Source organism: Ambystoma mexicanum, chromosome 13 (genome assembly GCF_040938575.1).
Source record: "Ambystoma mexicanum isolate Mex_15411 chromosome 13, UKY_AmexF1_1, whole genome shotgun sequence".
NCBI classification, from domain to species: domain Eukaryota; kingdom Metazoa; phylum Chordata; class Amphibia; order Caudata; family Ambystomatidae; genus Ambystoma; species Ambystoma mexicanum.
Genome location: NC_090938.1, coordinates 14,178,580 through 14,322,758, shown reverse-complemented (window position 1 = coordinate 14,322,758; position 144,179 = coordinate 14,178,580).

Below are 144,179 nucleotides of genomic sequence, written 5' to 3'. Positions count from 1 at the left end.
AGGTTAGGGTGAGAGCAAAAAGACACTGCTGGGTAAAGCGCCAGACACTCAGGTTAGGGTGAGAACAAAAACACACTGCAGGGTGAAGCGCCAGAAACTCAGGTTAGGGTGAGAGCAAGAATACACTGTGGGGTAAAGTGCTAACACTTAGGTTAGGGTTAGAGCAAGAACACACTGCAGGGTGAAGTGCCAGAGACTCAGGTTAGGGTGAGAGCAAGAACACACTGCAGGGTAAAGTGCCAGATTCTCAGGTTAGGGTGAGAGCAAGAACACACTGTGGGGTAAAGCGCAGACACTCAGGTTAGGATGAGAGCAAGAATACACTGTGGGGTAAAGCGCTGACACTCAGGTTAGGGTGAGTGCAAGAACACACTGCAGGGTAAAGCATGGACACTTAGGTTAGGGTGAGAGCAAGAATACATTGCGGGGTAAAGCGCCGGAACTCAGCTTAGGGTGAGAGCAAGAATACACTTCGGGGTAAAGCGCAGACACGCAGATTAGGGTGAGAGCAAAAACACACTGAGGGGTAAAGCGCAGCCACTCAGGTTAGGTTGAGAGCTGAGAACGCACTGCGGGGTAAAGCGCCATACACTCAGGTTAGGGTGAGACCAAGAACCCACTGTGGGGTAAAGCGCAAACACTCAGGTTAGGGTGAGAGCAAGAACACACTGCAGGGTAAAGCGCTAGACACTCAGGTTAGTGTGAGAGCAAGAATACCCTGTGTGGTAACGCATGGACACTCAGGTTAGGGTGAGAGCAAGAACACACTGCAGGGTAAAGTGCCAGAGACTCAGTTTAGGGTGAGAGCAAGAATACACTGTGGGGTAAAGCGCTAACACTTAGGTTAGGGTGAGAGCAAGAACACATTGCGGGGTAAAGTGCAGACACTCAGGTTAGGGTGAGAGCAAGAACACACTGCAGGGTAAAGTGCCAGACACTCAAGTTAGGGTGAGAGCAAGAACACACTGCAAGATAAAGTGCCAGAGACTCAGGCTAGGGTGAGAGCAAGAACACACTGTGGGGTAAAGCGCAAGACACTCAGGTTAGGGTGAGAGCAAGAACACACTGTGGGGTAAAGCGCGGACACTCAGGTTAGGGTGAGAGCAAGAACACACAGCAGGGTAAAGTGCCAGAGACTCAGGTTAGGGTGAGAGCAAGAACACACTGCAGGGTAAAGTGCCAGATTCTCAGGTTAGGGTGAGAGCAAGAACACACTGAGGGGTAAAGCGCAGACACTCAGGTTAGGGTGAGAGCAAGAATACACTGTGGGGTAAAGCGCTAACACTCAGGTTAGGGTGAGTACAAGAACACACTGCAGGGTAAAGCATGGAGACTCAGGTTAGGGTGAGAGCAAGAACATTCTGCGGGGTAAAGCGCCGGAACTCAGCTTAGGGTGAGAGCAAGAACACACTGCGGGGTAAAGTGCCAGACACTCAGGTTAGGGTGAGAGCAAAAACACACGGCGGGGTAAAGCGCCAGAAACTCAGGATAGGGTGAGAGCAAAAACACACTGCAGGGTGAAGCACCAGACACTCAGGCTAGGGTGAGTATAAGAACACACTGCAGGGTAAAGCATGGACACTCAGGTTAGGGTGAGAGCAAGAACATACTGTGGGGTAAAGCGCCGGAACTCAGCTTAGGGTGAGAGCAAGAACACACTGCGGGGTAAAGCGCCAGACACTCAGGTTAGGATGAGAGCAAGAACACACTGCTGGGTAAAGCGCCAGACACTCAGGTTAGGGTGAGAACAAAAACACACTGCAGGGTGAAGCGCCAGAAACTCAGGTTAGGGTGAGAGCAAGAATACACTGTGGGGTAAAGTGCTAACACTTAGGTTAGGGTTAGAGCAGGAACACACTGCGGGGTAAAGTGCAGATACTCAGGTTAGGGTGAGAGCAAGACCACACTGCGAGGTAAAGCGCCAGACACTCAGGTTAGGGTGAGAGCAAGAACACACTGCAGGGTAAAGCATGGACACTCAGGTTAGAGTGAGAGCAAGAACACACTGCAGGGTAAAGTGCCAGACACTCAGGTTAGGGTGAGAGCAAAAACACTCGGCGGGGTAAAGCGCCAGACACTCAGGTTAGGGTGAGAGCAAAAACACACTGCTGGGTAAAGCGCCAGACACTCAGGTTAGGGTGAGAACAAAAACACACTGCAGGGTGAAGCGCCAGAAACTCAGGTTAGGGTGAGAGCAAGAATACACTGTGGGGTAAAGTGCTAACACTTAGGTTAGGGTTAGAGCAGGAACACACTGCGGGGTAAAGTGCAGATACTCAGGTTAGGGTGAGAGCAAGACCACACTGCGAGGTAAAGCGCCAGACACTCAGGTTAGGGTGAGAGCAAGAACACACTGCAGGGTAAAGCATGGACACTCAGGTTAGAGTGAGAGCAAGAACACACTGCAGGGTAAAGTGCCAGACACTCAGGTTAGGGTGAGAGCAAGAACACACTGCAAGGTAAAGTGCCAGAGACTCAGGCTAGGGTGAGAGCAAGAACACACTGTGGGGTAAAGCGCCAGAAACTCAGGTTAGGGTGAGAGCAAGAACACACTGTGGGGTAAAGCGCAGACACTCAGGTTAGGGTGAGAGCAAGAACACACTGCAGGGTAAAGTGCCAGAGACTCAGGTTAGGGTGAGAGCAAGAAAACACTGCAGGGTAAAGTGCCAGATTCTCAGGTTAGGGTGAGAGCAAGAACACACTGTGGGGTAAAGTGCTGACACTCAGGTTAGGGTGAGTGCAAGAACACACTGCAGGGTAAAGCATGGACACTTAGGTTAGGGTGAGAGCAAGAACACACTGCGGAGTAAAGCACCGGAACTCAGCTTAGGGTGAGAGCAAGAATACTCTTCGGGGTAAAGCGCAGACACGCAGATTAGGGTGAGAGCAAAAACACACTGCGGGGTAAAGCGCAGACACTCAAGTTAGGTTGAAAGCTGAGAACACACTGTGGGGTAAAGCGCCATACACTCAGGTTAGGGTGAGACCAAGTACCCACTGTGGGGTAAAGCGCAAACACTCAGGTTAGGGTGAGAGCAAGAACACACTGCAGGGTAAAGCGCTAGATACTCAGGTTAGTGTGAGAGCAAGAATACACTGTGTGGTAACGCATGGACACTCAGGTTAGGGTGAGAGCAAGAATACACTGTAGGGTAAAGTGCTGCCACTCAGGTTAGGGTGAGAGCAAGAATACACTGTGGGGTGAAGTGCTGACACTCAGGTTGGGGTGAGAGCAAGAACACACTGCAGGGTAAAACGCCGAAACTCAGCTTAGGGTGAGAGCAAGAACACACTCTGGAGCAAAGCGCGGACACTCAGGTTAGGGTGAGAGCAAGAACACACTGAAGGGTAAAGCGCCAGACCCTCAGGTTAGGGTGAGAGCAAGAATACACTTTGGGGTAAAGTGTGCACACTCAGGTTAGGGTGAGAGCAAAAACACACTGCGGGGTAAAGCGCCAGACACTCAGGTTAGGGTGAGAGTAAGAACACACTGCAGGGTAAATCGCCAGACACTCAGGTTAGGGTGAGAGTAAGAACACACTGCGGGATAAAGCACGGAAACTCAGGTTAGGGTGAGGGCAAGAACATACTGCAGGGTAAAATGCAGACACTCAGGTTAGGGTTAGAGCAAGAACACACTGCAGGGTAAAGCGCCAGAGACTCAGGTTAGGGTGAGAGCAAGAACACACTGTGGGGTGAAGCGCAGACACTCAGGTTAGGGTGAGAGCAAGAACACACTGCAGGGTAAATCATTGACACTCAGGTTAGGGTGAGAGCAAAAACACACTGCAGGGTAAAGCGCCAGACACTCAGGTTAGGGTGAGAGCAAGAACACACTGCAGGGTAAAGTGCTAGACACTCAGGTTAGGGTGAGAGCAAGAACACACTGTGGGGTAAAGCGCCAGACATTCAGGTTAGGGTGAGAGCAAGAACACACTGTGGGGTAAAGCGCAGACACTCAGGTTAGGGTGAGAGCAAGAATACACTGTGGGGTAAAGTGCTGACACTCAGGTTAGGGTGAGTGCAAGAACACACTGCAGGGTAAAGCATGGACACTTAGGTTAGGGTGAGAGCAAGAACACACTGTGGGGTAAAGCGCCGGAACTCAGCTTAGGGTGAGAGCAAGAACACACTTCGGGGTAAAGCGCGGACACTCAGATTAGGTATGAGAGCAAAAACACACTGCGGGGTAAAGCACAGACACTCAGGTTAGGTTGAGAGCAGGAAAACACTGCAGGGTAAAGTGCCAGATTCTCAGGTTAGGGTGAGAGCAAGAACACACTGTGGGGTAAAGCGCAGACACTCAGGTTAGGGTGAGAGCAAGAATACACTGTGGGGTAAAGTGCTGACACTCAGGTTAGGGTGAGAGCAAGAACACACTGCAGGGTAAAACGCCGAAACTCAGCTTAGGGTGAGAGCAAGAACACACTCTGGGGTAAAGCGCGGACACTCAGGTTAGGGTGAGAGCAAGAACACACTGCAGGATAAAGCGCCAGACACTCAGGTTACGGTGAGAGCAAGAATACACTTTGGGGTAAAGTGTGCACACTCAGGTTAGGGTGAGAGCAAGAACACACTGCAGGGTAAAGCATGGACACTCAGGTTAGGGTGAGAGCAATATTACACTGCAGGGTAAAGCGCCAGACACTCAGGTTAGGGTGAGAGCAAGAACACACTGCAGGGTAAAGTGCCAGACACTCAGGTTAGGGTGAGAGCAAGAATACACTGTGGGGTAAAGTGCTGACACTCAGGTTAGGGTGAGTGCAAGAACACACTGCAGGGTAAAGCATGGACACTTAGATTAGGGTGAGAGCAAGAACACACTGCGGGTTAAAGCACCGGAACTCAGCTTAGGGTGAGAGCAAGAACACACTTCGGGGTAAAGGGCGGACACTCAGATTAGGGTGAGAGCAAAAACACACTGCGGGGTAAAGCACAGACACTCAGGTTAGGTTGAGAGCAAGAAAACACTGCAGGGTAAAGTGCCAGATTCTCAGGTTAGGGTGAGAGCAAGAACACACTGTGGGGTAAAGCGCAGACACTCAGGTTAGGGTGAGAGCAAGAATACACTGTGGGGTAAAGTGCTGACACTCAGGTTAGGGTGAGAGCAAGAACACACTGCAGGGTAAAACGCCGAAACTCAGCTTAGGGTGAGAGCAAGAACACACTCTGGAGTAAAGCGCGGACACTCAGGTTAGGGTGAGAGAAAGAACACACTGCAGGGTAAAGCGCCAGACACTCAGGTTACGGTGAGAGCAAGAATACACTTTGGGGTAAAGTGTGCACACTCAGGTTAGGGTGAGAGCAAGAACACACTGCAGGGTAAAGCATGGACACTCAGCTTAGGGTGAGAGCAATATTACACTGCAGAGTAAAGCGCCAGACACTCAGGTTAGGGTGAGAGCAAGAACACACTGCAGGGTAAAGTGCCAGACACTCAGGTTAGGGTGAGAGCAAGAACACACTGTGGGGTAAAGCGCCAGACATTCAGGTTAGGGTGAGAGCAAGAACACACTGTGGGGTAAAACGCAGACACTCAGGTTAGGGTGAGAGCAAGAATACACCGTGGGGTAAAGTGCTGACACTCAGGTTAGGGTGAGTGCAAGAACACACTGCAGGGTAAAGCATGGACACTTAGGTTAGGGTGATAGCAAGAACACACTGCGGGGTAAAGTGCCGGAACTCATCTTAGGGTGAGAGCAAGAACACACTTCGGGTTAAAGCGCGGACACTCAGATTAGGGTGAGAGCAAAAACACACTGCGGGGTAAAGCACAGACACTCAGGTTAGGTTGAGAGCTGAGAACACACTGCAGGGTAAAGCGCCATACACTCAGGTTAGGGTGAGACCAAGATCCCACTGTGGGGTAAAGCGCAAACACTCAGGTTAGGGTGAGAGCAAGAACACACTGCAGGGTAAAGCATGGACACTCAGGTTAGGGTGAGAGCAAGAACACACAGCGGGGTAAAGCGCCAGACACTCAGGTTAGGGTGAGAGCAAGAACACACTGTGGGGTAAAGCGCTAACACTCAGGTTAGGGTGAGTACAAGAACACACTGCAGGGTAAAGCATGGACACTCAGGTTAGGGTGAGAGCAAGAACATTCTGCGGGGTAAAGCGCCGGAACTCAGCTTAGGGTGAGAGCAAAAACACACGGCGGGGTAAAGCGCCAGACACTCAGGATAGGGTGAGAGCAAAAACACACTGCGGGGTAAAGCGCCAGACAGTCAGGTTAGGGTGAGAGCAAAAACACACTGCAGGGTGAAGCGCCATACACTCAGGTTAGGGTGAGAGCCAGAACAAACTGCGGGGTAAAGCATGGACACTCAGGTTAGGGTGAGAGCAAGAACACACTATGGGTTAAAGTGCGGACACTCAGGTTAGGGTGAGAGCAAGAACACACTGTGGGGTAAAGTGCAGACACTCAGGTTAGGGTGAGAGCAAAAACACACGGCGGGGTAAAGCGCCAGACACTCAGGATAGGGTGAGAGCAAAAACACACTGCGGGGTAAAGCGCCAGACAGTCAGGTTAGGGTGAGAGCAAAAACACACTGCAGGGTGAAGCGCCATACACTCAGGTTAGGGTGAGAGCAAGAACACACTGCAGGGTAAAGCATGGACACTCTGGTTAGGGTGAGAGCAAGAACACACTGCAGGGTAAAGCGCCAGACACTCAGGTGAGGGTGAGAGCAAGAACACACTGCAGGGTAAATTGCCAGAGACTCAGCTTAGGGTGAGGGCAAGAACACACTGTGGGGTAAAGCGCCAGACAATCAGGTTAGGGTGAGAGCAAGAACACACTGTGGGGTAAAGCGCGGACACTCAGGTTAGGGTGAGAGCAAGAACACACTGCAGGGTGAAGTGCCAGAGACTCAGGTTAGGGTGAGAGCAAGAACACACTGCAGGGTAAAGTGCCAGATTCTCAGGTTAGGGTGAGAGCAAGAACACACTGTGGGGTAAAGCGCAGACACTCAGGTTAGGGTGAGTGCAAGAACACACTGCAGGGTAAAGCATGGACACTTAGGTTAGGGTGAGAGCAAGAATACATTGCAGGGTAAAGCGCCGGAACTCAGCTTAGGGTGAGAGCAAGAATACACTTCGGGGTAAAGCGCAGACACGCAGATTAGGGTGAGAGCAAAAACACACTGAGGGGTAAAGCGCAGCCACTCAGGTTAGGTTGAGAGCTGAGAACGCACTGCGGGGTAAAGCGCCATACACTCAGGTTAGGGTGAGACCAAGAACCCACTGTGGGGTAAAGCGCAAACACTCAGGTTAGGGTGAGAGCAAGAACACACTGCAGGGTAAAGCGCTAGACACTCAGGTTAGGGTGAGAGCAAGAATACACTGTGGGGCAAAGCGCTAACACTTAGGTTAGGGTGAGAGCAAGAACACATTGCGGGGTAAAGTGCAGACACTCAGGTTAGGGTGAGAGCAAGAACACACTGCAGGGTAAAGTGCCAGACACTCAGGTTAGGGTGAGAGCAAGAACACACTGCAAGATAAAGTGCCAGAGACTCAGGCTAGGGTGAGAGCAAGAACACACTGTGGGGTAAAGCGCAAGACACTCAGGTTAGGGTGAGAGCAAGAACACACTGTGGGGTAAAGCGCGGACACTCAGGTTAGGGTGAGAGCAAGAACACATGGCAGGGTAAAGTGCCAGAGACTCAGGTTAGGGTTAGAGCAAGAACACACTGCAGGGTAAAGTGCCAGATTCTCAGGTTAGGGTGAGAGCAAGAACACACTGAGGGGTAAAGCGCAGAAACTCAGGTTAGGGTGAGAGCAAGAATACACTGTGGGGTAAAGCGCTAACACTCAGGTTAGGGTGAGTACAAGAACACACTGCAGGGTAAAGCATGGAGACTCAGGTTAGGGTGAGAGCAAGAACATTCTGCGGGGTAAAGAGCCGGAACTCAGCTTAGGGTGAGAGCAAGAACACACTGCGGGGTAAAGTGCCAGACACTCAGGTTAGGGTGAGAGCAAAAACACATGGCGGGGTAAAGCGCCAGAAACTCAGGATAGGGTGAGAGCAAAAACACACTGCAGGGTGAAGCGCCAGACACTCAGGTTAGGGTGAGAGTAAGAACACACTGCAGGGTAAAGCGTGGACAGTAATGTTAGAGTGAGATCAAGAACACACTATGGGTTAAAGTGCGGACACTTAGGTTAGGGTGAGAGCAAGAACACACTGCGGGGTAAAGTGCCAGAGACTCAGGTTAGGGTGAGAGCAAGAACACACTGTGGGGTGAAGCCCAGACACTCAGGTTAGAGTGAGAGCAAGAACACACTGCAGGGTAAAGCATGGACACTCAGGTTAGGGTGAGAGCAAGAACACACTGCAGGGTAAAGCGCCAGACACTCAGGTTAGGGTGAGTGCAAGAACACACTGCAGGGTAAAGTGCCAGAGACTCAGGTTAGGGTGAAGGCAAGAACACACTGTGGGGTAAAGCGCCAGACACTCAGGTTAGGGTGAGAGCAAGAACACACTGTGGGGTAAAGCACGGACACTCAGGTTAGGGTGAGAGCAAGAACACACTGCAGGGTAAAGTGCCAGATTCTCAGGTTAGGGTGAGAGCAAGAACACACTGTGGGGTAAAGCGCAGACACTCAGGTTAGGGTGAGAGCAAGAATACATTGTGGGGTAAAGCGCTGACACTCAGGTTAGGGTGAGAGCAAGAACACACTGCGGGGTAAAGAGCAGGCACGCAGATTAGGGTGAGAGCAAAAACACACTGCGGGGTTAAGAGCCATACACTCAGGTTAGGGTGAGACCAAGAACCCACTGTGGGGTAAAGCGCAAACACTCAGGTTAGGGTGAGAGCAAGAACACACTGCAGGGTAAAGCGCTAGACACTCAGGTTAGTGTGAGAGCAAGAATACACTGTGTGGTAACGCATGGACACTCAGGTTAGGGTGAGAGCAAGAACACACTGCAGGGTAAAGTGCCAGAGACCCAGGTTAGGGTGAGAGCAAGAATACACTGTGGGGTAAAGCGCTAACACTTAGGTTAGGGTGAGAGCAAGAACACACTGCAGGGTAAAGTGCCAGAGACTCAGGCTAGGGTGAGAGCAAGAACACACTGTGGGGTAAAGTGCCAGACACTCACGTTAGGGTGAGAGCAAGAACACACTGTGGGGTAATGCGCGGACACTCAGGTTAGGGTGAGAGCAAGAACACACGGCAGGGTAAAGTGCCAGAGACTCAGGTTAGGGTGAGAGCAAGAACACACTGCAGGGTAAAGTGCCAGATTCTCAGGTTAGGGTGAGAGCAAGAACACACTGAGGGGTAAAGCGCAGACACTCAGGTTAGGGTGAGAGCAAGAATACACTGTGGGGTAAAGCGCTAACACTCAGGTTAGGGTGAGTACAAGAACACACTGCAGGGTAAAGCGTGGAGACTCAGGTTAGGATGAGAGCAAGAACATTCTGCGGGGTAAAGCGCCGGAACTCAGCTTAGGGTGAGAGCCAGAACACACTGCGGGGTAAAGCATGGACAGTCAGGTTAGGGTGAGAGCAAGAACACACTGCAGGGTAAAGCACCATACACTCAGGTTAGGGTGAGAGCAAGAACACACTGCGGGGTAAAGCGTGGATAGTAAGGTTAGAGTGAGAGCAAGAACACACTATGGGTTAAAGTGCGGACACTTAGGTTAGGGTGAGAGCAAGAACACACTGTAGGGTAAAGTGCGGACACTCAGGTTAGGGTGAGAGCAAGAACACACTGTGGGGTACAGCGCCAGACACTCAGGTTAGGGTGAGAGCAAGAACACACTGCAGGGTTAAAGCATGGACACTCAGGTTAGGGTGAGAGCAAGAACACACTGCAGGGTAAAGCGCCAGACACTAAGGTTAGGGTGAGAACAAGAACACACTGCAGGGTAAAGTGCCAGAGACTCAGGTTAGGGTGAGGGCAAGAACACACTGTGGGGTAAAGCGCCAGACACTCAGGTTAGGGTGAGAGCAAGAACACACTGTGGGGTAAAGCACGGACACTCAGGTTAGGGTGAGAGTAAGAACACACTGCAGGGTAAAGAGCCAGAGACTCAGGTTAGGGTGAGAGCAAGAACACACTGCAGGGTAAAGTGCCAGATTCTCAGGTTAGGGTGAGAGCAAGAACACACTGTGGGGTAATGCGCGGACACTCAGGTTAGGGTGAGAGCAAGAACACACGGCAGGGTAAAGTGCCAGAGACTCAGGTTAGGGTGAGAGCAAGAACACACTGCAGGGTAAAGTGCCAGATTCTCAGGTTAGGGTGAGAGCAAGAACACACTGAGGGGTAAAGCGCAGACACTCAGGTTAGGGTGAGAGCAAGAATACACTGTGGGGTAAAGCGCTAACACTCAGGTTAGGGTGAGTACAAGAACACACTGCAGGGTAAAGCATGGAGACTCAGGTTAGGATGAGAGCAAAAACATTCTGCGAGGTAAAGCGCCGGAACTCAGCTTAGGGTGAGAGCAAGAACACACTGCGGGGTAAAGTGCCAGACACTCAGGTTAGGGTGAGAGCAAAAACACACGGCAGGGTAAAGCACCAGACACTCAGGATAGGGTGAGAGCAAAAACACACTGCGGGGTAAAGCGCCAGACACTGAGGTTAGGGTGAGAGCAAAAACACACTGCAGGGTGAAGCGCCAGACACTCAGGTTAGGGTGAGAGCCAGAACACACTGCGGGGTAAAGCATGGACATTCAGGTTAGGGTGAGAGCAAGAACACACTGCGGGGTAAAGCACCATACACTCAGGTTAGGGTGAGAGCAAGAACACACTGCGGGGTAAAGCGTGGACAGTAAGGTTCAAGTGAGAGCAAGAACACACTGTAGGGTAAAGTGCGGACACTCAGGTTAGGGTGAGAGCAAAAACACATTGCGGGGTACAGCGCCAGACACTCAGGTTAGGGTGACAGCAAGAACACACTGCAGGGTAAAACATGGACACTCAGGTTAGGGTGAGAGCAAGAACACACTGCAGGGTAAAGCGCCAGACACTCAGGTTAGGTTGAGAGCAAGAACACACTGCAGGGTAAAGTGCCAGAGACTCAGGTTAGGGTGAGAGCAAGAACACACTGCAAGATAAAGTGCCAGAGACTCAGGCTAGGGTGAGAGCAAGAACACACTGTGAGGTAAAGTGCCAGACACTCATGTTAGGGTGAGAGCAAGAACACACTGTGGGGTAATGCGCGGACAATCAGGTTAGGGTGAGAGCAAGAACACACTGCGGGGTACAGCGTGGACAGTAAGGTTCGAGTGAGAGCAAGAACACACTGTAGGGTAAAGTGCGGACACTCAGGTTAGGGTGAGAGCAAAAACACACTGCGGGGTACAGCGCCAGACACTCAGGTTAGGGTGACAGCAAGAACACACTGCAGGGTGAAACATGGACACTCAGGTTAGGGTGAGAGCAAGAACACACTGCAGGGTAAAGCGCCAGACACTCAGGTTAGGGTGAGAGCAAGAACACACTGCAGGGTAAAGTGCCAGAGACTCAGGTTAGGGTGAGAGCAAGAACACACTGCAGGGTAAAGTGCCAGAGACTCAGGTTAGGGTGAGAGCAAGAACATATTGCAGGGTAAAGTGCCAGATTCTCAGGGTAGGGTGAGAGCAAGAACACACTGTGGGGTAAAGCGCAGACACTCAGGTTAGGGTGAGAGCAAGAATACACTGTGGGGTAAAGCGCTGACACTCAGGTTAGGGTGAGTGCAAGAACACACTGCAGGGTAAAGCATGGACACTTAGGTTAGGGTGAGAGCAAGAACACACCGTGGATAAAGCGCCAACACTTAGGTTAGGGTGAGAGCAAGAACACACTGCGGGGTAAAGTGCAGACACTCAGGTTAGGGTGAGAGCAAGAACACACTGCAGGGTAAAGTGCCAGACACTCAGGTTAGGGTGAGAGCAAGAACACACTGCAAGATAATGTGCCAGAGACTCAGGTTAGGGTGAGAGCAAGAACATTCTGCGGGGTAAAGCGCCGGAACTCAGCTTAGGGTGAGAGCAAGAACACACTGTGGGGTAAAGCGCCAGACACTCAGGTTAGGGTGAGAGCAAAAACACACGGCGGGGTAAAGCGCCAGACACTCAGGATAGGGCGAGTGCAAAAACACACTGCGGGGTAAAGCGCCAGACACTTAGGTTAGGGTGAGAGCCAGAACACACTGCGGGGTAAAGCATGGACAGTCAGGTTAGGGTGAGAGCAAGAACACACTGTGGGGTAAAGCACCATACACTCAGGTTAGGGTGAGAGCAAGAACACACTGCGGGGTAAAGTGTGGACAGTAAGGTTAGAGTGAGAGCAAGAACACACTATGGGTTAAAGTGCGGACACTTAGGTTAGGGTGAGAGCAAGAACACACTGTGGGGTAAAGTGCGGACACTCAGGTTAGGGTGAGAGCAAGAACACACTGCGGGGTGCAGCGCCAGACACTCAGGTTAGGGTGAGAGCAAGAACACACTGCAGGGTAAAGCATGGACACTCAGGTTAGGGCAGTGGTATTCAAACTGTGGGTCACGACCCCCTAGGGGTCCGCGGGTGCATCCCAGGGGGGCCCTGAGAGCTCAGCATGAAAGAAGATTTTTTTTTTTTTTTTTTTTTTAGATTGGAAGAAATGGGCAGGGGTGGCCCACATGGGCGGGCTGAAGCATGAAACTGTCTCAGGCAACAATGAAAAAGTGGCCCACAGTTGTAAATGGATATTCATTCCTTTAGTCACAGACTGGGCCTCATTACTACTATGGCGGACCAGTAACAACGGTGCTGGTAAGCTACCGGCACCGTTGCTACCGTTCCGCCATAGTAAGAGTTGTGCTCGTGGGTGCTTGACAGCCCCCGCCAGGTCTGACCTCAGCTCGTCGGATGCACCAGCACCGTTATTAACGGTGCCGGTGCATCCGAGCTCCCCCTTCCCATTTGAGCCATATGGGGCTCAAATGGGAATGGGGATCTACCGGCACCTTCGAAAGGGCAATTATCATGTCCGCCTAACTCGGCATGACCTAGTAATTGCCCATTCGCGGGTGCCAGACCCGGATGCAACTCCAGTGGCAGCCGTGCCGGTTTTACCGGCACAGCTACCGCCAGAGTAGTTATGAAGCCCACTGTTTCAATAGTACCCAAAGGGGTGCTTTGTGTTAAAATGTAAGTAAATTGTGATATATTCAGCAACAATGGTCAACATTACTAACTGCATAGTGGCCCCTCACCCATTATGGAGGAGCTAAGGAGCCAGCCCAGTGAAACAGTGAGCACTCCCTCAGCTGCTTTATCCAACTAATGGAGTGCTCCTGGGCTGGCTGAACTGTCAAAGGGAAACACTGTTTCCCTTTGAAAGTTCAGTTTAGTTCCCCAGCCGCACATGCTCACTGAGCCATGCAAGTGCTGGGGCGTTTTGCTTCGCCAGCATTGCATAGCTCATTGGAAATGCTGGCTGGGGCACTGCATGTCTGTATGTCCGAGGGGGAGCTCCTGCGCCTCCTCGCACATACGGACAGAGCAGCTGGAGCAGCACCCACACACAGGCCAATGCAGAAGGTACGTTTATGTTCATTGTTTTTATTTAAACATGTGTATGGATGCGTTATGAGTGAGTGTATGGTGATGGATGCTCATGTGAATGATAGAGTGATTGCTGTATGAATGTGCAGCGCCTTGCATATACACATAATCATGTTCATTGTGTTAGGACCAGTGGGGCCCAGGGGACAGGGATGGTATCTTTTTACCGGACATCTATCATTCAAAACCCTCTGCCTTGTCCACAAGGCTTTCTGGGGCCTCGGTCCAAAATACCTTCAGCTATTCCTCCGCAAATACCTCCCCTCTCGAGCTCTTCACTCCTCTACCTCCAACTCCCTCAGGGTCAGTCGTTTATCAAAGAAACGAGCTGGGGGTAGATCTCCGTCTTCGGCTGGGGCCTCCCTCTGGAACAGCGCCCTGCCACTCTAAAACTTGAGGAGAACCATCTTTCTTCCTGCACTTATCAGACCTACCCTGTCTGCTGCCTTAAACGTAGCACTTGCAAATTGCTGGCTGCACTACCACTGTTTGTTGCCTTTATTATTTATTTATTGTTATTTATCTGTTTCTCCTCTGCTTCGCACTTTCCACTTCTCCCCCCTTCCATGCACTTTTCCCCTCACACTTGCGCGTTCTCAATGTCACTGGGCCTAGTAAGATCGCTGTTTTATTCTCCTCTGTTCCCCTCCCTTGCCTTGTCACGCTCTGAAACACTTGTGTACGAGCGCGATAGAAATAAAATATCAATGCCTGCCCCCTGGACTCCCAGCAACAATTGCAAACTGTTTGGCTATTTACCCATTTTTTGTTAAAAGTATGCTCTACAATGCAACATTTTAACCTATTATTTAAAAAAAAATTCACAGGGGGAAACCCCCCCGAACCTCCCCTTAATGCCCCTCCGCTTAAAAAAGATTCACCAGCCGCCACTGGCCCTCAGACTGTGTTGGGAACGGGATGGGGGAACCGAGGGACTATGGTGGGAGCACAATGGGCGGGAACCATGGGATAGTGATGGGAGCAGAGTGGGGAGAGCCCTGGGTGTGTGATGGGGTGGGGAGAGACCAGCGACTGGGTAGGAGTGGGATGAGGGAGCCCAGCGACTTTGATGGGAGCAGGTGACGGCACGCAATATATACTGTCCATTTGGCATTTCTGGGGGGTCCCGACCTGCCCAAATTTTGCACAGGGGGGCCCTGGCCAAAAAAGTTTGAAGACCACTGGGTTAGGGTGAGAGCAAGAGCACACTGCAGGGTAAAGCGCCAGAAACTCAGGTTAGGGTGAGAGCAAGAACACACTGCAGGGTAAAGTGCCAGATTCTCAGGTTAGGGTGAGAGCAAGAACACACTGTGGGGTAAAGCGCAGACACTCAGGTTAGTGTGAGAGCAAGAATACACTGCGGGGTAAAGCGCTGACACTCAGGTTAGGGTGAGTGCAAGAACACACTGCAGGGTAAAGCATGGACACTTAGGTTAGGGTGAGAGCAAGAACACATTGCGGGGTAAAGCGCCGGAACTCAGCTTATGGTGAGAGCAAGAATACACTTCGGGGTAAAGCGCATACACGCAGATTAGGGTGAGAGCAAAAACACACTGCGGGGTTAAGCACCATACACTCAGGTTAGGGTGAGACCAAGAACCCACTGTGGGGTAAAGCACAAACACTCAGGTTAGGGTGAGAGCAAGAACACACTCCAGGGTAAAGCGCTAGACACTCAGGTTAGTGTGAGAGCAAGAATACACTGTGTGGTAAAGCATGGACACTCAGGTTAGGGTGAGAGCAAGAACACACTGCAGGGTAAAGTGCCAGAGACTCAGGTTAGGGTGAGAGCAAGAATACACTGTGGGGTAAAGCGCTAAAACTTAGGTTAGGGTGAGAGCAAGAACACACTGCGGGGTAAAGTGCAGACACTCAGGCTAGGGTGAGAGCAATGACACACTGTGGGGTAAAGCGCCAGACACTCAGGTTAGGGTGAGAGCAAGAACACACTGTGGGGTAAAGCGCGGACACTCAGGTTAGGGTGAGAGCAAGAACACACTGCAGGGTAAAGTGCCAGATTCTCAGGTTAGGGTGAGAGCAAGAATACACTGTGGGGTAATGCGCAGACACTCAGGTTAGGGTGAGAGCAAGAATACACTGTGGAGTAAAGCGCTGACACTCAGGTTAGGGTGAGTGCAAGAACACACTGCAGGGTAAAGCATGGACACTTAGTTTAGGGTGAGAGCAAGAACACACTGCGGGGTAAAGCGCCGGAACTCAGCTTAGGGTGAGAGCAAGAATACACTTCGGGGTAAAGCGCAGACACGCAGATTAGGGTGAGAGCAAAAACACACTGCGGGGTTAAGCGCCATACACTCAGGTTAGGGTGAGACCAAGAACCCACTGTGGGGTAAAGCGCAAACACTCAGGTTAGGGTGAGAGCAAGAACACACTGCAGGGTAAAGCGCTAGACACTCAGGTTACTGTGAGAGCAAGAATACACTGTGTGGTAATGCATGGACACTCAGGTTAGGGTGAGAGCAAGAACACACTGCAGGGTGAAGTGCCAGAGACTCAGGTTAGGGTGAGAGCAAGAATACACTGTGGGGTAAAGCGCTAACACTTAGGTTAGGGTGAGAGCAAGAACACACTGCGGGGTAAAGTGCAGACACTCAGTTTAGGGTGAGAGCAAGAACACACTGCAGGGTAAAGTGCCAGACACTCAGGTTAGGGTGAGAGCAAGAACACACTGCAAGATAAAGTGCCAGAGACTCAGGCTAGGGTGAGAGCAAGAACACACTGTGGGGTAAAGCGCCAGACACTCACGTTAGGGTGAGAGCAAGAACACACAGTGGGGTAATGCGCGGACACTCAGGTTAGGGTGAGAGCAAGAACACACGGCAGGGTAAAGTGCCAGAGACTCAGGTTAGGGTGAGAGCAAGAACACACTGCAGGGTAAAGTGCCAGATTCTCAGGTTAGGGTGAGAGCAAGAACACACTGAGGGGTAAAACGCAGACACTCAGGTTAGGGTGAGAGCAAAAATACACTGTGGGGTAAAGCGCTAACACTCAGGTTAGGGTGAGTACAAGAACACACTGCAGGGTAAAGCATGGAGACTCAGGTTAGGGTGAGAGCAAGAACATTCTGCGGGGTAAAGCGCCGGAACTCAGCTTAGGGTGAGAGCAAGAACACACTGCGGGGTAAAGTGGCAGACACTTAGGTTAGGGTGAGAGCAAAAACACAGGGCGGGGTAAAGCGCCAGACACTCAGGATAGGGTGAGAGCAAAAACACACTGCGGGGTAAAGCGCCAGACACTCAGGTTAGGGTGAGAGCAAAAACACACTGCAGGGTGAAGCGCCAGACACTCAGGTTAGGGTGAGAGCCAGAACACACTGCGGGGTGTAGCATGGACAGTCAGGTTAGGGTGAGAGCAAGAACACACTGTGGGGTAAAGCGTGGACAGTAAGGTTAGAGTGAGAGCAAGAACACACTATGGGTTAAAGTGTGGACACTTAGGTTAGGGTGAGAGCAAGAACACACTGTAGGGTAAAGTGCGGACACTCAGGTTAGGGTGAGAGCAAGAACACACTGCGGGGTACAGCGCCAGACACTCAGGTTAGGGTGAGAGCAAGAACACACTGCAGGGTAAAGCATGGACACTCAGGTTAGGGTGAGAGCAAGAACACACTGCAGGTTAAAGCGCCAGACACTCAGGTTAGGGTGAGAACAAGAACACACTGCAGGGTAAAGTGCCAGAGACTCAGGTTAGGTTGAGGGCAAGAACACACTCTGGGGTAAAGCGCCAGACACTCAGGTTAGGGTGAGAGCAAGAACACACTGTGGGGTAAAGCACGGACACTCAGGTTAGGGTGAGAGCAAGAACACACTGCAGGGTAAAGTGCCAGAGACTCAGGTTAGGGTGAGAGCAAGAACACACTGCAGGCTAAAGTGCCAGATTCTCAGGTTAGGGTGAGAGCAAGAACACACTGTGGGGTAAAGCGCAGACACTCAGGTTAGGGTGAGAGCAAGAATACACTGTGGGGTAAAGCGCTGACACTCAGGTTAGGGTGAGTGCAAGAACACACTGCAGGGTAAAGCATGGACACTTAGGTTAGGGTGAGAGCAAGAACACACTGCGGGGTAAAGCGCCAACACTTAGGTTAGGGTGAGAGCAAGAACACACTGCGGGGTAAAGTGCAGACACTCAGGTTAGGGTGAGAGCAAGAACACACTGCAGGGTAAAGTGCCAGACACTCAGGTTAGGGTGAGAGCAAGAACACACTGCAAGATAAAGTGCCAGAGACTCAGGTTAGGGTGAGAGCAAGAACATTCTGCGGGGTAAAGCGCCGGAACTCAGCTTAGGGTGAGAGCAAGAACACAGTGCGGGGTAAAGCGACAGACACTCAGGTTAGGGTGAGAGCAAAAACACACGGCGGGGTAAAGCACCAGACACTCAGGATAGGGTGAGAGCAAAAACACACTGCGGGGTAAAGCGCCAGACACTCAGGTTAGGGTGAGAGCAAAAACACACTGCAGGGTTAAGCGCCAGACACTCAGGTTAGGGTGAGAGCCAAAACACACTGCGGGGTAAAGCATGGACAGTCAGGTTAGGGTGAGAGCAAGAACACACTGCGGGGTAAAGCACCATACACTCAGGTTAGGGTGAGAGCAAGAACACACTGCGGGGTAAAGCGTGGACAGTAAGGTTAGAGTGAGAGCAAGAACACACTATGGGTTAAAGTGCGGACACTAAGGTTAGGGTGAGAGCAAGAACACACTGTGGGGTAAAGTGCGGACACTCAGGTTAGGGTGAGAGCAAGAACACACTGCGGGGTACAGCGCCAGACACTCAGGTTAGGGTGAGAGCAAGAACACACTGCAGGGTAAAGCATGGACACTCAGGTTAGGGTGAGAGCAAGAACACACTGCAGGGTAAAGCGCCAGACACTCAGGTTAGGGTGAGAGCAAGAACACACTGCAGGGTAAAGTGCCAGATTCTCAGGTTAGGGTGAGAGCAAGAACACACTGTGGGGTAAAGCGCAGACACTCAGGTTAGGGTGAGAGCAAGAATACACTGTGGGGTAAAGCGCTGACACTCAGGTTAGGGTGAGTGCAAGAACACACTGCAGGGTAAAGCATGGACACTTAGGTTAGGGTGAGAGCAAGAACACACTGCGGGGTAAAGCGCCCGAACTCAGTTTAGGGTGAGAGCAAGAATACACTTCGGGGTAAAGCGCATACACGCAGATAAGGGTGAGAGCAAAAACACACTGCGGGGTTAAGCGCCATACACTCAGGTTAGGGTGAGACCAAGAACCCACTCTGGGGTAAAGCGCAAACACTCAGGTTAGAGTGAGAGCAAGAACACACTGCAGGGTAAAGCGCTAGACACTCAGGTTAGTGTGAGAGCAAGAATACACTGTGTGGTAACGCATGGACACTCAGGTTAGGGTGAGAGCAAGAACACACTGCAGGGTAAAGTGCCAGAGACTCAGGTTAGGGTGAGAGCAAGAATACACTGTGGGGTAAAGCGCTAACACTTAGGTTAGGGTGAGAGCAAGAACACACTGTGGGGTAAAGTGCAGACACTCAGGTTAGGGTGAGAGCAAGAACACACTGCAGGGTAAAGTGCCAGACACTCAGGTTAGGGTGAGAGCAAGAACACACTGCAAGATAAAGTGCCAGAGACTCAGGCTAGGGTGAGAGCAAGAACACACTGTGGGGTAAAGCGCCAGACACTCGCGTTAGGGTGAGAGCAAGAACACACAGTGGGGTAATGCGCGGACACTCAGGTTAGGGTGAGAGCAAGAACACACGGCAGGGTAAAGTGCCAGAGACTCAGGTTAGGGTGAGAGCAAGAACACACTGCAGGGTAAAGTGCCAGATTCTCAGGTTAGGGTGAGAGCAAGAACACACTGAGGGGTAAAACGCAGACACTCAGGTTAGGGTGAGAGCAAAAATACACTGTGGGGTAAAGCGCTAACACTCAGGTTAGGGTGAGTACAAGAACACACTGCAGGGTAAAGCATGGAGACTCAGGTTAGGGTGAGAGCAAGAACATTCTGCGGGGTAAAGCGCCGGAACTCAGCTTAGGGTGAGAGCAAGAACACACTGCGGGGTAAAGTGGCAGACACTTAGGTTAGGGTGAGAGCAAAAACACAGGGCGGGGTAAAGCGCCAGACACTCAGGATAGGGTGAGAGCAAAAACACACTGCGGGGTAAAGCGCCAGACACTCAGGTTAGGGTGAGAGATAAAAACACACTGCAGGGTGAAGCGCCAGACACTCAGGTTAGGGTGAGAGCCAGAACACACTGCGGGGTGTAGCATGGACAGTCAGGTTAGGGTGAGAGCAAGAACACACTGTGGGGTAAAGCGTGGACAGTAAGGTTAGAGTGAGAGCAAGAACACACTATGGGTTAAAGTGTGGACACTTAGGTTAGGGTGAGAGCAAGAACACACTGTAGGGTAAAGTGCGGACACTCAGGTTAGGGTGAGAGCAAGAACACACTGCGGGGTACAGCGCCAGACACTCAGGTTAGGGTGAGAGCAAGAACACACTGCAGGGTAAAGCATGGACACTCAGGTTAGGGTGAGAGCAAGAACACACTGCAGGTTAAAGCGCCAGACACTCAGGTTAGGGTGAGAACAAGAACACACTGCAGGGTAAAGTGCCAGAGACTCAGGTTAGGTTGAGGGCAAGAACACACTGTGGGGTAAAGCGCCAGACACTCAGGTTAGGGTGAGAGCAAGAACACACTGCGGGGTAAAGTGCAGACACTCAGGTTAGGGTGAGAGCAAGAACACACTGCAGGGTAAAGTGCCAGACACTCAGGTTAGGGTGAGAGCAAGAACACACTGCAAGATAAAGTGCCAGAGACTCAGGCTAGGTTGAGAGCAAGAACACACTGTGGGGTAAAGCGCCAGACACTCACGTTAGGGTGAGAGCAAGAACACACAGTGGGGTAATGCGCGGACACTCAGGTTAGGGTGAGAGCAAGAACACACGGCAGGGTAAAGTGCCAGAGACTCAGTTTAGGGTGAGAGCAAGAACACACTGCAGGGTAAAGTGCCAGATTCTCAGGTTAGGGTGAGAGCAAGAACACACTGAGGGGTAAAACGCAGACACTCAGGTTAGGGTGAGAGCAAAAATACACTGTGGGGTAAAGCGCTAACACTCAGGTTAGGGTGAGTACAAGAACACACTGCAGGGTAAAGCATGGAGACTCAGGTTAGGGTGAGAGCAAGAACATTCTGCGGGGTAAAGCGCCGGAACTCAGCTTAGGGTGAGAGCAAGAACACACTGCGGGGTAAAGTGGCAGACACTTAGGTTAGGGTGAGAGCAAAAACACAGGGCGGGGTAAAGCGCCAGACACTCAGGATAGGGTGAGAGCAAAAACACACTGCGGGGTAAAGCGCCAGACACTCAGGTTAGGGTGAGAGCAAAAACACACTGCAGGGTGAAGCGCCAGACACTCAGGTTAGGGTGAGAGCCAGAACACACTGCGGGGTGTAGCATGGACAGTCAGGTTAGGGTGAGAGCAAGAACACACTGTGGGGTAAAGCGTGGACAGTAAGGTTAGAGTGAGAGCAAGAACACACTATGGGTTAAAGTGTGGACACTTAGGTTAGGGTGAGAGCAAGAACACACTGTAGGGTAAAGTGCGGACACTCAGGTTAGGGTGAGAGCAAGAACACACTGCGGGGTACAGCGCCAGACACTCAGGTTAGGGTGAGAGCAAGAACACACTGCAGGGTAAAGCATGGACACTCAGGTTAGGGTGAGAGCAAGAACACACTGCAGGTTAAAGCGCCAGACACTCAGGTTAGGGTGAGAACAAGAACACACTGCAGGGTAAAGTGCCAGAGACTCAGGTTAGGTTGAGGGCAAGAACACACTGTGGGGTAAAGCGCCAGACACTCAGGTTAGGGTGAGAGCAAGAACACACTGTGGGGTAAAGCACGGACACTCAGGTTAGGGTGAGAGCAAGAACACACTGCAGGGTAAAGTGCCAGAGACTCAGGTTAGGGTGAGAGCAAGAACACACTGCAGGCTAAAGTGCCAGATTCTCAGGTTAGGGTGAGAGCAAGAACACACTGTGGGGTAAAGCGCAGACACTCAGGTTAGGGTGAGAGCAAGAATACACTGTGGGGTAAAGCGCTGACACTCAGGTTAGGGTGAGTGCAAGAACACACTGCAGGGTAAAGCATGGACACTTAGGTTAGGGTGAGAGCAAGAACACACTGCGGGGTAAAGCGCCAACACTTAGGTTAGGGTGAGAGCAAGAACACACTGCGGGGTAAAGTGCAGACACTCAGGTTAGGGTGAGAGCAAGAACACACTGCAGGGTAAAGTGCCAGACACTCAGGTTAGGGTGAGAGCAAGAACACACTGCAAGATAAAGTGCCAGAGACTCAGGTTAGGGTGAGAACAAGAACATTCTGCGGGGTAAAGCGCCGGAACTCAGCTTAGGGTGAGAGCAAGAACACAGTGCGGGGTAAAGCGCCAGACACTCAGGTTAGGGTGAGAGCAAAAACACACGGCGGGGTAAAGCGCCAGACACTCAGGATAGGGTGAGAGCAAAAAGACACTGCGGGGTAAAGCGTCAGACACTCAGGTTAGGGTGAGAGCAAAAACACACTGCAGGGTTAAGCGCCAGACACTCAGGTTAGGGTGAGAGCCAAAACACACTGCGGGGTAAAGCATGGACAGTCAGGTTAGGGTGAGCGCAAGAACACACTGCGGGGTAAAGCACCATACACTCAGGTTAGGGTGAGAGCAAGAACACACTGCGGGGTAAAGCGTGGACAGTAAGGTTAGAGTGAGAGCAAGAACACACTATGGGTTAAAGTGCGGACACTAAGGTTAGGGTGAGAGCAAGAACACACTGTGGGGTAAAGTGCGGACACTCAGGTTAGGGTGAGAGCAAGAACACACTGCGGGGTACAGTGCCAGACACTCAGGTTAGGGTGAGAGCAAGAACACACTGCAGGGTAAAGCATGGACACTCAGGTTAGGGTGAGAGCAAGATCACACTGCAGGGTAAAGCGCCAGACACTCAGGTTAGGGTGAGAGCAAGAACACACTGCAGGGTAAAGTGCCAGATTCTCAGGTTAGGGTGAGAGCAAGAACACACTGTGGGGTAAAGCGCAGACACTCAGGTTAGGGTGAGAGCAAGAATACACTGTGGGGTAAAGCGCTGACACTCAGGTTAGGGTGAGTGCAAGAACACACTGCAGGGTAAAGCATGGACACTTAGGTTAGGGTGAGAGCAAGAACACACTGCGGGGTAAAGCGCCCGAACTCAGTTTAGGGTGAGAGCAAGAATACACTTCGGGGTAAAGCGCATACACGCAGATAAGGGTGAGAGCAAAAACACACTGCGGGGTTAAGCGCCATACACTCAGGTTAGGGTGAGACCAAGAACCCACTCTGGGGTAAAGCGCAAACACTCAGGTTAGAGTGAGAGCAAGAACACACTGCAGGGTAAAGCGCTAGACACTCAGGTTAGTGTGAGAGCAAGAATACACTGTGTGGTAACGCATGGACACTCAGGTTAGGGTGAGAGCAAGAACACACTGCAGGGTAAAGTGCCAGAGACTCAGGTTAGGGTGAGAGCAAGAATACACTGTGGGGTAAAGCGCTAACACTTAGGTTAGGGTGAGAGCAAGAACACACTGTAGGGTAAAGTGCAGACACTCAGGTTAGAGTGAGAGCAAGAACACACTGCAGGGTAAAGTGCCAGACACTCAGGTTAGGGTGAGAGCAAGAACACACTGCAAGATAAAGTGCCAGAGACTCAGGCTAGGGTGAGAGCAAGAACGTACTGTGGGGTAAAGCGCCAGACACTCAGGTTAGGGTGAGAGCAAGAACACACTGTGGGGTAAAGCGCGGACACTCAGGTTAGGGTGAGAGCAAGAACACACGGCAGGGTAAAGTGCCAGAGACTCAGGTTAGGGTGAGAGCAAGAACACACTGCAGGGTAAAGTGCCAGATTCTCAGGTTAGGGTGAGAGCAAGAACACACTGAGGGGTAAAGCGCAGACACTCAGGTTAGGGTGAGAGCAAGAATACACTGTGGGGTAAAGCGCTAACACTTAGGTTAGGGAGAGAGCAAGAACACACTGCAGGGTAAAGTGCCAGACACTCAGGTTAGGGTGAGAGCAAGAACACACTGCAAGATAAAGTGCCAGAGACTCAGGCTAGGGTGAGAGCAAGAACACACTGTGGGGTAAAGCGCCAGACACTCAGGTTAGGGTGAGAGCAAGAACACACTGTGGGGTAAAGCGCGGACACTCAGGTTAGGGTGAGAGCAAGAACACACGGCAGGGTAAAGTGCCAGAGACTCAGGTTAGGGTGAGAGCAAGAACACACTGCAGGGTAAAGTGCCAGATTCTCAGGTTAGGGTGAGAGCAAGAACACACTGAGGGGTAAAGCGCAGACACTCAGGTTAGGGTGAGAGCAAGAATACACTGTGGGGTAAAGCGCTAACACTTAGGTTAGGGAGAGAGCAAGAACACACTGCGGGGTAAAGTGCAGACACTCAGGTTACGGTGAGCGCAAGAACACACTGTGGGGTAAAGCGGGGACACTCAGGTTAGGGTGAGAGCAAGAACACACTGCAGGGTAAAGTGCCAGATTCTCAGGTTAGGGTGAGAGCAAGAACACACTGAGGGGTAAAGCGCAGGCACTCAGGTTAGGGTGAGAGCAAGAATACACTGTGGGGTAAAGCGCTAACACTTAGGTTAGGGAGAGAGCAAGAACACACTGCGGGGTATAGCGCAGACACTCAGGTTAGGGTGAGTACAAGAACACACTGCAGGGTAAAGCATGGAGACTCAGGTTAGGGTGAGAGCAAGAACATTCTGCAGGGTAAAGCGCTGGAACTCAGCTTAGGGTGAGAGCAAAAACACACTGCAGTGTGAAGCGCCAAACACTCAGGTTAGGGTGAGAGCCAGAACACACTGCGGGGTAAAGCATGGACAGTCAGGTTAGGGTGAGAGCAAGAACACACTGCGGGGTAAAGCACCATACACTCAGGTTAGGGTGAGAGCAAGAACACACTGCGGGGTAAAGCGTGGACAGTAAGGTTAGAGTGAGAGCAAGAACACACTATGGGTTAAAGTGCGGACACTTAGGTTAGGGTGAGAGCAAGAACACACTGTGGGGTAAAGTGCGGACACTCAGGTTAGGGTGAGATCAAGAACACACTGCGGGGTACAGCGCCAGACACTCAGGTTAGGGTGAGAGCAAGAACAGACTGCAGGGTAAAGCATGGACACTCAGGTTAGGGTGAGAGCAAGAACACACTGCAGGGTAAAGCGCATGACACTCAGGTTAGGGTGAGAGCAAGAACACACTGCACAGTAAAGTGCCAGAGACTCAGGTTAGGGTGAGGGCAAGAACACACTGTGGGGTAAAGCGCCAGACACTCAGGTTAGGGTGAGAGCAAGAACACACTGTGGGGTAAAGCACGGACACTCAGGTTAGGGTGAGAGCAAGAACACACTGCAGGGTAAAGTGCCAGAGACTCAGGTTAGGGTGAGAGCAAGAACACACTGCAGGGTAAAGTGCCAGATTCTCAGGTTAGGGTGAGAGTAAGAACACACTGTGGGGTAAAGCGCAGACACTCAGGTTAGGGTGAGAGCAAGAATACACTGTGGGGTAAAGCGCTGACACTCAGGTTAGGGTGAGTGCAAGAACACACTGCAGGGTAAAGCATGGACACTTAGGTTAGGGTGAGAGCAAGAACACACTGCGGGGTAAAGCGCCAGAACTCAGCTTAGGGTGAGAGCAAGAATACACTTCGGGGGTAAAGCGCTAGACACTCAGGTTAGTGTGAGAGCAAGAATACACTGTGTGGTAACGCATGGACACTCAGGTTAGGGTGAGAGCAAGAATACACTGTGGGGTAAAGTGCTGACACTCAGGTTAGGGTGAGAGCAAGAATACACTGTGGGATGAAGTGCTGACACTCAGGTTAGGGTGAGAGCAAGAACACACTGCGGGTTAAAACGCCGAAACTCAGCTTACGGTGAGAGCAAGAACACACTGTGGGGTAAAGCGAGGACACTCAGGGTAGGGTGAGAGCAAGAACACACTGCAGGGTAATGCGCCAGACACTCAGGTTAGGGTGAGAGTAAGAACACACTGCGGGGTAAAGCGCCAGACACTCAGGTTAGGGTGAGAGCAAGTATACACTGTGGGGTAAAGTGTGCACACTCAGGTTAGGGTGAGAGCAAAAACACACTGCGGGGTAAAGCGCCAGACACTCAGGATAGGGTGAGAGCAAGAACACACTGCAGGGTAAATCGCCAGACACTCAGGTTAGGGTGAGAGTAAGAACACACTGCGGGGTAAAGCACGGAAACTCAGGTTAGGGTGAGAGCAAGAACTTACTGCAGGGTAAAATGCAGACACTCAGGTTAGGGTGAGAGCAAGAACACACTGTAGGGTAAAGCGCCAGAGACTCAGGTTACGGTGAGAGCAAGAACACGCTGTGGGGTAAAGTGCAGAAACTGAGGTTAGGGTGAGAGCAAGAACACACTGCAGGGTAAAGCATGGACACTCAGGTTAGGGTGAGAGCAAGAACACACTGCAGGGTAAAGCGCCAGACACTCAGGTTAGGGTGAGAGCAAGAACACACTGCAGGGTAAATCGCCAGACACTCAGGTTAGGGTGAGAGTAAGAACACACTGCGGGGTAAAGCACGGAAACTCAGGTTAGGGTGAGAGCAAGAACATACTGCAGGGTAAAATGCAGACACTCAGGTTAGGGTGAGAGCAAGAACACACTGTGGGGTAAAGCGCCAGACACTCAGGTTAGGGTGAGAGCAAGAACACACTGTGGGGTAAAGCTCGGCCACTCAGGTTAGGGTGAGAGCAAGAACACCTCAGGGTAAAGTGCCAGAGACTCAGGTTAGGGTGAGAGCAAGAACACACTGCAGGTTAAAGGGCCAGATTCTGAGGTTAGGGTGAGAGCAAGAACACACTGCAGGGTAAAGGGCCAGATTCTGAGGTTAGGGTGAGAGCAAGAACACACTGCAGGGTAAAGCACCAGAGACTCAAGTTAGGGTGAGAGCAAGAACATACTGCACGGTAAAATGCAGACACCCAGGTTAGGGTGAGAGCAAGAACACACTGTGGGGTAAAGCGCGGACAGTCAGCTTAGAGTGAGAGCAAGAACACACTATGGTGTAAAGTGCGGACACTTAGGTTGGGTGAAAGCAAGAACACCCTGCGGGGTAAAGCGCCAGACACTCAGGTTAAGGTGAGAGCAAGAACACACTGCAAGGCAAAGCGTGGACACTCAGGTTAGAGTGAGAGCAAGAACACACTGCAGGGTAAAGCGCCAGACACTCAGGTTAGGGTGAGCGCAAGAACACACTGTGGGGTAAAGCGGGGACACTCAGGTTAGGGTGAGAGCAAGAACACACTGCAGGGTAAAGTGCCAGAGACTCAGGTTAGGGTGAGAGCAAGAACACACTGCAACGTAAAGTGCCAGAGACTCAGGTTAGGGTGAGAGCAAGAACAAACTGTGGGGTAAAGCGCGGACACTCAGGTTAGGGTGAGAGCAAGAATACACTGTAGGGTAATGTGCCAGAGACTCAGGTTAGGGTGAGAGCAAGAACACACTGTGGGGTAAAGCGCTGACACTCAGGTTAGGGTGAGTGCAAGAACACACTGCAGGGTAAAGCATGGACACTCAGGTTAGGGTGAGAGCAAGAACACATTGCAGGGTAAAGCGCCAGAACTCAGCTTAGGTTGAGAGCAAGAACACATTGCGGGGTAAAGTGCGGACACTCATTTTAGGGTGAGAGCAAGAACACACTGTGGGGTAAAGCGCGGACACTCAGGTTAGGTTGAGAGCTGAGACCACACTGCGGGGTAAAGCGCCAGACACTCAGTATAGGGTGAGAGCAAGAACACACTGCAAGGTAAAGTGCGGACACTCAGGTTAGGGTGAGAGCAAGAACACACTGCGGGGTAAAGCGCCAGACACTCAGGTTAGGGTGAGAACAAAAACACACTGCAGGGTAAAGTGCAGACACTCAGGTTAGGGTGAAAGCAAGAACACACTGCAGGGTAAAGTGCAAACACTCAGGTTAGGGTGAGAGCAAGAACATACTGAAGGGTAAAGTGCAGACACTCAGGTTACAGTGAGAGCAAGAACACACTGCAGGGTAAAGCACCAGACACTCAGGTTAGGGTGAGAGCAAGAACACATTGTGGGGTAAAGCGCAGACAATCAGGTTAGGGTGAGAGCAAGAACACACTGCAGGGTAAAGGGCCAGATTCTCAGGTTAGGGTGAGAGCAAGAACACACTGCAGGGTAAAGCGCCAGAGACTCAAGTTAGGGTGAGAGCAAGAACATACTGCATGGTAAAATGCAGACACCCAGGTTAGGGTGAGAGCAAGAACACACTGTGGGGTAAAGCGCGGACAGTCAGCTTAGAGTGGGAGCAAGAACACACTATGGTGTAAAGTGCGGACACTTAGGTTTGGTGAAAGCAAGAACACACTGCAGGGTAAAGTGCAGACACTCAGGTTAGGGTGAGAGCAAGAACACACTGCGGGGTAAAGTGCCAGACACTCAGGTTAGGGTGAGAGCAAGAACACACTGCAAGGCAAAGCGTGGACACTCAGGTTAGAGTGAGAGCAAGAACACACTGCAGGGTAAAGCGCCAGACACTCAGGTTAGGGTGAGCGCAAGAACACACTGTGGGGTAAAGCGGGGAAACTCAGGTTAGGGTGAGAGCAAGAACACACTGCAGGGTAAAGTGCCAGAGACTCAGGTTAGGGTGAGAGCAAGAACAAACAGTGGGGTAAAGCGCGGACACTCAGGTTAGGGTGAGAGCAAGAATACACTGTAGGGTAAAGTGCCAGAGACTCAGGTTAGGGTGAGAGCAAGAACACACTGTGGGGTAAAGCGCTGAAACTCAGGTTAGGGTGAGTGCAAGAACACACTGCAGGGTAAAGCATGGACACTCAGGTTAGGGTGAGAGCAAGAACACACTGCAGGGTAAAGCGCCAGAACTCAGCTTAGGTTGAGAGCAAGAACACACTGCGGGGTAAAGTGCAGACACTCAATTTAGGGTGAGAGCAAGAACACACTGTGGGGTAAAGCACGGACACTCAGGTTAGGTTGAGAGCTGAGACCACACTGCGGGGTAAAGTGCCAGACACTCAGTATAGGGTGAGAGCAAGAACACACTGCAAGGTAAAGTGCGGACACTCAGGTTAGGGTGAGAGCAAGAACACACTGCGGGGTAAAGTGCCAGACACTCAGGTTAGGGTGAGAACAAAAACACACTGCAGGGTAAAGTGCAGACACTCAGGTTAGGGTGAGAGCAAGAACACACTGCAGGGTAAAGTGCAGACACTCAGGTTAGGGTGAGAGCAAGAACATACTGCAGGGTAAAGTGCAGACACTCAGGTTACAGTGAGAGCAAGAACACACTGCAGGGTAAAGCACCAGACACTCAGGTTAGGGTGAGAGCAAGAACACATTGTGGGGTAAAGCGTGGACACTCAGGTTAGAGTGAGAGCAAGAACACACTGCAGGGTAAAGCGCCAGACACTCAGGTTAGGGTGAGCGCAAGAACACACTGTGGGGTAAAGCGGGGACACTAAGGTTAGGGTGAGAGCAAGAACACACTGCAGGGTAAAGTGCCAGAGACTCAGGTTAGGGTGAGAGCAAGAACACACTGCAGGGTAAAGTGCCAGAGACTCAGGTTAGGGTGAGAGCAAGAACAAACTGTGGGGTAAAGCACGGACACTCAGGTTAGGGTGAGAGCAAGAATACACTGTAGGGTAATGTGCCAGAGACTCAGGTTAGGGTGAGAGCAAGAACACACTGTGGGGTAAAGCGCTGACACTCAGGTTAGGGTGAGAGCAAGAACACACTGCAGGGTAAAGCGCCAGAACTCAGCTTAGGTTGAGAGCAAGAACACACTGTGGGGTAAAGTGCGGACACTCATTTTAGGGTGAGAGCAAGAACACACTGTGGGGTAAAGCGTGGACACTCAGGTTAGGTTGAGAGCTGAGACCACACTGCGGGGTAAAGCGCCAGACACTCAGTATAGGGTGAGAGCAAGAACACACTGCAAGGTAAAGTGCGGACACTCAGGTTAGGGTGAGAGCATGAACACACTGCGGGGTAAAGCGCCAGACACTCAGGTTAGGTTGAGAACAAAAACACACTGCAGGGTAAAGTGCAGACACTCAGGTTAGGGTGAGAGCAAGAACACACTGCAGGGTAAAGTGCAAACACTCAGGTTAGGGTGAGAGCAAGAACATACTGAAGGGTAAAGTGAAGACACTCAGGTTACAGTGAGAGCAAGAACACACTGCAGGGTAAAGCACCAGACACTCAGGTTAGGGTGAGAGCAAGAACACATTGTGGGGTAAAGCGCAGACAATCAGGTTAGGGTGAGAGCAAGAACACACTGCAGGGTAAAGGGCCAGATTCTCAGGTTAGGGTGAGAGCAAGAACACACTGCAGGGTAAAGCGCCAGAGACTCAAGTTAGGGTGAGAGCAAGAACATACTGCATGGTAAAATGCAGACACCCAGGTTACGGTGAGAGCAAGAACACACTGTGGGGTAAAGCGCGGACAGTCAGCTTAGAGTGATAGCAAGAACACACTATGGTGTAAAGGGCGGACACTTAGGTTTGGTGAAAGCAAGAACACACTGCAGGGTAAAGTGCAGACACTCAGGTTAGGGTGAGAGCAAGAACACACTGTGGGGTGGGTAAAGTGCCAGACACTCAGGTTAGGGTGAGAGCAAGAACACACTGCAAGGCAAAGCGTGGACACTCATGTTAGAGTGAGAGCAAGAACACACTGCAGGGTAAAGCGCCAGTCACTCAGGTTAGGGTGAGCGCAAGAACACACTGCAGGGTAAAGAGCCAGAGACTCAGGTTAGGGTGAGAGCAAGAACAAACTGTGGGGTAAAGCGCAGACACTCAGGTTAGGGTGAGAGCAAGAATACACTGTAGGGTAAAGAGCCAGAGACTCAGGTTAGGGTGAGAGCAAGAACAAACTGTGGGGTAAAGCGCAGACACTCAGGTTAGGGTGAGAGCAAGAATACACTGTAGGGTAAAGTGCCAGAGACTCAGGTTAGGGTGAGAGCAAGAACACACTGTGGGGTAAAGCGCTGACACTCAGGTTAGGGTGAGTGCAAGAACACACTGCAGGGTAAAGCATGGACACTCAGGTTAGGGTGAGAGCAAGAACACACTGCAGGGTAAAGCGTCAGAACTCAGCTTAGGTTGAGAGCAAGAACACACTGCGGGGTAAAGTGCAGACACTCATTTTAGGGTGAGAGCAAGAACACACTGTGGGGTAAAGCGCGGACACTCATGTTAGGTTGAGAGCTGAGACCACACTGCGGGGTAAAGTGCCAGACACTCAGTATAGGGTGAGAGCAAGAACACACTGCAAGGTAAAGTGCGGACACTCAGGTTAGGGTGAGAGCAAGAACACACTGCGGGGTAAAGTGCCAGACACTCAGGTTAGGGTGAGAACAAAAACACACTGCAGGGTAAAGTGCAGACACTCAGGTTAGGGTGAGAGCAAGAACACACTGCAGGGTAAAGTGCAGACACTCAGGTTAGGGTGAGAGCAAGAACATACTGCAGGGTAAAGTGCAGACACTCAGGTTACAGTGGGAGCAAGAACACACTGCAGGGTAAAGCACCAGACACTCAGGTTAGGGTGAGAGCAAGAACACATTGTGGGGTAAAGCGCAGACAATCAGGTTAGGGTGAGAGCAAGAACACACTGCAGGGTAAAGTGCTAGACACTCAGGTTATTGTGAGAGCAAGAACACACTGCGGTTTAAAGCATGGACACTCATTTTAGGGTGAGAGCAAGAATAAACCGCAGGGTAAAGCACCGAAACTCAGCTTAGCGTGAGAGCAAAAACACACTGCGGGTTAAAGAGCTAGACACTCAGGTTATGGTGAGAGCAAGAATACAATGTGGGGTAAAGTGCTGATACTCAGGTTCAGGTGAGTGCAGGAACACACTGCAGGGTAAAGCATGGACACTCAGGTTAGGGTGAGAGCAAGAACACACTGTGGGGTAAAGTGCCGAAACTCAGCATAGGGAGAGAGCAAGAACTCACTGCGGGGTAAAGCGCGGACACTCAGGTTAGGTTGAGAGCAACATCACACTGCAGGGTTAAGCGCGGACACTTAGGATAGGGTGAGAGCAAAAACACACTGCAGGGTAAAACGCGGACACTCAGGTTATGGTGAGAGCAAGAACAAACTGCAGGGTAAAGCGCAGATACTCAGGTTAGGGTGGGAGCAAGAACACACTGTGGGGTAAAGAGCCAGACACTCAGGTTAGGGTGAGAGCAAGAACAAACTGTGGGGTAAAGCGCGGACACTCAGGTTAGGGTGAGAGCAAGAATACACTGTAGGGTAATGTGCCAGAGACTCAGGTTAGGGTGAGAGCAAGAACACACTGTGGGGTAAAGCGCTGACACTCAGGTTAGGGTGAGTGCAAGAACACACTGCAGGGTAAAGCATGGACACTCAGGTTAGGGTGAGAGCAAGAACACATTGCAGGGTAAAGCGCCAGAACTCAGCTTAGGTTGAGAGCAAGAACACATTGCGGGGTAAAGTGCGGACACTCATTTTAGGGTGAGAGCAAGAACACACTGTGGGGTAAAGCGCGGACACTCAGGTTAGGTTGAGAGCTGAGACCACACTGCGGGGTAAAGCGCCAGACACTCAGTATAGGGTGAGAGCAAGAACACACTGCAAGGTAAAGTGCGGACACTCAGTTTAGGGTGAGAGCAAGAACACACTGCGGGGTAAAGCGCCAGACACTCAGGTTAGGGTGAGAACAAAAACACACTGCAGGGTAAAGTGCAGACACTCAGGTTAGGGTGAGAGCAAGAACACACTGCAGGGTAAAGTGCAAACACTCAGGTTAGGGTGAGAGCAAGAACATACTGAAGGGTAAAGTGCAGACACTCAGGTTACAGTGAGAGCAAGAACACACTGCAGGGTAAAGCACCAGACACTCAGGTTAGGGTGAGAGCAAGAACACATTGTGGGGTAAAGCGCAGACAATCAGGTTAGGGTGAGAGCAAGAACACACTGCAGGGTAAAGGGCCAGATTCTCAGGTTAGGGTGAGAGCAAGAACACACTGCAGGGTAAAGCGCCAGAGACTCAAGTTAGGGTGAGAGCAAGAACATACTGCATGGTAAAATGCAGAGACCCAGGTTAGGTTGAGAGCAAGAACACACTGTGGGGTAAAGCGCGGACAGTCAGCTTAGAGTGGGAGCAAGAACACACTATGGTGTAAAGTGCGGACACTTAGGTTTGGTGAAAGCAAGAACACACTGCAGGGTAAAGTGCAGACACTCAGGTTAGGGTGAGAGCAAGAACACACTGCGGGGTAAAGTGCCAGAAACTCAGGTTAGGGTGAGAGCAAGAACACACTGCAAGGCAACGCGTGGACACTCAGGTTAGAGTGAGAGCAAGAACACACTGCAGGGTAAAGCGCCAGACACTCAGGTTAGGGTGAGCGCAAGAACACACTGTGGGGTAAAGCGGGGAAACTCAGGTTAGGGTGAGAGCAAGAACACACTGCAGGGTAAAGTGCCAGAGACTCAAGTTAGGGTGAGAGCAAGAACAAACAGTGGGGTAAAGCGCGGACACTCAGGTTAGGGTGAGAGCAAGAATACACTGTAGGGTAAAGTGCCAGAGACTCAGGTTAGGGTGAGAGCAAGAACACACTGTGGGGTAAAGCACTGAAACTCAGGTTAGGGTGAGTGCAAGAACACACTGCAGGGTAAAGCATGGACACTCAGGTTAGGGTGAGAGCAAGAACACACTGCAGGGTAAAGCGCCAGAACTCAGCTTAGGTTGAGAGCAAGAACACACTGCGGGGTAAAGTGCAGACACTCAATTTAGGGTGAGAGCAAGAACACACTGTGGGGTAAAGCACGGACACTCAGGTTAGGTTGAGAGCTGAGACCACACTGCGGGGTAAAGTGCCAGACACTCAGTATAGGGTGAGAGCAAGAACACACTGCAAGGTAAAGTGCGGACACTCAGGTTAGGGTGAGAGCAAGAACACACTGCGGGGTAAAGTGCCAGACACTCAGGTTAGGGTGAGAACAAAAACACACTGCAGGGTAAAGTGCAGACACTCAGGTTAGGGTGAGAGCAAGAACACACTGCAGGGTAAAGTGCAGACACTCAGGTTAGGGTGAGAGCAAGAACATACTGCAGGGTAAAGTGCAGACACTCAGGTTACAGTGAGAGCAAGAACACACTGCAGGGTAAAGCACCAGACACTCAGGTTAGGGTGAGAGCAAGAACACATTGTGGGGTAAAGCGTGGACACTCAGGTTAGAGTGAGAGCAAGAACACACTGCAGGGTAAAGCGCCAGACACTCAGGTTAGGGTGAGCGCAAGAACACACTGTGGGGTAAAGCGGGGACACTAAGGTTAGGGTGAGAGCAAGAACACACTGCAGGGTAAAGTGCCAGAGACTCAGGTTAGGGTGAGAGCAAGAACACACTGCAGGGTAAAGTGCCAGAGACTCAGGTTAGGGTGAGAGCAAGAACAAACTGTGGGGTAAAGCACGGACACTCAGGTTAGGGTGAGAGCAAGAATACACTGTAGGGTAATGTGCCAGAGACTCAGGTTAGGGTGAGAGCAAGAACACACTGTGGGGTAAAGCGCTGACACTCAGGTTAGGGTGAGTGCAAGAACACACTGCAGGGTAAAGCATGGACACTCAGGTTAGGGTGAGAGCAAGAACACACTGCAGGGTAAAGCGCCAGAACTCAGCTAAGGTTGAGAGCAAGAACACACTGCGGGGTAAAGTGCGGACACTCATTTTAGGGTGAGAGCAAGAACACACTGTGGGGTAAAGCGCGGACACTCAGGTTAGGTTGAGAGCTGAGACCACACTGCGGGGTAAAGCGCCAGACACTCAGTATAGGGTGAGAGCAAGAACACACTGCAAGGTAAAGTGCGGACACTCAGGTTAGGGTGAGAGCAAGAACACACTGCGGGGTAAAGCGCCAGACACTCAGGTTAGGGTGAGAACAAAAACACACTGCAGGGTAAAGTGCAGACACTCAGGTTAGGGTGAGAGCAAGAACACACTGCAGGGTAAAGTGCAAACACTCAGGTTAGGGTGAGAGCAAGAACATACTGAAGGGTAAAGTGCAGACACTCAGGTTACAGTGAGAGCAAGAACACACTGCAGGGTAAAGCACCAGACACTCAGGTTAGGGTGAGAGCAAGAACACATTGTGGGGTAAAGCGCAGACAATCAGGTTAGGGTGAGAGCAAGAACACACTGCAGGGTAAAGGGCCAGATTCTCAGGTTAGGGTGAGAGCAAGAACACACTGCAGGGTAAAGCGCCAGAGACTCAAGTTAGGGTGAGAGCAAGAACATACTGCATGGTAAAATGCAGACACCCACGTTACGGTGAGAGCAAGAACACACTGTGGGGTAAAGCGCGGACAGTCAGCTTAGAGTGATAGCAAGAACACACTATGGTGTAAAGGGCGGACACTTAGGTTTGGTGAAAGCAAGAACACACTGCAGGGTAAAGTGCAGACACTCAGGTTAGGGTGAGAGCAAGAACACACTGCGGGGTAAAGTGCCAGAGACTCAGGTTAGGGTGAGAGCAAGAACAGACTGCAAGGCAAAGCGTGGACACTCAGGTTAGAGTGAGAGCAAGAACACACTGCAGGGTAAAGCGCCAGTCACTCAGGTTAGGGTGAGCGCAAGAACACACTGTGGGGTAAAGCGGGGACACTCAGGTTAGGGTGAGAGCAAGAACACACTGCAGGGTAAAGAGCCAGAGACTCAGGTTAGGGTGAGAGCAAGAACAAACTGTGGGGTAAAGCGCGGACACTCAGGTTAGGGTGAGAGCAAGAATACACTGTAGGGTAAAGTGCCAGAGACTCAGGTTAGGGTGAGAGCAAGAACACACTGTGGGGTAAAGCGCTGACACTCAGGTTAGGGTGAGTGCAAGAACACACTGCAGGGTAAAGCATGGACACTCAGGTTAGGGTGAGAGCAAGAACACACTGCAGGGTAAAGCGTCAGAACTCAGCTTAGGTTGAGAGCAAGAACACACTGCGGGGTAAAGTGCAGACACTCATTTTAGGGTGAGAGCAAGAACACACTGTGGGGTAAAGCGCGGACACTCATGTTAGGTTGAGAGCTGAGACCACACTGCGGGGTAAAGTGCCAGACACTCAGTATAGGGTGATAGCAAGAACACACTGCAAGGTAAAGTGCGGATACTCAGGTTAGGGTGAGAGCAAGAACACACTGCGGGGTAAAGTGCCAGACACTCAGGTTAGGGTGAGAACAAAAACACACTGCAGGGTAAAGTGCAGACACTCAGGTTAGGGTGAGAGCAAGAACACACTGCAGGGTAAAGTGCAGACACTCAGGTTAGGGTGAGAGCAAGAACATACTGCAGGGTAAAGTGCAGACACTCAGGTTACAGTGAGAGCAAGAACACACTGCAGGGTAAAGCACCAGACACTCAGGTTAGGGTGAGAGCAAGAACACATTGTGGGGTAAAGCGCAGACAATCAGGTTAGGGTGAGAGCAAGAACACACTGCAGGGTAAAGTGCTAGACACTCAGGTTATTGTGAGAGCAAGAACACACTGCGGTTTAAAGCATGGACACTCATTTTAGGGTGAGAGCAAGAATAAACCGCAGGGTAAAGCACCGAAACTCAGCTTAGGGTGAGAGCGAAAACACACTGCGGGTTAAAGAGCTAGACACTCAGGTTATGGTGAGAGCAAGAATACAATGTGGGGTAAAGTGCTGATACTCAGGTTCAGGTGAGTGCAGGAACACACTGCAGGGTAAAGCATGGACACTCAGGTTAGGGTGAGAGCAAGAACACACTGTGGGGTAAAGTGCCGAAACTCAGCATAGGGAGAGAGCAAGAACTCACTGCGGGGTAAAGCGCGGACACTCAGGTTAGGGTGAGAGCAAGATCACACTGCAGGGTTAAGCGCGGACACTTAGGATAGGGTGAGAGCAAAAACACACTGCAGGGTAAAACGCGGACACTCAGGTTATGGTGAGAGCAAGAACAAACTGCAGGGTAAAGCGCAGATACTCAGGTTAGGGTGGGAGCAAGAACACACTGTGGGGTAAAGAGCCAGACACTCAGGTTAGGGTGAGAGCAAGAAGACACTGCACAGCAAAGCACGACACTCAGGTTAGGGTGAGAGCAAGAACACACTGTGGGGTAAAGCGCAGACACTCAGGTTAGTGTTAGAGCAAGAACACACTGTGGGGTAAAGTGAGGACACTCAGGTTAGGGTGAGAGCAAGAACACACTGTGGGGTAAAGCGCCAGACACTCAGGTTAGGGTGAGAGCAAGAACACACTGTGGGGTAAAGCGCAGACACTCAGGTTAGTGTTAGAGCAAGAACACACTGTGGGGTAAAGTGCGGACACTCAGGTTAGGGTGAAAGCAAGAACACACTGCGAGGTAAAGCGCCAGACACTCAGGTTAGGGTGAAAGCTGAGAACACACTGCGGGGTAAAGCATGGAAACTCAGGTTAGGGTGAGAGCTGAGAACCAGGGCAAAGCGCCAGACACTCAGATTAGGGTGAGTGCAAGAATACACTGCGAGGCAAACCACGGAAAATCAAGTTAGGGTGAGAGCAAGAACACACTGCAGGGTAAAGCACAGACACTCAGGTTAGGGTGAGAGGAAGAGCACACTGCGGGGTAAAGCGCAGCCACTCAGGTTAGGGTGAGAACAAGAACACACTGCAGGGTAAAGAGTGGAAACTCAGGTTAGTGTGAAAGCAAGAACAGACGGCAGGGTAAAGCGTGGACACTCAGGTTAGGGTGAGAGCAAGAGCACACTGCAGGGTAAAGCGCCAGACACTCAGGTTAGGGTGACAGCAAGAACACACTGCGGGGTAAAGCGCAGACCCTCAGGTGAGGGTGAGAGCAAGAACACACTGCGGGGTAAAGCACGGACATCCGGTTAGGGTGAGAGCTGAGAACACACTATGGGGTAAAGCGCGTACACTCAGGTTAGGGTGAGAGCAAGAACACACTGCGGGCTAAAGCGGGGACACTCAGGTTAGGGTGAGAGCAAGAACACACTATGGGGTAAAGCGCCAAACACTCAGGTTAGGGTGAGAGCAAGAACACACTGCGGGGTAAAGCGCAGACCCTAAGGTTAGGGTGAGAGCAAGAACACACTGTGGGGTAAAGCACGGACACTCAGGTTAGGGTGAGAGCTGAGAACACACTGCGGGGTACAGCGCCAGACATTCAGGTTAGGGTGAGAGCAAGAACACACTGCATGGTAAAGCATGGACACTCAGGTTAGGGTGAGAGCAAGAACACACTGCAGGGTAAAGCGCCAGACACTCAGGTTAGGGTGAGAGCAAGAACACACTGCAGGGTAAAGTGCCAGATTCTCAGGTTAGGGTGAGAGCAAGAACACACTGTGGGGTAAAGCGCAGACATTCAGGTTAGGGTGAGAGCAAGAATACACTGTGGGGTAAAGCGCTGACACTCAGGTTAGGGTGAGTGCAAGAACACACTGCAGGGTAAAGCATGGACACTTAGGTTAGGGTGAGAGCAAGAACACACTGCGGGGTAAAGCGCCGGAACTCAGCTTAGGGTGAGAGCAAGAATACACTTCGGGGTAAAGCGCAGACACGCAGATTAGGGTGAGAGCAAAAACACACTGCGGGGTTAAGCACAGACACTCAGGTTAGGTTGAGAGCTGAGAACACACTGCGGGGTAAAGCGCCATACACTCAGGTTAGGGTGAGACCAAGAACCCACTGTGGGGTAAAGCGCAAGCACTCAGGTTAGGGTGAGAGCAAGAACACAGTGCAGGGTAAAGCGCTAGACACTCAGGTTAGTGTGAGAGCAAGAATACACTGTGGGGTAAAGTGCTGACACTCAGGTTAGGGTGAGAGCAAGAATACACTGTGGGATGAAGTGCTGACACTCAGGTTAGGGTGAGAGCAAGAACACACTGCGGGGTAAAACGCCGAAACTCAGCTTACGGTGAGAGCAAGAACACACGGTGGGGTAAAGCGAGGACACTCAGGTTAGGGTGAGAGCAAGAACACACTGCAAGGCAAAGCGTGGACACTCATGTTAGAGTGAGAGCAAGAACACACTGCAGGGTAAAGCGCCAGTCACTCAGGTTAGGGTGAGCGCAAGAACACACTGCAGGGTAAAGAGCCAGAGACTCAGGTTAGGGTGAGAGCAAGAACAAACTGTGGGGTAAAGCGCAGACACTCAGGTTAGGGTGAGAGCAAGAATACACTGTAGGGTAAAGAGCCAGAGACTCAGGTTAGGGTGAGAGCAAGAACAAACTGTGGGGTAAAGCGCAGACACTCAGGTTAGGGTGAGAGCAAGAATACACTGTAGGGTAAAGTGCCAGAGACTCAGGTTAGGGTGAGAGCAAGAACACACTGTGGGGTAAAGCGCTGACACTCAGGTTAGGGTGAGTGCAAGAACACACTGCAGGGTAAAGCATGGACACTCAGGTTAGGGTGAGAGCAAGAACACACTGCAGGGTAAAGCGTCAGAACTCAGCTTAGGTTGAGAGCAAGAACACACTGCGGGGTAAAGTGCAGACACTCATTTTAGGGTGAGAGCAAGAACACACTGTGGGGTAAAGCGCGGACACTCATGTTAGGTTGAGAGCTGAGACCACACTGCGGGGTAAAGTGCCAGACACTCAGTATAGGGTGAGAGCAAGAACACACTGCAAGGTAAAGTGCGGACACTCAGGTTAGGGTGAGAGCAAGAACACACTGCGGGGTAAAGTGCCAGACACTCAGGTTAGGGTGAGAACAAAAACACACTGCAGGGTAAAGTGCAGACACTCAGGTTAGGGTGAGAGCAAGAACACACTGCAGGGTAAAGTGCAGACACTCAGGTTAGGGTGAGAGCAAGAACATACTGCAGGGTAAAGTGCAGACACTCAGGTTACAGTGAGAGCAAGAACACACTGCAGGGTAAAGCACCAGACACTCAGGTTAGGGTGAGAGCAAGAACACATTGTGGGGTAAAGCGCAGACAATCAGGTTAGGGTGAGAGCAAGAACACACTGCAGGGTAAAGTGCTAGACACTCAGGTTATTGTGAGAGCAAGAACACACTGCGGTTTAAAGCATGGACACTCATTTTAGGGTGAGAGCAAGAATAAACCGCAGGGTAAAGCACCGAAACTCAGCTTAGCGTGAGAGCAAAAACACACTGCGGGTTAAAGAGCTAGACACTCAGGTTATGGTGAGAGCAAGAATACAATGTGGGGTAAAGTGCTGATACTCAGGTTCAGGTGAGTGCAGGAACACACTGCAGGGTAAAGCATGGACACTCAGGTTAGGGTGAGAGCAAGAACACACTGTGGGGTAAAGTGCCGAAACTCAGCATAGGGAGAGAGCAAGAACTCACTGCGGGGTAAAGCGCGGACACTCAGGTTAGGTTGAGAGCAACATCACACTGCAGGGTTAAGCGCGGACACTTAGGATAGGGTGAGAGCAAAAACACACTGCAGGGTAAAACGCGGACACTCAGGTTATGGTGAGAGCAAGAACAAACTGCAGGGTAAAGCGCAGATACTCAGGTTAGGGTGGGAGCAAGAACACACTGTGGGGTAAAGAGCCAGACACTCAGGTTAGGGTGAGAGCAAGAACAAACTGTGGGGTAAAGCGCGGACACTCAGGTTAGGGTGAGAGCAAGAATACACTGTAGGGTAATGTGCCAGAGACTCAGGTTAGGGTGAGAGCAAGAACACACTGTGGGGTAAAGCGCTGACACTCAGGTTAGGGTGAGTGCAAGAACACACTGCAGGGTAAAGCATGGACACTCAGGTTAGGGTGAGAGCAAGAACACATTGCAGGGTAAAGCGCCAGAACTCAGCTTAGGTTGAGAGCAAGAACACATTGCGGGGTAAAGTGCGGACACTCATTTTAGGGTGAGAGCAAGAACACACTGTGGGGTAAAGCGCGGACACTCAGGTTAGGTTGAGAGCTGAGACCACACTGCGGGGTAAAGCGCCAGACACTCAGTATAGGGTGAGAGCAAGAACACACTGCAAGGTAAAGTGCGGACACTCAGTTTAGGGTGAGAGCAAGAACACACTGCGGGGTAAAGCGCCAGACACTCAGGTTAGGGTGAGAACAAAAACACACTGCAGGGTAAAGTGCAGACACTCAGGTTAGGGTGAGAGCAAGAACACACTGCAGGGTAAAGTGCAAACACTCAGGTTAGGGTGAGAGCAAGAACATACTGAAGGGTAAAGTGCAGACACTCAGGTTACAGTGAGAGCAAGAACACACTGCAGGGTAAAGCACCAGACACTCAGGTTAGGGTGAGAGCAAGAACACATTGTGGGGTAAAGCGCAGACAATCAGGTTAGGGTGAGAGCAAGAACACACTGCAGGGTAAAGGGCCAGATTCTCAGGTTAGGGTGAGAGCAAGAACACACTGCAGGGTAAAGCGCCAGAGACTCAAGTTAGGGTGAGAGCAAGAACATACTGCATGGTAAAATGCAGAGACCCAGGTTAGGTTGAGAGCAAGAACACACTGTGGGGTAAAGCGCGGACAGTCAGCTTAGAGTGGGAGCAAGAACACACTATGGTGTAAAGTGCGGACACTTAGGTTTGGTGAAAGCAAGAACACACTGCAGGGTAAAGTGCAGACACTCAGGTTAGGGTGAGAGCAAGAACACACTGCGGGGTAAAGTGCCAGAAACTCAGGTTAGGGTGAGAGCAAGAACACACTGCAAGGCAAAGCGTGGACACTCAGGTTAGAGTGAGAGCAAGAACACACTGCAGGGTAAAGCGCCAGACACTCAGGTTAGGGTGAGCGCAAGAACACACTGTGGGGTAAAGCGGGGAAACTCAGGTTAGGGTGAGAGCAAGAACACACTGCAGGGTAAAGTGCCAGAGACTCAAGTTAGGGTGAGAGCAAGAACAAACAGTGGGGTAAAGCGCGGACACTCAGGTTAGGGTGAGAGCAAGAATACACTGTAGGGTAAAGTGCCAGAGACTCAGGTTAGGGTGAGAGCAAGAACACACTGTGGGGTAAAGCACTGAAACTCAGGTTAGGGTGAGTGCAAGAACACACTGCAGGGTAAAGCATGGACACTCAGGTTAGGGTGAGAGCAAGAACACACTGCAGGGTAAAGCGCCAGAACTCAGCTTAGGTTGAGAGCAAGAACACACTGCGGGGTAAAGTGCAGACACTCAATTTAGGGTGAGAGCAAGAACACACTGTGGGGTAAAGCACGGACACTCAGGTTAGGTTGAGAGCTGAGACCACACTGCGGGGTAAAGTGCCAGACACTCAGTATAGGGTGAGAGCAAGAACACACTGCAAGGTAAAGTGCGGACACTCAGGTTAGGGTGAGAGCAAGAACACACTGCGGGGTAAAGTGCCAGACACTCAGGTTAGGGTGAGAACAAAAACACACTGCAGGGTAAAGTGCAGACACTCAGGTTAGGGTGAGAGCAAGAACACACTGCAGGGTAAAGTGCAGACACTCAGGTTAGGGTGAGAGCAAGAACATACTGCAGGGTAAAGTGCAGACACTCAGGTTACAGTGAGAGCAAGAACACACTGCAGGGTAAAGCACCAGACACTCAGGTTAGGGTGAGAGCAAGAACACATTGTGGGGTAAAGCGTGGACACTCAGGTTAGAGTGAGAGCAAGAACACACTGCAGGGTAAAGCGCCAGACACTCAGGTTAGGGTGAGCGCAAGAACACACTGTGGGGTAAAGCGGGGACACTAAGGTTAGGGTGAGAGCAAGAACACACTGCAGGGTAAAGTGCCAGAGACTCAGGTTAGGGTGAGAGCAAGAACACACTGCAGGGTAAAGTGCCAGAGACTCAGGTTAGGGTGAGAGCAAGAACAAACTGTGGGGTAAAGCACGGACACTCAGGTTAGGGTGAGAGCAAGAATACACTGTAGGGTAATGTGCCAGAGACTCAGGTTAGGGTGAGAGCAAGAACACACTGTGGGGTAAAGCGCTGACACTCAGGTTAGGGTGAGTGCAAGAACACACTGCAGGGTAAAGCATGGACACTCAGGTTAGGGTGAGAGCAAGAACACACTGCAGGGTAAAGCGCCAGAACTCAGCTAAGGTTGAGAGCAAGAACACACTGCGGGGTAAAGTGCGGACACTCATTTTAGGGTGAGAGCAAGAACACACTGTGGGGTAAAGCGCGGACACTCAGGTTAGGTTGAGAGCTGAGACCACACTGCGGGGTAAAGTGCCAGACACTCAGTATAGGGTGAGAGCAAGAACACACTGCAAGGTAAAGTGCGGACACTCAGGTTAGGGTGAGAGCAAGAACACACTGCGGGGTAAAGCGCCAGACACTCAGGTTAGGGTGAGAACAAAAACACACTGCAGGGTAAAGTGCAGACACTCAGGTTAGGGTGAGAGCAAGAACACACTGCAGGGTAAAGTGCAAACACTCAGGTTAGGGTGAGAGCAAGAACATACTGAAGGGTAAAGTGCAGACACTCAGGTTACAGTGAGAGCAAGAACACACTGCAGGGTAAAGCACCAGACACTCAGGTTAGGGTGAGAGCAAGAACACATTGTGGGGTAAAGCGCAGACAATCAGGTTAGGGTGAGAGCAAGAACACACTGCAGGGTAAAGGGCCAGATTCTCAGGTTAGGGTGATGTTAGGCAGAAACCTGTGCAGTTCCCTTGGGGAACACTGCAAAAGATTTAAGACTACAGGTAGAGCAGTAAACCCCTTTGGTAGCAGTCTGTACCACCCAGATTTACCTGGTAGCTGTGGCTGAGCAGTCAGACTTCTCTCAAGAAGAGTTAGGCAGTATGCAAAGTATACACAATATGTACCAAAACACAATAGCACAAGCAAACACTGACCAGAGCTTGGTTTCAAAAGAATATTGTTATTTATTTAAAAACACACATAAGTAAAAACACTCTAGCAACGAATATGGTAAAAACACTTCAACACAGTTATAATGAAAGTAAATTCAATCCTTTCTCCTATCTAGACAACTCTAGGTTAACACCACTTAATTAAAACAGAGGTGAGTGTTTAACGTTAGATGACACTCTAGTAGTTTCCAAGAAAGGGAGAGAAAAAGCAGAAATAGGTTAAACACACCACTCTAAGGTCCAGAACACTTGCAATAGGCTTAAAGAAGCACAAAGTCACAGGTGAGCAAAAGTCACTAGGCAGGGCCCACTCTTAGAGTAGCCGGAGCGAAAAGGTGCCCAAGATCACACTGTTAGTTAGAGATTCAAGTCTTGCAAAGAGTCAAAAAGAGTTTTAGAGTGGCTCAGAAAGTTTAGCCAAAGTGTCCCAGGCACTCCCAGGTTCGAAAGCCGGGGACTAAATCTACCCCGTACAGTCGGTGGCAAGGGAAGCCAGGCGGAACACAGTACCTTAAGCGGAAAGGATCCTCCAGCGGTGGCAGTTGTTCCAGGCAGTGGCAGCAGGGCTCGACGTCGGTCAGGGGAGAAGAAGTTCTCGCTGAAGAGCAGAAGAGGAGGGTCGTTGCACTGCCCGGGAAGAAACCAGCCGCGGAGTCCTCCGGTTAAAGGGTTGGTACCGACTTTCGCGGTAGGGGGGTAAAGTGTGGTATTCCGGTTGCCGGGGTGCTTGGCACAGGCAAGGCGGCCACGAGATACCTCAAAGAACGGAAAGAAGGCGAAAACTGGTTGTCCCCACCAGTTAAGGGAAGGAGCCACTCCGTTAAGAGTTCTCCTCGGTCGTCGGGAAAAAGTGGTGAGACGGTTCAGCAGGGCTCCACCGGGTGGTGTCGTCGAAGCAGGTCGGCTCAGCTCTTCCCTCGTCGGATTCTTGGTCCTGTGGCGACTTCTGAAGTCCCAGTCCCCAAAGCCCTGCTTTTATGCAGCAAACCCCCATTCACCCAGCCTAGCTGTCACTCAAACATGCTAAGTGGTGAGCCGGGCGGCTCACCACTTGGGCCAATCAGGACGGAGTGCGACTTGAGTTACCAAGGTAACTCAGTCCAGGGTGCCTAAATCCCCCTCCACCCCTCCTAAGTACCCCAGACAGAGTGGCACCACTTTGGAGGGCTTCTGTGGAGAAGCCCGCCAAAAGTGGAACAAAGGGCTCCACTTTGGGTCAGAGTTACAGAGGCGAACACCAACGCCATTTTAGAATCAAGTTTTGGCAAAAAGTCCCAACCGGAGTTATAAAAATAAATATATAAACCGGCGGTATGTTTAAGGCTACCGTAAATAAATAATTAAATGTGTTAGCCTAAAACAATGGGAAATCCCATAGGAAAATATTCGCGGTCGAATATAAAACGTAGTTTCCACTGCCACCAGCCAAAACTCGATCAGGGGGGACGGAGACGTGCCCCCTCGACTAACAGACCCTGGGGCAATCGAATTGCCCCAGCCAGTACGTCCACAATATGATGGTTTGTACTGGTTCTGTTCAGGATTCAAGACTAGCAAAGTCTTTGGTGACTTTACATGCCCTGGGAGACAGTAGTCAGTCCCAGGGTATGGAGTCTATGTTGGGGAGTCCCTAGGACACCCCTGGGTCACGGCACAGAGGGTGCTGTGTGACCCACATCACAAAAATACATGAGGCCCTATGGAGTAAAAGACCCCATAGCCCATTCAACACAAGGTTTAACCAAGATAACACAGTTCAACATGTCCAAGAGTGAGGGTAAAAGAGTCTCACTCTTGGCAGGAGAAAAAAAAGAAACCCCAGAAATCCAGCAAAGCTGCTGGGGGACTCACTAGGTAGGGAAATTCAGCCTAAACAGAGAATTCTCCCTAACACTCGCCCCCCCCAGACTAAGGGACAGGAGGATTTAATCCACTCCTGGATGAACCTCATACCTCTAGTCGATGATATACATCCTAGAGAGTCCATCAGCATTTTGATGGTGACACCTTGACCTTTGCTTAAGGGAGAACTCAAAGGTTTTCTTTTGCAAGCTAAAGGACCTACAAACCCTTTGAGGAACATCAGTCTTTTTGTTATAGGGGATCTGGTTGACCAGTCCCTCAGAAGTTGGTACAACTTCTGAACCTATGTTAGGCTTTTTGAAGGGGTCCTTATAAAGGATTCCCTTAGATCTAGAGGGGCCTCCAAGGTTCCTCACCACCTCTCTTGTGGGAGCAGGTTGGGTCTTAGGCCTCTTGGTTGGAGGGGTTGGGGTTAGGCAATGTACCTGCTTCCCCTTCCTCTTAGATCTACCCTTACCTATTTTAGGAGTTTCCCCCCTAATATTAGGATTTGAGTTGGGGTCTTCAGTAGAAGGTCCAACAGTCTGAAGGTTTTTGGCCTTAGACTTTTCTTTTCTGGTTTTCCACCAGCACTGAGAATTACCAGTTCTCTCAGGTCCAGATAGGGGCCTAGTTGGTCTATCCACCTCTTCCTCAGAAGCAGGGGGAGTCAGAGACTCTGAGACTAGGGGAACAATGATGGAGCTTGGTTGGGGCGCCCATGTTCCTAGCATACTATCCTGAAATGTGCCTGGGTTAGAGGTCAACTTACTAACACCAGGGCTTGTAGTGGGGTTCTCAGTAGAGGGTCCCACAGGCTTAGAAGGGTCCTTCAAGGTAGCCTTTCTAGCCAATTTGGTTAAGTTCTGCTTCTCCATACTGGGAGGCCTGGGGGTATGTGACACTACTCCTAGAGTTCTTAGGTCATTCCCCAACAGGACCTTCCCAGGTACCTCAGTCTGAACACTGACAGGGATCCTCACTGTCATGTTGTTACACTGAATGAGGGCTGGTAGAATAGGAACCATTTGGACAGGGCCTCCAGACATCTTAGTGGGACCTTTGGGTGCTTTGGCCACATCCTCAGGTTGAAAGAAGCTTTCATCCACTACTGTTCTGCTGGCCCCAGTGTCTCTCCTGGCAGGAGTATCCTGGCCATTGACAAGAACACTGTCCACATAATACACCTTAGAGTTAACAGGTAGGGAGTTATACACAACCCTATTCTGGGGACTAACCAGACCCATAGGCTCTAAGTTTACAGTTGCTTGAAGACCCAAGGGTTCTTCAGCAAAGAGTTCAAAGTGGGCACTAGCCATCTGTACTTCATCCTCAGGAGTGAAGGCTAAGGAGACTGTGCTGATCCCTGCAGGTTTACCCTTGCACTTGGGATCTCCTTTGATATGGTCAGTACCCTGACAGACATAGCATTGTCCAAATGCTCTCTGGAAGGGTGGCTTGTTCTGACCTCCTTCTGGCTTGTGGCCAGAAGGTATACTAGCCTGACTTGGTTTCCCATGTGGCTTACCCTGGTTATTCTGTGGTTTGGGGCCCTCTTTGGAATAGGAATTATCAGAATTCTCTTTGGAGTCTTTCTTAGGCTGTCTTCCCTCATCCTTCTTCTGAGTTACCCCAGAATCCTTGTGAGTAGCCCTGTTGGCAACCCACAAGTCAGCAGCCCTAGCTAGCTTCCTAGGATCTAATTCCTGTGAATCAGCCAAGTGCTGTCTGAGCTCAGGAGAGCAGGCATCATAAATTGACTCCAACATAAACAAATTCTTCATACCTTCATAAGTGTTCACCTTGTAACCCTTAATCCATCCCTCTAAGTTTTTCAAACATTCACTCACCCAGGTAGCCCAAGGGGTACCATCATGCTTTTTGAGGTTCCTAAACCTCTTAAGATACTGGGAAGGGGTCTTCCCAAACCTAGCTATCAAAGCTAGTTTCACACATTCATAGTCCTTCCTATCCTCCTCCCCCATCTCCATTACCACATCAGTTGCAACAGGGGGAAGCCTAGAGAACAACCAGGTGAGTAAGTCATTTCCTGTGATGTTCTGGAGCCCATGATTATATTCAAACAGAGACAACCAATCCAACACATCCAACTTAGGCTCATACATACCAATCAATTCTTTAGGCATCCGGGGTCTTTTAGGACTGGAACTTCTAGAGGAGCCAGAGAGAGAAACATTCTCAACAGATAATTTCTTCATTTCTAAGTCATACTTGAGCTCCATTTCCCTTAGCCTTAGTTCTTTGTCAGTTTGAGCATTAAGTTTCTTATACTCCAATTCTAGCTTCATTTTCTCCAGTTCAAAGTACTGAGGACTAAATGTGGGACCTGGTAAAGGTCCAGTAGGCACAGCAGGTAGAGCAGGCAGAGGCCTAGGGGGGACAGTTACAACAGCCTCACCCTCCTCTTCTGACTCTTCCTCAGAATCATCAACATTTTGCTCCATGTTAACTTCAACACTGTCATCTACAGTTGCTGGAGTGGTAGGTTCCTCTGAACCATCACCCAGACTTTGGTTAGCTAACAATCTTTCAATCAGCTCCATTTTCTTGCCCTTAGTCAGGAGATCCTTATGTTTACAGAGCACTCTTAAACAATCAGCAGTTTTGGCTGCAAGGGACTCTTGACTATAGCTTTCTATAACTGACATGTTAGAGGTTTTACTTTTTCAGTGCTAAGCTTTGTGGTTAGTTGCACTAAGGTATCTAAAGCACAATAAAGTGTATACTCAATACAAATCCCACCGCTGTACACCAGTGTTAGGCAGAAACCTGTGCAGTTCCCTTGGGGAACACTGCAAAAGATTTAAGACTACAGGTAGAGCAGTAAACCCCTTTGGTAGCAGTCTGTACCACCCAGATTTACCTGGTAGCTGTGGCTGAGCAGTCAGACTTCTCTCAAGAAGAGTTAGGCAGTATGCAAAGTATACACAATATGTACCAAAACACAATAGCACAAGCAAACACTGACCAGAGCTTGGTTTCAAAAGAATATTGTTATTTATTTAAAAACACACATAAGTAAAAACACTCTAGCAACGAATATGGTAAAAACACTTCAACACAGTTATAATGAAAGTAAATTCAATCCTTTCTCCTATCTAGACAACTCTAGGTTAACACCACTTAATTAAAACAGAGGTGAGTGTTTAACGTTAGATGACACTCTAGTAGTTTCCAAGAAAGGGAGAGAAAAAGCAGAAATAGGTTAAACACACCACTCTAAGGTCCAGAACACTTGCAATAGGCTTAAAGAAGCACAAAGTCACAGGTGAGCAAAAGTCACTAGGCAGGGCCCACTCTTAGAGTAGCCGGAGCGAAAAGGTGCCCAAGATCACACTGTTAGTTAGAGATTCAAGTCTTGCAAAGAGTCAAAAAGAGTTTTAGAGTGGCTCAGAAAGTTTAGCCAAAGTGTCCCAGGCACTCCCAGGTTCGAAAGCCGGGGACTAAATCTACCCCGTACAGTCGGTGGCAAGGGAAGCCAGGCGGAACACAGTACCTTAAGCGGAAAGGATCCTCCAGCGGTGGCAGTTGTTCCAGGCAGTGGCAGCAGGGCTCGACGTCGGTCAGGGGAGAAGAAGTTCTCGCTGAAGAGCAGAAGAGGAGGGTCGTTGCACTGCCCGGGAAGAAACCAGCCGCGGAGTCCTCCGGTTAAAGGGTTGGTACCGACTTTCGCGGTAGGGGGGTAAAGTGTGGTATTCCGGTTGCCGGGGTGCTTGGCACAGGCAAGGCGGCCACGAGATACCTCAAAGAACGGAAAGAAGGCGAAAACTGGTTGTCCCCACCAGTTAAGGGAAGGAGCCACTCCGTTAAGAGTTCTCCTCGGTCGTCGGGAAAAAGTGGTGAGACGGTTCAGCAGGGCTCCACCGGGTGGTGTCGTCGAAGCAGGTCGGCTCAGCTCTTCCCTCGTCGGATTCTTGGTCCTGTGGCGACTTCTGAAGTCCCAGTCCCCAAAGCCCTGCTTTTATGCAGCAAACCCCCATTCACCCAGCCTAGCTGTCACTCAAACATGCTAAGTGGTGAGCCGGGCGGCTCACCACTTGGGCCAATCAGGACGGAGTGCGACTTGAGTTACCAAGGTAACTCAGTCCAGGGTGCCTAAATCCCCCTCCACCCCTCCTAAGTACCCCAGACAGAGTGGCACCACTTTGGAGGGCTTCTGTGGAGAAGCCCGCCAAAAGTGGAACAAAGGGCTCCACTTTGGGTCAGAGTTACAGAGGCGAACACCAACGCCATTTTAGAATCAAGTTTTGGCAAAAAGTCCCAACCGGAGTTATAAAAATAAATATATAAACCGGCGGTATGTTTAAGGCTACCGTAAATAAATAATTAAATGTGTTAGCCTAAAACAATGGGAAATCCCATAGGAAAATAATCGCGGTCGAATATAAAACGTAGTTTCCACTGCCACCAGCCAAAACTCGATCAGGGGGGACGGAGACGTGCCCCCTCGACTAACAGACCCTGGGGCAATCGAATTGCCCCAGCCAGTACGTCCACAATATGATGGTTTGTACTGGTTCTGTTCAGGATTCAAGACTAGCAAAGTCTTTGGTGACTTTACATGCCCTGGGAGACAGTAGTCAGTCCCAGGGTATGGAGTCTATGTTGGGGAGTCCCTAGGACACCCCTGGGTCACGGCACAGAGGGTGCTGTGTGACCCACATCACAAAAATACATGAGGCCCTATGGAGTAAAAGACCCCATAGCCCATTCAACACAAGGTTTAACCAAGATAACACAGTTCAACATGTCCAAGAGTGAGGGTAAAAGAGTCTCACTCTTGGCAGGAGAAAAAAAAGAAACCCCAGAAATCCAGCAAAGCTGCTGGGGGACTCACTAGGTAGGGAAATTCAGCCTAAACAGAGAATTCTCCCTAACAGGTGAGAGCAAGAACACACTGCAGGGTAAAGCGCCAGAGACTCAAGTTAGGGTGAGAGCAAGAACATACTGCATGGTAAAATGCAGACACCCAGGTTAGGGTGAGAGCAAGAACACACTGTGGGGTAAAGCGCGGACAGTCAGCTTAGAGTGAGAGCAAGAACACACTATGGTGTAAAGTGCGGACACTTAGGTTTGGTGAAAGCAAGAACACACTGCAGGGTAAAGTGCAGACCCTCAGGTTAGGGTGAGAGCAAGAACACACTGTGGGGTAAAGTGCCAGACACTCAGGTTAGGGTGAGAGCAAGAACACACTGCAAGGCAAAGCGTGGACACTCAGGTTAGAGTGAGAGCAAGAACACACTGCAGGGTAAAGCGCCAGACACTCAGGTTAGGGTGAGCGCAACAACACACTGTGGGGTAAAGCGGGGACACTCAGGTTAGGGTGAGAGCAAGAACACACTGCAGGGTAAAGTGCCAGAGACTCAGGTTAGGGTGAGAGCAAGAACACACTGCAGGGTAAAGTGCCAGAGACTCAGGTTAGGGTGAGAGCAAGAACAAACTGTGGGGTAAAGCGCGGACACTCAGGTTAGGGCGAGAGCAAGAATACACTGTAGGGTAAAGTGCCAGAGACTCAGGTTAGGGTGAGAGCAAGAACACACTGTGGGGTAAAGCGCTGACACTCAGGTTAGGGTGAGTGCAAGAACACACTGCAGGGTAAAGCATGGACACTCAGGTTAGGGTGAGAGCAAGAACACACTGCAGGGTAAAGCGCCAGAACTCAGCTTAGGTTGAGAGCAAGAACACACTGCGGGGTAAAGTGCGGACACTCATTTTAGGGTGAGAGCAAGAACACACTGTGGGGTAAAGCGCGGACACTCAGGTTAGGTTGAGAGCTGAGACCACACTGCGGGGTAAAGTGCCAGACACTCAGTATAGGGTGAGAGCAAGAACACACTGCAAGGTAAAGTGCGGACACTCAGGTTAGGGTGAGAGCAAGAACACACTGCGGGGTAAAGTGCCAGACACTCAGGTTAGGGTGAGAACAAAAACACACTGCAGGGTAAAGTGCAGACACTCAGGTTAGGGTGAGAGCAAGAACACACTGCAGGGTAAAGTGCAGACACTCAGGTTAGGGTGAGAGCAAGAACATACTGCAGGGTAAAGTGCAGACACTCAGGTTACAGTGAGAGCAAGAACAAACTGCAGGGTAAAGCACCAGACACTCAGGTTAGGGTGAGAGCAAGAACACATTGTGGGGTAAAGCGCAGACAATCAGGTTAGGGTGAGAGCAAGAACACACTGCAGGGTAAAGTGCTAGACACTCAGGTTATTGTGAGAGCAGGAACACACTGCGGGGTAAAGCATGGACACTCATTTTAGGGTGAGAGCAAGAATAAACCGCAGGGTAAAGCACCGAAACTCAGCTTAGGGTGAGAGCAAAAACACACTGCGGGGTAAAGAGCTAGACACTCAGGTTATGGTGAGAGCAAGAATACAATGTGGAGTAAATTGCTGACACTCAGGTTCAGGTGAGTGCAGGAACACACTGCAGGGTAAAGCATGGACACTCAGGTTAGGGTGAGAGCAAGAACACACTGTGGGGTAAAGTGCCGAAACTCAGCATAGGGAGAGAGCAAGAACTCACTGCGGGGTAAAGCGCGGACACTCAGGTTAGGGTGAGAGCAAGATCACACTGCAGGGTTAAGCGCGGACACTTAGGATAGGGTGAGAGCAAAAACACACTGCAGGGTAAAACGCGGACACTCAGGTTATGGTGAGAGCAAGAACAAACTGCAGGGTAAAGCGCAGATACTCAGGTTAGGGTGGGAGCAAGAACACACTGTGGGGTAAAGAGCCAGACACTCAGGTTAGGGTGAGAGCAAGAAGACACTGCACAGCAAAGCACGACACTCAGGTTAGGGTGAGAGCAAGAACACACTGTGGGGTAAAGCGCAGGCACTCAGGTTAGTGTTAGAGCAAGAACAGACTGTGGGGTAAAGTGCAGACACCCAGGTTAGGGTGAGAGCAAGAACACACTGTGGGGTAAAGCGCCAGACACTCAGGTTAGGGTGAGAGCAAGAACACACTGTGGGGTAAAGCGCAGACACTCAGGTTAGTGTTAGAGCAAGAACACACTGTGGGGTAAAGTGCGGACACTCAGGTTAGGGTGAAAGCAAGAACACACTGCGAGGTAAAGCGCCAGGCACTCAGGTTAGGGTGAAAGCTGAGAACACACTGCGGGGTAAAGCATGGAAACTCAGGTTAGGGTGAGAGCTGAGAACCAGGGCAAAGCGCCAGACACTCAGATTAGGGTGAGTGCAAGAATACACTGCGGGGCAAACCACGGAAACTCAAGTTAGGGTGAGAGCAAGAACACACTGCAGGGTAAAGCACAGACACTCAGGTTAGGGTGAGAGGAAGAGCACACTGCGGGGTAAAGCGCAGCCACTCAGGTTAGGGTGAGAACAAGAACACACTGCAGGGTAAAGAGTGGAAACTCAGGTTAGTGTGAAAGCAAGAACAGACGGCAGGGTAAAGCGTGGACACTCAGGTTAGGGTGAGAGCAAGAGCACACTGCAGGGTAAAGCGCCAGATACTCAGGTTAGGGTGACAGCAAGAACACACTGCGGGGTAAAGCGCAGACCCTCAGGTGAGGGTGAGAGCAAGAACACACTGCGGGGTAAAGCACGGACATCCGGTTAGGGTGAGAGCTGAGAACACACTATGGGGTAAAGCGCGTACACTCAGGTTAGGGTGAGAGCAAGAACACACTGCGGGCTAAAGCGGGGACACTCAGGTTAGGGTGAGAGCAAGAACACACTATGGGGTAAAGCGCCAGACACTCAGGTTAGGGTGAGAGCAAGAACACACTGCGGGGTAAAGCGCAGACCCTAAGGTTAGGGTGAGAGCAAGAACACACTGTGGGGTAAAGTGCCAGACACTCAGGTTAGGGTGAGAGCAAGAACACACTGCAAGGCAAAGCGTGGACACTCAGGTTAGAGTGAGAGCAAGAACACACTGCAGGGTAAAGCGCCAGACACTCAGGTTAGGGTGAGCGCAACAACACACTGTGGGGTAAAGCGGGGACACTCAGGTTAGGGTGAGAGCAAGAACACACTGCAGGGTAAAGTGCCAGAGACTCAGGTTAGGGTGAGAGCAAGAACACACTGCAGGGTAAAGTGCCAGAGACTCAGGTTAGGGTGAGAGCAAGAACAAACTGTGGGGTAAAGCGCGGACACTCAGGTTAGGGCGAGAGCAAGAATACACTGTAGGGTAAAGTGCCAGAGACTCAGGTTAGGGTGAGAGCAAGAACACACTGTGGGGTAAAGCGCTGACACTCAGGTTAGGGTGAGTGCAAGAACACACTGCAGGGTAAAGCATGGACACTCAGGTTAGGGTGAGAGCAAGAACACACTGCAGGGTAAAGCGCCAGAACTCAGCTTAGGTTGAGAGCAAGAACACACTGCGGGGTAAAGTGCGGACACTCATTTTAGGGTGAGAGCAAGAACACACTGTGGGGTAAAGCGCGGACACTCAGGTTAGGTTGAGAGCTGAGACCACACTGCGGGGTAAAGTGCCAGACACTCAGTATAGGGTGAGAGCAAGAACACACTGCAAGGTAAAGTGCGGACACTCAGGTTAGGGTGAGAGCAAGAACACACTGCGGGGTAAAGTGCCAGACACTCAGGTTAGGGTGAGAACAAAAACACACTGCAGGGTAAAGTGCAGACACTCAGGTTAGGGTGAGAGCAAGAACACACTGCAGGGTAAAGTGCAGACACTCAGGTTAGGGTGAGAGCAAGAACATACTGCAGGGTAAAGTGCAGACACTCAGGTTACAGTGAGAGCAAGAACACACTGCAGGGTAAAGCACCAGACACTCAGGTTAGGGTGAGAGCAAGAACACATTGTGGGGTAAAGCGCAGACAATCAGGTTAGGGTGAGAGCAAGAACACACTGCAGGGTAAAGTGCTAGACACTCAGGTTATTGTGAGAGCAGGAACACACTGCGGGGTAAAGCATGGACACTCATTTTAGGGTGAGAGCAAGAATAAACCGCAGGGTAAAGCACCGAAACTCAGCTTAGGGTGAGAGCAAAAACACACTGCGGGGTAAAGAGCTAGACACTCAGGTTATGGTGAGAGCAAGAATACAATGTGGAGTAAATTGCTGACACTCAGGTTCAGGTGAGTGCAGGAACACACTGCAGGGTAAAGCATGGACACTCAGGTTAGGGTGAGAGCAAGAACACACTGTGGGGTAAAGTGCCGAAACTCAGCATAGGGAGAGAGCAAGAACTCACTGCGGGGTAAAGCGCGGACACTCAGGTTAGGGTGAGAGCAAGATCACACTGCAGGGTTAAGCGCGGACACTTAGGATAGGGTGAGAGCAAAAACACACTGCAGGGTAAAACGCGGACACTCAGGTTATGGTGGGAGCAAGAACACACTGTGGGGTAAAGAGCCAGACACTCAGGTTAGGGTGAGAGCAAGAAGACACTGCACAGCAAAGCACGACACTCAGGTTAGGGTGAGAGCAAGAACACACTGTGGGGTAAAGCGCAGGCACTCAGGTTAGTGTTAGAGCAAGAACAGACTGTGGGGTAAAGTGCAGACACCCAGGTTAGGGTGAGAGCAAGAACACACTGTGGGGTAAAGCGCCAGACACTCAGGTTAGGGTGAGAGCAAGAACACACTGTGGGGTAAAGCGCAGACACTCAGGTTAGTGTTAGAGCAAGAACACACTGTGGGGTAAAGTGCGGACACTCAGGTTAGGGTGAAAGCAAGAACACACTGCGAGGTAAAGCGCCAGGCACTCAGGTTAGGGTGAAAGCTGAGAACACACATCGGGGTAAAGCATGGAAACTCAGGTTAGGGTGAGAGCTGAGAACCAGGGCAAAGCGCCAGACACTCAGATTAGGGTGAGTGCAAGAATACACTGCGGGGCAAACCACGGAAACTCAAGTTAGGGTGAGAGCAAGAACACACTGCAGGGTAAAGCACAGACACTCAGGTTAGGGTGAGAGGAAGAGCACACTGCGGGGTAAAGCGCAGCCACTCAGGTTAGGGTGAGAACAAGAACACACTGCAGGGTAAAGAGTGGAAACTCAGGTTAGTGTGAAAGCAAGAACAGACGGCAGGGTAAAGCGTGGACACTCAGGTTAGGGTGAGAGCAAGAGCACACTGCAGGGTAAAGCGCCAGACACTCAGGTTAGGGTGACAGCAAGAACACACTGCGGGGTAAAGCGCAGACCCTCAGGTGAGGGTGAGAGCAAGAACACACTGCGGGGTAAAGCACGGACATCCGGTTAGGGTGAGAGCTGAGAACAAACTATGGGGTAAAGTGCGTACACTCAGGTTAGGGTGAGAGCAAGAACACACTGCGGGCTAAAGCGGGGACACTCAGGTTAGGGTGAGAGCAAGAACACACTATGGGGTAAAGCGCCAGACACTCAGGTTAGGGTGAGAGCAAGAACACACTGCGGGGTAAAGCGCAGACCCTAAGGTTAGGGTGAGAGCAAGAACACACTGTGGGGTAAAGCACGGACACTCAGGTTAGGGTGAGAGCTGAGAACACACTGCGGGGTACAGCGCCAGACATTCAGGTTAGGGTGAGAGCAAGAACACACTGCATGGTAAAGCATGGACACTCAGGTTAGGGTGAGAGCAAGAACACACTGCAGGGTAAAGCGCCAGACACTCAGGTTAGGGTGAGAGCAAGAACACACTGCAGGGTAAAGTGCCAGATTCTCAGGTTAGGGTGAGCGCAAGAACACACTGTGGGGTAAAGCGGGGACACTCAGGTTAGGGTGAGAGCAAGAACACACTGCAGGGTAAAGTGCCAGAGACTCAGGTTAGGGTGAGAGCAAGAACACACTGCAGGGTAAAGTGCCAGAGACTCAGGTTAGGGTGAGATCAAGAACAAACTGTGGGGTAAAGCGCGGACACTCAGGTTAGGGTGAGAGCAAGAATACACTGTAGGGTAATGTGCCAGAGACTCAGGTTAGGGTGAGAGCAAGAACACACTGTGGGGTAAAGCGCTGACACTCAGGTTAGGGTGAGTGCAAGAACACACTGCAGGGTAAAGCATGGACACTCAGGTTAGGGTGAGAGCAAGAACACACTGCAGGGTAAAGCGCCAGAACTCAGCTTAGGTTGAGAGCAAGAACACACTGCGGGGTAAAGTGCGGACACTCAGGTTATGGTGAGAGCAAGAATACAATGTGGAGTAAATTGCTGACACTCAGGTTCAGGTGAGTGCAGGAACACACTGCAGGGTAAAGCATGGACACTCAGGTTAGGGTGAGAGCAAGAACACACTGTGGGGTAAAGTGCCGAAACTCAGCATAGGGAGAGAGCAAGAACTCACTGCGGGGTAAAGCGCGGACACTCAGGTTAGGGTGAGAGCAAGATCACACTGCAGGGTTAAGCGCGGACACTTAGGATAGGGTGAGAGCAAAAACACACTGCAGGGTAAAACGCGGACACTCAGGTTATGGTAAGAGCAAGAACAAACTGCAGGGTAAAGCGCAGATACTCAGGTTAGGGTGGGAGCAAGAACACACTGTGGGGTAAAGAGCCAGACACTCAGGTTAGGGTGAGAGCAAGAAGACACTGCACAGCAAAGCACGACACTCAGGTTAGGGTGAGAGCAAGAACACACTGTGGGGTAAAGCGCAGGCACTCAGGTTAGTGTTAGAGCAAGAACAGACTGTGGGGTAAAGTGCAGACACCCAGGTTAGGGTGAGAGCAAGAACACACTGTGGGGTAAAGCGCCAGACACTCAGGTTAGGGTGAGAGCAAGAACACACTGTGGGGTAAAGCGCAGACACTCAGGTTAGTGTTAGAGCAAGAACACACTGTGGGGTAAAGTGCGGACACTCAGGTTAGGGTGAAAGCAAGAACACACTGCGAGGTAAAGCGCCAGACACTCAGGTTAGGGTGAGTGCAAGAACACACTGCAGGGTAAAGCATGGACACTCAGGTTAGGGTGAGAGCAAGAACACACTGCAGGGTAAAGCGCCAGAACTCAGCTTAGGTTGAGAGCAAGAACACACTGCGGGGTAAAGTGCGGACACTCAGGTTATGGTGAGAGCAAGAATACAATGTGGAGTAAATTGCTGACACTCAGGTTCAGGTGAGTGCAGGAACACACTGCAGGGTAAAGCATGGACACTCAGGTTAGGGTGAGAGCAAGAACACACTGTGGGGTAAAGTGCCGAAACTCAGCATAGGGAGAGAGCAAGAACTCACTGCGGGGTAAAGCGCGGACACTCAGGTTAGGGTGAGAGCAAGATCACACTGCAGGGTTAAGCGCGGACACTTAGGATAGGGTGAGAGCAAAAACACACTGCAGGGTAAAACGCGGACACTCAGGTTATGGTGAGAGCAAGAACAAACTGCAGGGTAAAGCGCAGATACTCAGGTTAGGGTGGGAGCAAGAACACACTGTGGGGTAAAGAGCCAGACACTCAGGTTAGGGTGAGAGCAAGAAGACACTGCACAGCAAAGCACGACACTCAGGTTAGGGTGAGAGCAAGAACACACTGTGGGGTAAAGCGCAGGCACTCAGGTTAGTGTTAGAGCAAGAACAGACTGTGGGGTAAAGTGCAGACACCCAGGTTAGGGTGAGAGCAAGAACACACTGTGGGGTAAAGCGCCAGACACTCAGGTTAGGGTGAGAGCAAGAACACACTGTGGGGTAAAGCGCAGACACTCAGGTTAGTGTTAGAGCAAGAACACACTGTGGGGTAAAGTGCGGACACTCAGGTTAGGGTGAAAGCAAGAACACACTGCGAGGTAAAGCGCCAGACACTCAGGTTAGGGTGAAAGCTGAGAACACACTGCGGGGTAAAGCATGGAAACTCAGGTTAGGGTGAGAGCTGAGAACCAGGGCAAAGCGCCAGACACTCAGATTAGGGTGAGTGCAAGAATACACTGCGGGGCAAACCACGGAAACTCAAGTTAGGGTGAGAGCAAGAACACACTGCAGGGTAAAGCACAGACACTCAGGTTAGGGTGAGAGGAAGAGCACACTGCGGGGTAAAGCGCAGCCACTCAGGTTAGGGTGAGAACAAGAACACACTGCAGGGTAAAGAGTGGAAACTCAGGTTAGTGTGAAAGCAAGAACAGACGGCAGGGTAAAGCGTGGACACTCAGGTTAGGGTGAGAGCAAGAGCACACTGCAGGGTAAAGCGCCAGACACTCAGGTTAGGGTGACAGCAAGAACACACTGTGGGGTAAAGCGCAGACCCTCAGGTGAGGGTGAGAGCAAGAACACACTGCGGGGTAAAGCACGGACATCCGGTTAGGGTGAGAGCTGAGAACACACTATGGGGTAAAGCGCGTACACTCAGGTTAGGGTGAGAGCAAGAACACACTGCGGGCTAAAGCGGGGACACTCAGGTTAGGGTGAGAGCAAGAACACACTATGGGGTAAAGCGCCAGACACTCAGGTTAGGGTGAGAGCAAGAACACACTGCGGGGTAAAGCGCAGACCCTAAGGTTAGGGTGAGAGCAAGAACACACTGTGGGGTAAAGCACGGACACTCAGGTTAGGGTGAGAGCTGAGAACACACTGCGGGGTACAGCGCCAGACATTCAGGTTAGGGTGAGAGCAAGAACACACTGCATGGTAAAGCATGGACACTCAGGTTAGGGTGAGAGCAAGAACACACTGCAGGGTAAAGCGCCAGACACTCAGGTTAGGGTGAGAGCAAGAACACACTGCAGGGTAAAGTGCCAGATTCTCAGGTTAGGGTGAGCGCAAGAACACACTGTGGGGTAAAGCGGGGACACTCAGGTTAGGGTGAGAGCAAGAACACACTGCAGGGTAAAGTGCCAGAGACTCAGGTTAGGGTGAGAGCAAGAACACACTGCAGGGTAAAGTGCCAGAGACTCAGGTTAGGGTGAGATCAAGAACAAACTGTGGGGTAAAGCGCGGACACTCAGGTTAGGGTGAGAGCAAGAATACACTGTAGGGTAATGTGCCAGAGACTCAGGTTAGGGTGAGAGCAAGAACACACTGTGGGGTAAAGCGCTGACACTCAGGTTAGGGTGAGTGCAAGAACACACTGCAGGGTAAAGCATGGACACTCAGGTTAGGGTGAGAGCAAGAACACACTGCAGGGTAAAGCGCCAGAACTCAGCTTAGGTTGAGAGCAAGAACACACTGCGGGGTAAAGTGCGGACACTCATTTTAGGGTGAGAGCAAGAACACACTGTGGGGTAAAGCACAGACACTCAGGTTAGGTTGAGAGCTGAGACCACACTGCGGGGTAAAGCGCCAGACACTCAGTATAGGGTGAGAGCAAGAACACACTGCAAGGTAAAGTGCGGACACTCAGGTTAGGGTGAGAGCAAGAACACACTGCGGGGTAAAGCGCCAGACACTCAGGTTAGGGTGAGAACAAAAACACACTGCAGGGTAAAGTGCAGACACTTAGGTTAGGGTGAGAGCAAGAACACACTGCAGGGTAAAGTGCAAACACTCAGGTTAGGGTGAGAGCAAGAACATACTGAACGGTAAAGTGCAGACACTCAGGTTACAGTGAGAGCAAGAGCACACTGCAGGGTAAAGCGCCAGACACTCAGGTTAGGGTGACAGCAAGAACACACTGCGGGGTAAAGCGCAGACCCTCAGGTGAGGGTGAGAGCAAGAACACACTGCGGGGTAAAGCACGGACATCCGGTTAGGGTGAGAGCTGAGAACACACTATGGGGTAAAGCGCGTACACTCAGGTTAGGGTGAGAGCAAGAACACACTGCGGGCTAAAGCGGGGACACTCAGGTTAGGGTGAGAGCAAGAACACACTATGGGGTAAAGCGCCAGACACTCAGGTTAGGGTGAGAGCAAGAACACACTGCGGGGTAAAGCGCAGACCCTAAGGTTAGGGTGAGAGCAAGAACACACTGTGGGGTAAAGCACGGACACTCAGGTTAGGGTGAGAGCTGAGAACACACTGCGGGGTACAGCGCCAGACATTCAGGTTAGGGTGAGAGCAAGAACACACTGCATGGTAAAGCATGGACACTCAGGTTAGGGTGAGAGCAAGAACACACTGCAGGGTAAAGCGCCAGACACTCAGGTTAGGGTGAGAGCAAGAACACACTGCAGGGTAAAGTGCCAGATTCTCAGGTTAGGGTGAGCGCAAGAACACACTGTGGGGTAAAGCGGGGACACTCAGGTTAGGGTGAGAGCAAGAACACACTGCAGGGTAAAGTGCCAGAGACTCAGGTTAGGGTGAGAGCAAGAACACACTGCAGGGTAAAGTGCCAGAGACTCAGGTTAGGGTGAGATCAAGAACAAACTGTGGGGTAAAGCGCGGACACTCAGGTTAGGGTGAGAGCAAGAATACACTGTAGGGTAATGTGCCAGAGACTCAGGTTAGGGTGAGAGCAAGAACACACTGTGGGGTAAAGCGCTGACACTCAGGTTAGGGTGAGTGCAAGAACACACTGCAGGGTAAAGCATGGACACTCAGGTTAGGGTGAGAGCAAGAACACACTGCAGGGTAAAGCGCCAGAACTCAGCTTAGGTTGAGAGCAAGAACACACTGCGGGGTAAAGTGCGGACACTCATTTTAGGGTGAGAGCAAGAACACACTGTGGGGTAAAGCACAGACACTCAGGTTAGGTTGAGAGCTGAGACCACACTGCGGGGTAAAGCGCCAGACACTCAGTATAGGGTGAGAGCAAGAACACACTGCAAGGTAAAGTGCGGACACTCAGGTTAGGGTGAGAGCAAGAACACACTGCGGGGTAAAGCGCCAGACACTCAGGTTAGGGTGAGAACAAAAACACACTGCAGGGTAAAGTGCAGACACTTAGGTTAGGGTGAGAGCAAGAACACACTGCAGGGTAAAGTGCAAACACTCAGGTTAGGGTGAGAGCAAGAACATACTGAACGGTAAAGTGCAGACACTCAGGTTACAGTGAGAGCAAGAACACACTGCAGGGTAAAGCACCAGACACTCAGGTTAGGGTGAGAGCAAGAACACATTGTGGGGTAAAGCGCAGACAATCAGGTTAGGGTGAGAGCAAGAACACACTGCAGGGTAAAGGGCCAGATTCTCAGGTTAGGGTGAGAGCAAGAACACACTGCAGGGTAAAGCGCCAGAGACTCAAGTTAGGGTGAGAGCAAGAACATACTGCATGGTAAAATGCAGACACCCAGGTTAGGGTGAGAGCAAGAACACACTGTGGGGTAAAGCGCGGACAGTCAGCTTAGAGTGAGAGCAAGAACACACTATGGTGTAAAGTGCGGACACAGTCGGACACTTAGGTTTGGTGAAAGCAAGAACACACTGCAGGGTAAAGTGCAGACACTCAGGTTAGGGTGAGAGCAAGAACACACTGTGGGGTAAAGTGCCAGACACTCAGGTTAGGGTGAGAGCAAGAACACACTGCAAGGCAAAGCGTGGACACTCAGGTTAGAGTGAGAGCAAGAACACACTGCAGGGTAAAGCGCCAGACACTCAGGTTAGGGTGAGCGCAACAACACACTGTGGGGTAAAGCGGGGACACTCAGGTTAGGGTGAGAGCAAGAACACACTGCAGGGTAAAGTGCCAGAGACTCAGGTTAGGGTGAGAGCAAGAACACACTGCAGGGTAAAGTGCCAGAGACTCAGGTTAGGGTGAGAGCAAGAACAAACTGTGGGGTAAAGCGCGGACACTCAGGTTAGGGCGAGAGCAAGAATACACTGTAGGGTAAAGTGCCAGAGACTCAGGTTAGGGTGAGAGCAAGAACACACTGTGGGGTAAAGCGCTGACACTCAGGTTAGGGTGAGTGCAAGAACACACTGCAGGGTAAAGCATGGACACTCAGGTTAGGGTGAGAGCAAGAACACACTGCAGGGTAAAGCGCCAGAACTCAGCTTAGGTTGAGAGCAAGAACACACTGCGGGGTAAAGTGCGGACACTCATTTTAGGGTGAGAGCAAGAACACACTGTGGGGTAAAGCGCGGACACTCAGGTTAGGTTGAGAGCTGAGACCACACTGCGGGGTAAAGTGCCAGACACTCAGTATAGGGTGAGAGCAAGAACACACTGCAAGGTAAAGTGCGGACACTCAGGTTAGGGTGAGAGCAAGAACACACTGCGGGGTAAAGTGCCAGACACTCAGGTTAGGGTGAGAACAAAAACACACTGCAGGGTAAAGTGCAGACACTCAGGTTAGGGTGAGAGCAAGAACACACTGCAGGGTAAAGTGCAGACACTCAGGTTAGGGTGAGAGCAAGAACATACTGCAGGGTAAAGTGCAGACACTCAGGTTAGGGTGAGAGCAAGAACACATTGTGGGGTAAAGCGCAGACAATCAGGTTAGGGTGAGAGCAAGAACACACTGCAGGGTAAAGTGCTAGACACTCAGGTTATTGTGAGAGCAGGAACACACTGTGGGGTAAAGCATGGACACTCATTTTAGGGTGAGAGCAAGAATAAACCGCAGGGTAAAGCACCGAAACTCAGCTTAGGGTGAGAGCAAAAACACACTGCGGGGTAAAGAGCTAGACACTCAGGTTATGGTGAGAGCAAGAATACAATGTGGAGTAAATTGCTGACACTCAGGTTCAGGTGAGTGCAGGAACACACTGCAGGGTAAAGCATGGACACTCAGGTTAGGGTGAGAGCAAGAACACACTGTGGGGTAAAGTGCCGAAACTCAGCATAGGGAGAGAGCAAGAACTCACTGCGGGGTAAAGCGCGGACACTCAGGTTAGGGTGAGAGCAAGATCACACTGCAGGGTTAAGCGCGGACACTTAGGATAGGGTGAGAGCAAAAACACACTGCAGGGTAAAACGCGGACACTCAGGTTATGGTGAGAGCAAGAACAAACTGCAGGGTAAAGCGCAGATACTCAGGTTAGGGTGGGAGCAAGAACACACTGTGGGGTAAAGAGCCAGACACTCAGGTTAGGGTGAGAGCAAGAAGACACTGCACAGCAAAGCACGACACTCAGGTTAGGGTGAGAGCAAGAACACACTGTGGGGTAAAGCGCAGGCACTCAGGTTAGTGTTAGAGCAAGAACAGACTTTGGGGTAAAGTGCAGACACCCAGGTTAGGGTGAGAGCAAGAACACACTGTGGGGTAAAGCGCCAGACACTCAGGTTAGGGTGAGAGCAAGAACACACTGTGGGGTAAAGCGCAGACACTCAGGTTAGTGTTAGAGCAAGAACACACTGTGGGGTAAAGTGCGGACAATCAGGTTAGGGTGAAAGCAAGAACACACTGCGAGGTAAAGCGCCAGGCACTCAGGTTAGGGTGAAAGCTGAGAACACACTGCGGGGTAAAGCATGGAAACTCAGGTTAGGGTGAGAGCTGAGAACCAGGGCAAAGCGCCAGACACTCAGATTAGGGTGAGTGCAAGAATACACTGCGGGGCAAACCACGGAAACTCAAGTTAGGGTGAGAGCAAGAACACACTGCAGGGTAAAGCACAGACACTCAGGTTAGGGTGAGAGGAAGAGCACACTGCGGGGTAAAGCGCAGCCACTCAGGTTAGGGTGAGAACAAGAACACACTGCAGGGTAAAGAGTGGAAACTCAGGTTAGTGTGAAAGCAAGAACAGACGGCAGGGTAAAGCGTGGACACTCAGGTTAGGGTGAGAGCAAGAGCACACTGCAGGGTAAAGCGCCAGACACTCAGGTTAGGGTGACAGCAAGAACACACTGCGGGGTAAAGCGCAGACCCTCAGGTGAGGGTGAGAGCAAGAACACACTGCGGGGTAAAGCACGGACATCCGGTTAGGGTGAGAGCTGAGAACACACTATGGGGTAAAGCGCGTACACTCAGGTTAGGGTGAGAGCAAGAACACACTGCGGGCTAAAGCGGGGACACTCAGGTTAGGGTGAGAGCAAGAACACACTATGGGGTAAAGCGCCAGACACTCAGGTTAGGGTGAGAGCAAGAACACACTGCGGGGTAAAGCGCAGACCCTAAGGTTAGGGTGAGAGCAAGAACACACTGTGGGGTAAAGTGCCAGACACTCAGGTTAGGGTGAGAGCAAGAACACACTGCAAGGCAAAGCGTGGACACTCAGGTTAGAGTGAGAGCAAGAACACACTGCAGGGTAAAGCGCCAGACACTCAGGTTAGGGTGAGCGCAACAACACACTGTGGGGTAAAGCGGGGACACTCAGGTTAGGGTGAGAGCAAGAACACACTGCAGGGTAAAGTGCCAGAGACTCAGGTTAGGGTGAGAGCAAGAACACACTGCAGGGTAAAGTGCCAGAGACTCAGGTTAGGGTGAGAGCAAGAACAAACTGTGGGGTAAAGCGCGGACACTCAGGTTAGGGCGAGAGCAAGAATACACTGTAGGGTAAAGTGCCAGAGACTCAGGTTAGGGTGAGAGCAAGAACACACTGTGGGGTAAAGCGCTGACACTCAGGTTAGGGTGAGTGCAAGAACACACTGCAGGGTAAAGCATGGACACTCAGGTTAGGGTGAGAGCAAGAACACACTGCAGGGTAAAGCGCCAGAACTCAGCTTAGGTTGAGAGCAAGAACACACTGCGGGGTAAAGTGCGGACACTCATTTTAGGGTGAGAGCAAGAACACACTGTGGGGTAAAGCGCGGACACTCAGGTTAGGTTGAGAGCTGAGACCACACTGCGGGGTAAAGTGCCAGACACTCAGTATAGGGTGAGAGCAAGAACACACTGCAAGGTAAAGTGCGGACACTCAGGTTAGGGTGAGAGCAAGAACACACTGCGGGGTAAAGTGCCAGACACTCAGGTTAGGGTGAGAACAAAAACACACTGCAGGGTAAAGTGCAGACACTCAGGTTAGGGTGAGAGCAAGAACACACTGCAGGGTAAAGTGCAGACACTCAGGTTAGGGTGAGAGCAAGAACATACTGCAGGGTAAAGTGCAGACACTCAGGTTACAGTGAGAGCAAGAACACACTGCAGGGTAAAGCACCAGACACTCAGGTTAGGGTGAGAGCAAGAACACATTGTGGGGTAAAGCGCAGACAATCAGGTTAGGGTGAGAGCAAGAACACACTGCAGGGTAAAGTGCTAGACACTCAGGTTATTGTGAGAGCAGGAACACACTGCGGGGTAAAGCATGGACACTCATTTTAGGGTGAGAGCAAGAATAAACCGCAGGGTAAAGCACCGAAACTCAGCTTAGGGTGAGAGCAAAAACACACTGCGGGGTAAAGAGCTAGACACTCAGGTTATGGTGAGAGCAAGAATACAATGTGGAGTAAATTGCTGACACTCAGGTTCAGGTGAGTGCAGGAACACACTGCAGGGTAAAGCATGGACACTCAGGTTAGGGTGAGAGCAAGAACACACTGTGGGGTAAAGTGCCGAAACTCAGCATAGGGAGAGAGCAAGAACTCACTGCGGGGTAAAGCGCGGACACTCAGGTTAGGGTGAGAGCAAGATCACACTGCAGGGTTAAGCGCGGACACTTAGGATAGGGTGAGAGCAAAAACACACTGCAGGGTAAAACGCGGACACTCAGGTTATGGTGAGAGCAAGAACAAACTGCAGGGTAAAGCGCAGATACTCAGGTTAGGGTGGGAGCAAGAACACACTGTGGGGTAAAGAGCCAGACACTCAGGTTAGGGTGAGAGCAAGAAGACACTGCACAGCAAAGCACGACACTCAGGTTAGGGTGAGAGCAAGAACACACTGTGGGGTAAAGCGCAGGCACTCAGGTTAGTGTTAGAGCAAGAACAGACTGTGGGGTAAAGTGCAGACACCCAGGTTAGGGTGAGAGCAAGAACACACTGTGGGGTAAAGCGCCAGACACTCAGGTTAGGGTGAGAGCAAGAACACACTGTGGGGTAAAGCGCAGACACTCAGGTTAGTGTTAGAGCAAGAACACACTGTGGGGTAAAGTGCGGACACTCAGGTTAGGGTGAAAGCAAGAACACACTGCGAGGTAAAGCGCCAGGCACTCAGGTTAGGGTGAAAGCTGAGAACACACTGTGGGGTAAAGCATGGAAACTCAGGTTAGGGTGAGAGCTGAGAACCAGGGCAAAGCGCCAGACACTCAGATTAGGGTGAGTGCAAGAATACACTGCGGGGCAAACCACGGAAACTCAAGTTAGGGTGAGAGCAAGAACACACTGCAGGGTAAAGCACAGACACTCAGGTTAGGGTGAGAGGAAGAGCACACTGCGGGGTAAAGCGCAGCCACTCAGGTTAGGGTGAGAACAAGAACACACTGCAGGGTAAAGAGTGGAAACTCAGGTTAGTGTGAAAGCAAGAACAGACGGCAGGGTAAAGCGTGGACACTCAGGTTAGGGTGAGAGCAAGAGCACACTGCAGGGTAAAGCGCCAGACACTCAGGTTAGGGTGACAGCAAGAACACACTGCGGGGTAAAGCGCAGACCCTCAGGTGAGGGTGAGAGCAAGAACACACTGCGGGGTAAAGCACGGACATCCGGTTAGGGTGAGAGCTGAGAACACACTATGGGGTAAAGCGCGTACACTCAGGTTAGGGTGAGAGCAAGAACACACTGCGGGCTAAAGCGGGGACACTCAGGTTAGGGTGAGAGCAAGAACACACTATGGGGTAAAGCGCCAGACACTCAGGTTAGGGTGAGAGCAAGAACACACTGCGGGGTAAAGCGCAGACCCTAAGGTTAGGGTGAGAGCTGAGAACACACTGCGGGGTAAAGCATGGAAACTCAGGTTAGGGTGAGAGCTGAGAACCAGGGCAAAGCGCCAGACACTCAGATTAGGGTGAGTGCAAGAATACACTGCGGGGCAAACCACGGAAACTCAAGTTAGGGTGAGAGCAAGAACACACTGCAGGGTAAAGCACAGACACTCAGGTTAGGGTGAGAGGAAGAGCACACTGCGGGGTAAAGCGCAGCCACTCAGGTTAGGGTGAGAACAAGAACACACTGCAGGGTAAAGAGTGGAAACTCAGGTTAGTGTGAAAGCAAGAACAGACGGCAGGGTAAAGCGTGGACACTCAGGTTAGGGTGAGAGCAAGAGCACACTGCAGGGTAAAGCGCCAGACACTCAGGTTAGGGTGACAGCAAGAACACACTGCGGGGTAAAGCGCAGACCCTCAGGTGAGGGTGAGAGCAAGAACACACTGCGGGGTAAAGCACGGACATCCGGTTAGGGTGAGAGCTGAGAACACACTATGGGGTAAAGCGCGTACACTCAGGTTAGGGTGAGAGCAAGAACACACTGCGGGCTAAAGCGGGGACACTCAGGTTAGGGTGAGAGCAAGAACACACTATGGGGTAAAGTGCCAGACACTCAGGTTAGGGTGAGAGCAAGAACACACTGCGGGGTAAAGTGCGGACACTCATTTTAGGCTGAGAGCAAGAACACACTGTGGGGTAAAGCGCAGACACTCAGGTTAGGTTGAGAGCTGAGACCACACTGCGGGGTAAAGCGCCAGACAATCAGTATAGGGTGAGAGCAAGAACACACTGCAAGGTAAAGTGCGGACACTCAGGTTAGGTTGAGAGCAAGAACACACTGCGGGGTAAAGCGCCAGACACTCAGGTTAGGGTGAGAACAAAAACACACTGCAGGGTAAAGTGCAGACACTCAGGTTAGGGTGAGAGCAAGAACACACTGCAGGGTAAAGTGCAAACACTCAGGTTAGGGTGAGAGCAAGAACATACTGAAGGGTAAAGTGCAGACACTCAGGTTACAGTGAGAGCAAGAACACACTGCAGGGTAAAGCACCAGACACTCAGGTTAGGGTGAGAGCAAGAACACATTGTGGGGTAAAGCGCAGACAATCAGGTTAGGGTGAGAGCAAGAACACACTGCAGGGTAAAGGGCCAGATTCTCAGGTTAGGGTGAGAGCAAGAACACACTGCAGGGTAAAGCGCCAGAGACTCAAGTTAGGGTGAGAGCAAGAACATACTGCATGGTAAAATGCAGACACCCAGGTTAGGGTGAGAGCAAGAACACACTGTGGGGTAAAGCGCGGACAGTCAGCTTAGAGTGAGAGCAAGAACACACTATGGTGTAAAGTGCGGACACAGTCGGACACTTAGGTTTGGTGAAAGCAAGAACACACTGCAGGGTAAAGTGCAGACACTCAGGTTAGGGTGAGAGCAAGAACACACTGTGGGGTAAAGTGCCAGACACTCAGGTTAGGGTGAGAGCAAGAACACACTGCAAGGCAAAGCGTGGACACTCAGGTTAGAGTGAGAGCAAGAACACACTGCAGGGTAAAGCGCCAGACACTCAGGTTAGGGTGAGCGCAACAACACACTGTGGGGTAAAGCGGGGACACTCAGGTTAGGGTGAGAGCAAGAACACACTGCAGGGTAAAGTGCCAGAGACTCAGGTTAGGGTGAGAGCAAGAACACACTGCAGGGTAAAGTGCCAGAGACTCAGGTTAGGGTGAGAGCAAGAACAAACTGTGGGGTAAAGCGCGGACACTCAGGTTAGGGCGAGAGCAAGAATACACTGTAGGGTAAAGTGCCAGAGACTCAGGTTAGGGTGAGAGCAAGAACACACTGTGGGGTAAAGCGCTGACACTCAGGTTAGGGTGAGTGCAAGAACACACTGCAGGGTAAAGCATGGACACTCAGGTTAGGGTGAGAGCAAGAACACACTGCAGGGTAAAGCGCCAGAACTCAGCTTAGGTTGAGAGCAAGAACACACTGCGGGGTAAAGTGCGGACACTCATTTTAGGGTGAGAGCAAGAACACACTGTGGGGTAAAGCGCCAGAACTCAGCTTAGGTTGAGAGCAAGAACACACTGCGGGGTAAAGTGCGGACACTCATTTTAGGGTGAGAGCAAGAACACACTGCAAGGTAAAGTGCGGACACTCAGGTTAGGGTGAGAGCAAGAACACACTGCGGGGTAAAGTGCCAGACACTCAGGTTAGGGTGAGAACAAAAACACACTGCAGGGTAAAGTGCAGACACTCAGGTTAGGGTGAGAGCAAGAACACACTGCAGGGTAAAGTGCAGACACTCAGGTTAGGGTGAGAGCAAGAACATACTGCAGGGTAAAGTGCAGACACTCAGGTTACAGTGAGAGCAAGAACACACTGCAGGGTAAAGCACCAGACACTCAGGTTAGGGTGAGAGCAAGAACACATTGTGGGGTAAAGCGCAGACAATCAGGTTAGGGTGAGAGCAAGAACACACTGCAGGGTAAAGTGCTAGACACTCAGGTTATTGTGAGAGCAGGAACACACTGCGGGGTAAAGCATGGATACTCATTTTAGGGTGAGAGCAAGAATAAACCGCAGGGTAAAGCACCGAAACTCAGCTTAGGGTGAGAGCAAAAACACACTGCGGGGTAAAGAGCTAGACACTCAGGTTATGGTGAGAGCAAGAATACAATGTGGAGTAAATTGCTGACACTCAGGTTCAGGTGAGTGCAGGAAGACACTGCAGGGTAAAGCATGGACACTCAGGTTAGGGTGAGAGCAAGAACACACTGTGGGGTAAAGTGCCGAAACTCAGCATAGGGAGAGAGCAAGAACTCACTGCGGGGTAAAGCGCGGACACTCAGGTTAGGGTGAGAGCAAGATCACACTGCAGGGTTAAGCGCGGACACTTAGGATAGGGTGAGAGCAAAAACACACTGCAGGGTAAAACGCTGACACTCAGGTTATGGTGAGAGCAAGAACAAACTGCAGGGTAAAGCGCAGATACTCAGGTTAGGGTGGGAGCAAGAACACACTGTGGGGTAAAGAGCCAGACACTCAGGTTAGGGTGAGAGCAAGAAGACACTGCACAGCAAAGCACGACACTCAGGTTAGGGTGAGAGCAAGAACACACTGTGGGGTAAAGCGCAGGCACTCAGGTTAGTGTTAGAGCAAGAACAGACTGTGGGGTAAAGTGCAGACACCCAGGTTAGGGTGAGAGCAAGAACACACTGTGGGGTAAAGCGCCAGACACTCAGGTTAGGGTGAGAGCAAGAACACACTGTGGGGTAAAGCGCAGACACTCAGGTTAGTGTTAGAGCAAGAACACACTGTGGCGTAAAGTGCGGACACTCAGGTTAGGGTGAAAGCAAGAACACACTGCGAGGTAAAGCGCCAGGCACTCAGGTTAGGGTGAAAGCTGAGAACACACTGCGGGGTAAAGCATGGAAACTCAGGTTAGGGTGAGAGCTGAGAACCAGGGCAAAGCGCCAGACACTCAGATTAGGGTGAGTGCAAGAATACACTGCGGGGCAAACCACGGAAACTCAAGTTAGGGTGAGAGCAAGAACACACTGCAGGGTAAAGCACAGACACTCAGGTTAGGGTGAGAGGAAGAGCACACTGCGGGGTAAAGCGCAGCCACTCAGGTTAGGGTGAGAACAAGAACACACTGCAGGGTAAAGAGTGGAAACTCAGGTTAGTGTGAAAGCAAGAACAGACGGCAGGGTAAAGCGTGGACACTCAGGTTAGGGTGAGAGCAAGAGCACACTGCAGGGTAAAGCGCCAGACACTCAGGTTAGGGTGACAGCAAGAACACACTGCGGGGTAAAGCGCAGACCCTCAGGTGAGGGTGAGAGCAAGAACACACTGCGGGGTAAAGCACGGACATCCGGTTAGGGTGAGAGCTGAGAACACACTATGGGGTAAAGCGCGTACACTCAGGTTAGGGTGAGAGCAAGAACACACTGCGGGCTAAAGCGGGGACACTCAGGTTAGGGTGAGAGCAAGAACACACTATGGGGTAAAGCGCCAGACACTCAGGTTAGGGTGAGAGCAAGAACACACTGCGGGGTAAAGCGCAGACCCTAAGGTTAGGGTGAGAGCAAGAACACACTGTGGGGTAAAGTGCCAGACACTCAGGTTAGGGTGAGAGCAAGAACACACTGCAAGGCAAAGCGTGGACACTCAGGTTAGAGTGAGAGCAAGAACACACTGCAGGGTAAAGCGCCAGACACTCAGGTTAGGGTGAGCGCAACAACACACTGTGGGGTAAAGCGGGGACACTCGGGTTAGGGTGAGAGCAAGAACACACTGCAGGGTAAAGTGCCAGAGACTCAGGTTAGGGTGAGAGCAAGAACACACTGCAGGGTAAAGTGCCAGAGACTCAGGTTAGGGTGAGAGCAAGAACAAACTGTGGGGTAAAGCGCGGACACTCAGGTTAGGGCGAGAGCAAGAATACACTGTAGGGTAAAGTGCCAGAGACTCAGGTTAGGGTGAGAGCAAGAACACACTATGGGGTAAAGCGCTGACACTCAGGTTAGGGTGAGTGCAAGAACACACTGCAGGGTAAAGCATGGACACTCAGGTTAGGGTGAGAGCAAGAACACACTGCAGGGTAAAGCGCCAGAACTCAGCTTAGGTTGAGAGCAAGAACACACTGCGGGGTAAAGTGCGGACACTCATTTTAGGGTGAGAGCAAGAACACACTGTGGGGTAAAGCGCGGACACTCAGGTTAGGTTGAGAGCTGAGACCACACTGCGGGGTAAAGTGCCAGACACTCAGTATAGGGTGAGAGCAAGAACACACTGCAAGGTAAAGTGCGGACACTCAGGTTAGGGTGAGAGCAAGAACACACTGCGGGGTAAAATGCCAGACACTCAGGTTAGGGTGAGAACAAAAACACACTGCAGGGTAAAGTGCAGACGCTCAGGTTAGGGTGAGAGCAAGAACACACTGCAGGGTAAAGTGCAGACACTCAGGTTAGGGTGAGAGCAAGAACATACTGCAGGGTAAAGTGCAGACACTCAGGTTACAGTGAGAGCAAGAACACACTGCAGGGTAAAGCACCAGACACTCAGGTTAGGGTGAGAGCAAGAACACATTGTGGGGTAAAGCGCAGACAATCAGGTTAGGGTGAGAGCAAGAACACACTGCAGGGTAAAGTGCTAGACACTCAGGTTATTGTGAGAGCAGGAACACACTGCGGGGTAAAGCATGGACACTCATTTTAGGGTGAGAGCAAGAATAAACCGCAGGGTAAAGCACCGAAACTCAGCTTAGGGTGAGAGCAAAAACACACTGCGGGGTAAAGAGCTAGACACTCAGGTTATGGTGAGAGCAAGAATACAATGTGGAGTAAATTGCTGACACTCAGGTTCAGGTGAGTGCAGGAACACACTGCAGGGTAAAGCATGGACACTCAGGTTAGGGTGAGAGCAAGAACACACTGTGGGGTAAAGTGCCGAAACTCAGCATAGGGAGAGAGCAAGAACTCACTGCGGGGTAAAGCGCGGACACTCAGGTTAGGGTGAGAGCAAGATCACACTGCAGGGTTAAGCGCGGACACTTAGGATAGGGTGAGAGCAAAAACACACTGCAGGGTAAAACGCTGACACTCAGGTTATGGTGAGAGCAAGAACAAACTGCAGGGTAAAGCGCAGATACTCAGGTTAGGGTGGGAGCAAGAACACACTGTGGGGTAAAGAGCCAGACACTCAGGTTAGGGTGAGAGCAAGAAGACACTGCACAGCAAAGCACGACACTCAGGTTAGGGTGAGAGCAAGAACACACTGTGGGGTAAAGCGCAGGCACTCAGGTAGTGTTAGAGCAAGAACAGACTGTGGGGTAAAGTGCAGACACCCAGGTTAGGGTGAGAGCAAGAACACACTGTGGGGTAAAGCGCCAGACACTCAGGTTAGGGTGAGAGCAAGAACACACTGTGGGGTAAAGCGCAGACACTCAGGTTAGTGTTAGAGCAAGAACACACTGTGGGGTAAAGTGCGGACACTCAGGTTAGGGTGAAAGCAAGAACACACTGCGAGGTAAAGCGCCAGGCACTCAGGTTAGGGTGAAAGCTGAGAACACACTGCGGGGTAAAGCATGGAAACTCAGGTTAGGGTGAGAGCTGAGAACCAGGGCAAAGCGCCAGACACTCAGATTAGGGTGAGTGCAAGAATACACTGCGGGGCAAACCACGGAAACTCAAGTTAGGGTGAGAGCAAGAACACACTGCAGGGTAAAGCACAGACACTCAGGTTAGGGTGAGAGGAAGAGCACACTGCGGGGTAAAGCGCAGCCACTCAGGTTAGGGTGAGAACAAGAACACACTGCAGGGTAAAGAGTGGAAACTCAGGTTAGTGTGAAAGCAAGAACAGACGGCAGGGTAAAGCGTGGACACTCAGGTTAGGGTGAGAGCAAGAGCACACTGCAGGGTAAAGCGCCAGACACTCAGGTTAGGGTGACAGCAAGAACACACTGCGGGGTAAAGCGCAGACCCTCAGGTGAGGGTGAGAGCAAGAACACACTGCGGGGTAAAGCACGGACATCCGGTTAGGGTGAGAGCTGAGAACACACTATGGGGTAAAGCGCATACACTCAGGTTAGGGTGAGAGCAAGAACACACTGCGGGCTAAAGCGGGGACACTCAGGTTAGGGTGAGAGCAAGAACACACTATGGGGTAAAGCGCCAGACACTCAGGTTAGGGTGAGAGCAAGAACACACTGCGGGGTAAAGCGCAGACCCTAAGGTTAGGGTGAGAGCAAGAACACACTGTGGGGTAAAGCACGGACACTCAGGTTAGGGTGAGAGCTGAGAACACACTGCGGGGTACAGCGCCAGACATTCAGGTTAGGGTGAGAGCAAGAACACACTGCATGGTAAAGCATGGACACTCAGGTTAGGGTGAGAGCAAGAACACACTGCAGGGTAAAGCGCCAGACACTCAGGTTAGGGTGAGAGCAAGAACACACTGCAGGGTAAAGTGCCAGATTCTCAGGTTAGGGTGAGAGCAAGAACACACTGTGGGGTAAAGCGCAGACACTCAGGTTAGGGTGAGAGCAAGAATACACTGTGGGGTAAAGCGCTGACACTCAGGTTAGGGTGAGTGCAAGAACACACTGCAGGGTAAAGCATGGACACTTAGGTTAGGGTGAGAGCAAGAACACACTGCGGGGTAAAGCGCCGGAACTCAGCTTAGGGTGAGAGCAAGAATACACTTCGGGGTAAAGCGCAGACACGCAGATTAGGGTGAGAGCAAAAACACACTGCGCGGTTAAGCACAGACACTCAGGTTAGGTTGAGAGCTGAGAACACACTGCGGGGTAAAGCGCCATACACTCAGGTTAGGGTGAGACCAAGAACCCACTGTGGGGTAAAGCGCAAGCACTCAGGTTAGGGTGAGAGCAAGAACACAGTGCAGGGTAAAGCGCTAGACACTCAGGTTAGTGTGAGAGCAAGAATACACTGTGGGGTAAAGTGCTGACACTCAGGTTAGGGTGAGAGCAAGAATACACTGTGGGATGAAGTGCTGACACTCAGGTTAGGGTGAGAGCAAGAACACACTGCGGGGTAAAACGCCGAAACTCAGCTTACGGTGAGAGCAAGAACACACTGTGGGGTAAAGCGAGGACACTCAGGTTAGGGTGAGAGCAAGAACACACTGCAGGGTAATGCGCCAGACACTCAGGTTAGGGTGAGAGTAAGAACACACTGTGGGGTAAAGCGCCAGACACTCAGGTTAGGGTGAGAGCAAGTATACACTGTGGGGTAAAGTGTGCACACTCAGGTTAGGGTGAGAGCAAAAACACACTGCGGGGTAAAGCGCCAGACACTCAGGTTAGGGTGAGAGCAAGAACACACTGCAGGGTAAATCGCCAGACACTCAGGTTAGGGTGAGAGTAAGAACACACTGCGGGGTAAAGCACGGAAACTCAGGTTAGGGTGAGAGCAAGAACATACTGCAGGGTAAAATGCAAACACTCAGGTTAGGGTGAGAGCAAGAACACACTGTAGGGTAAAGCGCCAGAGACTCAGGTTACGGTGAGAGCAAGAACACGCTGTGGGGTAAAGTGCAGACACTGAGGTTAGGGTGAGAGCAAGAACACACTGCAGGGTAAAGCATGGACACTCAGGTTAGGGTGAGAGCAAGAACACACTGCAGGGTAAAGCGCCAGACACTCAGGTTAGGGTGAAAGCAAGATCACACTGCAGGGTAAAGTGCCAGACACTCAGGTTAGGGTGAGAGCAAGAACACACTGTGGGGTAAAGCGCCAGACACTCAGGTTAGGGTGAGAGCAAGAACACACTGTGGGGTAAAGCTCGGCCACTCAGGTTAGGGTGAGAGCAAGAACACCTCAGGGTAAAGTGCCAGAGACTCAGGTTAGGGTGAGAGCAAGAACACACTGTGGCGTAAAGTGCGGACACTCAGGTTAGGGTGAAAGCAAGAACACACTGCGAGGTAAAGCGCCAGGCACTCAGGTTAGGGTGAAAGCTGAGAACACACTGCGGGGTAAAGCATGGAAACTCAGGTTAGGGTGAGAGCTGAGAACCAGGGCAAAGCGCCAGACACTCAGATTAGGGTGAGTGCAAGAATACACTGCGGGGCAAACCACGGAAACTCAAGTTAGGGTGAGAGCAAGAACACACTGCAGGGTAAAGCACAGACACTCAGGTTAGGGTGAGAGGAAGAGCACACTGCGGGGTAAAGCGCAGCCACTCAGGTTAGGGTGAGAACAAGAACACACTGCAGGGTAAAGAGTGGAAACTCAGGTTAGTGTGAAAGCAAGAACAGACGGCAGGGTAAAGCGTGGACACTCAGGTTAGGGTGAGAGCAAGAGCACACTGCAGGGTAAAGCGCCAGACACTCAGGTTAGGGTGACAGCAAGAACACACTGCGGGGTAAAGCGCAGACCCTCAGGTGAGGGTGAGAGCAAGAACACACTGCGGGGTAAAGCACGGACATCCGGTTAGGGTGAGAGCTGAGAACACACTATGGGGTAAAGCGCGTACACTCAGGTTAGGGTGAGAGCAAGAACACACTGCGGGCTAAAGCGGGGACACTCAGGTTAGGGTGAGAGCAAGAACACACTATGGGGTAAAGCGCCAGACACTCAGGTTAGGGTGAGAGCAAGAACACACTGCGGGGTAAAGCGCAGACCCTAAGGTTAGGGTGAGAGCAAGAACACACTGTGGGGTAAAGTGCCAGACACTCAGGTTAGGGTGAGAGCAAGAACACACTGCAAGGCAAAGCGTGGACACTCAGGTTAGAGTGAGAGCAAGAACACACTGCAGGGTAAAGCGCCAGACACTCAGGTTAGGGTGAGCGCAACAACACACTGTGGGGTAAAGCGGGGACACTCAGGTTAGGGTGAGAGCAAGAACACACTGCAGGGTAAAGTGCCAGAGACTCAGGTTAGGGTGAGAGCAAGAACACACTGCAGGGTAAAGTGCCAGAGACTCAGGTTAGGGTGAGAGCAAGAACAAACTGTGGGGTAAAGCGCGGACACTCAGGTTAGGGCGAGAGCAAGAATACACTGTAGGGTAAAGTGCCAGAGACTCAGGTTAGGGTGAGAGCAAGAACACACTGTGGGGTAAAGCGCTGACACTCAGGTTAGGGTGAGTGCAAGAACACACTGCAGGGTAAAGCATGGACACTCAGGTTAGGGTGAGAGCAAGAACACACTGCAGGGTAAAGCGCCAGAACTCAGCTTAGGTTGAGAGCAAGAACACACTGCGGGGTAAAGTGCGGACACTCATTTTAGGGTGAGAGCAAGAACACACTGTGGGGTAAAGCGCGGACACTCAGGTTAGGTTGAGAGCTGAGACCACACTGCGGGGTAAAGTGCCAGACACTCAGTATAGGGTGAGAGCAAGAACACACTGCAAGGTAAAGTGCGGACACTCAGGTTAGGGTGAGAACAAGAACACACTGCGGGGTAAAATGCCAGACACTCAGGTTAGGGTGAGAACAAAAACACACTGCAGGGTAAAGTGCAGACACTCAGGTTAGGGTGAGAGCAAGAACACACTGCAGGGTAAAGTGCAGACACTCAGGTTAGGGTGAGAGCAAGAACATACTGCAGGGTAAAGTGCAGACACTCAGGTTACAGTGAGAGCAAGAACACACTGCAGGGTAAAGCACCAGACACTCAGGTTAGGGTGAGAGCAAGAACACATTGTGGGGTAAAGCGCAGACAATCAGGTTAGGGTGAGAGCAAGAACACACTGCAGGGTAAAGTGCTAGACACTCAGGTTATTGTGAGAGCAGGAACACACTGCGGGGTAAAGCATGGACACTCATTTTAGGGTGAGAGCAAGAATAAACCGCAGGGTAAAGCACCGAAACTCAGCTTAGGGTGAGAGCAAAAACACACTGCGGGGTAAAGAGCTAGACACTCAGGTTATGGTGAGAGCAAGAATACAATGTGGAGTAAATTGCTGACACTCAGGTTCAGGTGAGTGCAGGAACACACTGCAGGGTAAAGCATGGACACTCAGGTTAGGGTGAGAGCAAGATCACACTGTGGGGTAAAGTGCCGAAACTCAGCATAGGGAGAGAGCAAGAACTCACTGCGGGGTAAAGCGCGGACACTCAGGTTAGGGTGAGAGCAAGATCACACTGCAGGGTTAAGCGCGGACACTTAGGATAGGGTGAGAGCAAAAACACACTGCAGGGTAAAACGCTGACACTCAGGTTATGGTGAGAGCAAGAACAAACTGCAGGGTAAAGCGCAGATACTCAGGTTAGGGTGGGAGCAAGAACACACTGTGGGGTAAAGAGCCAGACACTCAGGTTAGGGTGAGAGCAAGAAGACACTGCACAGCAAAGCACGACACTCAGGTTAGGGTGAGAGCAAGAACACACTGTGGGGTAAAGCGCAGGCACTCAGGTAGTGTTAGAGCAAGAACAGACTGTGGGGTAAAGTGCAGACACCCAGGTTAGGGTGAGAGCAAGAACACACTGTGGGGTAAAGCGCCAGACACTCAGGTTAGGGTGAGAGCAAGAACACACTGTGGGGTAAAGCGCAGACACTCAGGTTAGTGTTAGAGCAAGAACACACTGTGGGGTAAAGTGCGGACACTCAGGTTAGGGTGAAAGCAAGAACACACTGCGAGGTAAAGCGCCAGGCACTCAGGTTAGGGTGAAAGCTGAGAACACACTGCGGGGTAAAGCATGGAAACTCAGGTTAGGGTGAGAGCTGAGAACCAGGGCAAAGCGCCAGACACTCAGATTAGGGTGAGTGCAAGAATACACTGCGGGGCAAACCACGGAAACTCAAGTTAGGGTGAGAGCAAGAACACACTGCAGGGTAAAGCACAGACACTCAGGTTAGGGTGAGAGGAAGAGCACACTGCGGGGTAAAGCGCAGCCACTCAGGTTAGGGTGAGAACAAGAACACACTGCAGGGTAAAGAGTGGAAACTCAGGTTAGTGTGAAAGCAAGAACAGACGGCAGGGTAAAGCGTGGACACTCAGGTTAGGGTGAGAGCAAGAGCACACTGCAGGGTAAAGCGCCAGACACTCAGGTTAGGGTGACAGCAAGAACACACTGCGGGGTAAAGCGCAGACCCTCAGGTGAGGGTGAGAGCAAGAACACACTGCGGGGTAAAGCACGGACATCCGGTTAGGGTGAGAGCTGAGAACACACTATGGGGTAAAGCGCATACACTCAGGTTAGGGTGAGAGCAAGAACACACTGCGGGCTAAAGCGGGGACACTCAGGTTAGGGTGAGAGCAAGAACACACTATGGGGTAAAGCGCCAGACACTCAGGTTAGGGTGAGAGCAAGAACACACTGCGGGGTAAAGCGCAGACCCTAAGGTTAGGGTGAGAGCAAGAACACACTGTGGGGTAAAGCGCTGACACTCAGGTTAGGGTGAGTGCAAGAACACACTGCAGGGTAAAGCATGGACACTCAGGTTAGGGTGAGAGCAAGAACACACTGCAGGGTAAAGCGCCAGAACTCAGCTTAGGTTGAGAGCAAGAACACACTGCGGGGTAAAGTGCGGACACTCATTTTAGGGTGAGAGCAAGAACACACTGTGGGGTAAAGCGCGGACACTCAGGTTAGGTTGAGAGCTGAGACCACACTGCGGGGTAAAGTGCCAGACACTCAGTATAGGGTGAGAGCAAGAACACACTGCAAGGTAAAGTGCGGACACTCAGGTTAGGGTGAGAACAAGAACACACTGCGGGGTAAAATGCCAGACACTCAGGTTAGGGTGAGAACAAAAACACACTGCAGGGTAAAGTGCAGACACTCAGGTTAGGGTGAGAGCAAGAACACACTGCAGGGTAAAGTGCAGACACTCAGGTTAGGGTGAGAGCAAGAACATACTGCAGGGTAAAGTGCAGACACTCAGGTTACAGTGAGAGCAAGAACACACTGCAGGGTAAAGCACCAGACACTCAGGTTAGGGTGAGAGCAAGAACACATTGTGGGGTAAAGCGCAGACAATCAGGTTAGGGTGAGAGCAAGAACACACTGCAGGGTAAAGTGCTAGACACTCAGGTTATTGTGAGAGCAGGAACACACTGCGGGGTAAAGCATGGACACTCATTTTAGGGTGAGAGCAAGAATAAACCGCAGGGTAAAGCACCGAAACTCAGCTTAGGGTGAGAGCAAAAACACACTGCGGGGTAAAGAGCTAGACACTCAGGTTATGGTGAGAGCAAGAATACAATGTGGAGTAAATTGCTGACACTCAGGTTCAGGTGAGTGCAGGAACACACTGCAGGGTAAAGCATGGACACTCAGGTTAGGGTGAGAGCAAGATCACACTGTGGGGTAAAGTGCCGAAACTCAGCATAGGGAGAGAGCAAGAACTCACTGCGGGGTAAAGCGCGGACACTCAGGTTAGGGTGAGAGCAAGATCACACTGCAGGGTTAAGCGCGGACACTTAGGATAGGGTGAGAGCAAAAACACACTGCAGGGTAAAACGCTGACACTCAGGTTATGGTGAGAGCAAGAACAAACTGCAGGGTAAAGCGCAGATACTCAGGTTAGGGTGGGAGCAAGAACACACTGTGGGGTAAAGAGCCAGACACTCAGGTTAGGGTGAGAGCAAGAAGACACTGCACAGCAAAGCACGACACTCAGGTTAGGGTGAGAGCAAGAACACACTGTGGGGTAAAGCGCAGGCACTCAGGTAGTGTTAGAGCAAGAACAGACTGTGGGGTAAAGTGCAGACACCCAGGTTAGGGTGAGAGCAAGAACACACTGTGGGGTAAAGCGCCAGACACTCAGGTTAGGGTGAGAGCAAGAACACACTGTGGGGTAAAGCGCAGACACTCAGGTTAGTGTTAGAGCAAGAACACACTGTGGGGTAAAGTGCGGACACTCAGGTTAGGGTGAAAGCAAGAACACACTGCGAGGTAAAGCGCCAGGCACTCAGGTTAGGGTGAAAGCTGAGAACACACTGCGGGGTAAAGCATGGAAACTCAGGTTAGGGTGAGAGCTGAGAACCAGGGCAAAGCGCCAGACACTCAGATTAGGGTGAGTGCAAGAATACACTGCGGGGCAAACCACGGAAACTCAAGTTAGGGTGAGAGCAAGAACACACTGCAGGGTAAAGCACAGACACTCAGGTTAGGGTGAGAGGAAGAGCACACTGCGGGGTAAAGCGCAGCCACTCAGGTTAGGGTGAGAACAAGAACACACTGCAGGGTAAAGAGTGGAAACTCAGGTTAGTGTGAAAGCAAGAACAGACGGCAGGGTAAAGCGTGGACACTCAGGTTAGGGTGAGAGCAAGAGCACACTGCAGGGTAAAGCGCCAGACACTCAGGTTAGGGTGACAGCAAGAACACACTGCGGGGTAAAGCGCAGACCCTCAGGTGAGGGTGAGAGCAAGAACACACTGCGGGGTAAAGCACGGACATCCGGTTAGGGTGAGAGCTGAGAACACACTATGGGGTAAAGCGCATACACTCAGGTTAGGGTGAGAGCAAGAACACACTGCGGGCTAAAGCGGGGACACTCAGGTTAGGGTGAGAGCAAGAACACACTATGGGGTAAAGCGCCAGACACTCAGGTTAGGGTGAGAGCAAGAACACACTGCGGGGTAAAGCGCAGACCCTAAGGTTAGGGTGAGAGCAAGAACACACTGTGGGGTAAAGCACGGACACTCAGGTTAGGGTGAGAGCTGAGAACACACTGCGGGGTACAGCGCCAGACATTCAGGTTAGGGTGAGAGCAAGAACACACTGCATGGTAAAGCATGGACACTCAGGTTAGGGTGAGAGCAAGAACACACTGCAGGGTAAAGCGCCAGACACTCAGGTTAGGGTGAGAGCAAGAACACACTGCAGGGTAAAGTGCCAGATTCTCAGGTTAGGGTGAGAGCAAGAACACACTGTGGGGTAAAGCGCAGACACTCAGGTTAGGGTGAGAGCAAGAATACACTGTGGGGTAAAGCGCTGACACTCAGGTTAGGGTGAGTGCAAGAACACACTGCAGGGTAAAGCATGGACACTTAGGTTAGGGTGAGAGCAAGAACACACTGCGGGGTAAAGCGCCGGAACTCAGCTTAGGGTGAGAGCAAGAATACACTTCGGGGTAAAGCGCAGACACGCAGATTAGGGTGAGAGCAAAAACACACTGCGGGGTTAAGCACAGACACTCAGGTTAGGTTGAGAGCTGAGAACACACTGCGGGGTAAAGCGCCATACACTCAGGTTAGGGTGAGACCAAGAACCCACTGTGGGGTAAAGCGCAAGCACTCAGGTTAGGGTGAGAGCAAGAACACAGTGCAGGGTAAAGCGCTAGACACTCAGGTTAGTGTGAGAGCAAGAATACACTGTGGGGTAAAGTGCTGACACTCAGGTTAGGGTGAGAGCAAGAATACACTGTGGGATGAAGTGCTGACACTCAGGTTAGGGTGAGAGCAAGAACACACTGCGGGGTAAAACGCCGAAACTCAGCTTACGGTGAGAGCAAGAACACACTGTGGGGTAAAGCGAGGACACTCAGGTTAGGGTGAGAGCAAGAACACACTGCAGGGTAATGCGCCAGACACTCAGGTTAGGGTGAGAGTAAGAACACACTGCGGGGTAAAGCGCCAGACACTCAGGTTAGGGTGAGAGCAAGTATACACTGTGGGGTAAAGTGTGCACACTCAGGTTAGGGTGAGAGCAAAAACACACTGCGGGGTAAAGCGCCAGACACTCAGGTTAGGGTGAGAGCAAGAACACACTGCAGGGTAAATCGCCAGACACTCAGGTTAGGGTGAGAGTAAGAACACACTGCGGGGTAAAGCACGGAAACTCAGGTTAGGGTGAGAGCAAGAACATACTGCAGGGTAAAATGCAAACACTCAGGTTAGGGTGAGAGCAAGAGCACACTGTAGGGTAAAGCGCCAGAGACTCAGGTTACGGTGAGAGCAAGAACACGCTGTGGGGTAAAGTGCAGACACTGAGGTTAGGGTGAGAGCAAGAACACACTGCAGGGTAAAGCATGGACACTCAGGTTAGGGTGAGAGCAAGAACACACTGCAGGGTAAAGCGCCAGACACTCAGGTTAGGGTGAAAGCAAGATCACACTGCAGGGTAAAGTGCCAGACACTCAGGTTAGGGTGAGAGCAAGAACACACTGTGGGGTAAAGCGCCAGACACTCAGGTTAGGGTGAGAGCAAGAACACACTGTGGGGTAAAGCTCGGCCACTCAGGTTAGGGTGAGAGCAAGAACACCTCAGGGTAAAGTGCCAGAGACTCAGGTTAGGGTGAGAGCAAGAACACACTGCAGGGTAAAGGGCCAGATTCTGAGGTTAGGGTGAGAGCAAGAACACACTGCAGGGTAAAGGGCCAGATTCTGAGGTTAGGGTGAGAGCAAGAACACACTGCAGGGTAAAGCACCAGAGACTCAAGTTAGGGTGACAGCAAGAACATACTGCACGGTAAAATGCAGACACCCAGGTTAGGGTGAGAGCAAGAACACACTGTGGGGTAAAGCGCGGACAGTCAGCTTAGAGTGAGAGCAACAACACACTATGGTGTAAAGTGCGGACACTTAGGTTGGGTGAAAGCAAGAACACACTGCAGGGTAAAGTGCAGACACTCAGGTTAGGGTGAGAGCAAGAACACACTGCGGGGTAAAGCGCCAGACACTCAGGTTAAGGTGAGAGCAAGAACTCACTGCAAGGCAAAGCGTGGACACTCAGGTTAGAGTGAGAGCAAGAACACACTGCAGGGTAAAGCGCCAGACACTCAGGTTAGGGTGAGCGCAAGAACACACTGTGGGGTAAAGCGGGGACACTCAGGTTAGGGTGAGAGCAAGAACACACTGCAGGGTAAAGTGCCAGAGACTCAGGTTAGGGTGAGAGCAAGAACACACTGCAGGGTAAAGTGCCAGAGACTCAGGTTAGGGTGAGATCAAGAACAAACTGTGGGGTAAAGCGCGGACACTCAGGTTAGGGTGAGAGCAAGAATACACTGTAGGGTAATGTGCCAGAGACTCAGGTTAGGGTGAGAGCAAGAACACACTGTGGGGTAAAGCGCTGACACTCAGGTTAGGGTGAGAGCAAGAACACACTGCAGGGTAAAGCGCCAGAACTCACCTTAGGTTGAGAGCAAGAACACACTGCGGGGTAAAGTGCGGACACTCATTTTAGGGTGAGAGCAAGAACACAATGTGGGGTAAAGCGCAGACACTCAGGTTAGGTTGAGAGCTGAAACCACACTGCGGGGTAAAGCGCCAGACACTCAGTATAGGGTGAGAGCAAGAACACACTGCAAGGTAAAGTGCGGACACTCAGGTTAGGGTGAGAGCAAGAACACACTGCGGGGTAAAGCGCCAGACACTCAGGTTAGGGTGAGAACAAAAACACACTGCAGGGTAAAGTGCAGACACTCAGGTTAGGGTGAAAGCAAGAACACACTGCAGGGTAAAGTGCAAACACTCAGGTTAGGGTGAGAGCAAGAACATACTGAAGGGTAAAGTGCAGACACTCAGGTTACAGTGAGAGCAAGAACACACTGCAGGGTAAAGCACCAGACACTCAGGTTAGGGTGAGAGCAAGAACACATTGGGGGGTAAAGCGCAGACAATCAGGTTAGGGTGAGAGCAAGAACACACTGCAGGGTAAAGGGCCAGATTCTCAGGTTAGGGTGAGAGCAAGAACACACTGCAGGGTAAAGCGCCAGAGACTCAAGTTAGGGTGAGAGCAAGAACATACTGCATGGTAAAATGCAGACACCCAGGTTAGGGTGAGAGCAAGAACACACTGTGGGGTAAAGCGCGGACAGTCAGCTTAGAGTGAGAGCAAGAACACACTATGGTGTAAAGTGCGGACACTTAGGTTTGGTGAAAGCAAGAACACACTGCAGGGTAAAGTGCAGACACTCAGGTTAGGGTGAGAGCAAGAACACACTGCGGGGTAAAGTGCCAGACACTCAGGTTAGGGTGAGAGCAAGAACACACTGCAAGGCAAAGCGTGGACACTCAGGTTAGAGTGAGAGCAAGAACACACTGCAGGGTAAAGCGCCAGACACTCAGGTTAGGGTGAGCGCAAGAACACACTGTGGGGTAAAGCGGGGACACTCAGGTTAGGGTGAGAGCAAGAACACACTGCAGGGTAAAGTGCCAGAGTCTCAGGTTAGGGTGAGAGCAAGAACACACTGCAGGGTAAAGTGCCAGAGACTCAGGTTAGGGTGAGAGCAAGAACAAACTGTGGGGTAAAGCGCGGACACTCAGGTTAGGGCGAAAGCAAGAATACACTGTAGGGTAAAGTGCCAGAGACTCAGGTTAGGGTGAGAGCAAGAACACACTGTGGGGTAAAGCGCTGACACTCAGGTTAGGGTGAGAGCAAGAACACACTGCAGGGTAAAGTGCCAGAGACTCAGGTTAGGGTGAGAGCAAGAACAAACTGTGGAGTAAAGCGCGGACACTCAGGTTAGGGTGAGAGCAAGAACACACTGCAGGGTAAAGCGCCAGAACTCAGCTTAGGTTGAGAGCAAGAACACACTGCGGGGTAAAGTGCGGACACTCATTTTAGGGTGAGAGCAAGAACACACTGTGGGGTAAAGCGCCGACACTTAGGTTAGGTTGAGAGCTGAGACCACACTGCAAGGTAAAGTGCGGACACTCAGGTTAGGGTGAGAGCAAGAACACACTGCGGGGTAAAGTGCCAGACACTCAGGTTAGGGTGAGAACAAAAACACACTGCAGGGTAAAGTGCAGACACTCAGGTTAGGGTGAGAGCAAGAACACACTGCAGGGTAAAGTGCAGACACTCAGGTTAGGGTGAGAGCAAGAACATACTGCAGGGTAAAGTGCAGACACTCAGGTCACAGTGAGAGCAAGAACACACTGCAGGGTAAAGCACCAGACCACTCAGGTTAGGGTGAGAGCAAGAACACATTGTGGGGTAAAGCGCAGACAATCAGGTTAGGGTAAGAGCAAGAACACACTGCAGGGTAAAGTGCTAGACACTCAGGTTATTGTGAGAGCAGGAACACACTGCGGGGTAAAGCATGGACACTCATTTTAGGGTGAGAGCAAGAATAAACCGCAGGGTAAAGCACCGAAACTCAGCTTAGGGTGAGAGCAAAAACACACTGCGGGGTAAAGAGCTAGACACTCAGGTTATGGTGAGAGCAAGAATACAATGTGGGGTAAATTGCTGACACTCAGGTTCAGGTGAGTGCAGGAACACACTGCAGGGTAAAGCATGGACACTCAGGTTAGGGTGAGAGCAAGAACACACTGTGGGGTAAAGTGCCGAAACTCAGCATAGGGAGAGAGCAAGAACTCACTGCGGGGTAAAGCGCGGACACTCAGGTTAGGGTGAGAGCAAGATCACACTGCAGGGTTAAGCGCGGACACTTAGGATAGGGTGAGAGCAAAAACACACTGCAGGGTAAAACGCGGACACTCAGGTTATGATGAGAGCAAGAACAAACTGCAGGGTAAAGCGCAGATACTCAGGTTAGGGTGGGAGCAAGAACACACTGTGGGGTAAAGAACCAGACACTCAGGTTAGGGTGAGAGCAAGAAGACACTGCACAGCAAAGCACGACACTCAGGTTAGGGTGAGAGCAAGAACACACTGTGGGGTAAAGCGCAGGCACTCAGGTTAGTGTTAGAGCAAGAACAGACTGTGGGGTAAAGTGCAGACACCCAGGTTAGGGTGAGAGCAAGAACACACTGTGGGGTAAAGCGCCAGACACTCAGGTTAGGGTGAGAGCAAGAACACACTGTGGGGTAAAGCGCAGACACTCAGGTTAGTGTTAGAGCAAGAACACACTGTGGGGTAAAGTGCGGACACTCAGGTTAGGGTGAAAGCAAGAACACACTGCGAGGTAAAGCGCCAGGCACTCAGGTTAGGGTGAAAGCTGAGAACACACTGCGGGGTAAAGCATGGAAACTCAGGTTAGGGTGAGAGCTGAGAACCAGGGCAAAGCGCCAGACACTCAGATTAGGGTGAGTGCAAGAATACACTGCGGGGCAAACCACGGAAACTCAAGTTAGGGTGAGAGCAAGAACACACTGCAGGGTAAAGCACAGACACTCAGGTTAGGGTGAGAGGAAGAGCACACTGCGGGGTAAAGCGCAGCCACTCAGGTTAGGGTGAGAGCTGAGAACACGCTGCGGGGTACAGCGCCAGACATTCAGGTTAGGGTGAGAGCAAGAACACACTGCATGGTAAAGCATGGACACTCAGGTTAGGGTGAGAGCAAGAACACACTGCAGGGTAAAGCGCCAGACACTCAGGTTAGGGTGAGAGCAAGAACACACTGCAGGGTAAAGTGCCAGATTCTCAGGTTAGGGTGAGAGCAAGAACACACTGTGGGGTAAAGCGCAGACACTCAGGTTAGGGTGAGAGCAAGAATACACTGTGGGGTAAAGCGCTGACACTCAGGTTAGGGTGAGTGCAAGAACACACTGCAGGGTAAAGCATGGACACTTAGGTTAGGGTGAGAGCAAGAACACACTGCGGGGTAAAGCGCCGGAACTCAGCTTAGGGTGAGAGCAAGAATACACTTCGGGGTAAAGCGCAGACACGCAGATTAGGGTGAGAGCAAAAACACACTGCGGGGTTAAGCACAGACACTCAGGTTAGGTTGAGAGCTGAGAACACACTGCGGGGTAAAGCGCCATACACTCAGGTTAGGGTGAGACCAAGAACCCACTGTGGGGTAAAGCGCAAGCACTCAGGTTAGGGTGAGAGCAAGAACACAGTGCAGGGTAAAGCGCTAGACACTCAGGTTAGTGTGAGAGCAAGAATACACTGTGGGGTAAAGTGCTGACACTCAGGTTAGGGTGAGAGCAAGAATACACTGTGGGATGAAGTGCTGACACTCAGGTTAGGGTGAGAGCAAGAACACACTGCGGGGTAAAACGCCGAAACTCAGCTTACGGTGAGAGCAAGAACACACTGTGGGGTAAAGCGAGGACACTCAGGTTAGGGTGAGAGCAAGAACACACTGCAGGGTAATGCGCCAGACACTCAGGTTAGGGTGAGAGTAAGAACACACTGCGGGGTAAAGCGCCAGACACTCAGGGTAGGGTGAGAGCAAGTATACACTGTGGGGTAAAGTGTGCACACTCAGGTTAGGGTGAGAGCAAAAACACACTGCGGGGTAAAGCGCCAGACACTCAGGTTAGGGTGAGAGCAAGAACACACTGCAGGGTAAATCGCCAGACACTCAGGTTAGGGTGAGAGTAAGAACACACTGCGGGGTAAAGCACGGAAACTCAGGTTAGGGTGAGAGCAAGAACATACTGCAGGGTAAAATGCAAACACTCAGGTTAGGGTGAGAGCAAGAACACACTGTAGGGTAAAGCGCCAGAGACTCAGGTTACGGTGAGAGCAAGAACACGCTGTGGGGTAAAGTGCAGACACTGAGGTTAGGGTGAGAGCAAGAACACACTGCAGGGTAAAGCATGGACACTCAGGTTAGGGTGAGAGCAAGAACACACTGCAGGGTAAAGCGCCAGACACTCAGGTTAGGGTGAAAGCAAGATCACACTGCAGGGTAAAGTGCCAGACACTCAGGTTAGGGTGAGAGCAAGAACACACTGTGGGGTAAAGCGCCAGACACTCAGGTTAGGGTGAGAGCAAGAACACACTGTGGGGTAAAGCTCGGCCACTCAGGTTAGGGTGAGAGCAAGAACACCTCAGGGTAAAGTGCCAGAGACTCAGGTTAGGGTGAGAGCAAGAACACACTGCAGGGTAAAGGGCCAGATTCTGAGGTTAGGGTGAGAGCAAGAACACACTGCAGGGTAAAGGGCCAGATTCTGAGGTTAGGGTGAGAGCAAGAACACACTGCAGGGTAAAGCACCAGAAACTCAAGTTAGGGTGACAGCAAGAACATACTGCACGGTAAAATGCAGACACCCAGGTTAGGGTGAGAGCAAGAACACACTGTGGGGTAAAGCGCGGACAGTCAGCTTAGAGTGAGAGCAACAACACACTATGGTGTAAAGTGCGGACACTTAGGTTGGGTGAAAGCAAGAACACACTGCAGGGTAAAGTGCAGACACTCAGGTTAGGGTGAGAGCAAGAACACACTGCGGGGTAAAGCGCCAGACACTCAGGTTAAGGTGAGAGCAAGAACTCACTGCAAGGCAAAGCGTGGACACTCAGGTTAGAGTGAGAGCAAGAACACACTGCAGGGTAAAGCGCCAGACACTCAGGTTAGGGTGAGCGCAAGAACACACTGTGGGGTAAAGCGGGGACACTCAGGTTAGGGTGAGAGCAAGAACACACTGCAGGGTAAAGTGCCAGAGACTCAGGTTAGGGTGAGATCAAGAACAAACTGTGGGGTAAAGCGCGGACACTCAGGTTAGGGTGAGAGCAAGAATACACTGTAGGGTAATGTGCCAGAGACTCAGGTTAGGGTGAGAGCAAGAACACACTGTGGGGTAAAGCGCTGACACTCAGGTTAGGGTGAGAGCAAGAACACACTGCAGGGTAAAGCGCCAGAACTCACCTTAGGTTGAGAGCAAGAACACACTGCGGGGTAAAGTGCGGACACTCATTTTAGGGTGAGAGCAAGAACACAATGTGGGGTAAAGCGCAGACACTCAGGTTAGGTTGAGAGCTGAAACCACACTGCGGGGTAAAGCGCCAGACACTCAGTATAGGGTGAGAGCAAGAACACACTGCAAGGTAAAGTGCGGACACTCAGGTTAGGGTGAGAGCAAGAACACACTGCGGGGTAAAGCGCCAGACACTCAGGTTAGGGTGAGAACAAAAACACACTGCAGGGTAAAGTGCAGACACTCAGGTTAGGGTGAAAGCAAGAACACACTGCAGGGTAAAGTGCAAACACTCAGGTTAGGGTGAGAGCAAGAACATACTGAAGGGTAAAGTGCAGACACTCAGGTTACAGTGAGAGCAAGAACACACTGCAGGGTAAAGCACCAGACACTCAGGTTAGGGTGAGAGCAAGAACACATTGGGGGGTAAAGCGCAGACAATCAGGTTAGAGTGAGAGCAAGAACACACTGCAGGGTAAAGGGCCAGATTCTCAGGTTAGGGTGAGAGCAAGAACACACTGCAGGGTAAAGCGCCAGAGACTCAAGTTAGGGTGAGAGCAAGAACATACTGCATGGTAAAATGCAGACACCCAGGTTAGGGTGAGAGCAAGAACACACTGTGGGGTAAAGCGCGGACAGTCAGCTTAGAGTGAGAGCAAGAACACACTATGGTGTAAAGTGCGGACACTTAGGTTTGGTGAAAGCAAGAACACACTGCAGGGTAAAGTGCAGACACTCAGGTTAGGGTGAGAGCAAGAACACACTGCGGGGTAAAGTGCCAGACACTCAGGTTAGGGTGAGAGCAAGAACACACTGCAAGGCAAAGCGTGGACACTCAGGTTAGAGTGAGAGCAAGAACACACTGCAGGGTAAAGCGCCAGACACTCAGGTTAGGGTGAGCGCAAGAACACACTGTGGGGTAAAGCGGGGACACTCAGGTTAGGGTGAGAGCAAGAACACACTGCAGGGTAAAGTGCCAGAGTCTCAGGTTAGGGTGAGAGCAAGAACACACTGCAGGGTAAAGTGCCAGAGACTCAGGTTAGGGTGAGAGCAAGAACAAACTGTGGGGTAAAGCGCGGACACTCAGGTTAGGGCGAAAGCAAGAATACACTGTAGGGTAAAGTGCCAGAGACTCAGGTTAGGGTGAGAGCAAGAACACACTGTGGGGTAAAGCGCTGACACTCAGGTTAGGGTGAGAGCAAGAACACACTGCAGGGTAAAGTGCCAGAGACTCAGGTTAGGGTGAGAGCAAGAACAAACTGTGGGGTAAAGCGCGGACACTCAGGTTAGGGTGAGAGCAAGAACACACTGCAGGGTAAAGCGCCAGAACTCAGCTTAGGTTGAGAGCAAGAACACACTGCGGGGTAAAGTGCGGACACTCATTTTAGGGTGAGAGCAAGAACACACTGTGGGGTAAAGCGCCGACACTTAGGTTAGGTTGAGAGCTGAGACCACACTGCAAGGTAAAGTGCGGACACTCAGGTTAGGGTGAGAGCAAGAACACACTGCGGGGTAAAGTGCCAGACACTCAGGTTAGGGTGAGAACAAAAACACACTGCAGGGTAAAGTGCAGACACTCAGGTTAGGGTGAGAGCAAGAACACACTGCAGGGTAAAGTGCAGACACTCAGGTTAGGGTGAGAGCAAGAACATACTGCAGGGTAAAGTGCAGACACTCAGGTCACAGTGAGAGCAAGAACACACTGCAGGGTAAAGCACCAGACCACTCAGGTTAGGGTGAGAGCAAGAACACATTGGGGGTAAAGCGCAGACAATCAGGTTAGGGTAAGAGCAAGAACACACTGCAGGGTAAAGTGCTAGACACTCAGGTTATTGTGAGAGCAGGAACACACTGCGGGGTAAAGCATGGACACTCATTTTAGGGTGAGAGCAAGAATAAACCGCAGGGTAAAGCACCGAAACTCAGCTTAGGGTGAGAGCAAAAACACACTGCGGGGTAAAGAGCTAGACACTCAGGTTATGGTGAGAGCAAGAATACAATGTGGGGTAAATTGCTGACACTCAGGTTCAGGTGAGTGCAGGAACACACTGCAGGGTAAAGCATGGACACTCAGGTTAGGGTGAGAGCAAGAACACACTGTGGGGTAAAGTGCCGAAACTCAGCATAGGGAGAGAGCAAGAACTCACTGCGGGGTAAAGCGCGGACACTCAGGTTAGGGTGAGAGCAAGATCACACTGCAGGGTTAAGCGCGGACACTTAGGATAGGGTGAGAGCAAAAACACACTGCAGGGTAAAACGCGGACACTCAGTTTATGATGAGAGCAAGAACAAACTGCAGGGTAAAGCGCAGATACTCAGGTTAGGGTGGGAGCAAGAACACACTGTGGGGTAAAGAACCAGACACTCAGGTTAGGGTGAGAGCAAGAAGACACTGCACAGCAAAGCACGACACTCAGGTTAGGGTGAGAGCAAGAACACACTGTGGGGTAAAGCGCAGGCACTCAGGTTAGTGTTAGAGCAAGAACAGACTGTGGGGTAAAGTGCAGACACCCAGGTTAGGGTGAGAGCAAGAACACACTGTGGGGTAAAGCGCCAGACACTCAGGTTAGGGTGAGAGCAAGAACACACTGTGGGGTAAAGCGCAGACACTCAGGTTAGTGTTAGAGCAAGAACACACTGTGGGGTAAAGTGCGGACACTCAGGTTAGGGTGAAAGCAAGAACACACTGCGAGGTAAAGCGCCAGGCACTCAGGTTAGGGTGAAAGCTGAGAACACACTGCGGGGTAAAGCATGGAAACTCAGGTTAGGGTGAGAGCTGAGAACCAGGGCAAAGCGCCAGACACTCAGATTAGGGTGAGTGCAAGAATACACTGCGGGGCAAACCACGGAAACTCAAGTTAGGGTGAGAGCAAGAACACACTGCAGGGTAAAGCACAGACACTCAGGTTAGGGTGAGAGGAAGAGCACACTGCGGGGTAAAGCGCAGCCACTCAGGTTAGGGTGAGAACAAGAACACACTGCAGGGTAAAGAGTGGAAACTCAGGTTAGTGTGAAAGCAAGAACAGACGGCAGGGTAAAGCGTGGACACTCAGGTTAGGGTGAGAGCAAGAGCACACTGCAGGGTAAAGCGCCAGACACTCAGGTTAGGGTGACAGCAAGAACACACTGCGGGGTAAAGCGCAGACCCTCAGGTGAGGGTGAGAGCAAGAACACACTGCGGGGTAAAGCACGGACATCCAGTTAGGGTGAGAGCTGAGAACACACTATGGGGTAAAGCGCGTACACTCAGATTAGGGTGAGAGCAAGAACACACTGCGGGCTAAAGCGGGGACACTCAGGTTAGGGTGAGAGCAAGAACACACTATGGGGTAAAGCGCCAGACACTCAGGTTAGGGTGAGAGCAAGAACACACTGTGGGGTAAAGCACGGACACTCAGGTTAGGGTGAGAGCTGAGAACACACTGCGGGGTACAGCGCCAGACATTCAGGTTAGGGTGAGAGCAAGAACACACTACATGGTAAAGCATGGACACTCAGGTTAGGGTGAGAGCAAGAACACACTGCAGGGTAAAGCGCCAGACACTCAGGTTAGGGTGAGAGCAAGAACACACTGCAGGGTAAAGTGCCAGATTCTCAGGTTAGGGTGAGAGCAAGAACACACTGTGGGGTAAAGCGCAGACACTCAGGTTAGGGTGAGAGCAAGAATACACTGTGGGGTAAAGCGCTGACACTCAGGTTAGGGTGAGTGCAAGAACACACTGCAGGGTAAAGCATGGACACTTAGGTTAGGGTGAGAGCAAGAACACACTGCGGGGTAAAGCGCCGGAACTCAGCTTAGGGTGAGAGCAAGAATACACTTCGGGGTAAAGCGCAGACACGCAGATTAGGGTGAGAGCAAAAACACACTGCGGGGTTAAGCACAGACACTCAGGTTAGGTTGAGAGCTGAGAACACACTGCGGGGTAAAGCGCCATACACTCAGGTTAGGGTGAGACCAAGAACACAGTGCAGGGTAAAGCGCTAGACACTCAGGTTAGTGTGAGAGCAAGAATACACTGTGGGGTAAAGTGCTGACACTCAGGTTAGGGTGAGAGCAAGAATACACTGTGGGATGAAGTGCTGACACTCAGGTTAGGGTGAGAGCAAGAACACACTGCGGGGTAAAACGCCGAAACTCAGCTTACGGTGAGAGCAAGAACACACTGTGGGGTAAAGCGAGGACACTCAGGTTAGGGTGAGAGCAAGAACACACTGCAGGGTAATGCGCCAGACACTCAGGTTAGGGTGAGAGTAAGAACACACTGCGGGGTAAAGCGCCAGACACTCAGGTTAGGGTGAGAGCAAGTATACAAAGTGGGGTAAAGTGTGCACACTCAGGTTAGGGTGAGAGCAAAAACACACTGCGGGGTAAAGCGCCAGACACTCAGGTTAGGGTGAGAGCAAGAACACACTGCAGGGTAAATCGCCAGACACTCAGGTTAGGGTGAGAGTAAGAACACACTGCGGGGTAAAGCACGGAAACTCAGGTTAGGGTGAGAGCAAGAACATACTGCAGGGTAAAATGCAAACACTCAGGTTAGGGTGAGAGCAAGAACACACTGTAGGGTAAAGCGCCAGAGACTCAGGTTACGGTGAGAGCAAGAACACGCTGTGGGGTAAAGTGCAGACACTGAGGTTAGGGTGAGAGCAAGAACACACTGCAGGGTAAAGCATGGACACTCAGGTTAGGGTGAGAGCAAGAACACACTGCAGGGTAAAGCGCCAGACACTCAGGTTAGGGTGAAAGCAAGATCACACTGCAGGGTAAAGTGCCAGACACTCAGGTTAGGGTGAGAGCAAGAACACACTGTGGGGTAAAGCGCCAGACACTCAGGTTAGGGTGAGAGCAAGAACACAATGTGGGGTAAAGCTCGGCCACTCAGGTTAGGGTGAGAGCAAGAACACCTCAGGGTAAAGTGCCAGAGACTCAGGTTAGGGTGAGAGCAAGAACACACTGCAGGGTAAAGGGCCAGATTCTGAGGTTAGGGTGAGAGCAAGAACACACTGCAGGGTAAAGGGCCAGATTCTGAGGTTAGGGTGAGAGCAAGAACACACTGCAGGGTAAAGCACCAGAGACTCAAGTTAGGGTGACAGCAAGAACATACTGCACGGTAAAATGCAGACACCCAGGTTAGGGTGAGAGCAAGAACACACTGTGGGGTAAAGCGCGGACAGTCAGCTTAGAGTGAGAGCAAGAACACACTATGGTGTGAAGTGCGGACACTTAGGTTGGGTGAAAGCAAGAACACACTGCAGGGTAAAGTGCAGACACTCAGGTTAGGGTGAGAGCAAGAACACACTGCGGGGTAAAGCGCCAGACACTCAGGTTAAGGTGAGAGCAAGAACTCACTGCAAGGCAAAGCGTGGACACTCAGGTTAGAGTGAGAGCAAGAACACACTGCAGGGTAAAGCGCCAGACACTCAGGTTAGGGTGAGCGCAAGAACACACTGTGGGGTAAAGCGGGGACACTCAGGTTAGGGTGAGAGCAAGAACACACTGCAGGGTAAAGTGCCAGAGACTCAGGTTAGGGTGAGAGCAAGAACACACTGCAGGGTAAAGTGCCAGAGACTCAGGTTAGGGTGAGATCAAGAACAAACTGTGGGGTAAAGCGCGGACACTCAGGTTAGGGTGAGAGCAAGAATACACTGTAGGGTAATGTGCCAGAGACTCAGGTTAGGGTGAGAGCAAGAACACACTGTGGGGTAAAGCGCTGACACTCAGGTTAGGGTGAGAGCAAGAACACACTGCAGGGTAAAGCGCCAGAACTCACCTTAGGTTGAGAGCAAGAACACACTGCGGGGTAAAGTGCGGACACTCATTTTAGGGTGAGAGCAAGAACACAATGTGGGGTAAAGCGCAGACACTCAGGTTAGGTTGAGAGCTGAAACCACACTGCGGGGTAAAGCGCCAGACACTCAGTATAGGGTGAGAGCAAGAACACACTGCAAGGTAAAGTGCGGACACTCAGGTTAGGGTGAGAGCAAGAACACACTGCGGGGTAAAGCGCCAGACACTCAGGTTAGGGTGAGAACAAAAACACACTGCAGGGTAAAGTGCAGACACTCAGGTTAGGGTGAAAGCAAGAACACACTGCAGGGTAAAGTGCAAACACTCAGGTTAGGGTGAGAGCAAGAACATACTGAAGGGTAAAGTGCAGACACTCAGGTTACAGTGAGAGCAAGAACACACTGCAGGGTAAAGCACCAGACACTCAGGTTAGGGTGAGAGCAAGAACACATTGGGGGGTAAAGCGCAGACAATCAGGTTAGGGTGAGAGCAAGAACACACTGCAGGGTAAAGGGCCAGATTCTCAGGTTAGGGTGAGAGCAAGAACACACTGCAGGGTAAAGCGCCAGAGACTCAAGTTAGGGTGAGAGCAAGAACATACTGCATGGTAAAATGCAGACACCCAGGTTAGGGTGAGAGCAAGAACACACTGTGGGGTAAAGCGCGGACAATCAGCTTAGAGTGAGAGCAAGAACACACTATGGTGTAAAGTGCGGACACTTAGGTTTGGTGAAAGCAAGAACACACTGCAGGGTAAAGTGCAGACACTCAGGTTAGGGTGAGAGCAAGAACACACTGCGGGGTAAAGTGCCAGACACTCAGGTTAGGGTGAGAGCAAGAACATACTGCAAGGCAAAGCGTGGACACTCAGGTTAGAGTGAGAGCAAGAACACACTGCAGGGTAAAGCGCCAGACACTCAGGTTAGGGTGAGCGCAAGAACACACTGTGGGGTAAAGCGGGGACACTCAGGTTAGGGTGAGAGCAAGAACACACTGCAGGGTAAAGTGCCAGAGACTCAGGTTAGGGTGAGAGCAAGAACACACTGCAGGGTAAAGTGCCAGAGACTCAGGTTAGGGTGAGAGCAAGAACAAACTGTGGGGTAAAGCGCGGACACTCAGGTTAGGGCGAAAGCAAGAATACACTGTAGGGTAAAGTGCCAGAGACTCAGGTTAGGGTGAGAGCAAGAACACACTGTGGGGTAAAGCGCTGACACTCAGGTTAGGGTGAGTGCAAGAACACACTGCAGGGTAAAGCATGGACACTCAGGTTAGGGTGAGAGCAAGAACACACTGCAGGGTAAAGCGCCAGAACTCAGCTTAGGTTGAGAGCAAGAACACACTGCGGGGTAAAGTGCGGACACTCATTTTAGGGTGAGAGCAAGAACACACTGTGGGGTAAAGCGCGGACACTCAGGTTAGGTTGAGAGCTGAGACCACACTGCGGGGTAAAGTGCCAGACACTCAGTATAGGGTGAGAGCAAGAACACACTGCAAGGTAAAGTGCGGACACTCAGGTTAGGGTGAGAGCAAGAACACACTGCAGGGTAAAGTGCCAGACACTCAGGTTAGGGTGAGAACAAAAACACACTGCAGGGTAAAGTGCAGACACTCAGGTTAGGGTGAGAGCAAGAACACACTGCAGGGTAAAGTGCAGACACTCAGGTTAGGGTGAGAGCAAGAACATACTGCAGGGTAAAGTGCAGACACTCAGGTCACAGTGAGAGCAAGAACACACTGCAGGGTAAAGCACCAGACACTCAGGTTAGGGTGAGAGCAAGAACACATTGTGGGGTAAAGCGCAGACAATCAGGTTAGGGTGAGAGCAAGAACACACTGCAGGGTAAAGTGCTAGACACTCAGGTTATTGTGAGAGCAGGAACAAACTGCGGGGTAAAGCATGGACACTCATTTTAGGGTGAGAGCAAGAATAAACCGCAGGGTAAAGAGCTAGACACTCAGGTTATGGTGAGAGCAAGAATACAATGTGGGGTAAATTGCTGACACTCAGGTTCAGGTGAGTGCAGGAACACACTGCAGGGTAAAGCATGGACACTCAGGTTAGGGTGAGAGCAAGAACACACTGTGGGGTAAAGTGCCGAAACTCAGCATAGGGAGAGAGCAAGAACTCACTGCGGGGTAAAGCGCGGACACTCAGGTTAGGGTGAGAGCAAGATCACACTGCAGGGTTAAGCGCGGACACTTAGGATAGGGTGAGAGCAAAAACACACTGCAGGGTTAAACGCGGACACTCAGGTTATGGTGAGAGCAAGAATAAACTGCAGGGTAAAGCGCAGATACTCAGGTTAGGGTGGGAGCAAGAACACACTGTGGGGTAAAGAGCCAGACACTCAGGTTAGGGTGAGAGCAAGAAGACACTGCACAGCAAAGCACGACACTCAGGTTAGGGTGAGAGCAAGAACACACTGTGGGGTAAAGCGCAGACACTCAGGTTAGTGTTAGAGCAAGAACACACTGTGGGGTAAAGTGCGGACACTCAGGTTAGGGTGAGAGCAAGAACACACTGTGGGGTAAAGCGCCAGACACTCAGGTTAGGGTGAGAGCAAGAACACACTGTGGGGTAAAGCGCAGACACTCAGGTTAGTGTTAGAGCAAGAACACACTGTGGGGTAAAGTGCGGACACTCAGGTTAGGGTGAAAGCAAGAACACACTGCGAGGTAAAGCGCCAGACACTCAGGTTAGGGTGAAAGCTGAGAACACACTGCGGGGTAAAGCATGGAAACTCAGGTTAGGGTGAGAGCTGAGAACCAGGGCAAAGCGCCAGACACTCAGATTAGGGTGAGTGCAAGAATACACTGCGGGGCAAACCACGGAAACTCAAGTTAGGGTGAGAGCAAGAACACACTGCAGGGTAAAGCACAGACACTCAGGTTAGGGTGAGAGGAAGAGCACACTGCGGGGTAAAGCGCAGCCACTCAGGTTAGGGTGAGAACAAGAACACACTGCAGGGTAAAGAGTGGAAACTCAGGTTAGTGTGAAAGCAAGAACAGACGGCAGGGTAAAGCGTGGACACTCAGGTTAGGGTGAGAGCAAGAGCACACTGCAGGGTAAAGCGCAGACCCTAGGGTGAGGGTGAGAGCAAGAACACACTGTGGGGTAAAGCACGGACATCCGGTTAGGGTGAGAGCTGAGAACACACTATGGGGTAAAGCGCGTACACTCAGGTTAGGGTGAGAGCAAGAACACACTGCGGGGTAAAGCGGGGACACTCAGGTTAGGGTGAGAGCAAGAACACACTATGGGGTAAAGCGCCAGACACTCAGGTTAGGGTGAGAGCAAGAACACACTGCGGGGTAAAGCGCAGACCCTAAGGTTAGGGTGAGAGCAAGAACACACTGTGGGGTAAAGCACGGACACTCAGGTTAGGGTGAGAGCTGAGAACACACTGCGGGGTACAGCGCCAGACATTCAGGTTAGGGTGAGAGCAAGAACACACTGCATGGTAAAGCATGGACACTCAGGTTAGGGTGAGAGCAAGAACACACTGCAGGGTAAAGGGCCAGACACTCAGGTTAGGGTGAGAGCAAGAACACACTGTGGGGTAAAGCGCAGACACTCAGGTTAGGGTGAGAGCAAGAATACACTGTGGGGTAAAGCGCAGACATTCAGGTTAGGGTGAGTGCAAGAACACACTGCAGGGTAAAGCATGGACACTCAGGTTAGGGTGAGAGCAAGAACACACTGCAGGGTAAAGGGCCAGACACTCAGGTTAGGGTGAGAGCAAGAACACACTGTGGGGTAAAGCGCAGACATTCAGGTTAGGGTGAGTGCAAGAACACACTGCAGGGTAAAGCATGGACACTTAGGTTAGGGTGAGAGCAAGAACACACTGCGGGGTAAAGCGCCGGAACTCAGCTTAGGGTGAGAGCAAGAATACACTTCGGGGTAAAGCGCAGACACGCAGATTAGGGTGAGAGCAAAAACACACTGCGGGGTTAAGCACAGACACTCAGGTTAGGTTGAGAGCTGAGAACACACTGCGGGGTAAAGCGCCATACACTCAGGTTAGGGTGAGACCAAGAACCCACTGTGGGGTAAAGCGCAAACACTCAGGTTAGGGTGAGAGCAAGAACACAGTGCAGGGTAAAGCGCTAGACACTCAGGTAAGTGTGAGAGCAAGAATACACTGTGTGGTAACGCATGGACACTCAGGTTAGGGTGAGAGCAAGAATACACTGTGGGGTAAAGTGCTGACACTCGGGTTAGGGTGAGAGCAAGAATACACTGTGGGATGAAGTGCTGACACTCAGGTTAGGGTGAGAGCAAGAACACACTGCGGGGTAAAACGCCGAAACTCAGCTTACGGTGAGAGCAAGAACACACTGTGGGGTAAAGCGAGGACACTCAGGTTAGGGTGAGAGCAAGAACACACTGCAGGGTAAAGCTCCAGACACTCAGGTTAGGGTGAGAGCAAGTATACACTGTGGGGTAAAGTGTGCACACTCAGGTTAGGGTGAGAGCAAAAACACACTGCGGGGTAAAGCACCAGACACTCAGGTTAGGGTGAGAGCAAGAACACACTGCAGGGTAAATCGCCAGACACTCAGGTTAGGGTGAGAGTAAGAACACACTGCGGGGTAAAGCACGGAAACTCAGGTTAGGGTGAGAGCAAGAACATACAGCAGGGTAAAATGCAGACACTCAGGTTAGGGTGAGAGCAAGAACACACTGTAGTGTAAAGCGCCAGAGACTCAGGTTACGGTGAGAGCAAGAAAACGCTGTGGGGTAAAGTGCAGACACTGAGGTTAGGGTGAGAGCAAGAACACACTGCAGGGTAAAGCATGGACACTCAGGTTAGGGTGAGAGCAAGAACACACTGCAGGGTAAAGCGCCAGACACTCAGGTTAGGGTGAAAGCAAGATCACACTGCAGGGTAAAGTGCCAGACACTCAGGTTAGGGTGAGAGCAAGAACACACTGTGGGGTAAAGCGCCAGACACTCAGGTTAGGGTGAGAGCAAGAACACACTGTGGGGTAAAGCTCGGCCACTCAGGTTAGGGTGAGAGCAAGAACACCTCAGGGTAAAGTGCCAGAGACTCAGGTTAGGGTGAGAGCAAGAACACACTGCAGGGTAAAGGGCGAGATTCTGAGGTTAGGGTGAGAGCAAGAACACACTGTAGGGTAAAGGGTCAGATTCTGAGGTTAGGGTGAGAGCAAGAACACACTGTGGGGTAAAGCGCAGACACTCAAGTTAGGGTGAGAGCAAGAACATACTGCACGGTAAAATGCAGACACCCAGGTTAGGGTGAGAGCAAGAACACAGTGTGGGGTAAAGCGCGGACAGTCAGCTTAGAGTGAGAGCAAGAACACACTATGGTGTAAAGTGCGGACACTTAGGTTGGGTGAAAGCAAGAACACACTGCAGGGTAAAGTGCAGACACTCAGGTTAGGGTGAGAGCAAGAACACACTGCGGGCTAAAGCGCCAGACACTCAGGTTAAAGTGAGAGCAAGAACACACTGTAAGGCAAAGCGTGGACACTCAGGTTAGAGTGAGAGCAAGAACACACTGCAGGGTAAAGCGCCAGACACTCAGGTTAGGGTGAGGGCAAGAACACACTGTGGGGTAAAGCGGGGACACTCAGGTTAGGGTGAGAGCAAGAACACACTGCAGGGTAAAGTGCCAGAGACTCAGGTTAGGGTGAGAGCAAGAACACACTGCAGGGTAAAGTGCCAGAGACTCAGGTTAGGGTGAGAACAAGAACAAACTGTGGGGTAAAGCGCGGACACTCAGGTTAGGGTGAGAGCAAGAATACACTGTAGGGTAATGTGCCAGAGACTCAGGTTAGGGTGAGAGCAAGAACACACTGTGGGGTAAAGTGCTGACACTCAGGTTAGGGTGAGTGCAAGAACACACTGCAGGGTAAAGCATGGACACTCAGGTTAGGGTGAGAGCAAGAACACACTGCAGGGTAAAGCGCCAGAACTCAGCTTAGGTTGAGAGCAAGAACACACTGCGGGGTAATGTGCAGACACTCATTTTAGGGTGAGAGCAAGAACACACTGTGGGGTAAAGCGCGGACACTCCGGTTAGGTTGAGAGCTGAGACCACACTGCGGGGTAAAGCGCCAGACACTCAGTATAGGGTGAGAGCAAGAACACACTGCAAGGTAAAGTGCGGACACTCAGGTTAGGGTGAGAGCAAGAACACACTGCGGGGTAAAGAGCCAGACACTCAGGTTAGGGTGAGAGCAAGAAGACACTGCACAGCAAAGCACGACACTCAGGTTAGGGTGAGAGCAAGAACACACTGTGGGGTAAAGCGCAGACACTCAGGTTAGTGTTAGAGCAAGAACACACTGTGGGGTAAAGTGCGGACACTCAGGTTAGGGTGAGAGCAAGAACACACTGTGGGGTAAAGCGCCAGACACTCAGGTTAGGGTGAGAGCAAGAACACACTGTGGGGTAAAGCGCAGACACTCAGGTTAGTGTTAGAGCAAGAACACACTGTGGGGTAAAGTGCGGACACTCAGGTTAGGGTGAAAGCAAGAACACACTGCGAGGTAAAGCGCCAGACACTCAGGTTAGGGTGAAAGCTGAGAACACACTGCGGGGTAAAGCATGGAAACTCAGGTTAGGGTGAGAGCTGAGAACCAGGGCAAAGCGCCAGACACTCAGATTAGGGTGAGTGCAAGAATACACTGCGGGGCAAACCACGGAAACTCAAGTTAGGGTGAGAGCAAGAACACACTGTGGGGTAAAGTGCGGACACTCAGGTTAGGGTGAAAGCAAGAACACACTGCGAGGTAAAGCGCCAGACACTCAGGTTAGGGTGAAAGCTGAGAACACACTGCGGGGTAAAGCATGGAAACTCAGGTTAGGGTGAGAGCTGAGAACCAGGGCAAAGCGCCAGACACTTAGATTAGGGTGAGTGCAAGAATACACTGCGGGGCAAACCACGGAAACTCAAGTTAGGGTGAGAGCAAGAACACACTGTGGGGTAAAGCGCTGACACTCAGGTTAGGGTGAGTGCAAGAACACACTGCAGGGTAAAGCATGGACACTCAGGTTAGGGTGAGAGCAAGAACACACTGCAGGGTAAAGCGCCAGAACTCAGCTTAGGTTGAGAGCAAGAACACACTGCGGGGTAAAGTGCGGACACTCATTTTAGGGTGAGAGCAAGAACACACTGTGGGGTAAAGCGCGGACACCCAGGTTAGGTTGAGAGCTGAGACCACACTGCGGGGTAAAGGGCCAGACACTCTGTATAGGGTGAGAGCAAGAACACACTGCAAGGTAAAGTGCGGACACTCAGGTTAGGGTGAGAGCAAGAACACACTGCGGGGTAAAGTGCCAGACACTCAGGTTAGGGTGAGAACAAAAACACACTGCAGGGTAAAGTGCAGACACTCAGGTTAGGGTGAGAGCAAGAACACACTGCAGGGTAAAGTGCAGACACTCAGGTTAGGGTGAGAGCAAGAACATACTGCAGGGTAAAGTGCAGACACTCAGGTTACAGTGAGAGCAAGAACACACTGCAGGGTAAAGCACCAGACACTCAGGTTAGGGTGAGAGCAAGAACACATTGTGGGGTAAAGCGCAGACAATCAGGTTAGGGTGAGAGCAAGAACACACTGCAGGGTAAAGTGCTAGACACTCAGGTTATTGTGAGAGCAGGAACACACTGCGGGGTAAAGCATGGACACTCATTTTAGGGTGAGAGCAAGAATAAACCGCAGGGTAAAGCACCGAAACTCAGCTTAGGGTGAGAGCAAAAACACACTGCGGGGTAAAGTGCTAGACACTCAGGTTATGGTGAGAGCAAGAATACAATGTGGGGTAAATTGCTGACACTCAGGTTCAGGTGAGTGCAGGAACACACTGCAGGGTAAAGCATGGACACTCAGGTTAGGGTGAGAGCAAGAACACACTGTGGGGTAAAGTGCCGAAACTCAGCATAGGGAGAGAGCAAGAACTCACTGCGGGGTAAAGCGCGGACACTCAGGTTAGGGTGAGAGCAAGATCACACTGCAGGGTTAAGCGCGGACACATAGGATAGGGTGAGAGCAAAAACACACTGCAGGGTAAAACGCGGACACTCAGGTTATGGTGAGAGCAAGAATAAACTGCAGGGTAAAGCGCAGATACTCAGGTTAGGGTGGGAGCAAGAACACACTGTGGGGTAAAGAGCCAGACACTCAGGTTAGGGTGAGAGCAAGAAGACACTGCACAGCAAAGCACGACACTCAGGTTAAGGTGAGAGCAAGAACACACTGTGGGGTAAAGCGCAGACACTCAGGTTAGTGTTAGAGCAAGAACACACTGTGGGGTAAAGTGCGGTCACTCAGGTTAGGGTGAGAGCAAGAACACACTGTGGGGTAAAGCGCCAGACACTCAGGTTAGGGTGAGAGCAAGAACACACTGTGGGGTAAAGCGCAGACACTCAGGTTAGTGTTAGAGCAAGAACACACTGTGGGGTAAAGTGCGGACACTCAGGTTAGGGTGAAAGCAAGAACACACTGCGAGGTAAAGCGCCAGACACTCAGGTTAGGGTGAAAGCTGAGAACACACTGCGGGGTAAAGCATGGAAACTCAGGTTAGGGTGAGAGCTGAGAACCAGGGCAAAGCGCCAGACACTCAGATTAGGGTGAGTGCAAGAATACACTGCGGGGCAAACCACGGAAACTCAAGTTAGGGTGAGAGCAAGAACACACTGCAGGGTAAAGCGCAGCCACTCAGGTTAGGGTGAGAACAAGAACACACTGCAGGGTAAAGAGTGGAAACTCAGGTTAGTGTGAAAGCAAGAACAGACGGCAGGGTAAAGCGTGGACACTCAGGTTAGGGTGAGAGCAAGAGCACACTGCAGGGTAAAGCGCAGACCCTAGGGTGAGGGTGAGAGCAAGAACACACTGCGGGGTAAAGCACGGACATCCGGTTAGGGTGAGAGCTGAGAACACACTATGGGGTAAAGCGCGTACACTCAGGTTAGGGTGAGAGCAAGAACACACTGCGGGGTAAAGCGGGGACACTCAGGTTAGGGTGAGAGCAAGAACACACTATGGGGTAAAGCGCCAGACACTCAGGTTAGGGTGAGAGCAAGAACACATTGTGGGGTAAAGCGCAGACAATCAGGTTAGGGTGAGAGCAAGAACACACTGCAGGGTAAAGTGCTAGACACTCAGGTTATTGTGAGAGCAGGAACACACTGCGGGGTAAAGCATGGACACTCATTTTAGGGTGAGAGCAAGAATAAACCGCAGGGTAAAGCACCGAAACTCAGCTTAGGGTGAGAGCAAAAACACACTGCGGGGTAAAGAGCTAGACACTCAGGTTATGGTGAGAGCAAGAATACAATGTGGGGTAAATTGCTGACACTCAGGTTCAGGTGAGTGCAGGAACACACTGCAGGGTAAAGCATGGACACTCAGGTTAGGGTGGGAGCAAGAACACACTGTGGGGTAAAGAGCCAGACACTCAGGTTAGGGTGAGAGCAAGAAGACACTGCACAGCAAAGCACGACACTCAGGTTAGGGTGAGAGCAAGAACACACTGTGGGGTAAAGCGCAGACACTCAGGTTAGTGTTAGAGCAAGAACACACTGTGGGGTAAAGTGCGGTCACTCAGGTTAGGGTGAGAGCAAGAACACACTGTGGGGTAAAGCGCCAGACACTCAGGTTAGGGTGAGAGCAAGAACACACTGTGGGGTAAAGCGCAGACACTCAGGTTAGTGTTAGAGCAAGAACACACTGTGGGGTAAAGTGCGGACACTCAGGTTAGGGTGAAAGCAAGAACACACTGCGAGGTAAAGCGCCAGACACTCAGGTTAGGGTGAAAGCTGAGAACACACTGCGGGGTAAAGCATGGAAACTCAGGTTAGGGTGAGAGCTGAGAACCAGGGCAAAGCGCCAGACACTCAGATTAGGGTGAGTGCAAGAATACACTGCGGGGCAAACCACGGAAACTCAAGTTAGGGTGAGAGCAAGAACACACTGCAGGGTAAAGCACAGACACTCAGGTTAGGGTGAGAGGAAGAGCACACTGCGGGGTAAAGCGCAGCCACTCAGGTTAGGGTGAGAACAAGAACACACTGCAGGGTAAAGAGTGGAAACTCAGGTTAGTGTGAAAGCAAGAACAGACGGCAGGGTAAAGCGTGGACACTCAGGTTAGGGTGAGAGCAAGAGCACACTGCAGGGTAAAGCGCAGACCCTAGGGTGAGGGTGAGAGCAAGAACACACTGCGGGGTAAAGCACGGACATCCGGTTAGGGTGAGAGCTGAGAACACACTATGGGGTAAAGCGCGTACACTCAGGTTAGGGTGAGAGCAAGAACACACTGCGGGGTAAAGCGGGGACACTCAGGTTAGGGTGAGAGCAAGAACACACTATGGGGTAAAGCGCCAGACACTCAGGTTAGGGTGAGAGCAAGAACACACTGCGGGGTAAAGCGCAGACCCTAAGGTTAGGGTGAGAGCAAGAACACACTGTGGGGTAAAGCACGGACACTCAGGTTAGGGTGAGAGCTGAGAACACACTGCGGGGTACAGCGCCAGACATTCAGGTTAGGGTGAGAGCAATAACACACTGCATGGTAAAGCATGGACACTCAGGTTAGGGTGAGAGCAAGAACACACTGCAGGGTAAAGGGCCAGACACTCAGGTTAGGGTGAGAGCAAGAACACACTGTGGGGTAAAGCGCAGGCACTCTGGTTAGGGTGAGAGCAAGAATACACTGTGGGGTAAAGCGCAGACATTCAGGTTAGGGTGAGTGCAAGAACACACTGCAGGGTAAAGCATGGACACTCAGGTTAGGGTGAGAGCAAGAACACACTGCAGGGTAAAGGGCCAGACACTCAGGTTAGGGTGAGAGCAAGAACACACTGTGGGGTAAAGCGCAGACATTCAGGTTAGGGTGAGTGCAAGAACACACTGCAGGGTAAAGCATGGACACTTAGGTTAGGGTGAGAGCAAGAACACACTGCGGGGTAAAGCGCCGGAACTCAGCTTAGGGTGAGAGCAAGAATACACTTCGGGGTAAAGCGCAGACACGCAGATTAGGGTGAGAGCAAAAACACACTGCGGGGTTAAGCACAGACACTCAGGTTAGGTTGAGAGCTGAGAACACACTGCGGGGTAAAGCGCCATACACTCAGGTTAGGGTGAGACCAAGAACCCACTGTGGGGTAAAGCGCAAACACTCAGGTTAGGGTGAGAGCAAGAACACAGTGCAGGGTAAAGCGCTAGACACTCAGGTAAGTGTGAGAGCAAGAATACACTGTGTGGTAACGCATGGACACTCAGGTTAGGGTGAGAGCAAGAATACACTGTGGGGTAAAGTGCTGACACTCGGGTTAGGGTGAGAGCAAGAATACACTGTGGGATGAAGTGCTGACACTCAGGTTAGGGTGAGAGCAAGAACACACTGCGGGGTAAAACGCCGAAACTCAGCTTACGGTGAGAGCAAGAACACACTGTGGGGTAAAGCGAGGACACTCAGGTTAGGGTGAGAGCAAGAACACACTGCAGGGTAAAGCGCCAGACACTCAGGTTAGGGTGAGAGCAAGTATACACTGTGGGGTAAAGTGTGCACACTCAGGTTAGGGTGAGAGCAAAAACACACTGCGGGGTAAAGCACCAGACACTCAGGTTAGGGTGAGAGCAAGAACACACTGCAGGGTAAATCGCCAGACACTCAGGTTAGGGTGAGAGCAAGAACATACAGCAGGGTAAAATGCAGAAACTCAGGTTAGGGTGAGAGCAAGAACACACTGTAGTGTAAAGCGCCAGAGACTCAGGTTACGGTGAGAGCAAGAACACGCTGTGGGGTAAAGTGCAGACACTGAGGTTAGGGTGAGAGCAAGAACACACTGCAGGGTAAAGCATGGACACTCAGGTTAGGGTGAGAGCAAGAACACACTGCAGGGTAAAGCGCCAGACACTCAGGTTAGGGTGAAAGCAAGATCACACTGCAGGGTAAAGTGCCAGACACTCAGGTTAGGGTGAGAGCAAGAACACACTGTGGGGTAAAGCGCCAGACACTCAGGTTAGGGTGAGAGCAAGAACACACTGTGGGGTAAAGCTCGGCCACTCAGGTTAGGGTGAGAGCAAGAACACCTCAGGGTAAAGTGCCAGAGACTCAGGTTAGGGTGAGAGCAAGAACACACTGCAGGGTAAAGGGCGAGATTCTGAGGTTAGGGTGAGAGCAAGAACACACTGCAGGGTAAAGGGTCAGATTCTGAGGTTAGGGTGAGAGCAAGAACACACTGTGGGGTAAAGCGCAGACACTCAAGTTAGGGTGAGAGCAAGAACATACTGCACGGTAAAATGCAGACACCCAGGTTAGGGTGAGAGCAAGAACACACTGTGGGGTAAAGCGCGGACAGTCAGCTTAGAGTGAGAGCAAGAACACACTATGGTGTAAAGTGCGGACACTTAGGTTGGGTGAAAGCAAGAACACACTGCAGGGTAAAGTGCAGACACTCAGGTTAGGGTGAGAGCAAGAACACACTGCGGGGTAAAGCGCCAGACACTCAGGTTAAGGTGAGAGCAAGAACACACTGTAAGGCAAAGCGTGGACACTCAGGTTAGAGTGAGAGCAAGAACACACTGCAGGGTAAAGCGCCAGACACTCAGGTTAGGGTGAGGGCAAGAACACACTGTGGGGTAAAGCGGGGACACTCAGGTTAGGGTGAGAGCAAGAACACACTGCAGGGTAAAGTGCCAGAGACTCAGGTTAGGGTGAGAGCAAGAACACACTGCAGGGTAAAGTGCCAGAGACTCAGGTTAGGGTGAGAGCAAGAACAAACTGTGGGGTAAAGCGCGGACACTCAGGTTAGGGTGAGAGCAAGAATACACTGTAGGGTAATGTGCCAGAGACTCAGGTTAGGGTGAGAGCAAGAACACACTGTGGGGTAAAGTGCTGACACTCAGGTTAGGGTGAGTGCAAGAACACACTGCAGGGTAAAGCATGGACACTCAGGTTAGGGTGAGAGCAAGAACACACTGCAGGGTAAAGCGCCAGAACTCAGCTTAGGTTGAGAGCAAGAACACACTGCGGGGTAATGTGCAGACACTCATTTTAGGGTGAGAGCAAGAACACACTGTGGGGTAAAGCGCGGACACTCCGGTTAGGTTGAGAGCTGAGACCACACTGCGGGGTAAAGCGCCAGACACTCAGTATAGGGTGAGAGCAAGAACACACTGCAAGGTAAAGTGCGGACACTCAGGTTAGGGTGAGAGCAAGAACACACTGCGGGGTGAAGCGCCAGACACTCAGGTTAGGGTGAGAACAAAAACACACTGCAGGGTAAAGTGCAGACACTGAGGTTAGGGTGAGAGCAAGAACACACTGCAGGGTAAAGTGCAAACACTCAGGTTAGGGTGAGAGCAAGAACATACTGAAGGGTAAAGTGCAGACACTCAGGTTACAGTGAGAGCAAGAACACACTGCAGGGTAAAGCACCAGACACTCAGGTTAGGGTGAGAGCAAGAACACATTGTGGGGTAAAGCGCAGACAATCAGGTTAGGGTGAGAGCAAGAACACACTGCAGGGTAAAGGGCCAGATTCTCAGGTTAGGGTGAGAGCAAGAACACACTGCAGGGTAAAGCGCCAGAGACTCAAGTTAGGGTGAGAGCAAGAACATACTGCATGGTAAAATGCAGACACCCAGGTTAGGGTGAGAGCAAGAACACACTGTGGGGTAAAGCGCGGACAGTCAGCTTAGAGTGAGAGCAAGAACACACTATGGTGTAAAGTGCGGACACTTAGGTTTGGTGAAAGCAAGAACACACTGCAGGGTAAAGTGCAGACACTCAGGTTAGGGTGAGAGCAAGAACACACTGCGGGATAGAGTGCCAGACACTCAGGTTAGGGTGAGAGCAAGAACACACTGCAAAGCAAAGCGTGGACACTCAGGTTAGAGTGAGAGCAAGAACACACTGCAGGGTAAAGCGCCAGACACTCAGGTTAGGGTGAGCGCAAGAACACACTGTGGGGTAAAGCGGGGACACTCAGGTTAGGGTGAGAGCAAGAATACACTGCAGGGTAAAGTGCCAGAGACTCAGGTTAGGGTGAGAGCAAGAACACACTGCAGGGTAAAGTGCCAGAGACTCAGGTTAGGGTGAGAGCAAGAACAAACTGTGGGGTAAAGCGCAGACACTCAGGTTAGGGTGAGAGCAAGAATACACTGTAGGGTAAAGTGCCAGAGACTCAGGTTAGGGTGAGAGCAAGAACACACTGTGGGGTAAAGCGCTGACACTTTGGTTAGGGTGAGTGCAAGAACACACTGCAGGGTAAAGCATGGACACTCAGGTTAGGGTGAGAGCAAGAACACACTGCAGGGTAAAGCGCCAGAACTCAGCTTAGGTTGAGAGCAAGAACACACTGCGGGGCAAAGCGCGGACACTCAGGTTAGGTTGAGAGCTGAGACCACACTGCGGGGTAAAGTGCCAGACACTCAGTATAGGGTGAGAGCAAGAACACACTGCAAGGTAAAGTGCGGACACTCAGGTTAGGGTGAGAGCAAGAACACACTGCGGGGTAAAGTGCCAGACACTCAGGTTAGGGTGAGAACAAAAACACACTGCAGGGTAAAGTGCAGACACTCAGGTTAGGGTGACAGCAAGAACACACTGCAGGGTAAAGTGCAGACACTCAGGTTAGAGTGAGAGCAAGAACACACTATGGGTTAAAGTGCGGACACTTAGGTTAGGGTGAGAACAAGAACACACTGTGGGGTAAAGTGCGGACACTCAGGTTAGGGTGAGAGCAAGAAAACACTGTGGGGTACAGCGCCAGACACTCAGGTTAGGGTGAGAGCAAGAACACACTGCAGGTTAAAGCATGGACACTCAGATTAGGGTGAGAGCAAAAACACACTGCGGGGTTAAGTGCAAACACTCAGGTTAGGTTGAGAGCTGAGAACACACTGCGGGGTAAAGCGCCATACACTCAGGTTAGGGTGAGACCAAGAACCCACTGTGGGGTAAAGCGCAAACACTCAGGTTCGGGTGAGAGCAAGAAAACAGTGCAGGGTAAAGCGCTAGACACTCAGGTTAGTGTGAGAGCAAGAATACACTGTGTGGTAACGCATGGAGCATCAGGTTAGGGTGAGAGCAAGAATATACTGTGGGGTAAAGTGCTGACACTCAGGTTAGGGTGAGAGCAAGAATACACTGTGGGATAAAGTGCTGACACTCAGGTTAGGGTGAGAGCAAGAACATACTGCAGGGTAAAACGCCGAAACTCAGCTTAGGGTGAGAGCAAGAACACACTGTGGGGTAAAGCGCAGACACTCAGGTTAGGGTGAGAGCAAGAACACACTGCAGGGTAACGTACCAGACACTCAGGTTAGGGTGACAGTAAGAACACACTGCGGGGTAAAGCGCCAGACACTCAGGTTAGGGTGAGAGCAAGAATACACTGTGGGGTAAAGTGTGCACACTCAGGTTAGGTTGAGAGCAAAAACACACTGCGGGGTAAAGCGCCAGACACTCAGGTTAGGATGAGAGCAAGAACACACTGCAGGGTAAATCTCCAGACACTCAGATTAGGGTGAGAGTAAGAACACACTGCAGGGTAAAGCACGTAAACTCAGGTTAGGGTGAGAGCAAGAACATACTGCAGGGTAAAATGCAGACACTCAGGTTCGGTGAGAGCAAGAACACACTGTAGGGTAAAGCGCCAGAGACTCAGGTTACGGTGAGAGCAAGAACACACTGTGGGGTATAGCGCAGACACTGAGGTTAGGGTGAGAGCAAGAACACACTGCAGGGTAAAGCATGGACACTGAGGTTAGGGTGAGAGCAAGAACACACTGCAGGATAAAGCGCCAGACACACAGGTTAGGGTGAAAGCAAGATCACACTGCAGGGTAAAGTGCCAGACACTCAGGTTAGGGTGAGAGCAAGAACACACTGTGGGGTAAAGCGCCAGACACTCAGGTTAGTGTGAGAGCAAGAACACACTGTGGGGTAAAGCTCGGCCACTCATGTTAGGGTGAGAGCAAGAGCACACGGCAGGGTAAAGTGCCAGAGACTCAGGTTAGGGTGAGAGCAAGAACACACTGCAGGGTAAAGGGCCAGATTCTCAGGTTAGGGTGAGAGCAAGAACACACTGCAGGGTAAAGCGCCAGAGACTCAAGTTAGGGTGAGAGCAAGAACATACTGCACGGTAAAATGCAGACACCCAGTTTAGGGTGAGAGCAAGAACACACTGTGGGGTGAAGCGCGGACAGTCAGCTTAGAGTGAGAGCAAGAACACACTATGGTGTAAAGTGCAGACACTTAGGTTGGGTGAGAGCAAGAACACACTGCAGGGTAAAGTGCAAACACTCAGGTTAGGGTGAGAGCAAGAACACACTGCGGGGTAAAGCGCCAGACACTCAGGTTAGGGTGAGAGCAAGAACACACTGCAAGGCAAAGCGTGGACACTCAGGTTAGAGTGAGAGCAAGAACACACTGCAGGGTAAAGCCCCAGACACTCAGGTTAGGGTGAGCGCAAGAACACACTGTGGGTTAAAGCGGGGACACTCAGGTTAGGGTGAGAGCAAGAACACACTGCAGGGTAAAGTGCCAGAGACTCAGGTTAGGGTGAGAGCAAGAACACACTGCAGGGTAAAGTGCCAGAGACTCAGTTTAGGGTGAGAGCAAGAACAAACTGTGGGGTAAAGCGCGGACACTCAGGTTAGGGTGAGAGCAAGAATACACTGTAGGGTAAAGTGCCAGAGACTCAGGTTAGGGTGAGAGCAAGAACACACTGTGGCGTAAAGCGCTGACACTCAGGTTAGGGTGAGTGCAAGAACACACTGCAGGGTAAATCATGGACACTCAGGTTAGGGTGAGAGCAAGAACACACTGTGGGGTAAAGCGCGGACACTCAGGTTAGGTTGAGAGCTGAGACCACACTGCGGGGTAAAGTGCCAGACACTCAGTATAGGGTGAGAGCAAGAACACAATGCAAGGTAAAGTGCGGACACTCAGGTTAGGGTGAGAGCAAGAACACACTGCGGGGTAAAGCGCCAGACACTCAGGTTAGGGTGAGAACAAAAACACACTGCAGGGTAAAGTGCAGACATCAGGTTAGGGTGAGAGCAAGAACACACTGCAGGGTAAAGTGCAGACACTCAGGTTAGGGTGAGAGCAAGAACATACTGCAGGGTAAAGTGCAGACACTCAGGTTACAGTGAGAGCAAGAGCACACTGCAGGGTAAAGCGCCAGACACTCAGGTTAGGGTGAGAGCAAGAACACATTGTGGGGTAAAGCGCAGACAATCAGGTTAGGGTGAGAGCAAGAACACACTGCAGGGTAAAGTGCTAGACACTCAGGTTATTGTGAGAGCAAGAACACACTGCGGGGTAAAGCATGGACACTCATTTTAGGGTGAGAGCAAGAATAAACCGCAGGGTAAAGCACCGAAACTCAGCTTAGGGTGAGAGCAAAAACACACTACGGGGTAAAGAGTTAGACACTCAGGTTATGGTGAGAGCAAGAATACAATGTGGGGTAAAGTGCTGACACTCAGGTTCAGGTGTGTGCAGGAACACACTGCAGGGTAAAGCATGGACACTCAGGTTAGGGTGAGAGCAAGAACACACTGTGGGGTAAAGTGCCGAAACTCAGCATAGGGAGAGAGCAGGAACTCACTGCGGGGTAAAGCGCGGACACTCAGGTTAGGGCGAGAGCAAGATGACACTGCAGGGTTAAGCGCGGACACTCAGGATAGGGTGAGAGCAAAAACACACTGCAGGGTAAAACGCAGACACTCAGGTTATGGTGAGAGCAAGAACAAACTGCAGTGTAAAGCGCAGACACTCAGGTTATGGTGGGAGCAAGAACACACTGCGGGGTAAAGAGCCAGACACTCAGGTTAGGGTGAGAGCAAGAACACACTGCACAGCAAAGCACGACACTCAGGTTAGGGTGAGAGCAAGAACACACTGCAGTGTAAAGCGCCAGACACTCAGGTTAGGGTGAGAGCAAGAACACACTGTGGGGTAAAGCGCAGACACTCAGGTTAGTGTTAGAGCAAGAACACACTGTGGGGTAAAGTGCGGACACTCAGGTTAGGGTGAAAGCAAGAACACACTGCGGGGTAAAGCGTCAGACACTCAGGTTAGGGTGAGAGCAAGAACACACTGTGGGGTAAAGCGCAGACACTCAGGTTAGTGTTAGAGCAAGAACACACTGTGGGGTATAGCGCAGACACTGAGGTTAGGGTGAGAGCAAGAACACACTGCAGGGTAAAGCATGGACACTGAGGTTAGGGTGAGAGCAAGAACACACTGCAGGATAAAGCGCCAGACACTCAGGTTAGGGTGAAAGCAAGATCACACTGCAGGGTAAAGTGCCAGACACTCAGGTTAGGGTGAGAGCAAGAACACACTGCGGGGTAAAGCATGGACACTCATTTTAGGGTGAGAGTAAGAATAAACCGCAGGGTAAAGCACCGAAACTCAGCTTAGGGTGAGAGCAAAAACACACTGCGGGGTAAAGAGTTAGACACTCAGGTTATGGTGAGAGCAAGAATACAATGCGGGGTAAAGTGCTGACACTCAGGTTCAGGTGTGTGCATGAACACACTGCAGGGTAAAGCATGGACACTCAGGTTAGGGTGAGAGCAAGAACACACTGTGGGGTAAAGTGCCGAAACTCAGCATAGGGAGAGAGCAGGAACTCACTGCGGGGTAAAGCGCGGACACTCAGGTTAGGGCGAGAGCAAGATCACACTGCAGGGTTAAGCGTGGACACTCAGGATAGGGTGAGAGCAAAAACACACTGCAGGGTAAAACGCAGACACTCAGGTTATGGTGAGAGCAAGAACAAACTGCAGGGTAAAGCGCAGACACTCAGGTTAGGGTGGGAGCAAGAACACAATGCGGGGTAAAGATCCAGACACTCAGGTTAGGGTGAGAGCAAGAACACACTGCACAGCAAAGCACGACACTCAGGTTAGGGTGAGAGCAAGAACACACTGCAGTGTAAAGCGCCAGACACTCAGGTTAGGGTGAGAGCAAGAACACACTGTGGGGTAAAGCGCAGACACTCAGGTTAGTGTTAGAGCAAGAACACACTGTGGGGTAAAGTGCGGACACTCAGGTTAGGGTGAAAGCAAGAACACACTGCGGGGTAAAGCGCCAGACACTCAGGTTAGGGTGAGAGCAAGAACACACTGTGGGGTAAAGCGCAGACACTCAGGTTAGTGTTAGAGCAAGAACACACTGTGGGGTATAGTGCAGACACTGAGGTTAGGGTGAGAGCAAGAACACACTGCAGGGTAAAGCATGGACACTGAGGTTAGGGTGAGAGCAAGAACACACTGCAGGATAAAGCGCCAGACACTCAGGTTAGGGTGAAAGCAAGATCACACTGCAGGGTAAAGTGCCAGACACTCAGGTTAGTGTGAGAGCAAGAACACACTGTGGGGTAAAGCTCGGCCACTCATGTTAGGGTGAGAGCAAGAGCACACGGCAGGGTAAAGTGCCAGAGACTCAGGTTAGGGTGAGAGCAAGAACACACTGCAGGGTAAAGGGCCAGATTCTCAAGTTAGGGTGAGAGCAAGAACACACTGCAGGGTAAAGCGCCAGAGACTCAAGTTAGGGTGAGAGCAAGAACATACTGCACGGTAAAATGCAGACACCCAGGTTAGGGTGAGAGCAAGAACACACTGTGGGGTGAAGCGCGGACAGTCAGCTTAGAGTGAGAGCAAGAACACACTATGGTGTAAAGTGCGGACACTTAGGTTGGGTGAGAGCAAGAACACACTGCAGGGTAAAGTGCAAACACTCAGGTTAGGGTGAGAGCAAGAACACACTGCGGGGTAAAGCGCCAGACACTCAGGTTAGGGTGAGAGCAAGAACACACTGCAAGGCAAAGCGTGGACACTCAGGTTAGAGTGAGAGCAAGAACACACTGCAGGGTAAAGCCCCAGACACTCAGGTTAGGGTGAGCGCAAGAAAACACTGTGGGGTAAAGCGGGGACACTCAGGTTAGGGTGAGAGCAAGAACAAACTGCAGGGTAAAGTGCCAGAGACTCAGGTTAGGGTGAGAGCAAGAACACACTGCAGGGTAAAGTGCCAGAGACTCAGTTTAGGGTGAGAGCAAGAACAAACTGTGGGGTAAAGCGCGGACACTCAGGTTAGGGTGAGAGCAAGAATACACTGTAGGGTAAAGTGCCAGAGACTCAGGTTAGGGTGAGAGCAAGAACACACTGTGGCGTAAAGCGCTGACACTCAGGTTAGGGTGAGTGCAAGAACACACTGCAGGGTAAATCATGGACACTCAGGTTAGGGTGAGAGCAAGAACACACTGTGGGGTAAAGCGCGGACACTCAGGTTAGGTTGAGAGCTGAGACCACACTGCGGGGTAAAGCGCCAGACACTCAGTATAGGGTGAGAGCAAGAACACAATGCAAGGTAAAGTGCGGACACTCAGGTTAGGGTGAGAGCAAGAACACACTGCGGGGTAAAGCGCCAGACACTCAGGTTAGGGTGAGAACAAAAACACACTGCAGGGTAAAGTGCAGACATCAGGTTAGGGTGAGAGCAAGAACACACTGCAGGGTAAAGTGCAGACACTCAGGTTAGCGTGAGAGCAAGAACATACTGCAGGGTAAAGTGCAGACACTCAGGTTACAGTGAGAGCAAGAGCACACTGCAGGGTAAAGCGCCAGACACTCAGGTTAGGGTGAGAGCAAGAACACATTGTGGGGTAAAGCGCAGACAATCAGGTTAGGGTGAGAGCAAGAACACACTGCAGGGTAAAGTGCTAGACACTCAGGTTATTGTGAGAGCAAGAACACACTGCGGGGTAAAGCATGGACACTCATTTTAGGGTGAGAGCAAGAATAAACCGCAGGGTAAAGCACCGAAACTCATCTTAGGGTGAGAGCAAAAAACACACTGCGGGGTAAAGAGTTAGACACTCAGGTTATGGTGAGAGCAAGAATACAATGTGGGGTAAAGTGCTGACACTCAGGTTCAGGTGTGTGCAGGAACACACTGCAGGGTAAAGCATGGACACTCAGGTTAGGGTGAGAGCAAGAACACACTGTGGGGTAAAGTGCCGAAACTCAGCATAGGGAGAGAGCAGGAACTCACTGCGGGGTAAAGCGCGGACACTCAGGTTAGGGCGAGAGCAAGATCACACTGCAGGGTTAAGCGCGGACACTCAGGATAGGGTGAGAGCAAAAACACACTGCAGGGTAAAACGCAGACACTCAGGTTATGGTGAGAGCAAGAACAAACTGCAGTGTAAAGCGCAGACACTCAGGTTAGGGTGGGAGCAAGAACACACTGCGGGGTAAAGAGCCAGACACTCAGGTTAGGGTGAGAGCAAGAACACACTGCACAGCAAAGCACGACACTCAGGTTAGGGTGAGAGCAAGAACACACTGCAGTGTAAAGCGCCAGACACTCAGGTTAGGGTGAGAGCAAGAACACACTGTGGGGTAAAGCGCAGACACTCAGGTTAGTGTTAGAGCAAGAACACACTGTGGGGTAAAGTGCGGACACTCAGGTTAGGGTGAAAGCAAGAACACACTGCGGGGTAAAGCGTCAGACACTCAGGTTAGGGTGAGAGCAAGAACACACTGTGGGGTAAAGCGCAGACACTCAGGTTAGTGTTAGAGCAAGAACACACTGTGGGGTATAGCGCAGACACTGAGGTTAGGGTGAGAGCAAGAACACACTGCAGGGTAAAGCATGGACACTGAGGTTAGGGTGAGAGCAAGAACACACTGCAGGATAAAGCGCCAGACACTCAGGTTAGGGTGAAAGCAAGATCACACTGCAGGGTAAAGTGCCAGACACTCAGGTTAGGGTGAGAGCAAGAACACACTGCAGGGTAAAGCATGGACACTCATTTTAGGGTGAGAGCAAGAATAAACCGCAGGGTAAAGCACCGAAACTCAGCTTAGGGTGAGAGCAAAAACACACTGCGGGGTAAAGAGTTAGACACTCAGGTTATGGTGAGAGCAAGAATACAATGCGGGGTAAAGTGCTGACACTCAGGTTCAGGTGTGTGCATGAACACACTGCAGGGTAAAGCATGGACACTCAGGTTAGGGTGAGAGCAAGAACACACTGTGGGGTAAAGTGCCGAAACTCAGCATAGGGAGAGAGCAGGAACTCACTGCGGGGTAAAGCGCGGACACTCAGGTTAGGGCGAGAGCAAGATCACACTGCAGGGTTAAGCGTGGACACTCAGGATAGGGTGAGAGCAAAAACACACTGCAGGGTAAAACGCAGACACTCAGGTTATGGTGAGAGCAAGAACAAACTGCAGGGTAAAGCGCAGACACTCAGGTTAGGGTGGGAGCAAGAACACAATGCGGGGTAAAGAGCCAGACACTCAGGTTAGGGTGAGAGCAAGAATACACTGCACAGCAAAGCACAACACTCAGGTTAGGGTGAGAGCAAGAACACACTGCAGTGTAAAGCGCCAGACACTCAGGTTAGGGTGAGAGCAAGAACACACTGTGGGGTAAAGCGCAGACACTCAGGTTAGTGTTAGAGCAAGAACACACTGTGGGGTAAAGTGCGGACACTCAGGTTAGGGTGAAAGCAAGAACACACTGCGGGGTAAAGCGCCAGACACTCAGGTTAGTGTGAGAGCAAGAACACACTGTGGGGTAAAGCTCGGCCACTCAGGTTAGGGTGAGAGCAAGAACACACGGCAGGGTAAAGTGCCAGAGACTCAGGTTAGGGTGAGAGCAAGAACACACTGCAGGGTAAAGGGCCAGATTCCCAGGTTAGGGTGAGAGCAAGAACACACTGCAGGGTAAAGCGCCAGAGACTCAAGTTATGGTGAGAGCAAGAACATACTGCACGGTAAAATGCAGACACCCAGGTTAGGGTGAGAGCAAGAACAAACTGTGGGGTAAAGCGCGGACACTCAGGTTAGGGTGAGAGCAAGAACACACTGTGGCGTAAAGCGCTGACACTCAGGTTAGGGTGAGTGCAAGAACACACTGCAGGGTAAATCATGGACACTCAGGTTAGGGTGAGAGCAAGAACACACTTCAGGGTAAAGCGCTAGAACTCAGCTTAGGTTGAGAGCAAGAACACACTGCGGGGTAAAGTGCGGACACTCATTTTAGGGTGAGAGCAAGAACACACTGTGGGGAAAAGCACGGACACTCAGATTAGGTTGAGAGCTGAGACCACACTGCGGGGTAAAGCGCCAGACACTCAGTATAGGGTGAGAGCAAGAACACACTGCAAGGTAAAGTGCGGACACTCAGGTTAGGGTGAGAGCAAGAACACACTGCGGGGTAAAGCGCCAGACACTCAGGTTAGGGTGAGAACAAAAACACACTGCAGGGTAAAGTGCAGACATCAGGTTAGGGTGAGAGCAAGAACACACTGCAGGGTAAAGTGCAGACATCAGGTTAGGGTGAGAGCAAGAACACACTGCAGGGTAAAGTGCAGACACTCAGGTTAGGGTGAGAGCAAAAACACACTACGGGGTAAAGAGTTAGACACTCAGGTTATGGTGAGAGCAAGAATACAATGTGGGGTAAAGTGCTGACACTCAGGTTCAGGTGTGTGCAGGAACACACTGCAGGGTAAAGCATGGACACTCAGGTTAGGGTGAGAGCAAGAACACACTGTGGGGTAAAGTGCCGAAACTCAGCATAGGGAGAGAGCAGGAACTCACTGCGGGGTAAAGCGCGGACACTCAGGTTAGGGCGAGAGCAAGATGACACTGCAGGGTTAAGCGCGGACACTCAGGATAGGGTGAGAGCAAAAACACACTGCAGGGTAAAACGCAGACACTCAGGTTATGGTGAGAGCAAGAACAAACTGCAGTGTAAAGCGCAGACACTCAGGTTATGGTGGGAGCAAGAACACACTGCGGGGTAAAGAGCCAGACACTCAGGTTAGGGTGAGAGCAAGAACACACTGCACAGCAAAGCACGACACTCAGGTTAGGGTGAGAGCAAGAACACACTGCAGTGTAAAGCGCCAGACACTCAGGTTAGGGTGAGAGCAAGAACACACTACGGGGTAAAGAGTTAGACACTCAGGTTATGGTGAGAGCAAGAATACAATGTGGGGTAAAGTGCTGACACTCAGGTTCAGGTGTGTGCAGGAACACACTGCAGGGTAAAGCATGGACACTCAGGTTAGGGTGAGAGCAAGAACACACTGTGGGGTAAAGTGCCGAAACTCAGCATAGGGAGAGAGCAGGAACTCACTGCGGGGTAAAGCGCGGACACTCAGGTTAGGGCGAGAGCAAGATGACACTGCAGGGTTAAGCGCGGACACTCAGGATAGGGTGAGAGCAAAAACACACTGCAGGGTAAAACGCAGACACTCAGGTTATGGTGAGAGCAAGAACAAACTGCAGTGTAAAGCGCAGACACTCAGGTTATGGTGGGAGCAAGAACACACTGCGGGGTAAAGAGCCAGACACTCAGGTTAGGGTGAGAGCAAGAACACACTGCACAGCAAAGCACGACACTCAGGTTAGGGTGAGAGCAAGAACACACTGCAGTGTAAAGCGCCAGACACTCAGGTTAGGGTGAGAGCAAGAACACACTGTGGGGTAAAGCGCAGACACTCAGGTTAGTGTTAGAGCAAGAACACACTGTGGGGTAAAGTGCGGACACTCAGGTTAGGGTGAAAGCAAGAACACACTGCGGGGTAAAGCGTCAGACACTCAGGTTAGGGTGAGAGCAAGAACACACTGTGGGGTAAAGCGCAGACACTCAGGTTAGTGTTAGAGCAAGAACACACTGTGGGGTATAGCGCAGACACTGAGGTTAGGGTGAGAGCAAGAACACACTGCAGGGTAAAGCATGGACACTGAGGTTAGGGTGAGAGCAAGAACACACTGCAGGATAAAGCGCCAGACACTCAGGTTAGGGTGAAAGCAAGATCACACTGCAGGGTAAAGTGCCAGACACTCAGGTTAGGGTGAGAGCAAGAACACACTGCGGGGTAAAGCATGGACACTCATTTTAGGGTGAGAGTAAGAATAAACCGCAGGGTAAAGCACCGAAACTCAGCTTAGGGTGAGAGCAAAAACACACTGCGGGGTAAAGAGTTAGACACTCAGGTTATGGTGAGAGCAAGAATACAATGCGGGGTAAAGTGCTGACACTCAGGTTCAGGTGTGTGCATGAACACACTGCAGGGTAAAGCATGGACACTCAGGTTAGGGTGAGAGCAAGAACACACTGTGGGGTAAAGTGCTGAAACTCAGCATAGGGAGAGAGCAGGAACTCACTGCGGGGTAAAGCGCGGACACTCAGGTTAGGGCGAGAGCAAGATCACACTGCAGGGTTAAGCGTGGACACTCAGGATAGGGTGAGAGCAAAAACACACTGCAGGGTAAAACGCAGACACTCAGGTTATGGTGAGAGCAAGAACAAACTGCAGGGTAAAGCGCAGACACTCAGGTTAGGGTGGGAGCAAGAACACAATGCGGGGTAAAGAGCCAGACACTCAGGTTAGGGTGAGAGCAAGAACACACTGCACAGCAAAGCACGACACTCAGGTTAGGGTGAGAGCAAGAACACACTGCAGTGTAAAGCGCCAGACACTCAGGTTAGGGTGAGAGCAAGAACACACTGTGGGGTAAAGCGCAGACACTCAGGTTAGTGTTAGAGCAAGAACACACTGTGGGGTAAAGTGCGGACACTCAGGTTAGGGTGAAAGCAAGAACACACTGCGGGGTAAAGCGCCAGACACTCAGGTTAGGGTGAGAGCAAGAACACACTGTGGGGTAAAGCGCAGACACTCAGGTTAGTGTTAGAGCAAGAACACACTGTGGGGTATAGTGCAGACACTGAGGTTAGGGTGAGAGCAAGAACACACTGCAGGGTAAAGCATGGACACTGAGGTTAGGGTGAGAGCAAGAACACACTGCAGGATAAAGCGCCAGACACTCAGGTTAGGGTGAAAGCAAGATCACACTGCAGGGTAAAGTGCCAGACACTCAGGTTAGTGTGAGAGCAAGAACACACTGTGGGGTAAAGCTCGGCCACTCATGTTAGGGTGAGAGCAAGAGCACACGGCAGGGTAAAGTGCCAGAGACTCAGGTTAGGGTGAGAGCAAGAACACACTGCAGGGTAAAGGGCCAGATTCTCAAGTTAGGGTGAGAGCAAGAACACACTGCAGGGTAAAGCGCCAGAGACTCAAGTTAGGGTGAGAGCAAGAACATACTGCACGGTAAAATGCAGACACCCAGGTTAGGGTGAGAGCAAGAACACACTGTGGGGTGAAGCGCGGACAGTCAGCTTAGAGTGAGAGCAAGAACACACTATGGTGTAAAGTGCGGACACTTAGGTTGGGTGAGAGCAAGAACACACTGCAGGGTAAAGTGCAAACACTCAGGTTAGGGTGAGAGCAAGAACACACTGCGGGGTAAAGCGCCAGACACTCAGGTTAGGGTGAGAGCAAGAACACACTGCAAGGCAAAGCGTGGACACTCAGGTTAGAGTGAGAGCAAGAACACACTGCAGGGTAAAGCCCCAGACACTCAGGTTAGGGTGAGCGCAAGAAAACACTGTGGGGTAAAGCGGGGACACTCAGGTTAGGGTGAGAGCAAGAACAAACTGCAGGGTAAAGTGCCAGAGACTCAGGTTAGGGTGAGAGCAAGAACACACTGCAGGGTAAAGTGCCAGAGACTCAGTTTAGGGTGAGAGCAAGAACAAACTGTGGGGTAAAGCGCGGACACTCAGGTTAGGGTGAGAGCAAGAATACACTGTAGGGTAAAGTGCCAGAGACTCAGGTTAGGGTGAGAGCAAGAACACACTGTGGCGTAAAGCGCTGACACTCAGGTTAGGGTGAGTGCAAGAACACACTGCAGGGTAAATCATGGACACTCAGGTTAGGGTGAGAGCAAGAACACACTGTGGGGTAAAGCGCGGACACTCAGGTTAGGTTGAGAGCTGAGACCACACTGCGGGGTAAAGCGCCAGACACTCAGTATAGGGTGAGAGCAAGAACACAATGCAAGGTAAAGTGCGGACACTCAGGTTAGGGTGAGAGCAAGAACACACTGCGGGGTAAAGCGCCAGACACTCAGGTTAGGGTGAGAACAAAAACACACTGCAGGGTAAAGTGCAGACATCAGGTTAGGGTGAGAGCAAGAACACACTGCAGGGTAAAGTGCAGACACTCAGGTTAGCGTGAGAGCAAGAACATACTGCAGGGTAAAGTGCAGACACTCAGGTTACAGTGAGAGCAAGAGCACACTGCAGGGTAAAGCGCCAGACACTCAGGTTAGGGTGAGAGCAAGAACACATTGTGGGGTAAAGCGCAGACAATCAGGTTAGGGTGAGAGCAAGAACACACTGCAGGGTAAAGTGCTAGACACTCAGGTTATTGTGAGAGCAAGAACACACTGCGGGGTAAAGCATGGACACTCATTTTAGGGTGAGAGCAAGAATAAACCGCAGGGTAAAGCACCGAAACTCATCTTAGGGTGAGAGCAAAAAACACACTGCGGGGTAAAGAGTTAGACACTCAGGTTATGGTGAGAGCAAGAATACAATGTGGGGTAAAGTGCTGACACTCAGGTTCAGGTGTGTGCAGGAACACACTGCAGGGTAAAGCATGGACACTCAGGTTAGGGTGAGAGCAAGAACACACTGTGGGGTAAAGTGCCGAAACTCAGCATAGGGAGAGAGCAGGAACTCACTGCGGGGTAAAGCGCGGACACTCAGGTTAGGGCGAGAGCAAGATCACACTGCAGGGTTAAGCGCGGACACTCAGGATAGGGTGAGAGCAAAAACACACTGCAGGGTAAAACGCAGACACTCAGGTTATGGTGAGAGCAAGAACAAACTGCAGTGTAAAGCGCAGACACTCAGGTTAGGGTGGGAGCAAGAACACACTGCGGGGTAAAGAGCCAGACACTCAGGTTAGGGTGAGAGCAAGAACACACTGCACAGCAAAGCACGACACTCAGGTTAGGGTGAGAGCAAGAACACACTGCAGTGTAAAGCGCCAGACACTCAGGTTAGGGTGAGAGCAAGAACACACTGTGGGGTAAAGCGCAGACACTCAGGTTAGTGTTAGAGCAAGAACACACTGTGGGGTAAAGTGCGGACACTCAGGTTAGGGTGAAAGCAAGAACACACTGCGGGGTAAAGCGTCAGACACTCAGGTTAGGGTGAGAGCAAGAACACACTGTGGGGTAAAGCGCAGACACTCAGGTTAGTGTTAGAGCAAGAACACACTGTGGGGTATAGCGCAGACACTGAGGTTAGGGTGAGAGCAAGAACACACTGCAGGGTAAAGCATGGACACTGAGGTTAGGGTGAGAGCAAGAACACACTGCAGGATAAAGCGCCAGACACTCAGGTTAGGGTGAAAGCAAGATCACACTGCAGGGTAAAGTGCCAGACACTCAGGTTAGGGTGAGAGCAAGAACACACTGCGGGGTAAAGCATGGACACTCATTTTAGGGTGAGAGCAAGAATAAACCGCAGGGTAAAGCACCGAAACTCAGCTTAGGGTGAGAGCAAAAACACACTGCGGGGTAAAGAGTTAGACACTCAGGTTATGGTGAGAGCAAGAATACAATGCGGGGTAAAGTGCTGACACTCAGGTTCAGGTGTGTGCATGAACACACTGCAGGGTAAAGCATGGACACTCAGGTTAGGGTGAGAGCAAGAACACACTGTGGGGTAAAGTGCCGAAACTCAGCATAGGGAGAGAGCAGGAACTCACTGCGGGGTAAAGCGCGGACACTCAGGTTAGGGCGAGAGCAAGATCACACTGCAGGGTTAAGCGTGGACACTCAGGATAGGGTGAGAGCAAAAACACACTGCAGGGTAAAACGCAGACACTCAGGTTATGGTGAGAGCAAGAACAAACTGCAGGGTAAAGCGCAGACACTCAGGTTAGGGTGGGAGCAAGAACACAATGCGGGGTAAAGAGCCAGACACTCAGGTTAGGGTGAGAGCAAGAATACACTGCACAGCAAAGCACAACACTCAGGTTAGGGTGAGAGCAAGAACACACTGCAGTGTAAAGCGCCAGACACTCAGGTTAGGGTGAGAGCAAGAACACACTGTGGGGTAAAGCGCAGACACTCAGGTTAGTGTTAGAGCAAGAACACACTGTGGGGTAAAGTGCGGACACTCAGGTTAGGGTGAAAGCAAGAACACACTGCGGGGTAAAGCGCCAGACACTCAGGTTAGTGTGAGAGCAAGAACACACTGTGGGGTAAAGCTCGGCCACTCAGGTTAGGGTGAGAGCAAGAACACACGGCAGGGTAAAGTGCCAGAGACTCAGGTTAGGGTGAGAGCAAGAACACACTGCAGGGTAAAGGGCCAGATTCCCAGGTTAGGGTGAGAGCAAGAACACACTGCAGGGTAAAGCGCCAGAGACTCAAGTTATGGTGAGAGCAAGAACATACTGCACGGTAAAATGCAGACACCCAGGTTAGGGTGAGAGCAAGAACAAACTGTGGGGTAAAGCGCGGACACTCAGGTTAGGGTGAGAGCAAGAACACACTGTGGCGTAAAGCGCTGACACTCAGGTTAGGGTGAGTGCAAGAACACACTGCAGGGTAAATCATGGACACTCAGGTTAGGGTGAGAGCAAGAACACACTTCAGGGTAAAGCGCTAGAACTCAGCTTAGGTTGAGAGCAAGAACACACTGCGGGGTAAAGTGCGGACACTCATTTTAGGGTGAGAGCAAGAACACACTGTGGGGAAAAGCACGGACACTCAGATTAGGTTGAGAGCTGAGACCACACTGCGGGGTAAAGCGCCAGACACTCAGTATAGGGTGAGAGCAAGAACACACTGCAAGGTAAAGTGCGGACACTCAGGTTAGGGTGAGAGCAAGAACACACTGCGGGGTAAAGCGCCAGACACTCAGGTTAGGGTGAGAACAAAAACACACTGCAGGGTAAAGTGCAGACATCAGGTTAGGGTGAGAGCAAGAACACACTGCAGGGTAAAGTGCAGACACTCAGGTTAGGGTGAGAGCAAGAACATACTGCAGGGTAAAGTGCAGACACTCAGGTTACAGTGAGAGCAAGAGCACACTGCAGGGTAAAGCGCCAGACACTCAGGTTAGGGTGAGAGCAAGAACACATTGTGGGGTAAAGCGCAGACAATCAGGTTAGGGTGAGAGCAAGAACACACTGCAGGGTAAAGTGCTAGACACTCAGGTTATTGTGAGAGCAAGAACACACTGCGGGGTAAAGCATGGACACTCATTTTAGGGTGAGAGCAAGAATAAACCGCAGGGTAAAGCACCGAAACTCAGCTTAGGGTGAGAGCAAAAACACACTGCGGGGTAAAGAGCTAGACACTCAGGTTATGGTGAGAGCAAGAATACAATGTGGGGTAAAGTGCTGACACTCAGGTTCAGGTGTGTGCAGGAACACACTGCAGGGTAAAGCATGGACACTCAGGTTAGGGTGAGAGCAAGAACACACTGTGGGGTAAAGTGCCGAAACTCAGCATAGGGAGAGAGCAGGAACTCACTGCGGGGTAAAGCGCGGACACTCAGGTTAGGGCGAGAGCAAGATCACACTGCAGGGTTAAGCGCGGACACTCAGGATAGGGTGTGAGCAAAAACACACTGCAGGGTAAAACGCAGACACTCAGGTTATGGTGAGAGCAAGAACAAACTGCAGGGTAAAGCGCAGACACTCAGGTTAGGGTGGGAGCAAGAACACACTGCGGGGTAAAGAGCCAGACACTCAGGTTAGGGTGAGAGCAAGAACACACTGCACAGCAAAGCACGACACTCAGGTTAGGGTGAGAGCAAGAACACACTGCAGTGTAAAGCGCCAGACACTCAGGTTAGGGTGAGAGCAAGAACACACTGTGGGGTAAAGCGCAGACACTCAGGTTAGTGTTAGAGCAAGAACACACTGTGGGGTAAAGTGCGGACACTCAGGTTAGGGTGAAAGCAAGAACACACTGCGGGGTAAAGCGCCAGACACTCAGGTTAGGGTGAGAGCAAGAACACACTGTGGGGTAAAGCGCAGACACTCAGGTTAGTGTTAGAGCAAGAACACACTGTGGGGTATAGTGCAGACACTGAGGTTAGGGTGAGAGCAAGAACACACTGCAGGGTAAAGCATGGACACTGAGGTTAGGGTGAGAGCAAGAACACACTGCAGGATAAAGCGCCAGACACTCAGGTTAGGGTGAAAGCAAGATCACACTGCAGGGTAAAGTGCCAGACACTCAGGTTAGGGTGAGAGCAAGAACACACTGTGGGGTAAAGCGCCAGACACTCAGGTTATGGTGAGAGCAAGAATACAATGTGGGGTAAAGTGCTGACACTCAGGTTCAGGTGTGTGCAGGAACACACTGCAGGGTAAAGCATGGACACTCAGGTTAGGGTGAGAGCAAGAACACACTGTGGGGTAAAGTGCCGAAACTCAGCATAGGGAGAGAGCAGGAACTCACTGCGGGGTAAAGCGCGGACACTCAGGTTAGGGCGAGAGCAAGATCACACTGCAGGGTTAAGCGCGGACACTCAGGATAGGGTGTGAGCAAAAACACACTGCAGGGTAAAACGCAGACACTCAGGTTATGGTGAGAGCAAGAACAAACTGCAGGGTAAAGCGCAGACACTCAGGTTAGGGTGGGAGCAAGAACACACTGCGGGGTAAAGAGCCAGACACTCAGGTTAGGGTGAGAGCAAGAACACACTGCACAGCAAAGCACGACACTCAGGTTAGGGTGAGAGCAAGAACACACTGCAGTGTAAAGCGCCAGACACTCAGGTTAGGGTGAGAGCAAGAACACACTGTGGGGTAAAGCGCAGACACTCAGGTTAGTGTTAGAGCAAGAACACACTGTGGGGTAAAGTGCGGACACTCAGGTTAGGGTGAAAGCAAGAACACACTGCGGGGTAAAGCGCCAGACACTCAGGTTAGGGTGAGACCAAGAACACACTGTGGGGTAAAGCGCAGACACTCAGGTTAGTGTTAGAGCAAGAACACACTGTGGGGTATAGTGCAGACACTGAGGTTAGGGTGAGAGCAAGAACACACTGCAGGGTAAAGCATGGACACTGAGGTTAGGGTGAGAGCAAGAACACACTGCAGGATAAAGCGCCAGACACTCAGGTTAGGGTGAAAGCAAGATCACACTGCAGGGTAAAGTGCCAGACACTCAGGTTAGGGTGAGAGCAAGAACACACTGTGGGGTAAAGCGCCAGACACTCAGGTTAGTGTGAGAGCAAGAACACACTGTGGGGTAAAGCCCGGCCACTCAGGTTAGGGTGAGAGCAAGAACACACGGCAGGGTAAAGTGCCAGAGACTCAGGTTAGGGTGAGAGCAAGAACACACTGCAGGGTAAAGGGCCAGATTCCCAGGTTAGGGTGAGAGCAAGAACACACTGCAGGGTAAAGCGCCAGAGACTCAAGTTAGGGTGAGAGCAAGAACATACTGCACGGTAAAATGCACACACCCAGGTTAGGGTGAGAGCAAGAACACACTGTGGGGTAAAGCGCGGACAGTCAGCTTAGAGTGAGAGCAAGAACACACTATGGTGTAAAGTGCGGACACTTAGGTTGGGTGAGAGCAAGAACACACTGCAGGGTAAAGTGCAAACACTCAGGTTAGGGTGAGAGCAAGAACACACTGCGGGGTAAAGCGCCAGACACTCAGGTTAGGGTGAGAGCAAGAACACACTGCAAGGCAAAGCGTGGACACTCAGGTTAGAGTGAGAGCAAGAACACACTGCAGGGTAAAGCGCCAGACACTCAGGTTAGGGTGAGCGCAAGAACACACTGTGGGGTAAAGCGGGGACACTCAGGTTAGGGTGAGAACAAGAACACACTGCAGGGTAAAGTGCCAGACACTCAGGTTAGGGTGAGAGCAAGAACACACTGCAGGGTAAAGTGCCAGAGACTCAGGTTAGGGTGAGAGCAAGAACAAACTGTGGGGTAAAGCGCGGACACTCAGGTTAGGGTGAGAGCAAGAATACACTGTAGGGTAAAGTGCCAGAGACTCAGGTTAGGGTGAGAGCAAGAACACACTGTGGAGTAAAGCGCTGACACTCAGGTTAGGGTGAGTGCAAGAACACACTGCAGGGTAAATCATGGACACTCAGGTTAGGGTGAGAGCAAGAACACACTGCAGGGTAAAGCGCCAGAACTCAACTTAGGTTGAGAGCAAGAACACACTGCGGGGTAAAGTGCGGACACTCATTTTAGGGTGAGAGCAAGAACACACTGTGGGGAAAAGCACGGACACTCAGGTAAGGTTGAGAGCTGAGACCAAACTGCGGGGTAAAGCGCCAGACAATCAGTATAGGGTGAGAGCAAGAACACACTGCAAGGTAAAGTGCGGACACTCAGGTTAGGGTGAGAGCAAGAACACACTGCGGGGTAAAGCGCCAGACACTCAGGTTAGGGTGAGAACAAAAACACACTGCAGGGTAAAGTGCAGACATCAGGTTAGGGTGAGAGCAAGAACACACTGCAGGGTAAAGTGCAGACACTCAGGTTAGGGTGAGAGCAAGAACATACTGCAGGGTAAAGTGCAGACACTCAGGTTACAGTGAGAGCAAGAGCACACTGCAGGGTAAAGCGCCAGACACTCAGGTTAGGGTGAGAGCAAGAACACACTGCAGGGTAAAGTGCTAGACACTCAGGTTATTGTGAGAGCAAGAACACACTGCGGGGTAAAGCATGGACACTCATTTTGGGGTGAGAGCAAGAATAAACCGCAGGGTAAAGCACCGAAACTCAGCTTAGGGTGAGAGCAAAAACACACTGCGGGGTAAAGAGCTAGACACTCAGGTTATGGTGAGAGCAAGAATACAATGTGGGGTAAAGTGCTGACACTCAGGTTCAGGTGTGTGCAGGAGCACACTGCAGGGTAAAGCATGGACACTCAGGTTAGGGTGAGAGCAAGAATAAACTGCAGGGTAAAGCTCCGAAACTCAGCTTAGGGTGAGAGCAAAAACACACTGCGGGGTAAAGTGCAGACATCAGGTTAGGGTGAGAGCAAGAACACACTGCAGGGTAAAGTGCAGACACTCAGGTTAGGATGAGAGCAAGAACATACTGCAGGGTAAAGTGCAGACACTCAGGTTACAGTGAGAGCAAGAGCACACTGCAGGGTAAAGCGCCAGACACTCAGGTTAGGGTGAGAGCAAGAACACATTGTGGGGTAAAGCGCAGACAATCAGGTTAGGGTGAGAGCAAGAACACACTGCAGGGTAAAGTGCTAGACACTCAGGTTATTGTGAGAGCAAGAACATACTGCGGGGTAAAGCATGGACACTCATTTTAGGGTGAGAGCAAGAATAAACCGCAGGGTAAAGCACCGAAACTCAGCTTAGGGTGAGAGCAAAAACACACTGCGGGGAAAAGAGCTAGACACTCAGGTTATGGTGAGAGCAAGAATACAATGTGAGGTAAAGTGCTGACACTCAGGTTCAGGTGTGTGCAGGAACACACTACAGGGTAAAGCATGGACACTCAGGTTAGGGTGAGAGCAAGAACACACTGTGGGGTAAAGTGCCGAAACTCAGCATAGGGAGAGAGCAGGAACTCACTGCGGGGTAAAGCGTGGACACTCAGGTTAGGGCGAGAGCAAGATCACACTGCAGGGTTAAGCGCGGACACGCAGGATAGGGTGAGAGCAAAAACACACTGCAGGGTAAAACGCGGACACTCAGGTTATAATGAGAGCAAGAACAAACTGCAGGGTAAAGCGCAGACACTCAGGTTAGGGTGGGAGCAAGAACACACTGCGGGGTAAAGAGCCAGACACTCAGGTTAGGGTGAGAGCAAGAACACACTGCACAGCAAAGCACGACACTCAGGTTAGGGTGAGAGCAAGAACACACTGAGGGGTAAAGCGCGGACACTTAGGTTAGGGTGAGAGCAAGAACACACTGTGGGGTAAAGTGCAGACACTCAGGTTAGGGTGAGAGCAAGAACACACTGTGGGGTACAGCGCCAGACACTCAGGTTAGGGTGAGAGCAAGAACACACTGCAGGGTAAAGCATGGACACTCAGGTTAGGGTGAGAGCAAGAACACACTGCAGGGTAAAGTGCCAGAGACTCAGGTTAGGGTGAGGGCAAGAACACACTGTGGGGTAAAGCGCCAGACACTCAGGTTAGGGTGAGAGCAAGAACACACTGTGGGGTAAAGCACGGACACTCAGGTTAGGGTGAGAGCAAGAACACACTGCAGGGTAAAGTGCCAGAGACTCAGGTTAGCGTGAGAGGAAGAACACACTGCAGGATAAGTGCCAGATTCTCAGGTTAGGGTGAGAGCAAGAACACACTGCGAGGTAAAGCGCCGGAACTCAGCTTAGGGTGAGAGCAAGAATACACTTCGGGGTAAAGCGCAGACACTCAGATTAGGGTGAGAGCAAAAACACACTGCGGGGTTAAGTGCAGACACTCAGGTTAGGTTGAGAGCTGAGAACACACTGCGGGGTAAAGCGCCATACACTCAGGTTAGGGTGAGACCAAGAACCCACTGTGGGGTAAAGCGCAAACACTCAGGTTCGGGTGAGAGCAAGAAAACAGTGCAGGGTAAAGCGCTAGACACTCAGGTTAGTGTGAGAGCAAGAATACACTGTGTGGTAACGCATGGAGCATCAGGTTAGGGTGAGAGCAAGAATATACTGTGGGGTAAAGTGCTGACACTCAGGTTAGGGTGAGAGCAAGAATACACTGTGGGATGAAGTGCTGACACTCAGGTTAGGGTGAGAGCATGAACACACTGCGGGGTAAAACGCAGAAACTCAGCTTAGGGTGAGAGCAAGAACACACTGTGGGGTAAAGCGCGGACACTCAGGTTAGGGTGAGAGCAAGAACACACTGCAGGGTAACGTGCCAGACACTCAGGTTAGGGTGAGAGTAAGATCACACTGCGGGGTAAAGCGCCAGACACTCAGGTTAGGGTGAGAGCAAGAATACACTGTGGGGTAAAGTGTGCACACTCAGGTTAGGTTGAGAGCAAAAACACACTGCGGGGTAAAGCGCCAGACACTCAGGTTAGGGTGAGAGCAAGAACACACTGCAGGGTAAATCTCCAGACACTCAGATTAGGGTGAGAGTAAGAACACACTGCAGGGTAAAGCACGTAAACTCAGGTTAGGGTGAGAGCAAGAACATACTGCAGGGTAAAATGCAGACACTCAGGTTAGGGTGAGAGCAAGAACACACTGTAGGGTAAAGCGCCAGAGACTCAGGTTACGGTGAGAGCAAGAACACACTGTGGGGTATAGCGCAGACACTGAGGTTAGGGTGAGAGCAAGAACACACTGCAGGGTAAAGCATGGACACTGAGGTTAGGGTGAGAGCAAGAACACACTGCAGGATAAAGCGCCAGACACACAGGTTAGGGTGAAAGCAAGATCACACTGCAGGGTAAAGTGCCAGACACTCAGGTTAGGGTGAGAGCAAGAACACACTGTGGGGTAAAGCGCCAGACACTCAGGTTAGTGTGAGAGCAAGAACACACTGTGGGGTAAAGCTCGGCCACTCATGTTAGGGTGAGAGCAAGAGCACACGGCAGGGTAAAGTGCCAGTGACTCAGGTTAGGGTGAGAGCAAGAACACACTGCAGGGTAAAGGGCCAGATTCTCAGGTTAGGGTGAGAGCAAGAACACACTGCAGGGTAAAGCGCCAGAGACTCAAGTTAGGGTGAGAGCAAGAACATACTGCACGGTAAAATGCAGACACCGAGGTTAGGGTGAGAGCAAGAACACACTGTGGGGTAAAGCGCGGACAGTCAGCTTAGAGTGAGAGCAAGAACACACTATGGTGTAAAGTGCGGACACTTAGGTTGGGTGAGAGCAAGAACACACTGCAGGGTAAAGTGCAAACACTCAGGTTAGGGTGAGAGCAAGAACACACTGCAGGGTAAAGCGCCAGACACTCAGGTTAGGGTGAGAGCAAGAACACACTGCAAGGCAAAGCGTGGACACTCAGGTTAGAGTGAGAGCAAGAACACACTGCAGGGTAAAGCGCCAGACACTCAGGTTAGGGTGAGCGCAAGAACACACTGTGGGGTAAAGCGGGGACACTCAGGTTAGGGTGAGAGCAAGAACACACTGCAGGGTAAAGTGCCAGAGACTCAGGTTAGGGTGAGAGCAAGAACACACTGCAGGGTAAAGTGCCAGAGACTCAGGTTAGGGTGAGAGCAAGAACAAACTGTGGGGTAAAGCGCGGACACTCAGGTTAGGGTGAGAGCAAGAATACACTGTAGGGTAAAGTGCCAGAGACTGAGGTTAGGGTGAGAGCAAGAACACACTGTGGCGTAAAGCGCTGACACTCAGGTTAGGGTGAGTGCAAGAACACACTGCAGGGTAAATCATGGACACTCAGGTTAGGGTGAGAGCAAGAACAAACTGTGGGGTAAAGCGCGGACACTCAGGTTAGGGTGAGAGCAAGAATACACTGTAGGGTAAAGTGCCAGAGACTCAGGTTAGGGTGAGAGCAAGAACACACTGTGGCGTAAAGCGCTGACACTCAGGTTAGGGTGAGTGCAAGAACACACTGCAGGGTAAATCATGGACACTCAGGTTAGGTTGAGAGCTGAGACCACACTGCGGGGTAAAGCGCCAGACACTCAGGTTAGGGTGAGAACAAAAACACACTGCAGGGTAAAGTGCAGACATCAGGTTAGGGTGAGAGCAAGAACACACTGCAGGGTAAAGTGCAGACACTCAGGTTAGGGTGAGAGCAAGAACATACTGCAGGGTACAGTGCAGACACTCAGGTTACAGTGAGAGCAAGAGCACACTGTAGGGTAAAGCGCCAGACCCTCAGGTTAGGGTGAGAGCAAGAACACATTGTGGGGTAAAGCGCAGACAATCAGGTTAGGGTGAGAGCAAGAACACACTGCAGGGTAAAGTGCTAGACACTCAGGTTATTGTGAGAGCAAGAACACACTGCGGGGTAAAGCATGGACACTCATTTTAGGGTGAGAGCAAGAATAAACCGCAGGGTAAAGCACCGAAACTCAGCTTAGGGTGAGAGCAAAAACACACTGCGGGGTAAAGAGTTAGACACTCAGGTTATGGTGAGAGCAAGAATACAATGTGGGGTAAAGTGCTGACACTCAGGTTCAGGTGTGTGCAGGAACACACTGCAGGGTAAAGCATGGACACTCAGGTTAGGGTGAGAGCAAGAACACACTGCAGGGTAAAGTGCAGACATCAGGTTAGGGTGAGAGCAAGAACACACTGCAGGGTAAAGTGCAGACACTCAGGTTAGGGTGAGAGCAAGAACATACTGCAGGGTAAAGTGCAGACACTCAGGTTACAGTGAGAGCAAGAGCACACTGCAGGGTATAGCGCCAGACACTCAGGTTAGGGTGAGAGCAAGAACACATTGTGGGGTAAAGCGCAGACAATCAGGTTAGGGTGCGAGCAAGAACACACTGCAGGGTAAAGTGCTAGACACTCAGGTTACTGTGAGAGCAAGAACACACTGCGGGGTAAAGCATGGACACTCATTTTAGGGTGAGAGCAAGAATAAACCGCAGGGTAAAGCACCGAAACTCAGCTTAGGGTGAGAGCAAAAACACACTGCGGGGTAAAGAGCTAGACACTCAGGTTATGGTGAGAGCAAGAATACAATGTGGGGTAAAGTGCTGACACTCAGGTTCAGGTGTGTGCAGGAACACACTGCAGGGTAAAGCATGGACACTCAGGTTAGGGTGAGAGCAAGAATAAACCGCAGGGTAAAGCACCGAAACTCAGCTTAGGGTGAGAGCAAAAACACACTGCGGGGTAAAGTGCAGACATCAGGTTAGGGTGAGAGCAAGAACACACTGCAGGGTAAAGTGCAGACACTCAGGTTAGGGTGAGAGCAAGAACATACTGCAGGGTAAAGTGCAGACACTCAGGTTACAGTGAGAGCAAGAGCACACTGCAGGGTAAAGCGCCAGACACTCAGGTTAGGGTGAGAGCAAGAACACATTGTGGGGTAAAGCTTGGACACTCATTTTAGGGTGAGAGCAAGAATAAACCGCAGGGTAAAGCACCGAAACTCAGCTTAGGGTGAGAGCAAAAACACACTGCGGGGTAAAGAGCTAGACACTAAGGTTATGGTGAGAGCAAGAATACAATGTGGGGTAAAGTGCTGACACTCAGGTTCAGGTGTGTGCAGGAACACACTGCAGGGTAAAGCATGGACACTCAGGTTAGGGTGAGAGCAAGAACACACTGTGGGGTAAAGTGCCGAAACTCAGCATAGGGAGAGAGCAGGAACTCACTGCGGGGTAAAGCGCGGACACTCAGGTTAGGGCGAGAGCAAGATCACACTGCAGGGTTAAGCGCGGACACTCAGGATAGGGTGAGAGCAAAAACACACTGCAGGGTAAAACGCGGACACTCAGGTTATGGTGAGAGCAAGAACAAACTGCAGGGTAAAGCGCAGACACTCAGGTTAGGGTGGGAGCAAGAACACACTGCGGGGTAAAGAGCCAGACACTCAGGTTAGGGTGAGAGCAAGAACACACTGCACAGCAAAGCACGACACTCAGGTTAGGGTGAGAGCAAGAACACACTGCAGTGTAAAGCGCCAGACACTCAGGCTAGGGTGAGAGCAAGAACACACTGTGGGGTAAAGCGCAGACACTCAGGTTAGTGTTAGAGCAAGAACACACTGTGGGGTAAAGTGCGGACACTCAGGTTAGGGTGAAAGCAAGAACACACTGCGGGGTAAAGCACCAGACACTCAGGTTAGGGTGAAAGCTGAGAACACACTGTGGGGTAAAGCATGGAAACTCAGGTTAGGGTGAGAGCTGAGAACCAGGGCAAAGCGCCAGACACTCAGATTAGGGTGAGTGCAAGAATACATTGCGGGGCAAACCACGGAAACTCAAGTTAGGGTAAGAGCAAGAACACACTGCAGGGTAAAGCACAGACACTCAGGTTAGGGTGAGAGGAAGAGCACACTGCGGGGTAAAGCGCAGCCACTCAGGTTAGGGTGAGAGCAAGAACACACTGCAGGGTAAAGAGTGGAAACTCAGGTTAGTGTGAAAGCAAGAACAGAAGGCAGGGTAAAGCGTGGACACTCAGGTTAGGGTGAGAGCAAGAGCACACTGCAGGGTAAAGCGCCAGACACTCAGGTTAGGGTGATAGCAAGAACACACTGCGGGGTAAAGCGCAGACCCTCAGGTGAGGGTGAGAGCAAGAACACACTGCGGGGTAAAGCACGGACATCCGGTTAGGGTGAGAGCTGAGAACACACTATGGGGTAAAGCGCGTACACTCAGGTTAGGGTGAGAGCAAGAACATACTGCGGGGTAAAGCGGGGACACTCAGGTTAGGGTGAGAGCAAGAACACACTATGGGGTAAAGAGCCAGACACTCAGGTTAGGGTGAGAGCAAGAACACACTGCGGGGTAAAGCGCAGACCCTAAGGTGAGGGTGAGAGCAAGAACACACTGTGGGGTAAAGCACGGATACTCAGGTTGGGGTGAGAGCTGAGAACACACTACGGGGTAAAGCGCATACACTCAGGTTAGGGTGAGAGCAAGAACACACTGCGGGGTAAAGCGGGGACACACAGGTTAGGGTGAGAGCAAGAACACACTGCGGGGTAAAGCGGGACACACAGGTTAGGGTGAGAGCTGAGAACACGTCTGCATGCTAATAGTCAGGGCTAATGTCTATTTCCAGCCATGAACCTCAAATGTCCTCAGATCAGCTCGAGGGCTTCTCTGCGCTATGGGCTGCAGCCAGGGATGCAACAAAACCTACATTTGGGGGGGAGGTAAGTGGTGATGGGAGGGGCCCCTTCAGAAAATAGCCGGGGCAAATTGGAGGCTTCCCCCCAGTCTCCACCCCCACCATGGTCTGGTGTGGGGACCAACCAGCAAATAGTATATTATAAAGTGCAACATGCAGGGAGGCAATGGAAGTCTTTCTTGAAAGTAGCAGCTTCAAAGTTTTACCGCGTTTGTTCAAGTACATTTTCTGAACAAACAGTAACACTTTAACGCCGCCAGTTTCGGGGAAAGGCTTCCCTTGCCTCTCTGCTTAACAAAATGCAAGTGCGCACATCCAGGGGTGCACCTAGGCTAAAATGTAGGTGGGGCTAACCCTTCAAATGTTGGGAGAGGCACTAACTTCAGAGACGGTGGAGGAGGAGCAAACTTACTTGTGTAGGGGCATCTAACTTCTTTACTCATTGTAATGGGACTATTCTAGTGCAGTTTCAATGTTTGCAATCAGTTAACTCTCTCCTTTAAGTCTGAAAACACCCACTTCTTGCAGATCCTGAAGGTCCTAGAAAGTGTGAAAATGGCAGATGGTGAGCAATGAAAGACTCAATGTCAAAGCACAACAGGACATAGCAGAGTGTGGGGCAGTGCTCTAGACGGCCAAGCAACTTCAGTGGCTGGGAGCAACAGGGGAGAAAATGTAATGTTGGTTCTACCACAGTTAGTCCGCTATACTGGAATCTCTGGTGCACTGACTGGCTGGTGAGACTCTGTCTGCCTGTCAAATCAAGTTATATGACACTGGGGGAGGGCCAGTGCAGCAATAATGCAATTCCATGTGACAGTATTGGAGCCCCTAGCAGAGGAGCACCAGGGTACACCATTTTGTCTCTACACTTATGAAAACTATCCTATTGTAAGGGTGTAAACGTATGCACTCCAATTGTTGCAGTTGTAGTCAGGGTGAGATTATATTATTTGCCCGGGATCACACACTTACACTAAACAGCGGAGCAGGGAGTTTAACCCACTCTGCAATTTGGGCACAGACATCTTCTACCATGCTTTACTTGGAACAGATATTTAAGTTTTGGGTGTCAAGGCCTACAATAATACTGTCCTATTGAGTTTACTTACAGAATACACAGATTGCATAGAAAAGCATCATGACAACATGTAAATCCTTATAGCAGCATGTTGGGCCAAAATAACATCAGTGTACTTTATTTTAAACATCCTGAATAACAAACTATAAGATGCAAAAGGCAAAATATCTATTTACCCACATTATTTTCAGCGCTTTAAAACACACAATAAAATACGTTTTGTCATTAACTCACTAGGTTTTGGGGATTCGTCACAAACCTCCAGCGTGGTGTTATGTATGGTTTTAAGAACATTCAACAAAGGACATCAATGCAAACTGCACTTTTAGCATATCGAGCTATTAGACGTCATGGGTGCTTTATTGTGTTACTCGCTTTACCTGTCACAGATTGGCAGGGCGACTGGCAGTCCTTGGCTGGAAATTCACCATCATGCATAAGAGAGGCTCTGCTGCTGATGACGAGTTCCTGGGGCACTGGCTGCAGAGCCGGGGGGGGGGGGGGCAGCCTGTGTGTCTCGGGGGGCTGTGACTCAGGGAAAGAGGCTGCAGAGCCAGGGGCGCAGCCTGTGTGTCTCGGGGGGCTGTTACTATTGGAAACGGGCAGTGCTTGGTCATCCCAGCTGTGGTGTGTGGCCCATTTAAGTGTCATGACATCGTCATGACGCTCCTCAAATAAAAGGGGCTCTGCTGGCACGTGAAGATCAGTGCAGAAGAGTCCCAGCAGCGGCAACTCGTGTCTGTGTCTGACTTGTCTATTGTTTTCCCGCGTGATCGCGGCCTGGTCTTGCAGCCCCGGTCTGGGTGCCCCCGGAGCCGAGGCTGCTACAGCAGCCGTGATCCCCAGCCCCACGCCAGTATTTTGTCTGGTGACCCGCACAAAGCAGGGCGCTCCCTGCCTGAAGTCTGCTGCGTGTCTGCAGTATCTGTGCAGCGTCGGGTGATCCCAACACATGGTGTGGCCCGCCCTGGTGACGGGAGGCGGTCCACCACACCAGCCGAGCAGATAGCAGATTTACCTCTGAAGAAACAAAATGCACCCAGAAGGATGTTCCTGATCCTTTGAACTGTTAAAGGGCACGGAAGCCCCACCCCTCAGCTAACATTTCGGGGTGGGCTTCAGCTCAGTCAGTTCAATGAGGTTGCGCGCCTGACTGCAGCTTCGTGGGGACTTTGGGCCCCTCTGATATCCTGGTTTACACCCAGTGTTGCATGCTTTATTGCTGATTAAAGGGGGGGTCTAGAAAGATGATCCCCCTGGAGCCCAGGAGCAAGTCCTCTCCCCACTGCTTATATCTGGGGCAAGGAGCAGCTGTGTGTGTGTTCCATCTGCTGCGAGTAAACAGAGGGTTAATTCCCCTCCTTTCCTGGTTCAGCAGTGACATTGATTTGTCACTTCACTACCCAGGGGCCCCATGTCATGTATGAGACCCTGAGTCGGTCCTGGGTTTTTCCTATTGCATGCTGGGACTTGTAGTTTTGACTTTCCCATTGTAAGAATAAGCAGGGGCATACTTTGGGTTGCAGTAAGCCCCCTAGGCAAACACAAGGAGGGAAGGAAGTTAGTTACCTCCTCAAAAATTATTTTAGGAAACATTTTACATTTGAAATTCCCATTTTACCAAAATGAATGAATCAAACATGGTATGAATTATGTGTATCTTATATGAGAAGTCAACACATATTAAGCTACACAAATCGTATTTCCATAAAACGTCAAAATTATAGTTTACAAATAAATGTATAGCTCAACATGTTTTGTACATAGGGATTTTTTCTCTGTAAATTGGACTGTGAATCTTTGCTTGTTTTCCTTGGTAAATAAAATAGAACAGAAATGTGCACTGACTGGAAGCGACAGCTGGTCATTTCTTTTTAATTAGAGGAGAGTAAACAGTCGCCATAAATATGTGTGAGCAAGGGAGCCTGAACCAATCAAGAAGGATTCAAGCCCCCGTCCCACCGACACAAGAAAAAATACATCAATAGGAGAACAAATGGTGAACCTTACAGCACACTAAGGGGCCGGTTCATGGAATTTCGCGCAGAAATCATGCAAGAGCCACGCGCCGAGAAGGACACTGTGCGAGCCTACGTGCAGAAAGAATAATGTGCACAACGCCTATTCATGGAATTGTTTGCACAAAGTAACCGTATTCGCAAGTCACGGCTGGAACGCACCGGACACGTCCACACGCAAAGCAGGAAACTGCCAGATCAGCCACCAGTGCGCGCTCCCCCAGGCGCGATTCCACACACCCTTCTAACGGTGTGTGGGGTCAAGTCCAGGAGAAGTGCGGCGCATTCGATTCCATGAATCGAAATACAGAGTTGCGTGCACAGATTGGGCACAAGTAGCCTATTTTCTGCGCTACTACTTCCATGAATCGGCCCCTTAATGTGAAAAATTGGACAAAAAGGCACACACTGCAATTGTTGATGCAGTGTAAGAAATGATATCCATTAAATGCCAAGACACCCAGAGCGGGCAGAGGCATTTTCCAACACATGTTCATGATATAGCCACTAGATGGCAGTAGTCGTCCAATTGAAACATGTCCATGCAGCTCCTACTCATACATGTCCATGCTGGAGCACCAATACATGCCAGGATTCCATCATAGAAACGTATTCATGTTGGATTTGCCCTTAATGCAAATAGAAAAAGCTATGACATCGCAAGAAAACGGATCCTGGACGCACAAGTGAAAACTGCAAGAACACACATCAATTTGGCTTTGCCCAATAATTTAATGTTATGATATGGTATGGTATGCTTTTTTATGTATAGCTGTTATAGCGCCCCTAAAAACAAGGGTTTCACTAGGATTTATGCTGCGCACCAAAGTCCTTTGCATGGATTCCAGGCGCTATGGGCCCTCTGAAAGAGAAGAGCATGGTTAGTGGGGAGGGAGGGAGGGAGGGGGAATGCGGGTAGCTTTGCTCTTGCGTTGATGTGCGCAGGTCGCAAGTACCCTGAGCTCCGCGAGCGCGTCTGTGTAAGGAAGTCATGGAGGCGTTTGCCTCACTCCTGAGGGGCGCTTTGCCTGTCTGTGGTGCCGGGACTGTGATCCGTTTGTAAATTGATTGTAGAGGCGTAGCCTTCTGTTGAAAGGGTTTTTCTAGCGCCTTGAAGTGACTGAGATTCACAGGTAGCGCCTTTAACATGTTCTTCTTGAAATAAATCATCCTCGACGGTCGTGTTCAGTGGCTTAGTGTTTCATCACTGCAGATGGCGGGGGGGGGGGAATAATGGAGAGCATCACTAGAGATGGAGGGGGGATGAGGGGATTACTGGAGATGAAAGGGGTGATGAGGGGCAGGGGAGCCGACTTATAAATTTCCCGGGGGGGTGGGGCCCAAATACAGGAAGTGACATCACTGGCAGTTATATGACCGCAAATTTGCATGTAGTCGCCAACTTGGTGCAACGGAGCGCGGGGGGTGGGCGTTTGTTGGCGCGCGCAGCGCAGAGCAGAACAGTGGAAACATTGGCTAGCATGCACTGCATATACTAAAGTCAAGAAAGAAGGAGATTTAAGCCTTCGAGTTGCATTCCAGTAAGACATCAGTGCCCCTACTCCACCCCTCTATAATCATCCAGCAACACAACTAGGATGGGAGAATGAAATGCTAAACAGAAGGTACAGCTGCAAGGTGGAGCACCACCACCACCACCACCAAAATAAAGTTCCCAATTCAAGCGAAACGAGAAGTAAAGACGTTTCCCGATTAGAAACTACCAAGCAAGACGTGTGTGGTGCCATAGTTCAGTAAAACATCAACAATTCAAACTTACAATAGTGCTGCTGTAGATTGGCCAGCCACAAGTGGAATTTGCTAAGATGTTACCAGATAGAGTTAGGGATGTAGCTTAATCTTAAACCTTTAAGTGGACACATCAGATGTGCTGCTGAAGTATAATGCAATCCTGGCTGAAGTATAATGCAATCCTGGCTGAAGTATAATGCAATCCTGGCTGAAGTATAATGCAGTCAAGTGTGGTTTCAGACTTGGGGGGAAGAGTGTTAACTGCTTTTAACATTGTAGTTTACCAGAAATTCTGGTAAAGTAGTGTACAATGTTAAAAAGCAGTTACCCAGGCTCACCCTGCACCCAGGTGATGTCTGGGACTGATGGAAGCACTCGCGTCTAAATGTTGTAGCCATGGTTGTCTCCATGTTTTAAAAACTCCCACTTTCTGGGTTTTCAACATTCATTTGAAACACCCCTTATTCCAAAAATGAAGGAGTCAGTAAAAAAGCCAATGCTGAAAAGCCTATTTCGCACAAATAGTAAGACCCAAAGGGTAAGAGCGACTGCATAGCAGACCATGCCAATGTAGGATACTCCAGGATTACCTTCAGTCAAAATTCACCCACTGCGATGTTCCTAAATTCAGATTGTATCATTGTGTACAGCTTAAAGGGGACCACCTGCATGCAAATCGCACATTTTAAGCGTCAGGACAAAAAACAGAGAACTGAATACATTGCTGAGATAAATGAGTTCTGACTGGCAACGCTGGTAATACCGTATAGAGCCACATTATCGCACCGCCCAACTATGAGTTTGAGGGCAAAGGTGGAGGAAAATCCTCCAGTAAGAAGCTGGAGGTATTTCCTCCACCATACCGCCCAAAATAGAACAATTTGGGATGTTACCCCCAGCAAAACTACTACCAGCAGTAATACCGCTGAAATCCACCATGAAGTCCTATGGACTCCAATTAATGGGGACTAACACTGCCTACCACCACTTGTAATCCGGCAGTAATACCACCAGACCAAGTGGCAGTAATGGTAGTACAGTTTGGTGGTATCTCGGCAGATTTACAGGCCACACAGAGACATCACCTCTCTCCATGTTGTCTTTTATTGTAAAGTGGATTACCAGGTTTCAGACCTGTAAGATACCCCTGTCTCCTCAGGTGACTCAGACCCCCACCATTCCATCCTACATTAACTTGATGCCCCCAGGCTGTTCTTCTAGTCTACTTTTATTCTACCCATGTAGATCCAGGAACGTCATACTCCTGTTACTTTCATGGATTATTTTACTTCCTGTTCCTTAAAACGACTCCTATGATCCATCAACATTGACTCTGCTGGCTGGGCTGATGAGCATTGTAGTCCAACACATCTGCAGAGCTAAAGGTTGCAGAACCCTGCGTCCAAGTAGAGGCCTGGAACTCCATACTGCCACAAGCACCTTATCATTTGACTCTGGCTCTGAAATAGAGACTTTCTGCCGGCCCTTTACCCACAAACACTGGTTGTTAATATTATACCTTGGAGCTGCATGCGTTAATAGCACTAGTGCAAGAAACGTTCAGGACGGGTGGTAAAAAGACTTCTGTGGGTCTTATGCAGCCTATGAGTTCACAGGGTTTGGTTGACCAGGGAATAGCACACGAGGCATGGAGTTGGGACAGGATGGCAGGGTAGCTGCTGGTAACTTTTCAGGTGGCAACCGTAAACCCATGAAGAGGGAGCGGAGATGTGCAGTGCTTCTTTGCCCCCCTGATTCTCTGATTTGTCAGAGCTACATTTTCAAAGCCTCTCTCTGAATGGAGCATGAGTGCATTCATCTCTCAGTTGACTCACACAGTTATTGTTCTGTCTGCGTCTTTCATTTGTTATAAAACAGCACCCAGGGTTGGTGGCTCTCAGGGGGTAGGGAGCCTGGGACGCTCCAAGGACAATGAACTGGCAGCCAGGGGGTTTTAGCAATGCGCTACTTTTGTAAACAAAATGAACCCCCAAAAAATCTTTTTTTGTGACTGCACCAGTAAATCATCAAGAATCGATGACTGGGAGAGAGGCTGCAGGAGAGCGATTCCCCCTAATTTGTATGGTACAGTAGCACAGATAGGAGAAAGAGGTTTGTTGGCTCTCGACTTACATCTACCTGTTCAGTAGCACACCTGGGAGTGGGTAGTTGAACTAGCTTTGTGGTCCCCGTTTCTCTGTGATAGCATACTCTTGAGGGCATACCTTTTTAATGAACATTTAATTGCAACTGCATGTGCATACCAAGTGCTTAATTTGTAAAACAGTAGGTGCCTGTGCCCAAATATGTTCTAGCATTTCTGTGACACTTGGGCAGTTCCACCCCACTGCTGCCACCCAGGGTCGGACTGGGACAAGAAATAGGTCCGGTCACCCAAAAAAAAGTGGCCCACCCCTCGCCTCAAAAAAGTGGCCCACCCCTCGCCTCAAAAAAGTGGCCCACCCCTCGCCTCACGTCACTTGACCTCTAATGATATCACCGGAAGTGATGTAATTTGACCCCACACCAAAGTGACATCCCGGGAAGCGATGAAACACACCTTTCACCCCTTGACAAAATAGGAAGTGGCATCAAATAGCATTGTTCCTAAGTACACTACCCTATGAAAAATATGGTTATGATTTCACTAAGGTGATATACATTACATACAAGAATGGATCACCATACGTATCATTAATATTTGTCTGTATAGATCCCTATTGTCAAAATACTGTGACTCCAAGCAGACGTCCAAGGCCACATGATAATATGCTATTATATAGCACTTACCCGTAAGCTCTTTTTTATAGAACAAATATGCATACAATATCACCCAACCTGTGTTGGTACTCATATCGACCCAAGAAGGATGAAAGGTTTTTGAAGAATAAAAAATGAAAAAATAAATTTGAAAAAAAAGAATTTTTCCGAATTTTTTTTTTCAAACCGGCCCAAGCCCTTACTCCCCAGGGACAATTTCGGCCCGGTCAGGGGCCAATCCGACCATGCTGCCATCACCCATAGTGCCACAGAGGCCAGGCCTTTGTGGGGCCTCAGGCTCCATTAGGAGCCTGTTCATGAAGGCAAAAAAAAGCACACACCTTATTTTGCAGCAATGACCATCATCAAGGGAAAAGAAGGTGTGCGCTTTTTCTTTTGTCTTCATTAATAGGCTCCTAATGGAGCCTGAGACCTCACAAAGGCCCGGCCCCTTTCGCACTAAGCATGTGTGGCAGGGGCCGTGGATCGGCTGCTGCTTGTTAATGAAGCAACAGCCCGACCCTTTGGTCATTTATCCTCTTTTTTTTTTTTTTTCCTTTTCAAACTGTGGATGCGCGCCCCCCTGGGCATGAGGCTGCGGCCCACCAGAGGGGCGTCCCCACAGTTTGAATAGCGCTGCGCCTAAGCCCTCCCCTCCAGGACTATACACCAATGAGTCCTAGAGGGGAGGGCTTAATCGGACATTTTCGATCTTTTATCCGGCCGCAGAGAAGTGATGCAGGGTGTCCAGTCATAATATCGAATACAAAATTTCGAATTTCAAAATAGTCGAATCAAAAATGTCGAAAAAAAAAATGTCGAATTATTTTTTTTTTTGATATTTTTTTTTTGGGCTCTAGTTTATATAAAAAAAAATAGGTAAAAACAAAAAAAAAAAGAAAAAATGGGGGTTGGGGGGGGACCCCCCATTTCGAAAAAAAAACGTCATAAAAAATAAATTCGACATTATTTTTTTCGACATTTTTTTTTCGACTTTTTGACTTTCGAAATTTTTGATTTCGAAATTATGTCTATAAACCGTGATGCAGTATTGGTGGAAAGCGCCATCGATGCTGCATCACTTCTCTCCGGCTGGGAGGTGGGAGGGGCTCAGCCCCAACTTGATTTTGCTGGGGGGGGCTCGGGCCCCGGAGCCCCCCGTACTCGGCACCCCTGATGAGGGGATCACTGGAGATTGAGGGGTGATGGAGGGGATCTATGGAGATTAAGAGGGTGATGGAGGGCATCACTCGAGATAGAGAAGGTGATGGAGAGCTCACTGGAGAGTGATAGGGTGATGGAGGAATCATTGGAGAATGAGGTGGCGATGAAGGGGATCACTGGATATGGTGGGGTGATGAGGGCATCACTGGAGTTGGAAGGAGTGATGGAGGGATCACTGGTGATAGAGGGGGTGATGAGGG